A 140924-nucleotide genomic window follows, 5' to 3' on the forward strand; every position below is an offset into this window, starting at 1 on the left:
TGGATGGATTGACACTGTCCCCACTGTCAGCACTTTCACTGCTGGAAACTTCATCATCTGATTCCCGAACAGAAGAGCAGGGTGAGGAGCCGTCAACTTCTTCAAACTTCCTCTTTAAAATTCCGCTCATAGCTGCAGCGCTGTCACATGTACCTGTAAAAGGAACGAGAGCAACGAAGCATTGAAATATTTGACCGCTAGATGTGTAGCCAAGGTCTCCAGAGTCATTTTATGTGGTTTTATTAAACATGAGCTGAGCCTTTCCTTGGAAGGATCACTAAGCACGTTTACTTTTTGTAATATTTTCAAATTAACAAAAATTAAATTAAATACGAGCAACTGGCCATTTGGTTACCAAAATGGATCATTTTGTTAAAGACACAGTTCATTTTAATGTAATATCTCTATTCCTTTTTTGTTGGTAAATTGAGAAAATCCACCTGAGTCATGAAGTTCTATAATGAAAAAGATGCCAACGTCACCCAGAGTCCTAAATGATTCCTGCCTTATACAAAATTCATGTGGAAGAAACACAGATAAGTATGCGAAAACCTCAGAGTCGAGTTTTAAAATGCAAGAACCTAATTAGCTGAACACAACAAAGCCTATGAAATCAGTTCTAAATTTTAGGTAGTTTCCATTTCAATACTGCAATAAGATGAGATGTGTTCCCAGGACCCCTGGCTATTGAAGCCCTTGCCACGGTTTCAGAAACTTCTAAGGTTATTTACCTGAGAGACAGCGCTGAGTGGGAAGGGGGAAGGGTGGGAGTGGTTTCTCCTAAATGCTTTCTCTAGGATGAATGGGCTTTTCTCTCTCCTTGGGCTGCCCTTTCTCCACCTTTCCCATTTACCTTGACGTCTGCACAGTCAGCTAAAGAGCATCAACTTTCCTTGCAGTGTAAGGATATTTCGGGGAATAACCTATATATAAATTAGCTTAGATATATACGTACATGGTCTTACATTGCTAAATTAGGTTAACTTCGCTGAAAGTATTACTAAGTTGACTCCATGTATCCCATCTTCCATCTTATTTATGTCAGCTGATTTTAACTCTCATTTGAGTTTGTAAAACCATCCTCTCCTTTTCTTGCCAGAGTGTAGCCATCGGTCCTGTTGATCGAGAGGAGGCAAGACTTAAAACTATTCTCGATACTGCCCTCAGACATGTCTGAAATCACCCCTTTTCTGTGCAGATCACACAGCAAGCAGCCTGTCCAGGTCCCTTCAGCGGAGCCAGCTCTCCAAGGTCTAATTCTCTGGTTTGTAAGTGGGCTACTTGGATTAGCAGCAGCAGCATCACCTGGGAGGGAAATTGTGAGAAACGCAAATTCTCGAGCCCCACTTCAGGTCTACTGGATCGGAAACTCCCAGGAGGCAGGGCCTAGCACTCTGCATACTCAAATTGGAGGACCACTTGTCTGAATTCTAGTCTTCTCTCCAGCAGCTCCCTTCCTAGGTACTTCTTTCCTTGGGGGTGTCCCCATACCTGCCCTAGAGTGACATAACCCAGTCTTAAAACCTAGTCAAAATCTCTTCTTTCACTATCCCTTGTGTAAAATTAAGTATAGTATTAGATGTCTCATAAGTATTTATCATTATTTCAATTTACTCATCTAACTACATGTTCAGTAACTGGTATGTATATATGCATGACTCCTTGGGTGGAGCAGGTGATAGGAAATGGAGTAGAACAGGTTACCTGTCCTCGACGAGCACACATCCACTGTGCTGGCTCCATCCAACTGAGAGTACTCCTACTGCCTTGTTTTACCAATCCATGTCTTTTGCGTGATTTATATTAACAATGGAGATAACTGATAGCCCTAAGAAGATGCTGCACTGTCCACTCTCTGAGAATAAAATCTCTCTTCTGACTCTGATTTTACCGCTATTCAAATTAGCATATTATTTTCTCTATCTTAAAGAGTGTGAAATGCATAAAATGTTCATGCATATCTGAGCAGGGCAAGAGGAAAAAAAAAGATATTTTAAATAAAGTTCTTGCAATAAAAGTAGGAGAGGATATAAATTTTAAAATGGTTCACTTCAAACAAGATGCAAAGTAATGCATGAGGGACTCCAAGACAAAAAGTAATACAAGATGGGAACCCATGTTTAAAAAGTACATTTTTATAATAAGGTATTGCAATGGGAACAGTTAAAAACCATATCCCTAAGCTCCATTTCCTCGTCCCAGCTTCCTTAGGAAAGGCAGATGTCTCAAGAACCAAGGACACTCAATTGGACCGCAGGGAACCATGTTCCAATATGGTAAAAAGTGGTACTAGGTACTCGTCTCTTCAGAAATGAGAGGGGAAAGTTTTGGAGGGATGATAAGGACATTGAAAAGTCTCTCTTTCTTTTTGCTGTTATATTTGGGACTGGCAAGCAAAGGAGTTGAAGGTTAGATACAATTTCTGTCTCATCTTTGAGACTGAGAGAGCCTGAGCTAGACACAGCTCGAAGGCAAGAAGAAACGTCTGACCGCTTAGTTTGGGATTAGTATGTAAGCTGGAAATTGAAATTTCAAATAATTACAGAGGGGCATAACCTTAACATATGCCACCCATGATGCTGGTTAAGTGCCGAACTTAACCAGTATTGTTAAGTGCAGGAAGCAAGTGTAACACTTGTTTAGTTGCATTGCCTTTAAAAAATACTACATGCGTGTAACAAGAAGTCACAACAAATTAGCAGGGTGAAACGACCCACTGCTTACGGGAATGTAACCCCTCGTCTAAACCCAATGGTGGGGTGGTAAAAAGAGCATGTGGTTTTCTCCTACATCATCTACACTATCTCACCAGGGAGGAAAAGGATATGAGAATTTAGGGGAAGGCCCTGTTGATGAAGGAGTTGTGTATTCCTGGTTTGCATGTACCCTGCCCTGGTTCTCTCAGAATCTGAGGATGACGGTACATGGCTAGTTAGGTACAGATGCAAGCGAGTAGAATGAATGCCTGTCTTACGGCTGCCACGGCCCCTTAAATATCCACTTGCCATATTTTTGTTCCTAAAGATGAGGCATAATTCAACTTCATGGATATGAAGCCAGTGAAAAAGTGGTCAGCGTTTCAGATTGGTTTTATATAGCATCAAAGCCCAAAGAACAGAAGATAAATCTAGACAGGCATTAATTTGTTCTAAATATGAGAAGCTGAAAGTCTAAGCCTCAATAACAGCCATTTTAACACAGCTACTGTTTTCCAATTCATGAAACATATGCTAGTCAAGAGCATCACCATTTCTCATTTGGACTAGGACAAGAGCTTCCCAATTATTCTCTCCCATCCACTACTGTTTGCTTTCAGTGTGTTTTCCAGGTTGCAGGCAGAATGATAAATCTAAAATGCAAATCTGATCATGTCAGTCTATAGCTTAAAACTCTTAAGTGGCTTTGGATTGTCTTAGGATGAGTCCAAAATCCTCCCAATGGCTTATAAAGTCCTTAACAATCTACTTTGGCTAACCTCTTCATTTTCATTTTGAGCCACTGCCTTGTCACTATTTTAACTCTAATAATCTTTCAGTTTCTCCAACCTGCCGTTTCTCTCTGGCCTCCCGGCCTTCTGATATACCATTCCTTCCGATCTCCTTTCTAATTTGTTTTCCCATAGCACTTACCATCTTCTAAGTCCATGTTATTTATTTATATACTTCGATGTTTACGGCTTACCGTGTTCATCCCCTGCTAAGAGATACAACGGCAGGGATCTTTGTCTTCTTTACTGATGTACCGACAGTCTAGAATAGCGCCTTACAGATTATAGGTGCTTAATAAATGTCTGTTGATGAATGAATAAAAAAACCCTTCCATTTCTATACTTCATCTACTTTATCAGTGTCTGCTTTCTCTGCTAGTCTGAAAGCTCCATGAAACAATCATGTTCATCTCATTCACCACTCTATCCCTCCTGACTAACAAAATATCTGGCATTTTTGATTGAATGAGAATCAAAATGAAAGATGAAATTGACCTCAAAACGTCATACAATTTTTTTTTTTTTTTTTTTGCTTGCAAGCAACCCAAAAGCAAATTCTAGCTAACTTAAGCACACAGACATCTGTTGGAAAAATACTGAACTAGTTCATGCAATCTAAGATCAAGCTGAAATCCAAAATTAAAGGAATGCAGGAATAAGGACATCTTCTAGGATTACGACTGTAGAAATTCCTTGATCTTTCGTCTAGAGCACCACTGTTACCGGGTTTAAGCCCAGGAACTTCTCTCCATGTCTCACAGTTCAAGTTTAATGTTCCAAGGAGTAAGTAACAGTTTAGCCCATCTTGGGTCAGAGGTCAGCCCTTTGATCACTCAGCTGCATGGCCAGAAGGCAAAGAGCCACACTCTCAGGTACTACTCCAGAGAATCTCACTCAGAGGCCTCAATAAGTTCAACGGCATTTCAAAGCCAGTGTTTTCTCCTTGTCTAACACTGATTTATCTTATTTTTTCATTTATTAATATAGTCTATAAATTCACCACTTGGACAGCTTCCCCTCTCCCTGAACCCTCATACGCTTCCTTTTGCCACGTTTAATTAATAACCACTTTGTTATAAAACTCTAATAAGCATCTTGTGGTCTTGGATATCCACTATTCTTGACTAACATACACTACTGCTCTCAAATTTTTATTAGATGTAACCATTGCTCAGAAGCCTCTGGGCACATTTAATGAAAAAGTAGTAAAGAAGTATAAATGTTTTCAAATCTCTCCACACACACACAAAAAAATGTCGATGAACTACACTAGATGTTCTATGGTTATAAGTGCAATTCTTTTGTTTAATGTATTTCTGGAAAAAAATATCAGAAGCCAGAAGGATGCAGACTGAAGTAAGTGGGAGAGCTTCGTTAAGTGTGCCAAATCAAGAAGCTGGATAGAAATGTACATTTTAATGCATTTGGAAGAATGGCGGAAGCTAACTTTGGGTATTTGTTGGGATCTTGTTCATATCACTCTCTTCTGACAGCGTAAAAATTTCATAGCTGTCACAGGTAGCTCATTGAGTTCTTACTCTCCCACTTATATTCACCGACTGTTTAATCCTGTTTGCTCCTTTCATTCCGTCCTGATCTCATAATGCTTTGCTATGTACTATAAGGAAATGACCACAGAAAATATGCCTTAAGAGTATCACTGGTCCCCAAATTCTGAGGAGTGAGTGATCTGATTTGCAGAACCACTTCAGGGTTGCCAGGTTTAGCAAATAAAAATATAGGACAATTAGTTACATTCGAATTTTAGTTAAAAAAACAAATCACCTTCAAGATATATCTGTACTTATTATTTGTTGTCTATCCGGAATTCAAATGTAACTGGGCATCCTGCATTTCTGCTGACAACCCTAAGGGGTGCTCATAGCTCTTGAGGAGAAAGAAGAATGACTATGAAATGAACAAAAACATCTAAATAAGAAATGCCACCCACCAACTGGAACTACCATACATGAATATTTCTGCCCTTTACCAATCAGATGAAACTCAGTAAGTAAAACTTGAAAGGTCATTAGGGTGAATAATGAGTTTATCAAGCAACTGAAAAAAAAAGGTGAGGAGGTGGGTAGTGGTTAATAGGTTAAGAGCAGGTCTGGCCTATCACTGGTGCAGGAAGAAATGAATTGAAAAGGAAGTAATTTTGGCATGGCAAGAATTTCTTTCTATGAGAATGAGGAGGTCTTTTTAGTGAGATGCTGTCTCTTCCCTGGCCTGGTGAAAAAAAAAGAAAAAGAAAAGAGTGGTGAGCTGTGAGTTCCCAGTTCATCTGACCTGGTAGGTCCTTATTCCATGGAGGCTGCTGAGACCAGAAGCCTTACAGGGTACTCTCTTAGGAAAAAAAAGATGCAGCACCTGGAACCCCTCTGTTCACTTTTTCCTGGGGGCCTGGGTTTATCCTCTGCATTGCTTCCTTGCTAGTTTTGTAGTTACCTCAAGTGAGGCTCATCTTTAACTGCAAGGGTCATTCACAAGGACACTTGCTGTCTTGGTGATGTGGCATACATCAAGGGGCATGTTACCTTGCATTACAACATGACAGGGAGGACATTTCTTCATGATTTATCAAAGAACAAAATCATTTATTTTATGATCTCATCAAATTCTTCCAATAAGCACAAAAAGCTAAGAAACTATGATAAAATTCTACTCCAATGACTTTGATAAGGTGAGGCTGCTGGCTTCAATCAATGATGGGCCTGGGGCCCAGGAAACACCAGTGTGAGGATTAAGTTGCATAGAAAAAGAAGCTTACTTTTTTTTATTTTCTTTCAGAATGGAAAGCAGTTTTGATGTTTCTTCTAGTTGCTTCACCAAATTAATGATGAGCTGAGCAGCATTGCAAACAGGTTGACAAAAATACTGGTGTGTGGCTCATCTGTGATAGCAGGTGGGAAAAGCCTAGCTGGCAAAAGCAAGATTATTCACAATGTCACACTTCATCAGCCAGATTGTTGCTGGGCCAGATAGAAGATGAAGAGGACAGTTGCTCAATTAATGGTGTATAGGTTTTATTCCAATATTTAAGAAAGCAGAGATTAGCTAAGAAAAATCATACTCTGTTATTTTGAATTCTTTGGTGGGATATCTTTAGTTATCTAGATGTGTTCCTAACTATCAGGATATGATTTTAATCAAGTTAGTTTGTATCAAATCCTTTTCATCCCTGATTTTTTAATTTTTATTTATTTATTTTTTAAAAGGTTTTTATTTATTTATTTATTTGTCAGAGAGAGAGAGAGAGAGTACAAGCAGGGGGAGCAGCAGACAGAGGGAGAAGCAGGCTCCCCGCTGAGCAGGGAGCCCGATGTGGGACTCGATCCCAGGACCCCGAGATTATGACTTGAGCCGAAGGCAGATGCTTAACCAACTGAGCCACCCAGGCGTCCCTCATCCCCGATTTTTTTAAGCCATGAGTTTAAGTAATCTGTAATCTGTGATGTTCGCCCTAAACACTGACATTACTACTGCCCTGACACTATTCTGTTAATCAAACACTGATTATGGACTAAAGTTTCTGCTGAATAAGAAAATTCTTATTTTAAAAAAGTTGGCATCAGATGTTATGCCTTGAACACATCACTCCACACATTCTCAGAACTATGCATTTCTCTTATTAAAAAAAAAAAAGAGGGGCTATCTTCTTCCACAATACTAGGACCATTTCTGTTTTAACCCATTTGGCAAGAAATGAACATATCTGCCGCCAAGAGGATAGGGATTTGGCAATGATTTCACAAGGTAAAATCCTGCAAGGTGTTTCCATGGGGCACCACCAATGTGAAAAATGCTGCTGGTGGCTTGCCAATCTGGGAAGCGCAAGTTGGCCAAATACACCTCTCTTGCCCAGGTGCCGGCTTAAGCCAAGAACCCTGGGGGCACTCCTGTCTAATGAATATTTTTGTTGGAGAAATGATTGCAGGGTTCCCCAATTATGTATGAATTTCTTGTGCCAGAGTTGCCTGTGACCTTGAGTTAAAGGTCTGAGTTATTTTATGTGCTTTGGATCTCAAAATGTTTGCAGCTTGCTGATTTGTAGCTTGCGAATTTGATGAAAGAAATGAATGCTTTCCCCAGAAAAAAAGTGCACATAAGCACAAATGCATGCCATCTACCCATGGACTCTGTGGTTAAGGACCTCTCCTCTGGTGATTTATAACATTTCTCCAGCTTCGGTGGTTATGCAGAACCTGGAGAAATGATTCATTGTGAACACATTAGTTCAAGGTATCAAAGAAGTTTGAGAATCTGTTGCCTCCTATCGCTTTTACCACCAGGGTCATCCACTTCCGAGGGCAGGGGTCCTTCCAGGTCTCTCAGTTCCTCCTGCCATCTGTGCTAAGGGGCCTACTGAATCTCAAGGGGACATTCCATACCAATTTTCGGGGTTCTTTTCTTCACTGTTCTCTTGGCTACCACCTACTACTCTAAAACTACTCCAAACTGACTTTCTCTGGAACTTTGCAGCTTGGTGAATGGTTCTAGGTTGCATTACAATTTCCCCCAAACATCATCTGTCTTTCCTAAAAGGTAGACTGCCTTGTTCCATTTATAATACCAGTTAGCTTTTAGTGAGCACCTACTATGGCTAGCCCCTTTGTACCTATTCTCTCTATTCGATTGTTCTCCCAATCCTGCAAGGTAATTTTAACAAAGGAAACCGAGATTTCAGAAATCTAGATCACTTTCCCAAGAGATCTGATCCAAACTTTCTCTGAAAAGTATTCCATGACCAGCACTACACTGTAGGTTAAGTGACTTCTCTGCATTCACAGCACGTGGTACTTATCAAACTGTATCGTAATTGCTAGCTTACCTGCCATTTTCTCACACTTGACCGTAAGGTTCCTCAGGGACTGAATATGTACTTCACTGCTTGCTCAGTAAATGAATGGTCATCAATTTGGAGTCTAATCCTGGATCAGCTACTAACAAGTGGCCTAATTTTAAGTAAGAGGATTACCTCCTTGGGTCTCAATTTCCACTTCTGTTAAAATAAGGGGCAGACATAACTGGTAAAAATAGGCTCTGTGCAATGCATTTCCCACTACCTGGCAGTAAATGATAATAGCCATGGCCTCTATCAAAGGTGGGTGCCTCTTAATTGTCCATACCCACTTCCCTTACTGTACGCAAATGCCAAGGGCTAAATTGACTTACACTTTGCTGATAAAGACCTTGCTGATGAAAGGCTCCTCCACCATTACTAATGGAAAAAGTGTTCTTTATGACCCTCTCTGGTTGGGAGGACCCCAAGAAGCTTTCCACATTACCTGCCATTAAGATTAGTACCAGTATAAGAAAGACAGAACTTGTTTTTTAAATGCCTCTTAACCCTAAACATTGATCACTAGTTGGTATTTGGCAAGATGGCATCCTAGAATACATGTGAACTAGAAGCCCAAGTCCTTCCCTAAAGTTAACTTCCAGGTTAACTCTTTTACATAGCAAGAGCAGAGAAAACTAACCAAGAACATGATTAGGCTTTTAAAACTATTGAAAATTGATCAAGTGTCCATTGTAAGCCTATTTTTCCTACTCTAAGAAAAATGCCAATGAAAAATTTATTTTATGTGCTTGCTATTAAGACTAAAGAACAGTACTTAGCCTAATTCCTTGGATGAACAGCAAGACTTACTGCATTAAGGGGGGGAAAAAGACCTCACATACGTAGAAGAATTTAGAATTATTACAGTAACACTGAAAGACATTTTTTTTTCTCCCTAGCACTTAAGAAGTTTCTCTTCAGTCTTTTAGAAAGCTTCTGATTAAATAATAAAGTAGACTAGCCAGTGTAGATCAAAGGGTATTTAAGGGATATGATATCCTTTTACTTCAGAAGAATCATCAGAATAGTCCAAAGGGAAAGAAACCTTGAAAACATTTTCCTCATAAAGTACTCTAAAGTGGACATCAGGGTAATATACGGCCACGCTTTAAGACCATACCCATCCAAGCACCGTGATCCTGCCAAAGACACTGTGCAAAAAATAAAGGAGATTTAAAAAATTGGAATAAGTAGAAAAAAGTACTTTGGGCATTCTTTAAAATGAATCACCACTGGGGGGTGGGAGGGATGGGGCGGCTGTGTGACAGACATTGGGGAGGGTATGTGCTATGGTGAGTGCTGTGAATTGTGTAAGACTGTTGAATCACAGACCTGTACCTCTGAAACCAGTAATACATTATATGTTAAAAAAAAAAAAAAGAAGAAGAAGATAGCAGGAAGGGAAAAATGAAGGGAGGGAAATCGGAGGGGGAGATGAACCACGAGAGACTATGGAGTCTGAGAAACAAACTGAGGGTTCTAGAGTGGAGGGGGGTGGAGGGATGGGCTAGCCTGGTGATGGGTATTAAGGAGGGCACGTACTGCATGGAGCACTGGGTGTTATACTCAAACAATGAATCATGGAAAACACTATATCAAAAACTAATGATGTAATGTATGGTGATTAACATAACATTAAAAAAAAAAGAAAAATGAACTTACAAAAAAAAAAAAAAAAAGAATCACCACCTTAGGCAAGATCTAAATTTTTACTACCTAAGGCACAGAACAAGTTTTCAACCTGCAGCTAAAATTGCATTAAGGAGTAATTAGTAAAAATAATATAGAGTATAAGATTAAATACCTGGGTTTTGAAGTCTCACTGAAGGTTTGACTGGCACAGATTAAAACTGGTTCACAACAGAAGTCACATCAAACTCATACAATTTTTTCAGAAGGTGGAAACTCACTATTTAGAGAAGTTCCACCATTCAAACAAGTTTTACAAAAGCAGAGTCATGATCCTCCTCCCCACCAATTTACCCAACATTTGTTATTCATGTATATATATCAAAAAGCCCTTCTAGGAATGCTACTAAGTTTCTTTTGAAAAACTTTATGATAACATCAATTGATACAATATTTCTAAACATCCTTCTGATCTAGAGGAACTTTAAAACAGTAAACCCGTGACACAAAGATTGTTTCATGATTCAGAGAAATTAGCCCTTTTAACTCATTTGTTAGAATCAGACTCTTTATGCTGCATTACAGCTTGGATGAGCAACTACTTCTTGGGCATCTACTATGTGCCAGGAGCTCTCTATAATTGAGAAGTTCATAGTCTGTGGATGAGACAGGAACTCTGGATGGAGGAGAGATGAATGACTAACACCTTAGTTGTAGTCAACATGGAACTGGAAAAAAAGTAGAGCAAAGGCACATTGATGAGGATTTTTAAAGCAATAAAACATATAAAGTGAGAGCTCATGAAAGTACATATTGCCACAATGTATGTGAGGATTTTTAAGGAGATTGTGCTTCCACTTGGCAAGATTCAAGGTACCTATGAAGCCACATATAGCTTGAACTTTGATGACTGTGGTACTGCCTTCTCTACTTGACGCATCTGAATAGAAGATGGCACTAGGGAGGTATGACCTCCAATAAACTGCTCATGAGTTTCTATTTTTGGAAAACAGGTCTCTTCCTCATCTGCTGAAATCTAAGATGTTTCATCAAAAGTCTCTGTAACTACAGGCTTAAGCTGAACTTGCCTTATCAGCACCAAGGAATCAACTCCTATGAAAAATATTAGCTATCCTTTCTAAGGTTCTTATTATGTGCCAGGCATGCAATATGCCATTTCATGTTCATAAAAACCATAGAGATGATGTACCCCACTGTGCAGATGAAGATGAGGCTTACAGATCCAAGTATCATGTCCAAGGCCACATGGATTCTAAGCAGCAGACCATGTCTTGGAAGTGACACAGGGTTGGAATTTAAACCTTAGCTCCTAACCTATTCAGCTTCTTCACACTCTTCTTCATACTTTGAACTCACATACCCAAGGAACTACATAGTGAAGGCATTTACCTATCAAGAAAACAACATAATATTTTCCTGGTTGTTTGGTTGTTCATGAATTGCCCTAAATTTATAAGGCACTATTGTATTAAACAAAATTACCCAGGTTTGTTGAGGTCTAGTTCTCAGGCTCTTTAAGATGCTAACAGGCAAAAGAAGACCAGAATAGGAAGCTCCCCCTCCCTCCAATACTTTGGACTAGCTTTCATTCTTACAGAATATCTTTTGACACTAAGTTCATGGAACCAACATTCCTTCACATCTTCAAAGCCCTTCACAGTGTATGAGACCACCTATTGACCTACTGGAAATGGGAAGGATGACAGTAACTCCAAAGTGTCTGAGAACAGTTAACATTCAAAAAAAAACTTGCCCACATGCACCAAAAGATGTACCATGTAAAATACAAAGCCTCTTGTCGTCAACAGCTGTGACCACTTTAGAATGAACCAACGCATTTCGTGCTAAAGCGACACTGTTGGTCAAGAAACCAGTTTCTGGCAGAGCGCTATTTGTGGTTACCTTTGCTTTCTCTGAGAACCTGCAGATAATAAGATGTAAACACTAACACCTCATGAACTCACTTTAACTTCCATTTAGCTATAGATAAAGATGGCAGTAAACAATTACTGGAGCTTAATGAACATTAAAAAAAATAAGTACCGAGGCCTCCCCTCTACATGTGATTTTGAAATCATTGTTTATTTTCAGGGATACCATTTAATTTAATCGTATGATGTTTTTCTGCACTCAGTTTATTTCCCTTCTCAAATCTCAACCTCATGTTGTTCTTTGTTATTGTCAGAACCTGGTGAGTTGTTTTGAATAGAAGTTTTCCCCCTCCTGTAGGATGATATTACTGCATAAGAATGATGCGGTGTTTTTTATAATAAACTTGTGAACTAAGAACCCGGGCCTGCTAGCATGGCATTAGCTACCTTGTATATCTTAACACATACCTTGTATTAGTGAATTTTCAAAGAAATGAAGATTGATGGCTCAGCTGTCTTACATTTTTTGTATGTGATTAGGGAAAATGCACCCCCCCACACACGCACATGACTAAATACATTTCTGCATCAATATGTGGATTCATAAACTTGCATGAAGATAAAAGATTATTCAAGCAACAGCTCTTCCTAACTAGCATGGTAGTAGGAGGTAGTGAATCTCAGAGCCCCAGGATTTGAGAATGAAATAGACCACAACCTCCAAAGTAGGTAAGAATAAGTATATGGCACCAATGTTTAGTCAAATGCCACACACACACACACAAAAATTGGTCTGTGTGTTTTCTTTGGTATACCTGTTAGAGATTCCTCATTTCCCTATTAAACAAAGCAGTTTCAAGTTCCTATTGATGGCGTAATATGCCAGATTCTCATTGTATAACAAGAACTGGACTTCAAATATGGTTTTCAGTAGCCTGAATGTAAGAAAAACTAAGATAAATTTTATTTTTTATGTCCCTGTGCTTACAATACTGTGTATGTGCATGTACCAGAAGTTCAGTATATAGTTAAAGTATGGAGGGATGTTTATCTCCCTCCCTTTGCCTGCCAAAGCCTAAAAGATTTAGAATTTAATGTAAAACAGAGTGCATTAACTTGATTTTTAAATTATTCTCAGATAAAGAGCAATGACTAACTGTATTAAAAAATAACAAGTAGTAACATGAGAAAAGAGTAAAATTATAAAAAGCATATAAAATATATAAAAAGTATATACAATTGTATACCAAACACATATAATAGCAACACTGTTTGGTGTTGGGGAACAGTTGAGGAGCAGTTTTACCTTTTCCAGTAAGTCCAATGTAATGGTGGGAATAATGATTCTTATGCCATGAAGAAAAGCCTAAACTGATTTCTACTTGCTCAACAAAGCAGAATGATATGTTCTATATTTTGCTTCCCTGAAAGCAATTAATATTTAAAAAAACTGGCCATTAAGGTTATAAACTTCACCTATTTGGAAAATTGGTTTATTTAGTACCGATTATTTTCCAACTGTTCTAGACAAAGTATTACTATAGCATTGCCATGTGTCTAATAATATGGAATAAGTCTTTAAAATCACTTTACAATCTTATTATACTTTTTGATAAAATGAATATAATTCTATTTAAATTCCAGAATAGGTGACTAAAAATGCAATCATTTATTTTGCTTGTTTCCTAAGAAATGCCAGGTTAAAAGAAAGAAAGAAATATGATTGCTTTGAATACTCAATTATTTTGAGCATTTGCCTTTTATATATTATACATCATTTTGCTCTTATTTATAGGAACCAGAAGTTCAGGAGAAGTACATATACAGTGATAATACAACCTAAAACTTACACAAGTGATTTTAAGATGACAACAGTTATTTGTAGATTTTAGACTATGTTCCATACTGCTAGACTGAGTAAAACATATTTGCCCTAAAATCTTTTCCAAGCTTACAATATGGTCTCTAGTTCTGAGTGATGACAAAGACAGACTGGTAATCAGAAAGCAGGAAATTAATTTTTGAAAAATCATTAAAGATTCCTTTGAAATCTGATATAACACCATTTCTTCAAGTACACTAACTGCATATCCTTCAATGATTTGTTTTTATATTACTCTATTTACTCTTCTACTTTACAATTTTGATTTGACCTGCATTGACACAAGCACATTTTTCTATATACACTTAAATATCCAGTCCATGAACCTACAATGTCCACGCTGCTGAGATTTGTATGGAAGTAGTGTGCTCAAGCTAATGCAAAAAAGACTTCAAAGTTTTGACTGAATTTGCATAGAGACATAAATTATCCAGGATATTCAAAGCCATAAATTTGCTGCAGGACATATATAGCTCTCTTGTGGCTTACGGAAGCACAATTCTCTTTATTTCATATTTGTCTATTACCAGGTTTTCTCCAAGAACCATCACAGGCTTTCCTCTTTGGCCCATACTGTTTTTATTTCAATATCAGAATGTGCTACCTGGTCCTAGTTGCATTTAAAAGTTAAGAGTATTGCACTGCCTAAATTAATTTTAAGCTGGGCTCCTTCCTTCTCACTATGCTCTGCCTAGAACACACACAGAGGTTAGTAGACCCAAACTATGGGCATGACCTGAGGTAAAAGTAAAATAAAAATTTTTGTGTTTCAAAATTGTTCAATTAAATATGGTTGACCATAAGAAAGATTTTATTTGGCTGTGTATATATATCATATATATTATAATATATAACATATGAAAATTACTTATACATATTTATTTCATGATATATAATTATACACACACACACACACACACACAATTAATATATATGTAAAACAAAAGTCTACAAATACGTTGTTTGGGCCAGAGGACAGCATATTCCATTCAACATAAGAAGGAAAACTATTTAAAATATAACCCTTTAGCTGCCATCATTACTGAAAGTTTCAAAAGAGAAAAGAGTTTAGAAAAAAATGGCAGTTTTTGCATTTTTAAAAAACTTACACAAAACATGAATTTCTTTTCCTAAATTAATCTCAGAATCCAGGATAAATGTCATAATGTCCCCAGAAAGTGATAAATGGTAAGAATCTGGCCCTAAATAACTACCACAAGGGGATTTCATAAATATTTGAAATAACTGTCCTTCACTGTTTTAAACAGCTATCCTCCTGTTTTGGTCCACCCTCTATGCACCCCACCCCCCATTTTTAAATAAAAGATATTGTTGCCAAACTACTAAGCCTTAATCGTTATAATAAAATTAACACTCTTTTCAGTGCAGAGAAAGTAATTAAGTTTATCTAAATATGTATTAGCTCTTTGTATGTAAGCTTCATAGAATTCATTTTAAAATCTTATGCAAATAAAAAAGCATAAAGCAGTAATTTCATGACTAAACATTATTTTGTCTCTTCATCTTTCCAACATAAATTTTCATACACATACAACCTGTAATATAGACAGATGCACACTTGATGCAAATTAGGTAACATTTTTTCCCCATCAACATTTTTACTGCTGAATTGATATATTTAAAATTTTTAATGATATGGATAAACGTAGTCTGATCATGCTGCTTTAATTAAGTTTATTTAAAAATATGTTTTGGAAATAAAAAAGCAGTATGAACAATAAACGTGAGTACACATTTGTTTGTACAGGTCAGACTTTACTATGATGTAATCACACATTTTACCAAAGTGTGATATTTAGTGCATGGAAAAAGAAGACTTTTGTCCTGCCTGTGACATTTATGAGGATCACTTTACAATTCAGACTTAACTGAAAGGAAAAGTCATAGGAAGTTGAACATGTTGAGTTCAAAATGTCATTGTCTAAAAAGTCCCAAAGAAAATCAGTAACAACTAGAAAAATTAAAGAAGCATTTAAAAAATATAACCCCTAATAAGAAATTCTTTCTTTGATGCAGCGCTTAGCAATAAAATATAGAATGAACACCATCAAAATTGAAACCCTCTCTTAAAATGAAATGAAAATACAACTTATTAAAACTGTCTTTATGATGTCTTGTGGGATATGAACAAAAGAATTCCATTATTTAATTCCAGATACCTCACAAGAATCTTAGGCTATGAACCCAGGTCTAATTAAAAATACATTTTTTAAAAATGTGAAAATCCCGTAAAAGTTATGTCTTGATATTTATTTATCTAGATGTCTCAACCCAGACATCTCTCTGCCTTCAAAAACTTTCCAAAAAATAGAATTATTTAGAAGCCCAAATTCAATGTTTTCCTCACATGAAATTATTCCATTGGAACAAAACACCCATGTTTCTCAAATTGAAAAAAACATTAAGAAGATTTAATAAACTAGTTAAGGGAAGCTGAAAACTGAGAACACCCTGCCAATTTCCACAATGAATTAAAATAGCCAGTCCTCATCAGTGTCTTTTATAGAAATAAAATTAGGCGCATCATGAAATCTGTCACCGTACCTGCGTGCACTTTAAACGACTACGGCACACACGCTGTAAAATCTTCACTCTGAGAAATAAAGCACACTTCATTTAACTGCTGCAAAACACTGCTGCAGGGAAGCCCAGTGCATTTCTTTCAGGCAACTGATCCAGCCTTCCACCGGCCCTGTGACCTTTGAACTCCTTTCTGCCCCCCCCACTCCCCCCCCCACCGCCCTCGCTTCTGCAGTCAAAGCCTCAGAGCTGGTCTCATTTGCATAAGGCTCAGGCAGCCCTCCAGCAGCTGAAACGGAATGCTGGGTAAGGAAGTGTGGAACTGCAGTTGTTCCCGAATACCTGAATCACCGGAGGGATGGAACGGGCGTTGGGGAGTGGGCATGGACTTCTCTGGGCTGCCTGCATCACAGACCCCGTGTCTATTAATGGATAAGTGTTTTTAACTCTTTGTTTTAAACAGATTCCTGCTTTCCACCCCTCCCCACCAAAAGAAGCTGTCAGCAGCAACTATGGTAACCAAGGAAACCCAAATAGTCAAATACTTCATTTAAATACATGTGGAAAACCAATTTAAAAATTTCATTAACTTCTCTTGTTTTTGAAACATAGCTATTTTCTCTCCCATTGGCATAGATATTGCCTGCATAATCAGGGACATGGGGTATTTTGTGTTGTGGTGGTGGTGGTGGTTTAAACAGCATTTTACAAGCATAAGTATCTTTTAGTTACTGTACAAATACATGAAGTCACTATGGTAATTCTATAAAATGTTAAATGTGCCCTAGTGTCTTAAAGACGATCATCCTAAATGGTGTCCAAGAAATTAATTGTTAAGAATTTAGGTCCCAAGATGCCTTTCAAACAATACAGCAGTAAAAATGTAGAGCAAAGTTAAACTATGTGTTGAAATTTAAAGATTCATGTAGCAGTAATGCTTGTCTGTCTTTGGCAAAGATGTTCAGTGTTGTGCTATTATTTGCTAGAGTTATTTCTTCCCTTGTCTTCCTACACACAGCAATCTCTCTATTTAAAACATAAACTTCTCTATTGCTCATAAACCAAAGAAGTGGTTATTTTCTAGATACAGAAGGTCATATATGTACATATTTTTATAAATATACATGAAGGCACACATTCTTTTCTAAATGGTAAATCAATGGATATATGGATCATCACAAAATTAACCATTCTTCTTTTGAAAATTAAACTAATTTGTTTTTCTCCATTGGTGAGTGAATATCTATAAAATAAAAGGCTTTATGAAGTATTTTCCACCTATCAAAAGATACATAAAATGAAAAATAAAAGGGACACAACCAACTAGTATAGATATATATTACTATAGTTAAATACAAAATGCATTGTTCTAATAGTATCATTATTAACGTTTCAAAATTTTCTTATTTAAATTTTTTTCATTTAAATAATTAAATATGCCAAACCTTACTCTTGCAGTGTACAGAGAGACATCAATAAAATCTGAATGATATATCATCAATTTATAAGACATGTAAACTATTGCAATACAGGATTTTTTAGCCCTGGAAAAATAAATTTGGAGCTTTTTATTTGAGTTATTTATTAGTAGTATGCTGATTTATATTATTTCTGCATATATAAAAGATTAGAAATCATTGGATGCATTTTTTTCTTACCCATAAATTTTTAAATAGGATAAATAACTTTTCAGTTCACTATAATCATATAAACATTTCTCTATCACATCTGACTACAGCAACAATTTAATCACACTGGGTCAATTCAAGTGCATCCTTCATATTACACACTGCAAATATCTTGCAAAGTTTTTGTTTAAGGGAAAACACACATTAGCCCATCCTAATTTAAATCCAATCAAACACAAGGAAGTGTTGGAGTAATTTATAAAATCACTGACCTGTTCAAATAGCTGTAGTCTTAGTCCTTGTACTCTTTATCAATTAGAATCCGAAATAAATAGATTATCATTTTATAATATGTGTCAGCATCACCGAAGGCACTGTTCTTCCTGGTTCAGCGGAATCTTCTTAAATTTGCCAGCCCTGTGTTTTATTGCTGGTACCGTATGCTTTATTGTTCAGCGACAAGAGCTTCACTCTGCACAAAGACTCATTACCTACTGCTTGCTGCACGGCATCAGCCTCACTGAGGCTGCCTATATGTGATCACATGGGAGTTTTGTCTGAGAAAGCCAGGCATGCCACTGACTTCACTGTGTCTATGGATATTTTTATCAGCTGAGGTCTGCTAGGAGGAAGGAATAACAGATTATGAAGCTGCTCTAAGTCATTAATGCAGCCCGACTTATGGAAATCCTTTCACAAGATTTTTTTTATTATTATTATTATGGAAAGCGTTTGAGCAGGCATTCAAAAGAAGTTAACTAGATTTTATTTTAATAAGAGGCTGAATAATAATTTAAGGAAAGGGAACTAGCAAAAAGCGGTTTTCTACCTTCTGCTTTCTGAAAGTACTTTTGTATAAATGTTATTAAAGAGCCTTGCTCAACTGAATGATTTGACAGTATGTTTTAACCTTTAGATTGCTGGGGTTTCTTTTTCTTGGAGGAGGTTATTTTCTAAAAGGATAAGTGGCTGTTTCCCTCAAAATCTCCTCAATGAAAAATCTCAATCACTAGTAGATACTATATATGAATAAAAATAGTTATTCTAATTACTTTTGATAAAGTAGATAAGAGGGTGAGTCTCTTATTGATGTATATGAATGAGGTAGGTGATTAATTTATCTTCTCAAAAGATGACACATTCCTAGAACAGCTGACTTAAAAGAACAATGAAGATTTCAATTTAAAGATCTAAAGGACATGTGGTTCATATTAATTCTTAAAATTGCAGTAACTTATTCTAGACAACTAACCTCAATAAAGCATATGGTTTACCTTATCTGATTTCAGTGTTAACAAGTAGTTTCAGAGCTGACTTAAGAATTTTCTGCTCTATAGATATTAAATTAATATCTACACACACATGTGTGTATGTACATACGTGTCTACATATGCACATATATGTATTGTCAGATTATCATTCTAAAAATGTTTTTTAATAATTAGATAATTGCCTAAAATTATTTCTTCACATTCGAAAATGGATTGTGGATTTCCAAATGAAAAAGCTATTTGGTTATCGGAACTTGATGAAAAAACAATCGATTTCTTATCTCTTTAATAATCTGTCTACGTTGAATTGGTAATTGAAAGCTTGTTGTTTGTTAATCTCAGTTGAAATTTTATGACAAATACATGCAAAGTGCAACAAAGAGCACAGAAGGAAAAGACTGAAGCATCATAAATGAAGACCAGAAAATAAATTTTCTGTATAGACATACAGTACATTTTAATAGTATTTGTAAATAATTCAGTAATCTTAAAAATAGTAAACATATACTTGCTTAAGCCTTCCATTAATAAGAAATTATTTTCTGGAAACAATAACAACTTAAAATTTTTGGTGTCAATTGAAATTTTTTAAAAATAATTTTAAGCCAGACGAGGCAAGTGTAGCTAAATAGCCCAGTCCCCTAAATACAATGACCTAACATCGTTCTTTACAATATTTTTTTGTTGGGTTAACATTGATTTAGAATGTTTTATGACTTAAATAGATGCCTTTTGGCGGGCTTTTCTTAACATTGAAAACTATTCAGATATCTTTTAAATGCCACCATTTTAATGCATTTGTTCCAAAATGCTCATGTTCATTTTTTTCCTCTGCACACAAGAGCTACGCTAAAGCTACAAAACCTTGGGGCATTAAAAGAAAAAGGGAAACAGAGTGCTCATGTATTATAGTGTGCCTCTAGGTTTTTAAAGATATGTACATTCTAGCTAATATCTTTGATGATGTCATCATGTTAATGTACAAGGAAATAAACAAAAGGCAGCCATTTTTCTTTTACTGCATCACTTCAAAAACAGTGAAATAAAATGGTTGCCAAATGGAAGGAAAGAATCAGCAGAAAATCAAATTACTTCCAAATTCTTGGGAGAGGGAGGGAAGGGGCGTGAAATTGGAAATAAACACTACATGTACGTGAAGTTTGAATGAATGCACGTAAAGAAATAATTTATAATAAGGAAAATAAATAAATAAATACAAGGAATATAGAAATAGCTAGCAATTAAAACAAATACTAGTAAAATAAAGAATCTCCCATGGAAAGACTATATAAACTTAATATAGTAAATGTAAAAGCCTATTAAGTCCATGAATATTTAAAAAAAAAGGTATTTAAAGGAGGACAACAGAGCTCGAAAGATCTAGAAAAGGACAGAATGATCATGAAATAGTAATAATCTTTCCAGGTCTGCTATTGTCTTAAATGACCTTGGTCATTTGGTGAATTACTCTAGCGTCTCATGCTTTAGTTTTTAAGTCTGCAAAACAGGAACAGCTAAGTCTTTGGAAAGCACGTCATGGAAACATATAGCATATTTTTATAGTTCAGTTGTCTAAATTGGCTTTAACCAAGCATTGTCAACTAATATTAATAAAATTAGAAAAGATGATGTAAAATCCTAATGACTGTTTAAAAGAATTTTTAAACATGTTATCCTAATAGCAGAGACAAACAGGACTTTTGGAAGCAAGAGGTGATTTTTTTTTTCTAATACATGCAGAAAAAAATAGAAATAAACTTAGTAACTAATTTGAAACAACACTCATAAAATTGTCTCAGGATTAAGACAAATTACAAAATATACCCATCTTTCCAATCAAAATTCTGGAACTCTCTGTCAGTGACATGACAAGAGAATTGCAGCAGAGCATCTGATTCTCACATTACACAATGAACAATGGTGCCTCTGCTTATATAACAGTTTCATCAGCCAAGAATTCTTAAAATTTGAAATTAACAGAGAAACACAAGATCACAACTTAAAGGAGCAAATTCTATCCAAGATTAAAACGAATTTTTAATTTATTTTGTTACACTAAAAACTGTGAATTGAAAGAAGATATTTGTTTCTTACTACTGACTCTTATTAGCTTGTTTTTTCTCTAATGAGAAAGATACATCATAAAATCATTTCATCTGCCCCCCCACCAAAATAACCAAAGCTTATCAGAAGTAACCCAAAATGTGTCCTCTCCAGCTTATCCAGTAATTTGGGCAGAGACATGTTAAATGGATGATCCTTTGAGCATTCTACTGCATGAAGGAAGATGGAGGAGAGTTCCTTATTCCATCACCTGTGTTCCTGGGGCTGTATTAATTGGCATATATACCAGTATCTCCTGCTGGATTTACCCTTGATCAGGCAGGATTTTCTTGCTACGTTTCATCCTCCTTTACAACACATTCAGAGAAGTCAATAATTGCCCATGTCAGCCTCAAAATCCAAGACTAATTCAATTCAATTCAACAAAACTTTACTGAGATGTTACCATGTACCAAGCTCTGAAACAGTTGCTAGGGATATAAAAAATGAAATATACACTGTTCCTAAGAAGACTGTAGTCTCTCTAGCTAATAAATAAACAAATAAATAAATAAATAAGAAGAAATAAGTTGCTGAGCCTGTTACGGAAGGGTAGTAAAGTATGGACATGTTTTTTTTAAAGTTTGAATACTTTATTGACTTAGCATGCATTTTATGTACAATTAATACAATTTGTACATTTTCATTATTGTTTCCTAAAATCAGAAAATCATTATTGTAATTAAAAATCATTTATCAAATACACACCCCCCCCACATCTGATGACTACAAATTCTATGCTATACTTCCCATCAAGAGGTTGAATCTAATTTTACTCACCTTTATTCTAAGCTAGTCTTAATGATTTGCTTAACCAAGAGAGGCTGCAGAATGGATGTTTTGGAAATTCTAAGGCTAGGTGCTAAGAAATGTTGCCATTTCTACTTGAAGCTCTTGGAACACTCTCTCCAAGAGCCTTGACTGCCACATAAGAGGATTAACTACCATAAGACTGCCAGGGTGAAGTCGCATATAGGCTTTCTGGTCAACAGTTCCAACTGAGCCCAACATTTTAGCCATTCCTGATGCCTGACACATGTATAAAGTGCTAATTTGGACCCCTGAAACCTACCCACCCACCAAATGGACACCAAAAAAATTATCCTAGTTGTCACTATGTGGAGAAGAATCACTTAGCTGAGCTTTTCTCAAATTTTTGTCATGTGGAATTCATAAGATATAATCAAATGGTTGCTGTTTTAAGCCACTAAGTATTGTGGCAGTTACTTGGCAATTACTAACTAGAACATATTGACATGTATGATGGAGACAATACAATAAACCTAAAGTACATGAAACTACAATCTGATACACATATTCAATGAAAGCAAGGAATTTCATTCAATAAAATAAATGGGTGTATTAAAAGGAAATACAACTTGGGAGGGTGAAAAAAGAGAAGCAAAACTGTTCAAGGAGTGTTCAAAGCAAAGAAGGACCGAGATAGATTATCTGAGAAGATTGTACTGCAGTAACTGGCTTTCTGAACAAATAGGGAAGAAACTGCATAACTAGCCTAGAGAAAAGGAATTCCTATCTGCAAAATGGTACTTGGGGAAAAGCCCAGAAACTAACTAACTATGAGAGGGACTTTGAGGAAATTTGGATGACAGGCAAGTGATGGGAGGTTGAAAGAGAAAAGGGAAGTCTAATGATCTTTCTGGGAGTGCTCTGAAGCTTGAGATGAGGAGATTTTTGCAACATTGATGCTGAGAAGTCACCAAGGCATAAGAAAAGTGGTGTGGTCAAAGTGTCAAAGAAAGCAACTCTGACAGGTGAGGAGTGGCTAGACCATGGAGTGCTGAGGCAGCAGCAGGGAGGCTGATGAAGAAGAGATGGGAAGAAATGATGAGCATCTGAACTAAAGGTACTGAGTGAGGAATGAGAAGAAAGGAACTCCTAATGAAGAAAGAAGGAACTTAAAATTGGTTGGATGAGCCAGTCTCTGATCTTTTATAGCTTAAAAGTCAACGGTTCTATGAATCAGTTACCAATTACATATGACAAGTGGAGAACATTAAACTGGTTTTGTTAGACAGATTTAGTAATTTCACAGGTATTTTCATTTGTATTGGCCTCAGTTTGTCAACCTTCAGAAATTATGAAAAATTGTTCCTATCAAATATGGTTAATGTTGTGTTTGGAAGGCTACAAAAGACTGAAACAATGAGACCTTCCCTAAAAAAAGCACGTAGAGGACAGCACTTTTGTTTCTTCCTGTTGTCTGATTCCTAAGTTAGGAAAACACTGTAGGGAAAAGACAAATATGCCCTAGTTCTGTTAAGATAAAAAAACAGGTAATTTTGGATAATGCAAGCTAAGACAGCACACACACACCATTACCTACCAAAGTAAACAAGCCTGTTGGGAGTTTTATCCTTTTGAATCTTCATTCTATCTGGATATTAGGCTACCAAAGTAACAGATGTTAAGTGGCCAGTGAATGGCCACTCAGAATGATGCAGGTTAAATGGCAGGAATAGCTCTATAATTGCTGCTACAGCACATACAATATGTACATAAATCAAAGGAACATGGCTGTAAAGAAGTCTTTATGCAAAGTGACCCAGAGAAGAAAGTATCCAGATATCCCCCCATCCTTCAGTCTCTTTATCACCTCAAAGGCATTAAAAACAGCATTTATCAAGAGAAAAGAGTAAATGAAGCAAACCTCCTCCCTGAGAACACAAAGAATACATTATTTCTTAGTAACCATCAAAGTTAATTACAACGATTTCTTCTTATGCTGAATTAGATGTCTAACCTGCGACAAAAAATATGGAGTCAAACAGCATATGCAAAAATCAAATGTGAACTGAACAGGTAACAAAAGAAAAAAGAATAATTTAATAGGACCGACAGCTTTTCCTTGTCAATGGGAAGGTTGCACCATAACTAAAAGGGCTGCTTTTGAGGTAAGGCACACAAAAAAGTTTCCTATATTTTATTTCATCCATAGAATTGGCTGATAGACTGAATCTACTTTGATTTGTATAATAGAGTCATACAGAAACAGCTTTGGCATATTATTTATCTGAGTTCATTCATTCATTTGTTCATTCATTCATTCATACATTTTTTTCATTTCACATTCACTGAGTACTATATGCTCAGAACCTGGTTCAGCGCTCTGATAGTTTAAAGAGATGAATAAGTCAGTCTACAAACTAAGTGGCTCTCCATCTAGAGGTAGAGACAGATATAAAAAGTTATAGCATAATGGGATAAGTTCTATAGTTGAAGAATATGTAAGAACATCAAGACAGGAGTGAATAATACTATATAAAAATAGTTAAAAGTTATCAAGCAATTACTAAGACCAAAGTGCTTTACTGTATATGTATTAACTCATATGACCATTGCAAAAGCCTGTGAAATAACTACCTTTACCATCTCTACTTCTTGGATGAGACAATTGGGGCCCAGACTGGTTAAGTGACTTGCCAATGCGACAATCAGTATCCAGACCCAGGCAGAATGGCTTAGTGCAGTACGGCTCTACTGGCAGCATGTAACCTAAGGCAATCGTGGTGGTCTTCACAGAAGGGGTGACATGGGAAATAAATCTGAAGGAATGAGTAGAAGTTCTTTTGTGGAAAAGGAGAAGTATATTCTATGCAGAAGGGCTGGAATATATAGATTCTGAAGCATGACTGATATATGTATGAAGAAAACTAAAAATTTCACTGTGAGAATGATAAGGTTATTTGATCTTCATGGGATTGTGCATTTGGGATGCTGGGATGTTTGGAACTCACCTTGGCATCAGTTTGTACTCACAGGGGGTGTTTAAGTGGCTTGCTTGTGATTTATTAGGTAACTCTGGAGAATGAATTGGAGAGAGGGCCTAGAAGAATGGAGACCAAATGAGAACTGTTGAAATATCCCAGAAAAGTTACAAAGCTCTGAGTGAAGACAGTGTCTCCCCCCCAGGAACTGAGAGGAAACATGTTGAGAAAGCAAATCAACAGATATTTAGGCTGGAAGTGAGGGAGAACCCTGAATCCAGGAATTTTAATCTGGGAGACAGCACAGATAAGGACACCACTAGCCTTGGTTAGAAATAGCAAAAGAAGCTTAGATGTGAAGCCATTCAGTAGTAAAAGTCCTACCATTGCACCAGGCAAGAGTATAAAGTTTTAAGGATACAAAGATGCCATTTTGGCCCCTGCTTGCTCAATGCCTGCTAGAGGAGCTCACAGACAAAACCTATTACCCAAATACACAATTCTCTCTGTCACAGATAACCTGTGAGAGTATAGAATTTCTCTCAGTGACCTGACGAAAGGTTAAAAAAGAGCAAAGAGTGACTTTCCCACAATAAAATTTCAAGTCTGGAATACCATCAATTGAACTTAATTTTGGTGGTGTTTTATATATATATATATAAAACTATATAACTATATAAAAGTGTTCTCTGCGCAGTTTAAAATCATGATCCAGATCACAAAATCCACCTCCATGCTTTCTATTAATCATACAACATGAAGAAATACAAGAAATAAATTAGATTTCTCCTTTAGGCAAATGTTTTAATGAGCTTAATCCTGTGGCTTGCTATTAATGCTAGTGACTGGCTTCTTTGAAATGAGGCATGCATTTTCTTTCTTGTTCATATAGTCAGCTTCCTATTTAGTATTCATTATTCATGTCTATTTTTATCAAAGAGCACGATTACATGAAACCATGATCCAAGCATGTTTGGCTCTAATTTTTATCTGTGGAGGGAAGAAAATTATACACCCTTACTATAGTGGAATATGATTGTTATGTACGTATGTGATCATAGTATATACGTGTCCCTTCATATTAGAAGACGGTGCTACTTAATTTGGGTGGTCAGGCTAAAGGACAGATACTCTTTTCACACCTGTTTTAGTTTAGAATATCAACATGCCATTGAAAAAAAAAAGCCATCTGTCCTGTAAACAAACTAGTAAAAACAAGTTTTGATCATAGTCTCAAGAAACTCTAGATATTCTAAGAATTTCTTAGGTCAATAGCAAACCATGTAGGATTAAGAATAAAGAGAAGTGTAGACATATTTTATTTGAATATTATGATCCGTGATAACTTTAGTTGACAGCCATGGATACTGCAGCAACTGCTACTCTTCGGAGGCCATAGTATGACTGGGATCTTTGACTCTTTAATTACTGATAGTTATCTATGGAACATGCAATTATGATGGCTGAAAAAAAAATTGAGCATCATATTGCTACTGTTTTCCAGGCACTCATGGTGAGGTGACTTTAACCTTATCTGTATAGGTTTGCTACATTGTATTTATATAGTGTTTCTCTGACCTGGGAAGCTGATGAGGACATTATTCCACTTGCAACTTACTCAAATTTACTATGTTCTGTGGCCACTGTGGAGCCAGGTAGCTGCAATAGATTTATGATTTAATGGACTACAGAAAGAATAAGGCTTTTAAAGACAAAGACATTTCAAGATAGCACACTTAGAATAATTAAACCTTGATATCATCTAAATATACTTAATATAGGTTTATTAATGTGGTGGAATTTGAGACAGCCATTAAAATCAGAATCATTGTGCCTATATAAAAACAATAAAAATGTGTACAAAATTAGTGAAAAAATTTACCAGAAATACTAACAAATACTGTTATGATTAAGATGTATGGAAAAAGACTGGAGAAGAACTGAAGGTCTTAAGGGAGTATGTGTGACTATAAAGCAATATATACACTTTGATCTCAATTTTAAATATATGTAATTATAAAATAATTGGAAAAATAGAATCAAAATCATAAAACTAGTTATCTCTTGGATGTTAGGTAATAGGTGATTTTGATTTTTAATTTTGGCTTTTTAAATATTTCACGAGTGTTCTTTTTTCTGTTACTAATAATGCGATGTAAAATTTAATAATAGAATTGTTATATTGAATGTAATTATGCTAGAATTAGTTTAATAATAAGAAAAGCATTTCAAAATAAGAATATTGTTCAAATGATTTCAGCTGTTGTACGTTTAAGCTTTTAGATATCAGGGAAATTGAACTCTGTCTCCATATTTTACCCTCGGGCCGGATTTGGCGCTTGATGCCATCCTGTCTATGAGGCTCCCTTAAGACATGATTGCTTTTGATTGATGAACAGATATCTTTCCAACACTTTCTTCGAGCAACCACACACTGTGTTGTTTTTTCTAAATTCACTGTGAGGCACTGCAAAGAGGTTCACATATCTACTCCCACCCTCTAAGTGGCAATGGACCCAAAGGTGTGATTGCAGGTGGCACAGTGAGGTGTCAGTGGGTAACCTTACTTCTGACCCAGCTGCTGAGCTCTACGTTGTGGTGAATTATTTTACTTACCTGGAGGAAAGAGATTATATTATGACAAAACTAGTAAGGGCACTAGAAGAACCTGATACATATTTAAAATGGAGAAAGAGCTTGAGAATTAAAAAAAAAAAAAAAATCTGTAGCTGGGCATTATGTTGTTCCAGTAGAAATTTAACAACAGAAAAAGTGGAAGGCCTGGAGTGAAATGCTGAATTGGGAAAATATTAGTGTCTTCCTACTAAGTCTTCCTTAGGCTTGGAGAGTGCCTGCAATGCAAAAGTCCAGCAACTGAACTCTTGCTTTCTTGCTCTCCCAGAGAGACGTGATGCTGAGACACCTAAAACTAAACACACTGTCAGTGAATCTGGGTACGGTTCTTATTATTTTTTTTAAAGATTTTTATTTATTTATTTGACAGAGAGACAACGAGAGAGGGAACACAAGCAGGGGGAGTGGGAGGGGGAGAAGCAGGCTTCCCACTGAGCAGTGAGCCCGATGTGGGGCTCGATCCCAGGACCCTGGGATCATGACCCAAGCCAAGGGCAGACGCTCAACGACTGAGCTACCCAGGCACCCCTATTATTATTATTTTTTAAAGATTTTATTTATTTATTTGACAGGGAGAGAGACAGCAAGAGAGGGAACATGAGCAGGGGGAGTGCGGGGGGAGTGGGAGGGGGAAAAGCAGGCTTCCCACAGAGCAGGGAGCCCAATGCGGGGCTCTATGGAATCATGACCTGAACCAAAGGCAGACGCTTAACGACTGAGCCACCCAGGCACCCCTGGGTACAGTTATTAATTGTGTATTGGCAAGAACCAACCATAATAGAGTCTGAGAGTGTTTTCCAGGCAACAATGTGAGGGGCAACTTTTAATCTGTATTAACCAATGAATCTTTGGCTATAAATGAGAGAGTTTGGAATAGAAGCCCATTCGCAGTCCACAGCACAGTATTCATTTTAAGATGGACTCTGATTTCTTACACTCTCTTCCTCCCTTCATCAGGTGAACTCTGAGTCCCTCTTAAAGACTCAGCTTAAAAGTGCCATCCTAAAGCCTATCGCCATATCCTTTGCACATGGGGGAGAAAGAGGCCATTCCTTTCTCTCTCTTCCATGTTTATTAGTCTACCATAATTTTTATAACATCATACTGTATTAATGTGTTTGCATTCTAGAAAGACACCAATAAACTGGGATCTCAAGGCTCTGTCATATTCATATTTATATCCTTAGAGCCTTTCACATTAGAGACGCTCAGTGCTGTTGAACAAGTTCTTGTGAATGTGTTTTTAGAATATAAAGTGTATACAAGCCTTTAGAAAGCTGTCTTTAGAATGTCTGATAATGTTTGTAATATGCAGGCTGGTATTCAGAGGACAGAATTACTGTTTAACACTCGTTTCCAGTTTGTGTTTTTGGAGCTTGTCTAAATTAAAAACAAACAAACAAACAAACAAAAAACAAACGAGGAGAAGCTGGAGATCTTGCACAACCTTCCTCCCCCATCCCCCCACAACAGTTAGGAAAATTGGATCAGACAGGATATCTTGCCATTTAACTCCTCTTATAGCCGTTCCATAGCTGGTAACACATTTTCAGCTTTGTTAAACATTTCTCCTACTGATAAAACTTCTTGAGCCTTTTTCTCAAATATCAATCATCCTTACTGTTCCTCTTGCCAATAACTTTTCTCCCTTCCTTTCTTTTCCTTCATATACAAAAAAAGATGAGCTTCACACTTACTTTGCATACACTTATTTACCCAACACAGTCTCTTTGAAGTCATAGGTAGATTTCTTTTAGAATACAGATGCATGCACAGCAAGAGGTATTAAGGCTTTGCTAATGAGCCTTTGCAAACACTTTCATATTTTGGATCAACACCTCTGCCAATATGTAAGACATTTTAAGAATACTATTTCTGTCCACAGAGGCTTCTGTCAATTCATGACATGTGTTATATAAAGCTATATAAGGTAGACTAAAATGTCCATGTGTAATATTACATATAGAAGAACTTTTCATTTGTATTCATTCAGCATTAATTTCACTGGACCTCAATAGTCATTAACATAAGAAATACTTGTTCAGACATTGATTGATAATGAGAAACCCCCTCCCTCATCAAACCTACAACAGATGGACCAGAAAGAAAAAGGGTTTACGAAGTAGAAATTCCTTCCTAAGTTTTTGTCTATCACAACTGTCTATTCTTTCCTCTTCAGGCAAAGGACATACTGTGCTGTGGAAAATAGTAAGATTTCAATTTAGTTATGGAGAATTTCACAGAGACAAAAGAGATTTTAATGTGGCCTATACTGCACCAATTTTATAAACATTGGCATTAAATTTGTAGAAGAGAGAGTAAATGTAATTTTATAATATTTGCAGAGAAAATAAAATCCAAATGAACAGTCCATTTTTGGATTCAGTGACTATATTGCCAAAATTGAAATGACTTTTTGTGGAATATCAAGAACACAGAACAAACAGAAGACTTATTACTGAATTGGAAAAGTAAGAAATTATTCTTGGAGAGGAAGAAAAAAGATCTCAACCATTCTTTCTTTATAAGTCCAATTTCATATGGCCTTTTAGGGGGTTTGTGCTGCCTAACTTGAATTTGTTCAACCTTTGTAAGGACTTGAATTTTCTCCTGAGATGTTTTAAACGTTTTTTGTCATCATTAAGTCACCATGTGCAAGTAGAAAGATCACTTGTAACTTTATCCGCTTTACCGACAGGAAAAGAAAGGCATAAATATTTCAAGTGGCCATTTTCTTAGCTTAGAGAAATGCTTTTTTCACTCAAGTACTCTGGCTTTTTATTATTTAACTGCAGGAATGTATTTGACAAGTGGTAGTCCTCAGTAACTAATATAAAGAATTAAAGTATTTCCTCTACATGTTAGATGAATGGATAGTGTTTAAAGAGATGATTCTTGGACTTAAACACACTGTGCCAAAGTGGACAGCTAAATATAAAATAATAGCATTTTTTGGTCTCTTGAATGTTTAAGCTTCAGTGAACCAAACCACCTCATGAACACTAGTGAAACAAATAGTTTAGAGATTAAAGACAGATCACTCAAAAACTAGATCTACAAGCCAAGTCCATAAAGGGACAACATCCAGTTCACCATAGGACCTGCATTTCGTAACTGATCGAGTAGTTCACCAAATTATCCACAAATATTTTGAGCTTTGCTTTTAGATAGTACTTTGTCACCTGATTACTGTATTGCTTTTCTTACTGTGAAAAACAGAATGATTTGAGTAACTCAAGCTCAGTTTGGTAGCAAATGCTATAATATGGCAGTCAGACTTCTGGTGGTTTGGTGGATGCTCAGAGGAGATGGGAAAGCTGTGGAGCAGTCAGAATCATTCATCAAGAACTCCGAGGGAAAAGATAGCATACACCTTGGGTTGGCTCTAGAGTAACATGACAGAAGAGGATACGGGAAAATAGATAGATAAGCATTGTTCGCAGATGATTATGAAAAGTGTGGCGGAGGGGAGTGCTAACAAAGAGTTGTAACTATCTGGTACTCTACTACACAGTTCAGGACCATGGGTCATTTTCAAAATGGCTTTACAGAAGTCACTGAACAATGTCGTCTGCCTCTGGAAGGAGTACATCTAAACTATTTAAATCTGATATTCCCATTCAAAAAATATTTTTAGGAAAAAATTCCATTCCCTCCACCATTTAACAAGGGGGATATTTCCCAGTTAAAATAATAAAAGGATTTGTGAGCTTCCCAACTATAACGTTTAGTCCTTGGATTAAGGATAAATAAAAAATGGTCCATTCATTTTTTTTAAAAGTATGACATACAGAGTAATTCCATAATACAGGACAAATAGGAGAGTATAAAGATGACTTAAAAACACAAATTTAATATTTTTCCTATTAGTTCTTACAGATCTCTTAATTTAGTTATATTCCCTTAAATTCTAATATGTCAAAGCTAAATGGTGGCAATAGAACCTGATTTTTCTCATTAGTACAACTATTAGTTCTATTTTATATCCCTTTTCTTTACTCATGGATGACTCTGGGACACCTTCCAAAGAATAGTCTGCTAATAAATTATGTTTAGTTCATTTTTTTTTATAAGTCAGCTTTCCAACATTTATCTTGATCTAATGCATTCAAATGTTCTTCAGTTAGAAAGTCTAAAATAAGATATTTAGTAAAAAGCATGCACAACTGATGACTGTATCCTGTTTTTCCTAGCCTTTATTTATGAGGAGTTTAATACCATTTAGAACAAGTTATTTTAGTGGTACACCTCTATCAGTAGAAATCAACAGTTGACAGACTATATTTTTATTGCTGTTTTCTCTCACCTTCACAGACCAAACACTGCTTTTCTCTGGTACCCGAGTGATTTATTGAAGAAAGTGGCAAAGAAACAAAATTTGCTAATGTTGAAAATAATGCAATCGGAAAGAAGAAACTAACACTCCTTATATTCCAATTCCCATATGAATTAACGAGGGATGTATTTTGCTTTCTTTTTCTTTACACATTTTTTTTTTCATTCTCTCTCTTAACAGCTTCTGACACATTGCTTTCCTGTAAGTTGTTGCTACACTATAGATAAGTTAGTCTGTAGATCAGAGACTGTGGTATGGGAATATGAAAATGTGCTTTTTACTATTGGGTTGCATGCATAGATACATTCTCTGTCTTTGAGCGCTACGGTGCTGTCATCAGTCACTTTGGAGTATTCCTTTCAGCAATCTATGCCTTACTAGAAGATTAATGATAAGGATGATCATAGCAAGATGAATAGCATTATAGGTCATCACATGTATAACTCCCTTTGGAGATGCAAAGATTTATTGAAGGGACTAAAGAACATTAGGTAACTGAGTGCTTGAAAAATTAATCTTTCCATTCTCAATGGATGAATAGGAAAAATCACTGAGACTTTCACATACATGCTGTTATTTTTTTAATTTAATGTTTATTAATTTATTAAGTTGTAATTGACATGTAACATTGTATAAGTTTAAGGTGTACAATGGTGTTGGTTTGATACATTTATCTTTTGCAATATGATTACCACTGTCATGCTGTTACTTTTTAAGTAAACAAGAGCGATCTGGTGATTTGGGTAATTGGGGTGAATATATGTATATTCATGTGAACATATATGTTGTGTGTGTGTGCGTATATTTAGGTCATAATAAAACTAAACTCAAGCTGGCCATCTGGACTGTTCTTGTGTTTTTGGATAACTCTTCATTAGCAAATTTAAGTACTTCTCAGGTAGGCTGGCAATATATTTGTATGAGCAGGGGTGAGACTGTGAATTGTGAATGAGTAGTGTATAGCTAAGGGTGTTATAATTCAAACTTAAAACTCAGCATGCTGGCTAAATAAAATTACTAAGGGTTGCCATATATTGTACTCTGTAATAATTTTTCCCCCTTAACTTTTTCAAGTCTCCTATGGTTCCTTTTTTGTTTTTTTTTTTACATTGTTAGTAGCTCCGTAAATACTAGTTTTAGTCTCAAAATCCCTTAGTGATATATGGAAATATTCAGGCTGAAAAAAAAAAAGGGGAAAACAGGCCAATTTGAATAAGAATATTAACTCTCTGACTATATTGCCTCCATTTAGCTAACTGGAAATTAACTAAAGAAGCCAGCTTCCATGCTCGTCACACCTCTAAACATAACATCAAACTTTAATAAATGTGGGCCCAGATAGTAAGAGAATTAAATGCAAGGCCCTAAGGGTGGAGGTTTCTAGGAATGCGCTTATAATAGAGTTTCACCTGGGATTCAATTAAATATTTAGTGAGAGTGGCTGAAAGGAAAGCGCTGTGCTGAACGTTGTGGGAGAGACAGACGAACACGACACAGTTTTTGTCCTCCAGAATGTCATGGTCGATGGCAGCCAACACATTTAACTTGAGAGTGTGGAGTGGATGTTGTGCGGGGCTCCCTCCTCTTCCTCCTCTAGCTACAAACCTGTCTGTATTTGCACAGTCCTCTCACTCACCATTCCCCACTTCATAGGATCAGGTACCCTTTTCCTGTTTGAGGCCAATACCACTCTGTGTGCCTTGATCCCATCTTCCTTTCTTGTCTTGGAAATTTTACTATAAATCAGTAGTCAACAAGTCTTCTCTGTAATAGAACAGAGAGTAAATATTCTAGGCTTTTGCAAGACATATGGCAGCTGTCACAACTACTCAACTCTGTTGCTGTAATACGAAAGCAGCTGTAGACAATATGTAAACACACGATGTGTCCATGTTCCAATAAAACTTTATATATGGACACCAAAACTTGAGTTTCATAAAATTGTTATGTGCTGTGAAATGTTCTTATTTTTGTTTTTTCAACCACTTAAGAGCCCTTCTTTGAGGGCCATATAAGAAGAGGTAGTGGCCGAATTTGGCCCTCAGCCTTAGTTTGCTGACCTCTGCTATAAAAGTTTGCCATTCCTCTTTTCTGTTTTCTTCCTCTTAGCATATAATTGACGGAATATTAAAAATATTTAGCAGGGACTCTGAGCATTGACTAACGACTCTGGGTTCTGACCATTCAGAATAGATAAACCAGCCAACCAGATTTGGTACCAGCCATAAAAACTAGTGGGTAGAGGTGCCTGGGTGGTGCGGTGGGTTAAGTGTCCAACTCTTGGTTTTGGCTCAGGTCGTGATCTCAGCCTCGTGAGATCGAGCCCCACATCGGGCTCCATGCTCAGTGCAGAGTCTGCTTGAATTCTCTCTCCCTCTCCCTCTGTCCCTCCCTGCTCCCCATGTGCTCTCTCTCTCTCTCTCTCTCTCTCTCAAATAAATAAATAAATCTTTAAGGAAAAAAAATTAGTGGGTAATCTTGGTATAAACATCAGCCCAGATCATAGGTTTCTTATCTCATTCAGAGAACAAAATGAAACTCTTCTTCCACTGCCATCTTGATATTGTCCCCCTTCTCTCCTCTTTATAGCCAGTATTTTTGAAAATTATTCTAATTTAAAATCTCTCAATCCATTCTTTAATAAGGTATGTGCTCCCACCATTCCTTTAAAACTGACCTTTCCAGAAGCAACTTTTCCGTTATATTTTCCCCTTTTGAAAATATTCTACTTCTGTCACTTGCATTAAATTCCCCTAGTTATCTTCCACCTTTCTGACTTTTGATTCTTGACTGCCATGGCAGCTCCCTGCCATCCACCCCTCTTTCCTGCATCCCTTCCCAAGTGGTATTCCCCAGCATTCCCAGCCCACTGTTTCCTCTACCCTGTTCTTGCCTTGCCAGCCTAATCTATTCTCAGGGTTTGATTTTTCACTTTTATGCAGGTGACCTTCATGTCTATGTCTCCGATCTTGACATCTCACTAGATAGTCAAACTCATTTCACCACTTGGATTTCCCTGAGGCATCTCAAAGTCAGTGTGTCCAACAATGAACCTGTACTATTACCACCAGACATCTCTCTCTTACATCCTGTGGTCTTAGTCCAGTGACACCACCCCTGCTGCTGAAGTCAAGAAACTTGGAGTCATCCTCAGTGCTTTCCTGCTGTCACTCCTAGTTCTACTTAATTAGGTACTAAGAATAACTGGCTTGCCTTCCAAATGTTTCTTTCTTCTGCCTCTTCAGCAGCATCCCTACTGCTGCTGTCCTAAGCCAGCACTTCTTTGCTGAACTGGACTATTTGCACTAGTCTAGTTTCTGGTCTCCCCCCTTCACATTACCACCAGGTGGGCAATCTAAAACAAATGTAATCAAGAAACTCCCCTAATGAACTCCTGAGTGACTCACTGTCACGATACTTAGCATGGCACCAAGTCTCTTCACCACTTGGACTCTGCTTTCTGCCTCTGTCTTATCTTCTATCCAATCTTCTGTGTGTGTGTGTGTGTGTGTGTGTGTGTGTGTGCGTGTGTGTGTGGGGGGGGAGCGTGTGTGAATTATTATTATCCCCCAGGAATAGAGAACGGAACATAAAATGCAACTATATACCTCGTGTCTTTGTACATGCTATTCCTATCACCTAGAATATTTCTTTTCTTCATCTAGCTAATGCCTACTTATCTATTAAGATTCCGCCTCTGAATTTGTAAGAGCCTTTCTTCATTGTTTCCATTTGATTTACCAAATTGTATTGAAGATACAACTTCTCTCTTCTGTAACTGTCCCAGCTTCATCATTATTGAGTAAACAAGGTAGGTTCATCATTGCCTCTCCCGCTCCTCCTCCAGTACCTAGTAATCAGGCCGAAGTGAAGAACTTGGCAAACCAAGCATACTTGCTCTCTGGTTTTGAGCTTATACTGTCTAAGCCTCATCTTTAAACTGGAAACTAAGTTTATTCTTGAAAAAATACTAAACATATACTATGTTCCAGGCATTCTTCTAGACACAAATTTTTTTTCACCTTCTAGAAACCATTCATTCTAGTGGAAGTAGGTGACAAAAGAGACAAAATAAGTAGGTAAAAAGAAAACAACTAAATAAATTACACTGTATGTTATATAGTGGTAAGTACATAAGGGATGGGGAGTAAGGTGAAACATAGGAAGTGGTTGGCAAATTTTAAATACAGTGATTACAGAGGGCCTCACTCAGTGATATTTGAACAAAGACCTGAAGGAAACAAGGAAATGAGCCATGAGAATAGCTAAAGTGAAGAAAATTCCAGAAACAAATAGTAACAGCAAAGACTCTGGCATGTTTCAGGAATAACATGGGAGCAAAATGTTGGAGAACAGTAAGCAAGGGAGGGAGGAAGAGGAGACAAGATCAGGGATTTGGGCAAGGTGGTTAGGGAGTAAGAAGAGCAAGAGACAGTGCTATCATTTGTAGCCCATTCAAAGGACTTTGATTTTTATTCCATGTGAAATAAATAGTCACTGGAAGGTCTTGAGCAAAGGAATGAATGATCTGGTTAAGGTTAAAGATGATTCTGGCTGCAGTGTTGAAAATACACTGTAGCAGGGCAAGGGTTGAAAGAAGGACAAGTTAGGAGGCTGTTACTGCAATCTGGATGAAGGATGATGGTGGCTTGGATCAGGTGAAGATGATTTATTCTGAATATATTTTAGAGTCGAGTCAAAAGGATTTGCTGGATGTTGAGCAAAAAAAAAAGAGAGGAGACAACTTGACTCCAAGGATCCTCGTTTGTGCAGTTTCGAGGAGGGTGTTAGCCCTTCGTGCTGGGAAAGCCTGCAAAAGTTTTCCAAAGGATGGGTAAGAACAGGAGTTCAGGTTCAGCCAAATTAACTTTGAGATGTCTATTATCCGTTGAGGTGGAGAAGTCAAATAGGTAGCTCTATATCTATCTATCTATCTATCTATCTATCTATCTGAGCTGAAGTTCACGGAAGGATTTTAAGCTAAAGATACAAATTTTCCATTGAACAAATATTTAAAGCCTCTAGACTGTAAACAGAGAAGAGAGGCCGGCTGAGGACGGAGGCCTGCACACTCCAATATGTAGTGACCGGGGAAATGAGGAAGAACCAGTAAAGGAAACTGAGAAGAGGCAGCAAAACTGGTAAGAAGAAACCAGGAAAGTGCGGTTTCCTGCCAACAAAGTAGAGAAGGTCTAAAAAAAAGCTGGGGCGGGGGGGACAATGTGCCGGAAGGAGTGATCACTTCTCTCAAAAGCTACTGATGGGTCAAGTAAGTGGAAGACTGAGAATTTGCAATTAGACTTAGAAATACGGAGGGCAATGTGACCTTGACAGGAGGTTTTGATAAAGCGGTAGGGGCAGTGCCCGACCAGAGAGTGTAAGCAGCTCCCTCAAGGAGTTTTGCTGAGTGAGTGGACAGAAATGGGGCAGTAAGCAGAAGGTAGTGTGGGAGAAAAGATACTTTTCACTTTTAAAGGAGAAAGTATACTCAGATGCTGATAGAGATGATATAGTAGAGGGAGATATTGGTAATATATATAGCAGAGAGGGTTATCTACTGGGGAAATACCTTTGAGTAAGCAACAAGGAATGAGAGCTAGTACACGAGTTGATATCTAGTCTTGAATAGAAACATAAACAGTCCATCCATAATGACAAATAGAAGGTAGAGATATGGGTAGGTGGGGAGAGAACCTATGAAAGTTCTCTTCTGCTTCTATCTTTTCAGTAAAAGAGGAAACAAGACCACAAGCTGATCCTGAAGATGGTGGGGAAGGTGTTAAAGTTTTGTTGTAAGAAGAGAGAACCTAGATAGGAAGGAACTGGGTGGACCTGGAAAATAAGATAGGATTAGTGACTACATACAAGGCTCAGTTGAAATTAGTAGTTATTAATTTAAATATTTTAATAAATAGTTGCACATTTTTTTTTCCAGCCATGTTTGGCTAGAAATAGGTATGAAATAGGTAGAGTGTGAACCTGAGCTGGGGTCATGCCAGCAAGAGAGGTAGGCCAAGGGAGTTGAGGGTAAATTTAAGAAAGTAATTACAATGATGGGCCATGGAATCTGGTTTATTTCAGGAAGAAAGGAAGGCATGAATTGAAAAGTGGTGAAATCAATGCATGGTAGGTCCTAATGGGGCTGAAGAATTATAAGAACCAGATTACTAGAGGGAAGGAGCTAGAAAGATAGTAATTAGTGGTTGAAGAATGGGCTTTTTGAGATTGAGATCATAGAAGGATCGCAGTTACCGGTTATAAAAAGTCGTTTGGTTTGTACACAGAAGGAAAGTAAAAGATTGCACTATTGGAGAAGGTAGTCGTAAAGCTACTACTGGATATCATCTACATGGATTTTCATATAATCCAAGAATTATGAAGGCATGATGTTAGAGAGAGTAACAGTGAGATAAGTGCTACAGTCTTCAGGGAAGGAAGGAGTGATATGGGGCCTGTGAATAACTCTATAGGAAGATAATGATAATTTGTACCTTTCAGGTTGCTGCAGATGAAAGGAAATATGAACATAAAGTGATTAACAGAGTAATCAGTACATGGTGAACTCAATAAATACCAGCTTTTATTATCCAACCTTGTCCATAGCTGACAACTATGTTGCCAACACCAAAGCATGACTCACCTTAATACTGACTGACAGGATGAGCTCTGTGTTGCAACTGACCTTTGGTTTTCTACCCAGATTACTGATCAGGATGGCTGCAGGGGTCTGTGGTAGGGGTGGGCTTCAGAGCACCAAGAGGTGCAAATCCTCTGATAAGAATATTTGAGTATATAATCTTATATTAACAAGGAATTCCACATAATTATGATTTACCTATTTACAGACAAACTAATAGCTTTTTCCTCTCTTAATTAAATTTTCCTTGAGCAACCCTGCCCAACATGCTTATAAATGAAAGATGTGGGGCAAGGGGAGTGATCAGAGGTTTTATATGAGATACTGACTTTCCCAGTAAAGTGAATTTTCCATACTTTGAAGGACAGTATTCTTTATAAAGTCTTCAGAAACCAAGGATATAGGCTCTCTTACTGATTTATCATCATGTCATGAGAATTAATAGGCTAGACTCTTCATTGGAAATAAACATGATTGCTTTTTCACACTGTTCATATTTATTTAATTTCTGTGGCTGTTCCAACACTCTTAAAGATTTCCCTCTATGTATCTGGCTCATTTAAAGACAAGTTGATGTTATAGCTTACACTTGTAGGGGGTTCTGAGCTATTCTTTTTGGAATTATCCACACATTCCTGTTTTGCTACCAGATCCAGAGTGGTAACCCAGTATTTTATGACATAGTCATAGTTTATAAATCAGCACTTTAGTAAGCATAATTTTTACTTTTTACGAAGTGCTACCAGTTAGATTCCTCTGGAAATAACAACTTTGTTCTGCTCCCAGCTTTCTATTTGAACAATGAACAGCTAGAATTAGAAAGAAATAGTTATTATCAAGATCTGCAGGAGCTTTTGAAACGGACTTCTGCCATTGCTGGATACACAAGAGAGTTTTTAATGTGTAATTTCCATCTCCTCTTGTGATTTAGCACTTAGGGACAACAGAGAAAGAGAAAGATGAGGGGCAGACAGCCAGACAGCAAGAGTCCGCACTACTCTCTTGGGCATTGGAGGAGACTAAAAGATTTGGGGGGAAATAGACAAGGCACTATGGAAATAAGGTGTGAAGGATACTTCATTTTCTCTTGGTAGGATCTTTCAAAATGTCTGTTTAAATATTCTTTTATGGAGTTTGTATTGGGTGGGAACAACACGTAATAGTATATCTATCCTCGGGCTCTGAGGGGAGATGAACTGACTAGGGGTATTGGATTGGTCTAGCAAGTGTGAAACAAGAGCTTTACCACTCCGTGCGGGAATGACCTTGGGCTTATGTTTAAAGCCCAGGCAGATCTGGACACAGAGAGTGGTAGCAGAGGATGGAAGCGTAAAAGCTGTCTAGCTCCGAAAACAAATGATAGAAAATGGTAAGAGAAGGTAGATCTGAAGGAGTGACTTTAGAGGTAAAGAGAAACAAGTCCTCAGGAGGTGAGGTGGAAAAAGCAAGATTACATGATAAAAGGAAAAGTGCAGGAAAACTGTGTTTGAGGAAAAGCTGACCTCTGCTGTTTTATCAAACAACTGTTCTTGTCAGAGTCCTGAACACAGTACAGAACGGATGAAAAAACATTATTTACCTACAGAGTGATGGTGACCTCCCAAGACAGCCAGCCAGTGACAAGTGCGGGAGACAGAGGGAGAAAGTAGGACATGTAGGAATGGGGAAGATTCAGAACAGATTGGGCCAGATTTCTCCAGTGGAAATGTAGCTACATTAATCTAAATATAGAAATGTAAAAGAATTTGTGTCTCGACAATGATCTAGAAAACAAAGATGGATGAATCTTCATTTCTCCTCAGCAAATGTAGCCTTTTTTGGTTTGTTCTGTTGTCAACAGGAACAATGTAAGCACATTTTAGTTCACATTTATGTGAAACATAAAAAATGTTACAACGGCTAGAATTTATCTGTCCCAGGAAGACAATGACTCTTAGCTAATTCTAAACTGTTGGCACTTAATTGAGCTGTTAATATCATCCCCACTCTACTCAAAATAAATTGTCCACTCTGTTCCCCTTGATTTTCTTTCTCCCACAGGACCACGTCAGAATTCATCCATAAGCTCACAGACATATTAAATTGCTCTCTAAAATAAGGTCTTATTTTCAATAACATTCTACAATATCAGAGTAACATTTTGCTTTCTTTCAGTTGGTTTGCATTTCTTTCTTTCTCTTTTCTGTTTTTGTTCATGCATTTGAAAATTTGGTGGGTTTTTTTAAATTATTTTTTTCTCTCAAATGTCCTTTTTTTTTGCCCTCAAGTCATTAACAATGATCAGCATAGTCTGGGAAGAATGTTGATCACTTTACTACATGCTGAATTCCTTGCTAAGGCTAAGGTTATTCAGCCAGATCTTAGAATACTCATGGTTCTACACATGTAATAACAATTTTATTGCTAAAGATTTGATATGTTTCCCACTCTAAAATATTAGGATACTTTAGTGAGGAGCCATAGACTACAGGAAAACCATGGGCTGCGCTGTTCTTTTTTTTTTTTTTTTTTTCCTCTGCACATTTCCAAGGTCATTTTGATGATGGTCTCTAGACGTCAATACAAATGTGAAAAGACACATCATCTGTACCCTATGGACTACAGAAAAACTGAAAGCTCCTTCAGGCGGCCATAACAATGAATCTTCATTGTACTCTAGGGTCTGCGTGGCCTTGTAGGGGGTTTTAATGGGTAGAGAAAAATACGGTCTCTCGCTCTTTTCCATGCTAGATTGTGTCATATTCCCTACCCCTTCGATTCTTCCCAATTTGAGTGCTAGTGAAGAGATGGGTCTTTCAGCAATTTTGCAAAGATTTAAATGGAATAACATAGAAGAAAAATGTAACAGCGCTTTAAGAACAATAATGTTATATGTGACTGACAGCTACCACATTTAAGCTTAAATTAAGGTTGAGTAAATAACTATGATATATTTCTCAAGTAAAGTAAAGAATTGACTGAACTCCAGCAACTGTGTTAGAGAGGCCAAATTTTCTATTAGCCTAGTTTCATAAGCAGACAATAGCTATTACCGTGGACCAGTGGACTACAGATGCAAACTTTCAAATTGGTCACATAAGTTTAAATTTACATTTATTACCCTGCCTTTCAATCCTCCCAATTAAATGAATAGATTTTAGTTTTGAGTCTTGGAAACACTATCATATTTTCACACTGAAAAAAATGACAATCATCCGGTCCTTACCAGATCTAATAGAGTTTCAAGATGGAGACTTCATAACAATGCAGTCTCTATTAGCACAGATTATAAATAGAAACATCTTCACAATAGGAAACACCAGCTCAAAATTCTTCCTTCAAGGCCTTTTATCTACTAAGGGTAGATTAAGTAGCCAGATTCAAAACATCAAGAATGCAAAAGTAGTTTCCTTTAAGTAAGCCATAAAAATCTTTACTACTTTACTACTTAAAAAAAAAAAAAAATCATAGACATTACCTCAGTAAAACAACTTTTGAAAAGTTAAAAGGATAGGAAAGTAAGCAGTGGGAAAATATTTTTAAGAGCTAATTCCCCTTTTATTTAGACTGGAACAGAAATTCCTAAAGGAGTAGTTCTGAAAAATGCCATGAATGTGGATTATATTAATTGTTTTTTTTAAATGGATTATATTAATTGTTGACATCATTCTGGCTAAACCTTTTATTTAGAGACTATCCTGTCCACAACAGATGCTTCACAGAAATATTAAGATATCATAATTAAATATGTCACTTGCATGTCAATAAAAACGAGAACAACAACCAAACCAGAGGCTACTTGTAGGTTTTATGTGTTTGTTCATATTTATGCATCTCTTAATTTTGAGGACATAAATGATTTCAAAACAGTTTAGACTCCCTTTGCTTGAAAATAATAAATGTTATGACCTGGTGAAGCTCTTAAGTTTTATGATACAATACTTAAAAAAAGTCTTCTTTGCCATCTTTGTGATAAGACAGACTTTGGGTTATGAATAAATGAGGTGAACATAATAACATCATTTCCTGTATAAGTCTAGTTATAAGATAAATATAGTTAGAGTAGTTTGGATAATTCAAAGTCAAATCAAATTTATTAGGCACTTCCCCATGTGTCGCACAGTATTGTCATTTAATTCACAGAGTATGTTGGAGAGGTATGTGTTACTAATCTCATTTTGCAACCGAGGAGGAATGAAACCGTTTTTAATGCTATAAATAGCAGAAATGGGACTACAATCATGTCTTCAAATCCCAAGGATATGTTTCATCCATGAAACTTCAGGAAAAGCAAAATTCTGGATTAGTTATTGTCAGTGCATATTTTGAGGGAATTTCTACCTCACTCTTGTTTAAGTAGGCTTTCTATATGAGTCCGAATGCCAGAATAGTAAGGCAGGTTTTAAGGAAGTAATTTAGCAAACCAAAAAATCACCAAGGGCAGGGTACAGCAGAAACTTTTTTGAGTTCCACATCATTTCTATGTATTTGCATGCTTTACCATGAGTGTGCATTATTTTCACAATAAAAACAAAATAAATTAAAATCTTTCAGGTTTCAAAACTATATGTGGAATCTTTTGTCACTTTTGTAAAATGGTGTACTATAAAACCATGTTAAGCATATATAGATGTTAACCCAAATGTTACTAGTGGCTATCCCTGTTGTTATTGTAAGTGGTTTTAACATTTTTCTTAATGGCATTCTTAATAATTTTTTAAATTTTCTGCACACCTGGATCTTTTTTTTCTACCATTATTGTAATTTACTTTTGTAGTCAAGAAAAGATTCCACAAAAAGAAATACTTTCTATTTTGAAAATAATGACCTGGACATATATACTATTATTTTCTGGGTGAAATTCAGGTACCTTCTGGAATATTTCAGTAAAAACTAAAAGATCATTGAGAAGCTGGGCATATTTTGAATTCTATTCAGGTACTTCATAGAGAAAAGAAATACCAACTGCCAACACACATATCTCCAATAATCAGAAAAATGCAATTTAACCCCAGACACCCAAAACAACAAACCTCAGACACCAATCACACACACACATACACACACACACACACACCCCAGATTGGCAGATTTTAAGACTAATAATATCCAGTACTGGCAAAGGGCTATGAAAGCAGGCTTCTGCCTACATTGTATTGTTGAGGACACGGTTTTTTTTGTTCAGTAATTTGGCATTATTTGTCAAAATTTTCAAATGCCCAAAACTTTCAACTAGTAATTTTACTAGGAACATATTCTTTGGAAATACATAGGTGCTTGTTGTAGCACTATTCATAATAGTGATATTTTGAAAAGACTCTCACATGTCCTTTTATATAGAAAGAGTTAAATGAATAATGACACATTCACATATGATATACTCTGCAGGCGTTAACTTGAATGTGGTTCATCAGTATGTTCCAAAGAAGAGAACACTAAGATAGTGGGTTTTTTTTACTATACACAGTAAAAGTTTTAAGAGGACGCATGACCAGCATGGACTGGGTTTACCAATCACGAGGGGAGCTAATCAGAGGGAGATACGGAGGAAGCGTTCACTTTTTGTTTAAGATATTTAATGTTATTTGAAAGAATTTTTACAACGCTTACGAATGTACATCAAATTTTTAAAAAATCAGAACATAGCTAAAATTGACTTAAGTTCCATACTTTTCTCTAGGTCAATTGGAATTCCACTTTTGAAAAAAGCACAAGTAATTCACTTTCTGCTTTGTAGTTTTCCAGGGTCCCAAATTATGGAGGGGTTTCAATACTATAAGTTGCTTCTCTTCCCCCACCTCCCCTTGGGTAATAAAGATAGGTACCTACCATAAAACACAATCTGGCTATACATTATGTTATTTGAGGACAATGCTCTGAACTCATTCAAATGTGCTTCTGCATCTCTTAAAAGACTAATAATTTAAAATATTCCTTAAGCCAGGATAAAACAGACAGTTCTGAATTTTTGTGGTGAAGAAATTGCTTAGAATGAGTCTGATTTGAAGAAAACATCGCATTAGGCATTTGGGTAATATTTTTATGCAGGGAGCCAGAACTGCAATAGACAGATTTGAGAAGTAGGGGATTGAGTGAAAGAAGCAGGGAGTCAGGCAGACCCAGAATGAGTCCAGGTTTTAAATTCACATTGTGATGTCAGGCAAGTTACTTAACATCTGTGAGTCTCAGTTCCCTCACCTATGAAATGGAGCTGATTATAATATTTTACTACATAAATGTAACCCCCTACCACATTATTGGCATCCACGCCAATTATTTTTTATTATTTTATTATATATCAAATATTATATAAAAATTCATATAAAATTTATATATAAATTTATTATACATAATAAAAGTTATATATAAAATATTATATATAAAATTATTATTATTTAATTTTAGTTCACAATTATACAGTATTTAGCAAATCACCCAAGGTAGACTATTTTTCAAATGTTATACTTGCTTGAAATCATCAATCATAGATTCCTGGATCCATTGATCTCTTTAAGATTAATGATGCTCATTCTTTCATTTAAAAAGTAATAAATGCCCAGAGAGCCTTGCATTAAAAGAGCTTGAAGTTTCAAAAAAAAAAAAAGTAATAAATGTTAGGTTAATTTTAAGAAATACAGGTAAAAGAGAAGAAAAGAAAATATCTCCCTCATCTAATCAATTGGGAAATATTTATTAAGTACCTATTTAATGTGCCAGGACCCATGGTAGGTACCAAACACACACAGCAGATCAAATAGATTTGGTCACTATCCTCATGGCCACTGTTTAAGAGCTAAAAAAAAAAAAAAAAAAAAATTAATAACCTAGAAAAAAAGTGATAACAACCCCAGATACCTATCCACGTGCCCCCAACCTCCACTCTGAATCTTGGACTCCTTGAACTATTTAGAATGACCCCCTGATATTACACGGTGTCAAAGTATATTAAAATCTCTTCAACATCTTCCTTTTTTCTATGCACTAGATCTTATCCCATCTTGCTTGCTCAAGGAAGTTGAAGCAGTAATTCTTTCCTTCTCCAATGTCATTAATTTCTCACTCTCCATTGGATCATTTTCAGGTAAATATTCTGTTATCTCTTTGTTTAAAAAAATAACAACTTTCTCCTGACACCATCTCCCCTCCAGTTACTGTCACTGTCTTTGCTCCCTTTTGTGGCTCAACACCTTGAAATAATTATCTATGCACACACTATATCTTCTCTACCTATTCTCTCTTAAACCCTCCTAAATTGGGCTTTAATCCCACCAGCACACTAAAACGGCTCTCATCAAGGCCATTAGTGGTCTCCATGATGTTAAAAGCAATGGCCAATTCTTAATCTGCCTTTTACTTGACCTGTCAGAAGCAATTAACAAAACCAATCACTTCCTTCTCATTGATGCACATTCTTCACTTGTGACACATGGAGCTACATCTTTTGGGTTTCAATCCTACTTCGCTGATTGGTCTTTCTCAGTTTCCTCTTTGTGGTACTGCTCTTCTCTCTTACATCTTAATTAAATTGGAGAGGGTCAGATCTCAAACCTTGGCTCTTGTTTTAATTTCTATTTACTGCCTTTGTGATCTCATGCTTCCTCATGGTTTTACACATCTTCTGTAGTCTGAAGATTCCCAAACCCCTATATTCTGTCCAGACTGTTCTGAAGTCAATGCCCTGATATCTAGCTGCCCCTCTCAATATCTCCACTTGAATATATAACAGAGTTATTTATTTACTTACTTACTTAAAGAGAGAGAGAGAGAGAGAGAGAGAGAGAGAGGAGTGGGAACGGCAGAGACAGAGGGAGAGAGAGAGAATCCCAAGCAGACTCCACAGCCAGCACAGAGCCCGAACAGAGCTCCATCTCACGACCCTGAGATTATGACCTAAGCCAAAATCAAGATTCTGACATTTAACCGACTGAACCACCCAGGCGGCCCCTCACAGATATTTTAAAATTACTATGTCCTCACCTGAACTTCTGATTTTCTGCTCAATTTTGCTATCTGTGACCTTCTCTATGTCTACTGATCATATTTTACTCCCAGTTGCTCCATTATCTTGGTCTCTTCTCTTTTTCTAGCACATGCAAACTGTCAATAAGTCCCACTGGAATGCCTTCAAAACATATCCAAAATTAGACCCCTTTTTTCAACTCCACGGCTATCACTCAGTCTAAAACACCTAAAAGTTCTCCATGTTCTGTCTTCCTTCTCTTGTACAGGAAATTTTTAATATAGCAGCCTGGAGGATCCTTTTAAATCTCTAAGTCAGATGACACCACCCTCTTCTCAAAACCCTTCATGGGCTCCTCCATTTACTCAGAGTAATAAAGTCTTTCATTAGCCAAAAGGGCCTATATAAACAAAGTCCCTCCACTGCTCTGACTCTACCACCTACAACTCTTCCTTTAGTCATTCTTCATCACCTCAGCCACGCATAGCCTCCCTGCTGTACTGTGGTCATGGGAGCTTCCTCCTACCGAGAGCCTCCATTCTGGCTGGCTCCTCTGCCTGGAACATTAATGCCCCAGGTAACCCTGGGTTACCTTCTCCACTTCTTTCCATTTTCTTCCTTTCATTAAAGCCTAAATTATCTACTTTATTTAATACTACAATCTCCTCCCTACTCTGTATTTCAGATCTCATTTCCCCAGTTCTATTTTCCTTTTGTCCATATCACTTCCTCATATATTTTATGTTTTTATAGAATACATTAGTTGCTAATTGTGTGTCTCCTTTCCTAGAAAATAAGCTCCTGGAAGGCGGTATTTGGATCTCTTTTATTCATTGATGTGTTTAAGGCCCAAAATAGTACCTTGCACATAGTAAGTAGAAGCTTCATTAATATTTATTCAATGAATGATTTAAAATTACTGATGTTATGGTAAGTTTAAAACAGGCTAAATCCTACTATTTAGATCAACTTCTACCTTCATTAGAAGAATCGTTAGAAGAATCAACACAATCCTGATTAGAATGAAAATAATTGAATTCAATGACTGAGAAGTCTTTGTCCCTCCTCCAGGTAAATCAGCTTTTTTTTTTAACAGAAAATAATATATTTGAACTTTTTAAGCTATAACTAAATGATATTGAAAATGTGGTAATAACTGCACATGTAAGGACGCCTGGCTGGCTCAGTTGGTAGATCATGTGACTCTTAATCTCAGGGTCATGAGTTCAAGCGTAGTTTACTTAAAAAAAATAACTGCACATTCAGTTTCAAATCCTGATTAAAATATAATTTAAATGTTCACAAGATCTTAGGTAAATCATTTCAACTAATTTTTATTTATTTACTAGCTAAGTATAATTTGAGTTGTATGCCTTTTGCGACAAGCATTTTATTCTATTAATTTAAAAAAGCTAACCAATTAGATAAAAATTTCATTAATGAAAGGTTAACAAATATAAGAATCTAGGAAGACCTTAGGGATAAAAGCAGCTGGAGCTCTGCAGTCCAGGTAGATGTCTGGCATAGTTAGGGAAGATGGACGAGACAGCCTGGTCTAGCTCAAGTGGAAGAAAATCCCAAGGTGTCAAATTAAATGTGAGTCAGCTGATGTTTTCAGCCATTCCAGGAAGCCAGATAACAGTCACCCTCAGCCTATTCAGGAGAAGACACAGCCATACAACATATCTAAACGGCTAATAAGAGCCAACTGGTTGTTCGATCTGATTCAGAGGAGTTTGAGAATCCATTGCTACGTATTAAAGCACAGATTCCTGATAAATTCCAGAAAACTATCATTCAGATTTACTCCTGAATACTCCATAAAGACTTGTCACCAGAGATCTTAAAAGGTATGACTATTCTAAATAATCATGTCTATTCCAACATAACAATCTATTACTGAGAGAGAATACCACAATCATTTGCAATTAGAATTATGTAAGATAAATGTCCATTGGTTCGGCGTTTCTTATCAAATGTCTCAAAATTCATTTCTAGGATTTATGCACAGGGAACAATCATATATGTATTTAAAAATTTAACTCTAAGGATGATTATGAATAGTGGGAAAATATAAACAACCTCACTGTTTAGAACATAGTATAATATGTTTTAGATAGCATAATATGATATATCCATACTGAGTGTGATATTACTCAGCCATTAAAATTATGAGGTCATTGGATATTTGATTATATGAAAAGAGGTTCATAATATACTGACAACCGAAAAACGTAGCTAATGTTAACATTATGAATTGAGTCTTTTGGTTTAAGTATTAGATGTTTATATACATATATCTTATATACATACACATATCTATTGTACATCACTATATATATTTCACAACATGTATCATATATATATTTTTTTTCACTAATGCTAACAAGATCAACACCAAGTGGTAATCATGAGCTTTAAGAGATTCATGAGTCTTAGGAAATTATACACAAAAATTTGTGGGTATGGGTTTTTGTGTGTGTGTATGTGTGTTTTGTTTTTCTTTTTTTACAGAAAGCTCATCTAATTCTCAAAGGCCTGGTTTTCAACACTTCTAGTTTTTTCATGCCATTCACTCACACAGAACAATCCCATCAGGGATACTCTGAAATAGGCAAACTAATTTTTCCAGAAGAGGGAGTAGAATGTCAGAAGTGTTAGGGTGAAGTATCAAAAGTTCTGGAAGGGAATGAGCAATTTGAAAAAATAGTCTTTGACAATTTTAATCACTGCTCCAAGGCTGTGATAGCTGTATTTCAAAAACTGCCTGCAAGGACATGATAGTAGTAGATTTCCAAGTTCTAGAACTGGCTAAGACTGTGGACAAATCACTTGACCACATAAAGTCTCAGTTTCCTCAGTGGTAAGAAGGCAGTTTTGCCCTCTACCCATGGGACCTTCATTTTCTGATACTGTATAAACATCTTGAAAAAAAAATAAAATCTGTGCAAAGCAATAATTGACTGTCTGCCCCACTAACTTGGCAAATGTGAGCATTTACCCTAGGTCTGGGGTTTGTGGAGCCTTGTGCCTTCATGGAGTGCACAATGCAGGGATGGAAACAACGGCTTAGGTTATGACCCATGTACTTAGAGTAGAAAGAGCTGCTGAGGGACGTGACATCTGTCATGGCCACATGTGAGCTCAGCAGCTATTATGTCAATATCCATGGTTTCTGTAGGCATAGACGACCTAATTCATCTTTGTATCTCACGGTGTGTGTTAGTTGGCCTGGATGCCCCACAGTGCTCCAGATGTGTGAGAAGAATCTGTGCTATAAAATGGGCAGAAAACTTTGGTGGGAGGTACCACCCATTATGTGATAGGCAGACCACCAATTTTAAGGTCATCCTGAAGTAGCTAAAAACAAAGGAGAGAGGCCTTAGGACAATCTCTATAATGCTCATGAGTCACTGAAAGCCCAAATTCTAGAAGCTATGTGGAAAGCCATCAGGTAGAGAATAAGGCAAAGGGACTTTTCCTTTATAAACTATAATCTCCAATATGTGAATTACGCAATAAGTAAAAGAACCTGACAGTCCTTCCTCACTGTCTAAAAAACTCCATGTGGTAGAAAGCATGTGATTACCTACCAGGCAATGAGGTAGAGAGAGGCCAGATAGGGACTGAGCTAGAATTTGAACTCTGAACAGCAACTGACCCTGCAGATGGCTATTCAAGCAAAAGAGGTTGATTGATTGATGGAATATGAACTACTCCAAATTCAAGCAGTCAAGGCAATGTATGTATGTTATTATTTGACATTTTCTTTGGAAAGGCACACTTTCCAGAGAAAACCCTGACACATAAAATTATTTGGCTTTTTAAAATATATGCAAAATCTTCCTGGGATGCTATTTCTAGATGCACAAATCACACTAATATCTAGAAACTATGTTAAAGATAAATACAGAAGGACTATCAAACTACCCAAGGACAGAAAATGGATTGTCTCTTCCAGGCAAGACCAGGCAGCTAAGTTCTCCCTCCAAGTTACAGAATCCAGAGTTCAGGTTTAGAGATTTAGACTAATTAGGTAATTCAGAATACAGCAAGAATCCTGTAGGGACAAGCCAGCAGGGATTCCTGTGGAAAACAAAGAACTGGTGTGATAAAACTGGAAAGATCAATGAGGTGTCTTGTGAAATAGAGGGGCAAGTCTGTGTATCTCCAGAGCTTAGTGAGCTAAGAATGGTAGGGAGAATCTGACTTCGCCATTAAGCATTTAAAGGAGATAAGAACGAGAATGCCTTGCCTAGCAGCAGAGCAGAGGACAAGATTATAGGTATTAATTATGGTTCCCATAAAATTAGGATACCTTTAAATGCAAAAAATAAAGATTTCTAGGGAGCAAGTAAAAGACTTCCAAATAGAGGACCAGATAAAATGTATAAGCTTCTGTCTCCGAGAGAATATCAACTTATCCAATATTGTTTACACTGGTGGAAACGTTAAACAGTAGGCTACAAACTAAAATTAAAACACTACCAGTGCACTGAATTTAACAATAAAGACAGGGAGTAATTTGCCAAGGCAAGGCACTGAAGCAAATAATATAAACAAGTTCAACAGCCTATTCAATGCCATTTTTGAGCAAAAAAGAGAGGGGCACCGGTTGCCTGCCGACACCTTGCCTCGGTGAAACAATGCACCCTTCTCTCCAGGAACAGCAATAGGTTAGAGGTTTGGGCTGGAGAGACTTGTAATTTCATGTTGTTTTATTAGGGATGGGCTACAGGTCAATTACTTCTGGTATTCCATCCTTTGGGTTTATTGGCATATTATCAGCAGCTCTGGATATCTCTCAAGTTCAAGGATTAGGCTTTACCTGCAGATTTATCTTGATTTCTAGCACCTTTGGTTTTAAGTCAAGAAGGATTTTTACAACTTTTCCCAACACGGTCACTAACAGACATCCTCAGCCAAGAACTAGTCTCAGATCAAAATTAAATTCTCTTACATATTAATTTATAAAATTTATGCCATTTTGATATCAACAATTACTGCTGTTATTGCCTACTTTTCTCTTATCGTTAACCATGTCTCTGGCAGGGAACCACTTGGAGTGCAATAGAAACCCACAGTAGTTCAAGCAAGAAGGTTATATAAAGGAAGCTGGAAAATAAAAATCGTCATCAAAATGCATTTATTAAACATCTGGTTATACATTAGCTATGCAAGTCACACTGTAAATTATAGAAAACAACAAAGGATTTGTCCTCTTGGAGTTCTTAATCAAAGACATCTAGGAGGAGCTATGTAAAAATGCTCAAAATATATAAGCATTGGGAAAAATAATTAAATATTGGACAAACAGGTGAGGCTTTTATATAATGTCAGGTAAAATGTCAGCTTATTTAAGAGTGAGGGAAAAAGTGGAGGTGTACATGACTAGGAAGAAAATCAAGTAGGTTAGCTATGAAAATTCTTAGTTGAACAGGGTAAAAGAAAAAGCAAATTCTTGTCTTTTCCCACCTATCAGGGGAGGCAAGTTGGACTTAACATGAAACCACAGAGTGAAAACAGTGCATATTGATCTGATGGTTTTACTGAAAACACTTTGGAGAAAATGCTTTAAGTAATTAAAACATCCTATTGTTTTATAATCAATGTAAATATGCCATGGAGTTGAATGCAAAGAGTTGCGTGAATTTTAAAGAAAAAGGACAAGACTCAAAGAAAACTTAAGCTTGACATGGTTGCTTAAATAACATTTTACTTTCTCAACCTCTACCCCATGATAGCTCATGTTTGCTAGTCCATCATTAGGAAAAGTTCTTTTAACAAATGTGGGGAAAACCCCAAATATATTTGGGGTGATTTTAAAGTAAGAAGTGGCCGAAATGTTATACATAGCAGTTTTTGCTATTTGAGAATTTGCTAAGGCAGGTACTTAGCAATGGTGACAGATGCTAGATCCTTCATAAATGAGGAGAATGTCCCTAAAATAGTATTCACAAATGTATTGTCACATTCCAGAAAATATGTCAAGACTCAGCGTAAAGAGAAGCCGTTTCATTATTCTTTAATTAAGGGGAAGGGGACACTTCAACTGAAGCAAAGGAATAGAATATCCATTTCTATTCCTGGAGACTATTGTGAAAAACATGATAGAAATGTCAAGGCAAGATACTAAGGAGGAATGCCATTGAAAATGGCAATGATCCATTTCAAAAGCAATTCCAGAAAATGGTTCTTAAAGCTACATGGAAATAATCAAAGACTGGACATGCTCCTCCTTCCTAAGAGTTATAGAGGAACAGATAGAATGGAAGTGTAGGCAGTGGGTAAGTCATAGAGAACACAAGGATAATTACTTTATGAAGAATATGGGAAAGTAGAGGCAGCTAATATGATCTTCAAAGAAGTGAGAATACTAATGAGAGGGATGAAGGTATCACTGGAAATTAGAATCCCAGAGTCTCAAAATGGCCTGCCCCACTTTTCTCCTACTGGTTTGGGGGAAATGGCACAATTATAGGCAGAATGGTATATAATGATAATAATAATAAAAGAAATTAAACAATGCACCATGGGAATCCCAAATAAGGAGAGCTTAATTAACTAGATTTCTCTCAGGGGTATTTGTATTTATAGGCACTGCTATAGCATCAAATGGAAGCTTCTGTCCCTTTAAGGAACTGTGGCCACAGCAGAACTACTGAGGTTACTGCTGGAGTAGTGGTCCTTGCTAAGAATGCTAACGATGGAGGCTGACTCTGTCCCCTTCCTTTATCCTCAAGCATTCTAGCTTTGCTTTTCTTCCTCCTTAGGAGCCCAAGGGAAAAAAAAAGCTCCCTAGTTTCCTCAAGGCAGAAATTATTTCTTCTTCACTTATGATGCTCAGTAAGCACTGAGCATGGTATGTACACATGGTAGATAATAAATGTTTTCTGGATTGAACAAATCAAAAAGAAAAAGGGAAGGCAAGCCGCAGTTCTAGGTCATACATGTAATTAAGGTAGAGGGAAGGAAACTTGAAGATCAATAAGAAGAGAAGAAAATGGAAAGGGGAAGGTGGGGCAAGGAAAAGCAAGAGAAAGAAATGAGGAAACACCAAGAGGGCACAGAAAAGGGAGCATAATGATGCTCCTTTGAGGTACCATAAATGAGATGTAAAAAAAAAAAAAAAATACGAGCTCATTGAAAGGAGGTGTTACATTCTGTATAATTGCTAATAATTCATAAGAAATGAGTCTAAAGTTAGTAATAACTCTTCCCCATTTACACTTACAATACTGACAGAAAATATTAACTGGTAATGGTAAAAACTATTTCTTTCAGCTACTCATAATACAACACTGATGTAACAGAGCAGATAAATATGATTCGTTCTATACCTAGGATCCAGGAATATTCTCTTTTGGAAAATTCAAGGTGAAGTTTCTGGCATTAAGGGCCTTTGGGTCCCCTGTTGTTTGGTGTCTGAATATATCTACTGTGTGGACAACAGATCCCTAAAGCTCAGTATTCACCAGGTCAGAAACTATAAACCACTGGCGCTCAGTAAGTGGTTACTTTCCCCCTTGCTTTGTCCCTTTGCCACAAATACGAAAAAGCAGCATGGAGTTGAATGTGTCAGTAGCAGTCAAGTTTGTTATCCGCTGTCCTTCTTTCCTGACATTTGAAGAAGTTGATTTATCTTTGGTCCTGGGCAGCAGAGACAATAGAGTGATGTGAAAAATAGATGTATGAACTGCAGTGGAGAGTTCTTCTGGAGGGTCCACTGAGCCAGAGAGGAAAGGGAAGGCAGAGTTTCCGGTTAACTGTTCACTTTAAGTACCCTGTTTTCGGTATCCCTTTGAGGACTGCCATACATCTGATACAATATGGAAACAATCACTGTACCCGGTGCAAAGACATAGAGTCTTACAGCAGATCTTAATTAATACGTATTAACTAATATGAAAGCATATTATTTATTCATCTGTTTAGTTGAAAATATACTTTAAGATCTTGTTCTCCTAAGACATAACATTGAATGTGTCCAATAGCTAACAAATGTGAAGGAATTACATATAATGGATCATGATTAAATATCCCTTTGGGAAAGATGAGCAGATTCTGCCAGAATCTGTGTTTGTATCAGCATCTTTGTGGCAGAGATAGAGCTCAAACAACCTTGTATACATTTCTGTTCATGATACTGATTTGAAGGGCTTGACACATGTTTCACATAACATACTCTAGAAATCCTAAGAGTAATTTCATAAAGGTGAGGTCAATAAACACCTAGAAAAATATCCAAGTCTTAAAGACAGTTATTATCTATTTGTCACCTGAAAGAACCAATACTTTCAATGAAAAAGTGGCCATTGGATATGAGATGTTCATTGATGGGTAGAACCATGTGAAAAGTATATTCAGCTTTAATTTATGGCAACACCGTAGAAACTTTAGTCATCGACTCTTAGGAAAGGAGTAAAAGGCATACCCAGATGCACTTTGAAGCAACCTGTTTCAGCATAATTAATAATAAATAGATAAGAGTCATTTGAGGCCAAATGAATCTGCATTTTAAAACTTTGAGGCCGCCTGTCCTGAACTAACAACATTAAAGCAACAACAACAACACTACCATTTTTTTTTTTTAACAACACTACCATTTGACAAGCGACTAGAATATATGACATTTTCTGTTTAAACTGACAAATGCTCAGAAAGTTTGTGTTGACATATTTGGTTAATATTTAATTAAAATAAATTTTAGAAGTTTATTATTGGCACACAAATGTACATATACCCTGGCGCTCAAATCCAGATTGTCTTTTCCGTCTCAAGTGTTAACATAAGAAACTCATTTTAAAGTAAAACCAGGGATCTATGGAGGAATGAACCTCCGATTTCACCTGCAAACTTCTGTGTGCATTTTTCTGAGAGAGGAGACATGGTGTCACGGGAGACAGAAATGTTCAAATGTTACCACTTCTGACGATGTCTCGAATAACTAAATACACTATTAAGTCAACTATGCGAATATATATCATTCTGTCAGCCTCTCATGTGGGTTTTATCACATCAGGCTCACCACACTTAATTCAATACCTTTCATCTGGTGGGTTCTTGGTATATGTTTGCTATTGATAATGATGACAATAGTCCAAGCCATGATCTCATTTTCCAGACTGTGATCCCCTCTTTATTTTCAAGTTCCTCTTGAGGCCAGCAAGGTTTTAATTCTTTCTCATCATGGCCATAAACCTGTCACTGAGATCAGGTCAGACATAAAATTTTCCAAGGCTAGCACACAAATTCCTTCTCCTGCATGCAAGCTTGACTGACTCTTGATCCTATCCTTGAGGACAGGAAGGTCATATTGTATATCATCTGTCCATTTGTAGACCAAATGGTTTACAAGGACAGGGCATCTAAATTTTGCCCAGTTTATTTTGTAACTTACTGCCTAGTTCATGATTAAGTCAGAGATGACAGATTTTTCTTCTCAACAGTAGGAGGATTACACTTTTTCTTTCATTTCCAAACAGGTTATTACAGAATTTTAAAATGTGAGTCAGGAAAGAGATATCTAAAGCATTTGGTATAGACCTGGTCCCCAGCATAACACTTTTCACAAAGCTCCAAACATGTTTCTCTTTCTTATGTCTATGAAAAATATGTCCCTAAATATTTAAGTGTTTTCTTCTTCCTAAGAATGGGTTAAAATTTAACAATTTTCTTATACCTCTAAAAATGCATTTTATTCTTTTAAATAAGAAGACAAAAAGTAGCAAAAGGCTAGTAAACATAACCCAAGGACTGTTTACAATTTGAACTATATTATATACCATTATTCTTACTGTATCAATAGCCAAGCTCTGACACAGGTTTAAATATAAGAAACTGATTTTTTATCTGATAAATTTTTATAGAAAGTTTCAGTGTTTTGGATTCTATAGTTTAGATTTTTATTATGTGTTACAGATGTTTGTCCTACTAATTTAAATATTATAGGGATATGGGTTTAGAATATAAGAAATCTGTCATAACCCCACCCACCCCATCAAAGATAGCCACTATAACCAGTTTGATACATGTTAGCAATATACTAATGTATTACTGTTTTAATGACCTAATTTTTCATAGAAACATGAAAATATTTTGCCACTTTCTTTTTTTACTTAATATTTACTTCATATCTTTTCACATCAAAGTATATTAGAAATACCTCATTCTTTTACTAAAGAGCTATATAATATTTGATTATATGGATTTACTAGAATTTATTACACTAATTAATACCTTATTGACAGATATTTGGAAGGTTTCTGATTTTTAATTTCATCAGTGTATCAGTGAACAAGCTTTATGCACCTGTTTAAGTGTTTCTGTAGAATAACTTCAGAGAGAGAGAAGAGTCGAAGGAATCAAAGTTTTGGTAAATATTGCCAAATACCTTCAAAGGTGTTGTAAAGAATTTATATGTCTACCAATAATTTATAAGAGAATCTGTTCTACACACTTGTCAATGTTTTGGAAATCATGCAATAACTTTTTAAAGTTGAGGTTATAAATTCGGATGACTTCAGGACTGGACAGATAACAAAATATGTGAAATAACACGGAGTAAGAAAAGGGGAAGTAATGGAAATTTGACTGGCGGGGGGTGGGGACTATCATGGCCAAACAAAATACACCTTTAGTTCTCAGGCTGCCAGTTTTTTCAGCCCTTGTCTTAGTGAAATACACCTCACTTTGATTCTTTAATTTTAAAGCAAGATATTCCTTCACTAGAGGCAGTAGCATAATCTTTGATGAGAAAATTAATTTCATTATATACACCTTATTTTAACCTAATTTTTTCTTTATATTTTTTCTCAAATTTTACAAATATGAGAAGAATTCATTCTCTCCTAGACTTAGGATTTATTACATGTTGTATTGGTTTTATCAACACAAACCTTTTATGATACGTTGAAAACCATAAAAATATTATCTTATATTTTGTTTGTGCATAAACAAAATTTTCTAACTTTTGTCAAGTTGGTATAAAATCTTTAAACTTAAATATAAGATCATTTTAATACTCGTATTATTCACATATCAGTAATAGAGAAAAAGAAATGGAAATACACTACTTGTCCCGAATATAAGTAATATCCTGCTAAGATTGATATTTAACCTAGTAAAACATCCTTGAGAAGAAAAAAGAAATCCCATTATTTTAGCTTGACAAAAAAACAGAAGAGGAAAATTTCAGTTTCCTTTTGATAACAGTGGTTATCTTGTGGTCTGTGAGAAAGGGTGAAGGCCATGGAGAAAATTGGTTCTGTTCTCATTTTTCTAGTCCCATTGCATCAATAAACCTCTCGAAGTTTCAACACAGAGCACACAATGTGAGCATGAGGCAGCTTGGCCTCTTTTAGCACTTTGTTATGCCCTTGACCCTTATGAGATTGTCAAGCACAGAGATTCAAGTAAAGGATTCCCATTGCTACAGGTTGCATCAAAAAATGGATTTCAAAGCAGAATAGTTCCTCAGTCAGTCCGAGATGAGGGTGATGATGATTAAGGAGAGATTGGGAATGAGTCAGTATGTAATTCTAATTGTACTTTTGTATTCTGGGCTGTTATTTACGCCATATTTCTTTCTTTAGACCTGAAAAATAAAATACCTAGAGATAAAATAAAGCATAAAATTACAGCCATTTTTCAACACTTTCAATTTATCTTTAAGAAAGAGGTATAAAGCTACCACCTCTGCTGGGTGTAAAAGAAATAGTTAGATGATATTGACAACTGGAAATCAAACCTGTGTTGAGAACAATTCCTTAACTGATTGTGCTCAAAATATAAAATATTATCCTGTTTTGAAAAGTCATTTTGGAAAATAAAAGAACTTTAATACTAAGGGATTTTTTTAGGTGTTCTGAAATAGTTTCCATCTGTTACTTTTATTTTTTTCTAATATATGAGACCATATGAGAACTATCTCATACCATGGATTCATTTCTTCTGATTCTTAAAGGTAATCTTGAGTGGGATAAAAATAGCATTGTTTCAGAAAATGTATGCTTAGAATAGAAGAGAATTTTCAAAGAGTAACACAAAGTTTTAGAAGCTTATTTTGGGCTTGATGTTAAAAACCTAAAAACAATTAAATTAGAATCAGCTCTGCTTAAAATAAAGGAGGAGGACAGGAAAACATAGAGCTACAATATTGTATAGGGAAAAAATCTAAGAGGGCCTCCAAATTCATGATGTTCATAAAATGTTTCTTAAAAACTAATCAGAGAAAAATTCCTTTCCAACATCTGATGTTATACTTAGATATATACTTTCAACTTTACCCTGAAAACAACACTGAAACACAGCTTGTAAGTATTTTATTCATTCATTTGTATCCATTTGCTCTTATACAAACCAAAAGTTGACTTTTCTTTACATTTTTCCTACACTTGTTGCCTGGAATTATACATAACTGCAACCATAATTTTATTAAAATTAAGAGAGTCATTCACTGTAAGGTAATCAAACTTATCTGAATGGAATTCTCTGTGGTTTAGACTTCTGGTTCTTCTATCAGATTAGTTTTGGAATTGATTGGCAGATATCTCCATGCATATGTACATACTGTATGAATTGGACAGCTCCTTGAAAAGAAATTTAAAGGACTCGCGAGTTCTGAGCTTGTAGAGTTGAGGTCAACAAACATACTCTATCTTCAAAATTTCATTTGCTTCAAAAATGTATACTCCCTTTTATAAATCCCCATAGATCTTCTAGTCTATAACACTGTTGAATTTTAGCTTCCTTTGAAATACTATAAGCACGTTTATCTGTTAAAACTTTATAGTCCTCACAATTTTAAAACATTTTTAATCATGAAAGTTACTTTAGTATGGACATGTCCTCTGTTGCTTTCTATTTTTCTCTTTTAAGTTCTCTCTAACTCTCATACACATCAGGTTAGTAAATGAGAGAATTTTCCACCTTAATCCAAATTTTTAATAACTTCACTACTAACTGCATAAATGTGGATAGGAGTTTGCTAAAATTTAAATTTCAGTGAAGTTCACAGAGAGTCTGTATGTGCCCAACACTTTGCTATATACTCAGGATAAATAAGATGTGTTCTTTGCTCTTGAAAAGGTTCAGAGCAAAGGTCTTCATGCATTTTATTTATTTTTTTAAAGACTTTATTTACTTATTTGACAGAGAGAGAGCATGAGCTGGGTAAGGGGCAGAGGGAGAAGCAGACTTCCCGCTGAGTGGAGCCCGATGCAGGACTCGATCCCAGGACTCCGGGATCTTGACCCAAGCTGAAGGCAGTTGCTTAACTGACTGAGCCACCCAGCACCCTGTCTTCATGCATTTTAAATCACATATCCCCACCAGTAAAAAAGAAAGTTTCTGCATGTACTTCACCCATACACACACACACAAAATATATGCATATATGTAGTAAATGTATATATATATGTATATGTATGTATATGTACTTATATGTAATATAATGTATTATATTACCTAAATTATATGAATATTTAGACATGGAAGTTAGAAATGATAAAAAATCATAAATATAGATACTAATATTTTTTCAATTTGGTTGATTAGTTTTCAACAATTTTTTATTATAATATTCATGCGAAAAATAAAAATAATAGGAATAACAAGGTTAAATGCAACTAATTTTTTTCAAATTTTTATTTAAATTCTAGAAAGATACTAATATTTTTACTTTGCTTCTTACTTGCTTACCCCATGGGAGGTTATATGCATTAGACTTTGGAACTCACTGGTCTTGAGGGGAAGATAACATGTAAATAGGTAATTTAAATAAAGTGGTCAATTACCTGATAGACTTAAACACAAAGTGCTAGAACACAGAAAGACTTCCTGGAAGAGTCACTAGATCCAAGCCTTTCTGTGTAAAGAGGAGATTGTGATGGGGCACCTGGCTGGCTCAGTGGTAGAGCTTGGATCCTATCAATGTATAAGAAATCTTTAAAGAAATTTAAGAGGGTAACTGAAGGTCATGGTGAAATATTTGTTTCAGATTGAGCTTCTGGGCAGCTGTATCGAGAACGGATGTGAAGAGACACAAATGGAATCTGTGATACTCATCGGTAGACTATCACATTATCTGGGTGAGAGATGAAGAGCAACAGAATTAAAGCAGTGACAATGCAGTTCTCAGGAGAAGAAAAGTAACATAAGGAAGAAACTCCATAGAATTCAGTCATGATTTTCTGGAAGTGGCTGGTGAGTAAGAAGTAATAATCTTAGTTACTTTGTAACTTCCTGACTTAGATGACTGGCTACTTTTTCTTTTTTGAGATTTTACTTTTTTATTTGAGAGAGAGAAAGCAAGAGAAAGAGAGAGAACATGCAAGCTGGAGGGAGCGGGAAAGAGAATCTGAAGCGGACTCTGCACTGAGCACAGAGCCCGACATGGGGCTTGATCTCAGGACCCTGAGATCATGACCTGAGACAAAACCAAAAGTCAGTCACTTAACCAACCGACCGAGCCACCCACCTGTTAAGATGACTGGCTACTTATAACTGAGATGGTGAACATTGTAGCAGCAAAAGATTTGGGCCAGGGAAGAGAAAAGCAGATTCTTTTTTAAATTAAGATTTACATAAAAATTGTAAACATTTAGAAATGAATAAAAAAAGAAAAATCACTTGTCATTGTACTTCTGAAAGGAAATTTTTGCATTTCAGACATTATTCATAATATTTACATTATTATATTGGTAAATCATTTCATTTATCCTCCCCATCCTTTATTTACTTTAATGGTCCTTTGTGTATATACAATTTATATTATCTCCACTTCTTTATGTGTATTTTTCTCATCTAACAAATTCTAATAAATGTCATATTTAGTGACATTTCACGTCATTGAAATTTCCTGTAAATGAAATTTTAGTAGCTGTGTAATGTGATATCTTCTGGATGTACCACAGTTTTTAAAACAATTCTCCTAATATAGAACATGTATGTTATTTTCAATATTTCAAACAATTATATATAATGCTATGATAGATTTCCTCTTGTCTGGAAATCTACTGCTTGTTTAAGTTAAGAAAGCATAAGCATATGAAAGTTTCTTGACATATTTTGCCACTAACATATTTCCATTAAGAGGATAAGACAGTGAAACAGATATGCAATAAAAAAATCTTGCTCATTTGATAGGTATAAAATTACATTTTATTCCCATTTCTTTGAGTACTTTTGAAGATGAACTTTTCTATATGTTAATTAGCTATTTATATTTCTTTTTTAATGCAAGTTGTTCCTTCATTTCTTTTACCCCATTTTTTATGGAGTCTTATTGATGTTCTTATTAATTTGTGGATTTCCTTAAATAATAAGGGTAATCACCCTTCACTGTCACCTATGAAATGTTTTAAGTAGTTGGTTACTTATCTTTTTATAGTTTATAATAGTTTATGATTTTCTATCCTTTCATACTTCATATTTTAAGTTATCTTTTCTTATAATAATAAGATGTATTTTGAGGAAATTTGGAGACTACTGAAAAATACCAGGAAGACAAAAAATTAAATCTACACTTAAGCACCCAGATATAACCAGTTTTATTACATGTGTGTGTGCATGTGCATACACACATATACATATGCCTTTACATAATCATCCTTTCTTCCATGCATTACACATCATTTGAAAGCATAATGGCATCTTACTGTGAGTGCTGTTTTATAGCCTCCTTTTTCATTTAGGTCTCCAATAATAAAATATGTTGTGGAAAAACTTATTTTAACCACCTCAGAATATTGCTTCATGTGGATATTTAATAATTTATTTAATTCATTATTTCCAGACACGCAGAGGTTTCTCATTTTCATTAATTTAAATATTATCTCAGTAAAGATCTTTGTATACATAGCTCTGTGTTCATAATTGACTTTTTCATTAAGGCTTTTAAAAATTTGGAATCCCTAGGTCAAAGAGTATACAGAGAGTAAGGTCATTTATACATAATAACAAATTGTTTTTTAGAAAAGTTGAACCAATTTACCTGTCCATTCCTATAGTATGACATGGTTCATTCTTCCACATCTTCACCAATATTAGATATATTTATGATAACAGTACACATTTGTGTGTTTACCATGTGCCAGGTTCTATCTCTACTTTACTGGTAAAGTGTCTGAACATCAGAAAGTTTAAAGTTTGCCTAACTCCTGGAGCACCTGGGTGGCTCAGTCAGTTAAGCTTCTGACTCTTGATTTCAGCTCAGGTCATGATCTGAGGCTTGTGGGATCGAGCTCTATGTCAGGCTCCACACTCAGCATGGAGTCTGCTTTGGATTTTCTCTCTTCTCTTCCTCTGCCTCTCATTCTGCTTGTGCATGCACTCTCTCTCTCTTTCTCAAATAAATAAATAAAATCTTTAAAAAAATAGTTTGCCTAAAACCTCACAGATAAGTGGAAAATGAAGTCAAAGTTCAGTCTGACCTTAAAAATGATGCTCTCTGTCAGTGGGCTACACTATTTCCCAAAGCTTTATAAGTTTATATGAGCGTTATTTATCAAGTGTCTTTGATTACTAGTTAGGTTGAACATTTTCTTTTTCAAGTTTAGAGGTCACCAGAATTTCTTTTGTAAAAAGTTCCCTCAAGGCCTTGCCAATTATCCTAATGAAGTTTATATTTTCTCAGTGATATCTAACAACTCTATATTTTAATAATATTGACCATTTGTACTTACATATGCTGTGAATATTGTTTCAGTGTCTTTTCTTATGTAACTTGTATTTGGAGCATTTTCTAATATACATCTATGAATTTTCCAACCAAAATCCCAGCAGGATTTTTTGCAGATATCAACAAGCTGATTCTAAAATTTATAGGTCAAGGTAAAGGAGTTAAAATACCAAAGCAATTTTGAAAGAGAAGAGGATGCACACTATCTGATCTGAAGATTTACTACAAAGCTACAGTAACCAAGACAATGTGATAATGGGAAGACATATAAATACATACATCAGTGGGAAAGAATAGAGAGACCAGAAATAGACCTGAACAAATATGACTGATTTTTGACAAAGATACAGAGGCAATTTAATAGGGAAAAACAGCCTTTTTAAAAAATGGTGATAGAACAGTTGGATGTCTAGATGCAAAATATTGAACCATATACAAAAATTTACTCAAAATTAATCATATACGTAAAAGTAAAACATGAAATTATAAAATATTTAGAATAGGTGCAAATCCTTGTGACCTTAGGTTAGGCAAAGAATTTACTGATACAAAACCAAAACCATAACCCATAAAATAAAAACTTTGATAGATAAGACTTCATAAAAGTCAAAAACCGCTACTCTATGAAAAACAGTAAGGAATATAAAAAATAAGCCACAGAAAGGGAAAAGTTTACAAATTTCACATTTCCCAAAAGATTTTTATCCAAAATATTTATAAAGATCTCTCAAAACTCAACAATAGAAAGCAACTCGATAAAAAATAGAGCAAAATAAAATATACAAAAAATTCTTGGGCTGCCTGGGTGGCTCAGCTGGTTAAGCGGCTGCCTTTGGCTCAGGTCATGATCCCGGGGTCCTGGGATCTAGTCCCACACTGGGCTCCTTGCTCAGCAGGGAGCCTGCTTCTCCTTCTGCCTGCCACTCCCCCTGCTTCTCTCTCTGATTTAAAAATAAATATTTTTTAAAAAATATACAAAGAATTCTTAAAACTTAACAAAAAGAAGCAAAGCATTTAAAAAATGGCCAAAGACCTGCACAAATACCTCACCAAAAAATATCTACAGATGGCAAATGAGCATATGAACAGATGTTCCATATCATATGTCATCAGGGAAATACAAATTAAAACAAGGTACTATTTACACCTATTGGATGGACAAAATCCAAAACACTGACAATACCAAATGCTGGAGAGGATGAGGAGCAAGAAGAATTCTCATTCATTGTTCGGAATGCAAAATGGTATAGACACTTCAAATGACATTTTCATGGGTTCCTTTTTCTTTTTCTTTCCCTTCTTTTTTTTGTTTTGTTTGGTTAGAGAGAGTGGGTGGGAGAGGAGCAGAGGGAGAGGGAAAGATAACCTCAAGCAGACTCCCCGCTAAGCACAGAGCCCCACTTGGGACTCAAACCTACGACCCTGAAATCATGACCTGAGCCAAAATCAAGAGTCAAAGGCTAACTGATTGAGCCACCCAGGGACTCTCATTTGGTGGGTTCTTATAAAACTAAACCTACTCTTATCATATGACTTAGCAATTGTGCTCCTTGGTATTTACCCAAAGGAGCTGAAAACTTATGTCAAGCAAAAGTTCTGCACATGAATGTTTCTAGAAGCTTCATTCATAATTGCCAAAACTTACAGGCAACCAAGATGTCCTCAGGTAGGTGAATGGATTTATTTACTTTATTTAAAAGTCTGATACACCCAGACCATGGAATTATTTTTTAGTGCTCAAAAGGAATGGATTACCCAGCCACAAAAAAGACATGGAGAAAACTTAAATGCATATTACTAAGTGAAAAAAGCCAATCTGAGAAGTCTACATACTATATGATTCCAACTATATAACATTCTGAAAAGGGCAAAACTATGGAGACAGTAAAAAAATTAGTGTTTGCCAGGGGATTGTGGGGGTGGGGAGGAAAGTAAATAGATGGAACATTTTTAGGATAGTAAAAATAATCTATAGACACTACAATGATGGCATTATACATTTGTCCAAACCCACTGAATATACAATACCAAGAATGAAACCTAATGTAAACTGTGAACTTTGAGTGATTATAATGTGTCAAAGGAGGGTCATCAATTATGACTAATGTCTCACTCTGGTAGGGGTTGTTAATAATGGGGGAGACTGTGCACATGTGGGGGCAGGGAATATATGTGAAATTTCTAGACTTTCTCCTCAATTTTGCTGTGAATCTAAATAAAACTGTCCTAAAAAAATAGTCTTGAGGTGCCTGGGTGGCTCAGATGGTTAAGCGACTGCCTTCGGCTCGGGTCATGATCCCGGAGTCCTGGGATCGAGTCCCGCATCGGGCTCCCTGCTCAGCGGGGAGTCTGCTTCTCCTTCTGACCCTCTTCCCTCTCATGCTCTCTATCTCTCATTCTCTCTCTCTCTCAAATAAATAAATAAAATCTTAAAAAATAGTCTTTTTGAAAAGTTGGACAAAATATTTCAAAATACTTGAACACACACTTCATAAAGGTACAGGTGGTGAATAAACACAAAGAAAATTGCTCAATATTATTATTCCTTAAGGACCTGAAAATTAAAAACCACCATGACAGTTAGAATGACTGAAATAAAATAAAAACTGATAACAACAAATGCTGGTGAAGGCATGGAGCAAAGTGAATGTTCATACATTGTTGGCAGAAATGCAAGGTGGTAGAAGCCATTCTGGAAAACAGTTTTATGGTGTCTTAGAAAGTTAAACATATACTTAACATGTGATACACAATCTCACCAGGGTATTTACCCATGATAAGTGAAAACATAGTTTCTCACAAAAATTTCTACGTGGATGCTTATTGCAGCTCTATTCCAAACATTAAGAGCTAAACAACCCAGATGTCCTTCAATGGGTGAATGGATAAACAAACTGCGGTACATACAGACAATGGAATACTACTTAGCAATAATGGATAACAAACTATTGATACACATAACAACATGACTGAATCTCAAATGCATTATGCTAACTGAAAAAGGCCAGATGTGAAAGATTACATTCTGTATGTTTCTATTGATATGATATTCTGGAAAAGGCAAAACTATAGTGACACAGAGCAGATCAGTTGCCAGGGATTTCAGGGCGAGGGTGGAGTTGACAAGGGGCAACTCAAGGTTATTTTGGGGGTGATAGAACTGTTCTGTATCTTGATTGTGGTAAAGATTACAAGACTCTGCAATTATTAAATCTCATGAAACTATAACCAAGAAGAGTGAAATTTATTGCTTATAAATATAAAGCTGAATAAATGACTTCTCATTTTTCTTTGCTTTTTTGCAGTATTTAAATGCTTTCCTAAACCAAAGGTACATAAAGACCTGAAAGCTATTGAATTTATTTAATGTTTAATAATATTTTAAATGTTGAAAAATATAAAATTTAAAGTATTTTAAAATAATATCTTAAATCTTTATCTACATTTTACTTTATTTTGTTTAAAGGTTTTATTTATTTATTTAACAGAGGGAGAGAGAGCACAAGCAGGGGGAGCTGCAGGCAGAGGGAGTGGGAGAAACAGGTTCCCCCCTGAGCAGGGAGCCCAATACGGGGCTTGATCCCAGGACCCTGGGATCATGACCTGAACCGAAGGCAGACACTTAACCAACTGAGCCAGAGAGGTGCCCCTACATTTTACTTTAATATTATATGATGTGTAGATCACACTTTATTTTTCTCCAAGTAGTTAAATTGTTCTAGTACCTTCTATTCAGTAAGCTGTTTTCCTTCTCTGCTTCATTCCCCCTCCCCCATTTGAAACGCCCTCTTTAGCAGACGCTAATTAATTACATGTAGTTGGAGTGTTAATAGCCATTCACTGAGGGGCCTCTCCATTGACTTATGATTATTTCTTTGTTGCATTTTATTATTGCATGTATATAGTGTCTATTTTTGGACTTTCTATTCCATTTCATTGCTCTGATGATTTGTTTGTGTGTGTGTGTGTGTGTGTATCCTTGTTAGGCATTGATATCCTATAGACATGTGTGGGTAATATGTAATTCTGTCGCCTAATCGAAGAAAAAGGTTGGAGTCTTTATCATCTATGTAATTAACAAAATTGTAAGAGTGGTTTGGCTTGATCAGGGACAATGGGGAGGATAGATGAAAAATAAGTTGAGGGTGGATCTCTGGGAAGCACTGTGATTTGAACAAGAGTCAAATTTCAAGAACTTTTTTTGGGCCTGTTATTTGGCCTCTACATTGTTTATTGTTTTAAATTAGCTGACTTCACTCATTTATATTACCTATGGTCACTTATCAGTATTTGAGTTTGTGATTCGAGACTTTGGGAGAGAAGAGAGAATGCAGAACCTGTCAAAGGGGCCTTAACAAAAGGATCTACAAGGTGTAAAGCAAACCAAGAGGTGGGGTGTCACAACAGTCCAGGATGTGGAAGAAGAAAAATGAAGTTAAACAGTGTCAAATACCCCTGAGAGAGCCAGTCAAGATACGGGCTGCCAGGTCATCTGTGCCTTTAGAGAGGGCGTGCTCTGCTAAATGGGGTTAGAAATCAGATGGCACTGTGCTGAGGAGTGACTGGATCTTAGAAACCAGAGATAATGAATGTAGACTGCTGTATGGAGAGTTTGAATGGGTTGGGGAGGAGAGAAATTGGATAGTAGTGCCTGTGAAATCTAGTGAAGAGAGAGGTCAGTTTGTTTTTGTATGCTGACTTACTTTTTTGTATAGAAGTCTGAAGAATGTATACAGGTTGAAGGAAAAGAGTGAGCAAGGGAGAAGAAGTTGAAGATAAAGGACAAAAAGGAAATAACTAATGGCCAAAGCCCAGGATCAGTGAGAGGGAATACAATCAAACACAGGCTTTGCCTTGAATAGAAAGGATTCCTGATCATTTAAGATTGGAGGAAAGAAAGTAAGAATGTTGATAGATGTAGCTGTTTGATGCTGGAGGGAATTGCAAGGAGGCAAAAGTAGTTTCCACACAATGACCTCAATTTTCTTGTTAAAATAACAGGTGCACCGAGAATGAAGGGGGGCGATTGTATGGCTGGAGTGGGGTGATAAACTTTTGAAATAGTGGCTGACTGTGGTCAGAGTGAATGATTAGTGGATGCTATTGAGGAGCTAACTCGGATTAGAAAACCATAAATCTGCAGAGTGGATTATTTGCTCCTGGAGGACTCTTGCGCCTGGGTGTAAGAGAAGAGAAGGTCCACTCTACTTTGGATTGAAGGTTGCAGGTACTGTGTGAGAAAGGACAGGCTGTAGAAATATAGACAGTAAGCTGCTGGTGTCCAAGCTAAAATTCAAGCAAGACTCGGAGAACATGGAAAGATCCAAGTCTCCCTGAATTCAAAGAAAAAGAAGTGACAAGAAAAGGGTTTATGTCATTTGAACCTAGCATCACTTCTGACTTAATCTTGTTTTTACCTTATTTTTCCCATTTCCTAATTTTCCTCACTTGCTTTATATCCACTCGTTATTTTGTAAGACACATTTTAGGTACAAGGCCAGGCAAAAGCAAATAAAAGGAAACTAAAAGCTCACAGAGGTGAGTTTCATTTTGACAAGAGAAGCTGTCGAGTGTCTCAGTTGAGGTTTAATTGAAAACAAGATGCTGAAGGTGTTTTAGGAGGCTTTCTGGTTGATAGGGAGTGGATGTTTATTGAGGTTGTGGAGGTTAGGGTTTGTTCAGCAGTTCTCATCTTGGGGTAATTTTGTCCCAAGGGAACACTAGGTAATGTCTAGAGACATTTTTTGGTTTTCCCAATGGGGGTTGGAGTATTCCTGGTATCCCCCAATGGGGACTGGAGCAGCAGGGATGCTACTGATCATCCCACAGCGCACAAAATTGCACCCACAACAAAGAATTATCTGATCAAAATGTCAATATTGATGAGGTTGAGACACCTGGATTAGTTAAACTATTTATAAGACTGACAGAATATTGAGAATGGTAGGAAATCATCTGGAGAACCACTGAAGAAAGGGGGAGGAGAAGGACTGACTCAGGGCATAGGCATGCCAGGTAATGTGGGATTCACAGCTGTGTATTTTTGGGTGGTGATTTGTGAAAGGATGGAAGAGTCAGTCCACGAGGAACTGGATTTGTGGTACAAATTTGTAAATGATTCCTGGGTTTAACTATTATAAAGCAAATATAGGGAGGATGAAAGTAAGGGAATTTAAATTTCCCACTTGCTTTTGAAAAGTCACATTTCAGTTACCCTTAAACAAAAGAGCTTCTAGCTCTTTCCTTTGAAGTTTCCAGATGAATGCAACAAAGATTAATACTGGTTTGGAAAGAATTTATCTCTGACACTGTGACATTACGTAAGTCCTTGTTATATGCAACTGATAAAGCACTAAATTCTACCCCTGAAACTAACAATACACTATATGTTAACTAAGTTGAATTTAAATAAAAAATTTAAAAAAACTAAAAATTTTTTATTTTTTTTAAAGATTTATTTATTTATTTGAGAGAGCGAGAATGAGAGAGAGAGAGTACACGAGAGGGGGAGGGCCAGAGGGAGAAGCAGGCTCCTCGCTGAGCAGGGAGCCCGATGCGGGACTCGATCCCAGGACTCCGGGATCATGACCTGAGCCGAAGGCAGTTGCTTAACCAACTGAGCCACCCAGGCGCCCAAAAAACTAAAAATTTTTAAAAAATATTTTAGACAAAGGAAAAGAAGATGTCCTTATTTTTCTCCATAGCCTTCCACCAGTCCTCTGCATCTCTCATGTTTTCTTTTCTTTTGGTTTTCCCAAAGCAAATAGTACCAGTTGCCTCTTTTGGTCAAACTCATAGAGCTGACTGTCTGTTCTGTTCACACTACATGTAATAAGTATTCTCTTATTTAATTAAAATAGACTTTCTAAACAAACAATTGTGACCTTCACTGCATCATTCTTGTAATACTCCAATACTGGACATTTATTTACTTTACATGATAAGCTGTTTAAAACACCTGCCTTTTGGAATACTGAAGGAGTTGCAATATTTATTAGGTTTTGAGACCTCCTAATCCAATTTTTGTTTATTTGGATGATTAGATATTCTTTTCACTTATTAACTTCTTATTAACACTGAAAAAGAATTGATTTAACCTCTTTTTCTGCATAGCAAGTTGGCTAAACCTTTTAATTCTATCCAGTAAAGTCAATACTGAATAGCTTTTAGGATAATATCAATTTATGTGATACATTCATCTATAGTTTAGATGGGTTGCAAAAAATGCACAGGTCATCTGGGCCATACACACCTCCAGATTCCTGTGCTCTGTACTTTATGTTTCTTAACATTTCATAGAAAAATTCCAACCAGATTACCATCAAAAGAAAGTTGATGACTCATTTGCTGATGATCACAAATAGATGAATTTATTTTAATATCCAAATCTCCATATATCTTCTACTAAATGTACAAAGGAAGGCAAGTGCCCTTTAAAAAATTAGTACTATGGGAATGAGATGGTATTTAAATAATTCCCTTCTGTCTGTAGTCCCAGTACTTAGAGCTCTCCTAAAATGATAATAAGACTGATGATGAAAAAACAGAAAGACAATTATATAGAGCTTTTTAACACAATGTGTCATCTATATGTATTGACATAGACATCTGTAACTACTTTAGGTTCATAATATTTATTCAGTTCAAAAAACTGGATTAATTTTCTCCCCTACACAGATGAATAGTTACAGCCTCTACCCCTTTAGTAAGTGATTGGACTACTCCATGTTCAATTGTACCTTTCTTTGACCACATTTTATGTACATGTAGTAAGTGTATTATCATTTTAAAAATACATCTTTTCCTTCTGCTGAAATTAAGGAAGACAAGCACTAGTTATTTTATATACATTAACAACATTTATTTTAAAAATGATGATTTAGAAAACTTACCAGTAGGCATTGTATTTCATCACATTCATTTTCAGAAAAGTTGGCACTATTTGGGCAAAGGTAGTATCTATCTCTTTTGTGTAAATTATGCAGTACTAAGTCATTAGGCTTATTTTAAAATTTCATCCCTCTACATTCTCTATTCCCTTTCCCTTATAGCACTCTAAGCACCTAACATAATATATAATTAATTTGTTTGTTGCTTATATATTTTCACCCTCTAGAATGTAATTTCCACAGAGGCAAGGATATTGGTGTATTTTATTCACTGCTGCTCCCATGCACATAGTAGGCACTTGATAAATAAATATTTGTTGAATAATTGTAGTTGTTATGTAAATTAATCTAACCACTTGTCTAATGGCACAATTAAGCAAGAGATGTCTTCACTGACTTTTCAAAAAACAATTTTACTATTTTTAATGACTTGATTTGTTTTAACTTCTTCAGTTATCCCCTTCTTAAAAGCTTTTCATGAGAAGCACAGTGCTGTGCGGTGCCATTTCAAGCAGTCTGGACTCCCACACCACTGCAAATTCTTTACTCATCCAGCTACTATTTGCATGTGGATCCCTTAGAGGTTTATAGCGTTCAATCCTTTTCAAACCTACATACATGCCTTTCTAGGTCGTTGGGGAAATGATTTAATTCTCTGGTGAGCTTAATAAAGAAGTTAAATGTATTGGAATAAAAATAAAGAACACCAAGTAGGCAATGCTCACCTTTGTTCTTTTCATAGGTGTTTGCATTAACGACTTCCTACAATATTAAATTTGTAGTTGTGGCAAAAAAGAAGCTTCTTTTTAAAAATTCCATATTACTTGTGTTGTACTTGAAGAGCTACTTCATAAAATGTCAATCCAGTGTGGGTTGTAATAGAGTAACAACACTCCCATTGGTATAAACCTTCACTATGCTAGGTTAATGAAAGCCATAATGTGAAAATATAAATAATCCCCATATAATTCTCATTGCATTTTAGAATTCATTACGTGCCCTTTTAAATCTGGCTTGTCTTTTTAATTATCTGTTGCTTGTGTTAATAATAAAATTAATTTCTGAGTAACATATTGGTTGGGCAATTCTTGAGAACAGGAACCATATCTTATTCATTTTGAAACAACCAAAGCATTTAACCCATTGCTGTGCATATGGTAAGTACTAAATAAATTTTGAATGAATATACCCTTGGATGAATGAGGAAAAGATGTAGAAGATGTAGAAGACAAGCCTGACCAAGGCAATCAAAATAAAAAATCATCAATACTTTTTCATTTTAAATTATGAATATTTGATATTGGGTCCTACAAAGTAAAGAAAGGTAGAAATCATCCACTTTCTCAAGCTATCCCATGAGAATAAACTATTTCAACCTACAATGTAATTCAAACTTCCAAATGAGTATTTTGTGGTAGGTTATTATTATAATAAGTTGTTTAATAAGCTGTTTTATTTTGCTTTGCTTTTCCAGACTTAGGACTCTAAACAACACAGAAAAGGTCCTTACATATTCTTCTGCTCATTCATATGAATTGTCATTTTATTGAGACCACATTTTCCAACAAAAGTATAATTTATTTGATTGTACTTAAGGAAAGTCAGGGAGTAAGATTCAAAGGATTATAGAAGGATTGATGATCAACTATCCTTCTAAACTATTTGTGTACATGCTATATGTTGCAACCAAAGATGCAAAATAAATGAAAAATTTGCAAAGTAGGTGTACATTTCCTAACAAATCAAAAATAAAATTTTATAAAGATGCCTAATATTTATTTATTTTTATTTTAACAGTGCTGCCCTTTATAAAAAGCAAAGCAAATTTTAGTAACCAATGGTTTTCTACTGAAACAATATTTTCTTTTAACCATTCCCAAGTGAACTAAACATTATATTTCTGGTAAAAATGAATTTTTTAAAAAATTTTGAAGAGATCTTGTTAAAATATGTATTTTAGGTAAACATGTGTCCTTAGCATCCCATTACACATTAGCAGGAACAACTTGGAGCAGTTTATATCTCAGATCTGTAAAAGCATGAAAATAATATTGTGTGAATTGCTAACCTTGAGATCTCATGAACTCCAGTATCTTTCTGAAGACTCTATGCTTCTGAAAACATCTTTTCAGTCTGTTGATATCTCCTTATTTTTTCCTTAAAAAAGAAAACATGTCTCAATATGTCACATAAGGTTATATTTTCAAAAAGTAAAGCTAACTACATGGTATAAATATAATGTGACACAGGAAAATTAGAAATCCTAGAATATAAACAAAGCATTAAATATAGAACTAAATAATCACACTGTATATAATTTAGCAGAAAGAATATCCATCCTAGAAGAATACAGCAAATTCCTAATCAATAAACAAATATTACTATGCACAAGATGTTCAAGACATTCCATCTTATTAATCAGCATTACACTAGATTTCAATAGCTTTCTGGTTTTCAGGGGATTCATTATCTTCACGACACACAAAAATCCAGGAAAATCATCCAAAATGCCATAGCTATATAGTTGGTAGCAATCACAATGAATATTTATTATGTTTTTTGATTTGCTTAAAGGAAACTATTTAATAATAAAATTAACTCAAACATTTATATGTCCTGGTTTTAAGATACCTTAGCTTTAAGAAAATAATTTAGACAAATCATTCTTTAAAATAAACATGCTTTAAGAAAAATCTTATTTTTAAAATTACAGCACCATAATTCAAAATGATTAGTGCAATAATTTTAAAAGGTGATGAAATCCTCACAATTATTATACACTAATATTTTTCTCAAACTAAAATGTACATAATCACTTTCTCTAAAGAATTAATGAACTTTCCCTTCTAAAATATTGAAGTAAATCATTACATCATATACAAATGTAAAAGTTTTCCTTAAAGATGGGATAGAGAAGTTTGTGAAGGGTGGTTCATTTATTATTTTCACAATAGCCAGAAATGAACCATCATAGACCATGGCCAATGACAATAGGTAGTGTAGAAATACTATACATGAGTTACTTGAATGAAGAAATAGCCTGAGCAAACAACGTGGGCTGATGTTGTTCAGACAAGCTTAAAACACCAAAATCTTTAAGGAAATATAAAAGTTCTCGGGAACACTCTGTCTCTGGGAGCCTCTTTCTTCCTTTAACTTTATGTACATCTACATTATACATGGATTTAGAACAGACTAGAATATCTGTGGTACTCACTCACAAGTGTTATCAAATTATAGTTGCAATTATAGAGCTAACTAGAGGTTATTGAGTCCAGTTTGGTCCTGAGGAAGTCCAGATTCAGCAGAAGAATTTGAGAAATTTTGGAGAGATTGATCCAAAATTCAGGTTTTTTGTTTTTTTTTTTTTAGATTTTATTTATTCATTTGTGAGAGAGACAGAGAGAGAACAAGCAGGGGGAGAGGCAGAGGGAGAGGGAGAAGCAGACTCCCCTCTGAGCAGGGAGCCCCACGCGGAACTCGATCCCAGGACCCTGGGATCATGACCCAAGCCGAAGGCAGACGCCCAACCACCTGAGCCACCCAGGTGCCCCAAAATTCAGTTTTAAATATAATTTTAAATATCTTAAACTCTGTTGAGAACATTATACCCTCAAATGATGACATACTAAAGACCACTGAAACAATCTCTTGTATCACCTGTTGCACTCATTTTGAGGAATATTTCAGAATATAACTTTTTCTGTCTTCTCTGTTAATGACATATACATATCCGAAGATTGCAGGTCAAGCAATTAAAAACCAATAAGCCAGTATATTAACAGATCTCTCTACCTGCTTAACAAATCCACTGAATAAAGATTTTACAAATTATTTGCAATTAAAACAAAATACCAAAAATAAGTTAGATGCTGAGTTGAATATGTCTATAAATGTCATTCATAATCTCAACTCAAATTTTCTTGTTAATGAATTCCATATTATTTAAATGTCACTTTTACCTAGTGAGGTATTGTTTAAGATGTTATCCTAAAAATAAAAAGTTTTTACTGTTATTTTTAAAAATGGGGAAACTACTATCTAGTTCAGTCTCCCTATTTTATAAATATGAAAACTGCCATATATTTGACATGTAGCTAAATCTGAAGTAAGAGATGAAATATTTTTTGACTCCTGATTGTTAAAATTGGAATTGAAAACATAATTGTATTTTACAACCAAATAAATAAAAGACTTTTTATAGACATTGAGGGTAGTCTATTTACATACCTGCAATTATCCTGTAATTTAGAGGCCAAAGGACCCTTGGTAATGGAAAAAAGGAACCCAAACTCTGACCTGTTTGAAAGTCAAATACATAAACATATATTTGACGGACAGGGTTGACCCAAACTGAGGCCAGTCGAGCCCCTGGGAGGAGTCCATCACAAAGGAAAAATAATTCTGGAAGAACAAGTAATTTTCAATGCAAATTCCCAGGATTGGGCATCTGAGGATCATGCTAGTTCTGGGGCAATGTGCAGTAGTTATTGCTGAAAACCATTCTAATCCAGCAGCTTGGTTCTCTGGATGTGACTTGGGGACATGGGCTGTATGAGACTGTGAGCAAGTGTGTGTACACTTATTGAGAGAGAGAGAATTTGAAGAGTTGTGCTAAGATCAATGGATCAGTAAAACTCACTCTGAGACCCAGGCAACTTTGTAAAGGAATAATCTCTAGGTAATGTATCTCAGAAAGATCTAGGGGCTGTTATTCTTCCTCTGCAAACCTCTAGGCACAACAGTGGTGATGTACACAAGATTGGTGGGGACTGCCATTTTCCTGGAATCCAATGTCTATGAAGTAATCACGACCTAAGGTGCATACCCTTAGCATAGCCTGTTAAAGTTGTCCTTGAGTGGGATCTCAGTCCTATGGACGGCCTTAGCAGTGACAAGTGACATCGGGACTGATTTGTGGATAAATATAACCATCCTAGGCACTAAGTAAAATATTCAAGGAGAGCGAAATTTATGGAAGACTAGGAACATGTACACGAATGTATGTAATGTATACATGTACACACTAATGTAAATGTAACATCATTTGTCTTCATAAATTTTTGTGGTACTCATGTAAAGAATCCTGGTTTAGGATTATAAGTTCTATGAAAAGTAATATTGGCATAAACCTATGTTATCATTTAGGAATGTGCACCTAACATTCATGGCTCCTATCTGGTCTTTTCTAATATCTGGGATTCGATTAAGAAATTCCCTGAGACCCAGTTTTTCACTCTTAGAAATTTCTGCAGTCTTGCAGAGCTAGAGGGAATGGTGAATACCACCTCTCCTTGTGTCAGAACATTACTGACTGACTTCCTAGTTGCCCAGGGACATTACTGCAAACCATCCTACAAATCTCAGCAGCTGTTTGTAGTGGCAAGGGTAAAGGCACTCTCCCGTGTTTGTCAACGTTTTCTCTAAAGGGCACCTTTAGTAGGTCAGTAAGGCACAAAGCTCTTGTTGGCAGGTTTTAATCAATAGTCATGCTAGACTTCACTGAGGTTACTGAAGGCACATCTCAGCGGTAGCCTTGACTGAGCTATCAAATCAGCTTGTATTATTTTTAATGGATGATTCATTGATTAACTATAAGGAAATATAACTTGCTTAAGACATTCTTGTTGCTGTCTTTAAAAAAAAAAAACTCTTGCAAATGCCAAGATTTTGAGAATAAACTTGTTCCTCTCAGGATCACAGCATTTGAGATCCCCACGCTGACCATTTCTGCATGTCTGGAAGCCTGCTCCGTATCAGTTTCAGTATGTCAAAAGGAAATGTCACTTTGTGAACAGAAGTGAAGAAATGTGAATTTGCTGTTCCCTATTTCTAAGGTGATAACAAGACTTATAAGTTCAGTACAGTAGTTTAATTGCATTTGCAACTGCATCTTAAAATAGAGTATTGCATAATTAATATGCCTGCAACCAGCAAAAGCATCCTTCTCTCTGAAGGACAGCTTCCTGACAGAAACAAAGGGCCTAGGGCAAAAGAATCTAGCAGGAAAGACCAATCTGCCATGTAAAGTTTGATGCTATTTTTCTAAAAGAATAAAACCCCACTGACAGTCACATTGATTCTATTTAGAATTCTTTCTTAAGTAACAAGATCACTCTAATTTTGTAACTTCACACACATGTCGAAGTGCAGTTATCAAAATACACACAGCATCTACTCATTTACCAAACAACAAAAAATGAATTTCTGTGTCTTCCTAACATGTGTTGAACTATAATAAAGTAGTATCACATGAACAAAAAAGTTTTCTAAAATGATAGCACTTAGTCATTCCATTTCAGTAGAGTGGACAAGAGTTATTGAGACAAATTAAATCAGTCCTAATTAGGCTATTTATGTATCAGGTAGTCAGCATGGGATTCTTCCACTCAATCAGCTGTGCTCAAAAGTTTACACACATTTCTCTAGAATTGTTCAGATGGATCTCTATTTAACACATGGGAGAAAACATAACGATAATTATGGGAAATTTGCAAGAATTATAAGAATATCTAGGTGAAAATTTAGGTAAAAATTTTAAAACCTAAAGAATTATATAATTTTCTAGGAAATCTCCAACTAGTGAAATACCCAAGAAGAGGTACAAACTTGATAAAACAGATTAAAAGAGATTAAAAAGGTGTTACAGGCTCTGTGGTCACAGGGCACAAGCAGGTTACAGGGAAGCCTTAATGAACCTTTATAACAAAATGTTGCAATTGTTTAGAGCATACACTTGACCACCAAAAATGTTTCTCAACCTTTACACATTTTTCACTCCCCCCACTGGTGTTCACACTTCCCAATTTAGGGTCTGTTATTCAACATGGCAGACTATCTTTGCATATAGACTCACCTCCAGGAGTTTTCTCTTTCCTCTTCAGATCAGCAGGATTAAAAAAGACTATGGACTCTGAGAAACAAACTGAGGGTTCTAGAGGGGAGGGGGTGGGGGGATAGGTTAGCCTGATTATGGGTATTAAGGAGGGCACGTATTGAATGGAGCACTGGGTGTTATACGCAAACAATGAATCATGGAACACTACACCAAAAACTAATGATGTAATGTATGGTGATTAACATAACATAATAAAATTAAAAAAAAAAAGAGGAAAAAAAATCACTTGGTTAAATTCAGATCTCTTTCTACTGTGAAACTACCCGTAGTTGCCAAACAGATGATTATGACTAGAGAAAATGTAGGATACTGCATTACGGGCATAACTACTGACATATGGTCATAGGTTTCAACCCTATGACACTACTAACAGAAGCACCTTTACTTCTTTGCAACTCTCCAACATTTCTGCCCATCTCTCTCTCTCAGTTTATTATACAGCTTCTAAGAAAACTGGAAGAACGATTCAATTTCCTCTTCTTATCTATATCCTGTATACTCTTGATATTTATACCTGTATAGTCAGCCTTCTATCCTGTTATAATGGAGAAACTTCTCTCTCCCACCTAAGATCAATTCCTTCTCTTGGATTCTATTTCTTCTCACCAATTTTAGGTCTTTGCTACTTCAATTATTCCCTCTTGCTCCTGCATCATCATTCCCCAACCCCATTTTACTGTATTATTCCCATCTGTTTGCAAATATGTTGTAATATGTCCCAACTTTAAAAAAATCCTTTTTATTCAACAAAGTACTGGAAGTCCTAGCTGCAGCAATCAGACAACAAAAAGAAATAAAAGGTATCCAAATTGGCAAGGAAGAAGTAAAACTTTCACTATTTGCAGATGACATGATACTGTATACAGAAAACCCAAAAGACTCTACCAAAAAACTATCAGAACTGATAAATGAATTCTATAAAGTTGTAGGAAATCTGTTCCAGAATTCTGTTCCATTTCTATACACTAAGAATGAAGCAGCAGAAAAATAAATTAAGAAAACAATCCCATTTACAGTTGTACCAATATTAAGAAAATACCTAGGAATAAACTTAACCAAAGAGGTGAAAACTATAAAACACTGATGAAAGAAATTGAAGATGACACAAAGAAATGGAAAGAGAGTCCATGCTCATGGTTGGAAGAGCAAATACTGTTAAAGCAATCTACACATTTTATGCAATCCCTATCAAAATACCAACAGCATTTTTCACAAAACTGGAACAATCCTAAATGTGTATAGAACCACAAAAGACCCCAAATAGGCAAAGCAATCTTGAAATAGAAAAACAGAACTGGAGATATCACAATTCTAGACTTTAAATTATGTTACAAAGCTATAGTAATCAAAACAGTATAGTACTGGCACAAAAACAGACAAGGTCAATGGAATAGAATAGAAAATCCAGAAATAAACCCACAGTTATATGGTCAATTAATTTTCAACAAAAGAGGAAAGGAATATACAATGGAAAAAAGACAGTCTCTCCAACAAATGTGTTTGGAAAACTGGACAGCCACATACAAAAGAGGGAAACAGTACTACTTTTTTACACTATACACAAAAATAAACTCAAAATAGATTAAACACCTAAATGTGAGACCTGAAACCATAAAAATCCTAGAAGAGGGCACAGGCAGTAATTTCTCTGACATCAGCTGTAGCACTGTTTTTCTAGATACAAGGCAAAGAATATAAAGAGCAAAAATAAACTTTTGGGACTATATCAAAATAAAAACTTCTAGAAGTATAGCAAAGGAAACAATAAAATGAAAAGGCACCCTACCAAATGGGAGGAGATATTTGCAAATGACATATCCAAAAAAGGATTAGTATCCAAAATATATTAAAAAAACTGGGGGCGCCTGGGTGGCTCAGTCATTAAGTGTCTGCCTTCAGCTTGGGTCATGATTACGGGGTCCTGTGATCAAGCCCCGCGTCGAGCTCCCTGCTCAGCAGGAAGCCTGCTTCTCCCTCTCCCATTCCCCCTGCTTGTGTTCCCTCTCTCTCTGTCTCTTTCTCTGTCAAATAAATAAATAAAATCTTTTTAAAAAAATAAATTAAAAAACTGATAAAATCAACACCCAAAAAATGAACAATCTAATTTAAAAATGGGCAGAAAGCATGAGCAGACATTTCTCCAAAGAAGACATACAGATGGCTAACAGACACATGAAAAGATGTTCAATGTCATTCATCAGGGAAATGCAAATGAAAACCACAGTGAAATATGACCTCACACCTGTCAGAATGACTAAAGTCAAAAACACAAGAAAAAACAAGTGTTGGCGAGGATGAGGGAGAAAGGAACCCTCAATGCACTGTTGGTGGGAACACAAAGTAGTATAGCCACTGTGCAAAACAGTATGGAGGTTTCTCAGAAAGTTAAAAATAGGGCACCTGGGTGGCTCAGTTGGTTAAGCGACTGCCTTTGGCTCAGGTCATGATCCTGGAGTCCCGGGATCGAGTCCCGCATCGGGCTCCCTGCTCAGCAGGGAGTCTGCTTCTCCCTCTGACCCTCCTCCCTCTCATGCTCTCTGTCTCTCATTCTCTCTCTCGCAAATAAATAAAAAAAGCTTTAAAAAAAAGAAAGTTAAAAATAGAACTATCCTACAATCCAGTAATTGCATTACCTAAAAAAATACAAAAACACTAATTTGAAGGGATACATGCACCCTAATAAGTGCAGCATTATTTACAATGACCAAATTATAGAAGCAGCCCAAGTGTCCACCAGTAAATGAATGGATAAAGAAGATGTGGTGTATATACACAGTAGAATATAATTCAACCATAAAAAGGAATGAAATCTTGCCATTTACAACATGGATGGAGTTAGAGAGTATTATGCTAAGTGAAATAAGTCAGTCAGAGAAAGACAAATACCATATGTTTCACTCATATGTGGAATTTAAGAAACAAAACAAAAGAGCAAAGGAAAAGAGAGAGAGAAAAACTAAGAAACAGACTCTTGACTGTAGAGAACAGATGGTTACCAGAGGGGAGGTGGGGGGAGATGAGTGAAATAGGTGGAGGAGATTAAGAGTACACTTATCTTGATGAGCACTGAGTAATGTATATGTTGAATCACTATATTGTACATCCGAAACTAATATTACACTGTATGTTACCTATTCTGGAATTAAAATTAAAAACGTAATTAAAAAATCCCTTTACATCAGTTCCCCATCTCATCACTTTATTTCTCAACTCCATTTTATAGCAAGTTCCCCAGAGAGGGCATTCTCCATTCCTCAGATGCAATTCTATATTGAACTCCTCCAAATTAGGCTTCATTTTTACAACTCCACTGAAGTAGCACTTCCCAAGGTCAGCAGTGAACTCAGATATTGACAAACCAAATGGTAAATTTTCTCTCAAGAGAGTTTGAATCAGATAATCATTTTCCTTTTTTTTTTTTTTTAACTTGGCTTCTAGGATACCATGCATGAAGTAAGCTTATCTCCTACCTCATTTGCTGCCCTTTCTTAACCTCTTTGCTTAATTTCTTCTAATCTTCCTGATGTCAAAATCCTTTAGTAGACTGAGGTTTGATATTTCTTCCCTATCTAATTCTTTCTTACAAAAGCAGATCCAGTCCTATGTCTTTACCACCATTTATTTATGAATTCCCAATTTCGCTCTTTAGCTTAAACCTCTTCTCTGGGCTGTAGATTCTTATATCCACAGCCTATTCCAGATCTCCGCTTGAATGGCTAATATGCTTTTGAAAGTTAACATGTTAATACAATAATAATAATAATCATAATATGAAAGAAAGGAAAGAAGGAAGAAACAAAGGAAGGAAGGAAAGAAGGAAGGAAGGGAGGAGGAAGGAAGGAAGGGAGGGAGGGAGGAAGGAAGGAAGAAGGGAGGAAGGGAGGGAGGAAGGAAGGAAGGAAGAAGGGAGGAAGGGAGGGAAAGAAAGAAAGAAAATAATATACTCCAGGCTTCCTCCTCCTACTTCAGTCTTTCCCAGTTCAGTAAATGACATCAGTGTTGACCCAGTGACTCATAATGAAAATGTAACTCCTCAAGAAATGGCTGATTCCAGGATTGGGGCAGGAAAAACACAAAATGAACTTGAAGTATCTTATGGTAATAGAAAGGAAGAGAAAGAAAAAAAGACAGGCACAGGCATGTCAAAAGGATACAAGAGCAAACCTTAAGGAACTCTCAGTGATCAAAGTTGGAATAATTAAGCCAATAATAATAATAATAATAATGGCAGTATTAGACTATAACACAAAGAATAAAATGAATATCAGGGAGTCTATACTCATGTAAATAAATGACTGAATCAATAAATAGGGGAGAAGGAACAAATCTTTCTTACAAGTATTCCAAAAAATAAATGTAGATACTTCTCCCCTTCAGGAAGTAGAACTCGATCCCCACCTTCCACCTTAAGTGTGAGCTGTATTTAAATAAGTTGCTTCCAAAGAATAGAATACGAGAAAAGGAAAAAAAGTAGTGATAAAATGGGGAAACCTGGCAGATACCATCTTAACCAAACGACTAATATTAATATCACCAGCATGCTGGTATCATCTAGTCCTTCATATATTTGGGCAAGAGGAGCACTTCATTTCCTGTGGCTTTCTTCTTCCACACCCCATGTAATCATGAGAAAACACCAGAGAAAACTAAAATTGAGCAACATTCTAACTGTGCTCTTCAAAAAGTAATGGCCATAAAAAACAAGGGAAGACTGAGAAAACAGAGGAAAATAAGGAGACGTGATGACTAAATTCGACATGGTATCCTTGAATAGACGTTATTAGAATAGAAAAAGGGTATCCGTGAATAAATCTGAAAAGAGTCTGTAGTTTAGCTAATATAATAATAAATGATACAATGTTAATATCTTAGTCTGGACAACTGTATCATGGTTATGTAAGATGTTAACACTGGGGGAAGCTGAGCAAAGGTTTTAGCTAATTCTGTGCTATTTTTGCAACTTCGCTGTGAATCTAAAATTATTCCAAAATATAAAGTTTAGTTAAAAAGCCTAAGAATTATTCATGTTTATCTCTTTTTCTTAAACCTCCCATCTAAACATCAGCATCTCCCGTCAGCTCTACCTTTAAGATTTATCGTAAATCTGAGCACTTCTCCCCAAGTCCCACAGCTTTCACTTCTATCCCTCGACAATAGCCTGCCACCTGGTCTGTGCCTTCTCCATTGAGTCCCCATTGCCCATCCACACAAGTATCAAGTTCTTTGCTGACGTCTTGCATTTGTTCTTCATTCCCTCTAGAAGTCTCCTCCTACTCCAGATATTACATGGCCCACTCCCTCACTCCATTAAACCTATATCAAAATAGCAACTCCTTGCAGAAGCTTTTTATGACCAACTTATTTAAAATAGCCATCCCTATTTCTATACACCAAACTTAGCTTTATTTTTCTTCACAGTATATTTGTGTCATCATCATATTATTCCCTTATTAGTTTTCTTGACTACTAGTGTAAATAAACATCATGAGATGAAGGACTTCATCTTTTTGAATAAATAAACAAACACCTTCTGCTTGGGACTTATGGAGAAAAGTATAATCATATGCAAAGTTGGTAGAAATATGTGTTTTGCTGTCTTTTGAAAAAGCAACATGCCAATATCTATTAAGTCAGTGCTCCTACTGTTAAGAATCTAGCCTCAAAAAAGTAAAGCAATGGGGGCACCTGGGTGGTGCAGTTGGTTGGGGCTCCGACTCTTGTCTTCAGCTCAGGTCATGATTTCAGGGTTGTGAGACGGAACCCTGTGATGGCTTCACACTGGGTGTGGAGCCTGCTTGGGATTCTCTCTCCCATCCCTCCCTCTCTCTTTCCCTCCTCTAAAAAAAGAGGGAAAAAAATCAAGCACCAGTTATAAAGACTTTTTCAAAAGAACATGCATTACAGCCTTGCTCATAAAAACTAAGCTGAAACAAATGAACACTCATAGGGGAAAGATTGATAAAAACAGGATATATCCAATATTTTGCAATCATCAAAAAGAATAAAATAGAGGTATGAAAAATACATTGGGGAATTTTCATAAGGTATTGTTCAACAAAAAAATCAAGATGAAGAAAAATGTATATATGATGATCCACTTTTGACAAAAAAATCTTTTGTGACAATAAGTTTATTTATAATTATTTGATATTGAAAAAACATGAAAGGATATAAACTAGGACAATAAGAGTTACCTACAGGAGCAAGAGATGTAGATGATGAACACAGGGGAAGAAAAGGGAAAAACCAAGCAAAATGAAAAGAAAGGAAAAAAAAGAGGGAGGGAGGGAAGGAAGTAGGGATAAGAAAAAGAAAAAGAGAGAGAGGGAGGGAGCTCAAAATAAGATTATATTTTAATTAAATTATGTGTGGATTATCTTGAAACCAGAAAATATCATCAAAATAATTTAACAGTAATTGATAGAACAATGTATAAAATTGAACATATACTATGTACATGAATATTTAGAGCAGCATAGGTTTTAATATCAAGAAAGTGACAACAACTTAAAAAACAACTGGCAGGAGAATGGATGACTATATTGGGGTAAACTTGTGCTGTGGAATACTATGAAGAAAGAAAGAGAAAGAAAGGAAGAAGGAAGAAAGGAAAGAAGGAAGGGAGGGAAGAAAGAACTTAAATAGATTTTGTGAAACAATATTTATGATTTCACATAAAAATGCATGTGTGTCTGCATGAAAGAGAATTATTCAGGAAATCAGTTTTGAAGCACAGAATGGTTTCTGGACATTGGGCCCCCAATTTTTTCAAGCAGAAATCAACTTTTAAATATAAAATTGATTGCAGGCTCCTTAATCTCAGAGAGAAAATAGAGGATTACTGCTAGAATTGATCAGATTCCCAGGAAATGCATAAATTCCTACAGATGGTCCAAGGAACACAGCTAAATTGCAGCCTATGTTAGTCGGTGTACTTGCAGTATACTGCAGAAAATAGAAATCAAACCTAAAAAAAGAAAAAGCAATATCCACAGACAGGAATACAAGAGGAAGAACTTTCACTCAACTTTTAGTTGTCGAAGCAGCCTGTGGTATTTACCTTAATTGTTATGGTGGGCATTTCCCCCCATGGAAACCACACTGTTACTGTCCCACAGGGTAGGGACACCCAGATAAAGTCTTGAATGGTTGCTGGGGTTGCCCTGACAACTTGCATTCCCTTAAAGAAAAATGAGGAACCAATCAGAGACATCGTTTTATAGAACATGTTCTTATCTTCTCTGCCACAATAAGATGTAAGGAGCCTCATAGATACGCTCCTGTAGGAAGTGCCCAGCACCTACTATTTCATAAATGTTTATGTACTTTCTTCATATTTCAGAAACATTGCATGTTGTGGCAGGCAGAAGTGGGGTGTATACAATCATATAATTGACTTGGTCACAAATCGGTCTGCTTGTAACACCATATTGTTACACATTGTGCCAATGCTGAGTATGAAGTGTGAATAAAGGAAAGAGGGATCCATTCTGGATATTATATGAGGGAATTTTGTTACAGAAGTCTGTTAATAGACTTCATGAGAGATGACTCTATAATAAAGTGATTTTACCAGAAGGTGAATATGAATGAATCCTGAGTGAAGATTTTTTTTTTAAATACAAGTAGGGAAATGTTGATTCAATACAGTTCAAGGGAGAAATATTAGTGGCATAATAACATAATATAAAGGGCTTAGGCTCTGGAGTATCAAAAACACAGACGTTAACATCTTACTGATGGTTTCATCCTACCTTGTGATTTTGGGCAATTAACATCAGGTTAAGAAACACCATTTCTTCATCTGTTAAATGGGCATATAAACTCTTATTTTTGTATTTTTCAGGAAAGATAAACAAGGCACTTAAAACAACATGTGACTCATAGCAGATCTTTAATATATTTGTTCTTTCTTAATCAGAAGAAAGGTAACCTAACATCACTCCTGACTTAATCTTGTTTTTACCTTGCTTTCCTTTCCCCTAATTTTCTCTTTATTTTATAAGCAAAAAGGCAGAATTTTGAAAGAGTATTTATAAATTTAAAAAGCAATTGACATGAGATATTTCCACTATTCATGATCTATTTCTGTAGTGCTATTTTTGAAAAATCGATTTAGATTTTCATGTCTATTAACTATGGTATCAAAATGAATTACTAATATGATAGCCATTATTATTGGTGGCCCAACATATTTTTCTTTCTATTTTTTTTTTTTTCTGGTAACATACTCCACATCTCCTTTCTTATTACCACAAGAGTGGGTAAATGACCACGATCTAGTCAATCAAAGAACCTCATTCCTTGGCCACAGTGATTGGTTCAGTGAAGGGCATGTGACCCAGGCTAGAGTTATGAGGCAGGGTCCAAATCAGAAAACAGAGGCAATGCTAGATGGTCCAAATGGAAGGAATTTCATATGGTGAACTGGTTATAAGGATTTTCTAAGAGCTGAGATGCCAAACAAAACAGAAAATGAAGGAACTCAGAGAACAGTAATAGTAAGAAGAAGCTAACACTCCTACAGCTGGAGGCAAAAAGGAAGGATGGATGTCACCAGAACTCAAAACCTGGTGCTACCTCATGGGAGCTAGATATGAGGAAAGGCTGCTCCATGGAGTCTGTGACCACAAAAGTAGGGTCTTTACAGCAAAGGCTTAACTATGGTGGAGATGTGGTGGCCACTGGAAGTATCAGCAGAAGCGTGGATGAGTGTGTGGGAATACTCTGGTTTATCCCTTCATCCTGCCCTATATTGTCCCACCAGTGCCTCTCATTTGTTGAATCCACCTGGAAACCAGAGGGCAAGGTACAATTTTCAGAGGAAGGGCAGACTAGATCTGAACACAAATGGGCACACAGTTGACACACTAAGATAATTCTCACAAAGACAAGATATTTCATCATCTAAGTTGCTGGAGCCAGGAGTAGAAGAGATTGTTCCTTGCCTTCAAGCACACAGTGCTAGGAAGACGTCTATGCCTACGTGCAGGCAGATATCCTCTGCAGATTAGGGAAACCCATAATCCCATATGCAGTCAGAGAAAATGAGGCCTTCTCATAATGAGAAGAGAACCAAGTCAGAGGGGGCAGGGAGAGTGCTGAGGTTGCCACTTGAGCCCCAGAACCATTTTGCCTGATATGACCTCACCCCTGTCTTTCTTGATTATATGAACTAAGAGGTCTCTTTTTAGTTTAAACTAGATTATTTAGGGCTTTTTCCCCTTGCAATAAAAAGTCTTGACTAACACAACCATGACCATTAACTGAATATTTTAAAGAGGATGGAGGACAAATGCCAAATATCACCAGTAAAAAAAAAAAAAAAAAAAAATTAAAGAATGGATATAATTATGTGTTACCAGTAAAAGAAATTAAATGAACGTGGTTATGTTGACAGGTCTTGGTTGACATAATATTGAATGAATTCTCTTTCTCTTTTATCTTAAATAAGGAATTTAAATAAAAAAAAAAAAAAAAAAGGAATCTAAAAAGGTAATTTCCCCCAGCCTCTTAAGACAGAGGAGTGGGTTGATTTCTTTGATTCATGCCTGGTAATCAGACTACAAAAGGAATGCAGATCAATGCCAGATGGAGGCTATCAAAACAAAAATTGGCCACAAAGAAACAAAAATGTATTTAAAGTTAAACTGCCGCTATAATATGTGGGATGCTAAACAGAGCAGTTTCATCCTCTTTTATCCTACTTCAACAATTCAAGAGAGAATTTTTTTAATGTAAGTGAATGATTTATCCTTAACCCATTTGCAGAAAAGGTAAAAGAGGCTCAGTCAACTACCGTATCTGTTTACTTGTGCTGAACACTATTGTTTCTAGCTTTTCCATCTTGCATATCAATCAGTATCTGTACTTTATCTTTTTACTACTCCTCAATTAAGTGGAAAATAGAAATTAATAGGTTTTGCTTTATAGAACAGAAATCCTTGGAATCCTAAAGGTGGTTAGCAGTTTGTTTGCTTTGACTACGTAGAACTAAGAGTAAGATCTCACTTGCCAATAAGTATTTTTGTTTGAAAAATGAATTTACAAACCTCACCCCACCCGCCAAGGCTGTTTCCATTCAATGATGCACCTTCTTCTAGGTCAAAGTTTCCTTTGGAGATCAGAGATGATTTTTCTCCATTCTACATAATTTGCCAGATAAAAATGATATTTCTCGGTATGGTTTCATGTCTATTAGTCTGGACTACTCGTCTAGTGAGAATATTCCCTGGGACAGGAGCCTGCTTTTACTCTGCCTGTACTCTGTAATACATCGCCAGTACAGTCTCCTGCACACAGTGTTCTCCATTAATTCTCTTAGGGATAGAATCTTAATAGACTCTTGATATATGGGAAGAATTTATACCCCTTCAGTCATGGAGGTACTATGGGCAAGAACACCAGAGGTTTGGCACTTAACGAAACTAATTTTAGTGGCAATCAGCATAGATGGGTTAAACTTGACCAGCATCTCAATCTCTATCACTTCCAGTGGCATTTCATTTTATTCTCACTAGTATTCATGTAAAGGAGGACTGAAGAACCACTTATCTTTAATGTAGAAAGTTCTTAAAAATTAAGGATTTTGAGGGGAGGAGCAAGAGGGCAGAGGAGTAGGAGACCTAAATTTCGTCTGTCCCAGGAATTCAGCTAGATAGCGATCAAACCATTCTGAACACCTATGATCTCAACAGGAGTTCGAAGAAAAGAATAGCAGCAACTTTCTGAACAGAAAAGCAACCACTTTCTGGAAGGTAGGATGTGTGGAGAAGTGAATCTGAGGCGATATTTGGGAGGATAGATGGCAGGGGAGGGGGCCTCCGTCGGCCACTACTGGCAAGTGATAGAGCAGCAGAGCACAAAATCAGAACTTTTAGAAGTCTGCTCCGCTGAGGGACATTGCTCCAGTGGCTAAGCGGGGGTTGGAACCCTCACGGGACAGTGTGGTCTCAGGACCCTCGGGGTCACAGAAACACCGGGGCTGCCTGAGTGCGGCAGAGCTCCCAGGTATTGGAGCGGGGAAGCCGGCTGCAGAGACGGAGCCGAGGAGCGGGCTCTCAGCTCGGCGTTGCCATAAACCATGATCCACGGCACAGTTGGGCCACTGCTCCTCCAGTAGGGACCCAATAAGCGGCAGATCCGGGGAGACTCACCTTCCTTCCCCAGGAGGAGCAGAGTGGGAGCACACCGCAGGGATCTGCTGGGTTTGGAGACTCCACATGGGGTGGTGTGCCAGAGATGGAAACGCTCGGTCACAGGCCGGGTGAGCACGGAGTGTGACCGGAGACTGGGGAGATGGGAGTGATTGACTGCTCTTCTCTGGGGGCTCACTGAGGAGTGGGGACCCGAGTTCTCGGCTCCTCTGAGGTGGAGATTGGGAGGCCGCCATTTTCACTCTTGTCCTTCAAAGCTGTACAGAAAGCTTGCAGGGAACAAAAGCTCCAGAGAGCAAACCCGAGCAGATGACTTAGCCCGGACCGGCAAGGGCGGGGCAATCCCGCCTCCGGCAAAGACATTTGGGAACCACGGCAACAGGCCCCTCCCACAGAAGATCAGCAAGAGCAGCCAGCCAAGACCAAGTTTACCGAGCAATGAGAATGGCAGAACTCCAGCGCTAGGGGAATGCAGCACATAGAATTCATGGCTTTTTTCCCCCTGATGCTTTAGTCTTTCAAAGTTAGTTTTTTAAATTTTCTTTTCTTTTTCTATTTTTTTTGAATTTTTCTTTTTCCCTTTTTCAGCCAACATTTTATCAATCCCGTTTTTAAAAATCTTTTTTATTTTTCATTTTTAGAGTCATAGTCTATCCCTTCATTGTACTTAACCGTATTTTTGGTATATATATAAGTTGTTCTTTCTTTAAAATTTTGGGATACAGTTTCTTCTAACAGACCAAAATATACCCTGACTTTGTTCTAGTCTCCTGCCTGATCACATTCTCTCCTTTTTTTTTTTTTAAATTTCTCTTCTTTCTTTGTTCAACTAACTTCTTATTAATTCCTTTTATAAAATCTTTTATAATTTTCATCTTTACAGTCATAGTCTATCCCTTCATCATATTTACCCTTAGTTTTGTACATATATAAGTTCTTTCTTTAAAATTTTGCGAGGCATTTTCTTCTAACAGATGAAAATACACCCAAAATCTAGTGTGTGGCACTGATGTATTCACCAGCCTGATCATATTTGATCAAATTCTTTTTGTTTTCTTTTTCTTTTTTCTTTCTTTCCCTTTCTTTTCCCCTGGTTTCAGACCTCTTCTGATTTGTTTAGTGTATATTTTTCTGGGGTCGTTGTTACCCTGTTAGCATTTTGTTCTCTCATTCATCTGTTCTCCTCTGAACAAAATGACAAGACGAAAAACTCACCTCAAAAAAAAAGAACAAGGGGCAGTACCAACTGCCAGGGACCTAATCAATACGGACATTAGTAAGATGTTGGAACTAGAGTTCAGAATGACGATTTTAAAGATACTAGCTGGGCTTGTGAAAAGCATAGAAGATACTAGAGAAACCTTTTCTGGAGAAATAAAAGAACTAAAATCTAACCAAGTCAAAATCAAAAGGCTATTAATGAGGTGCAATCAAAAATGGAGGCTCTAACTGCTAGGATAAATGAGGCAGAAGAGGGAATTAGTGATATAGAAGACCAAATTATGGAGAATAAAGAAGCTGAGAAAAAGAGAGATAAATACTGGATCATGAGGGCAGAATTCGAGAGATAAGTGATACCATAAGACAAAACAATATTAAAATAATTGGGATCCCAGAAGAAGAAGAAAGAGAGAAAGGGGCTGAAGGTATATTGGAGCAAATTATAGCAGAGAACTTCCCTATTTTGGGGAAGGAAACAGGCATCAAAATCCAGGAGGCCAAAGAACCCCCCACCAAATCAATAAAAATAGGTCAACACCCCGACATCAAATAGCAAAACTTACAAGTCTCAGAGACAAATAGAAAATCCTGAAAGCAGCTTGGGATAAGAGGTCTGTAACCTACTGTAATGGTAGGAACATTAGATTGGCAACAGACCTATCCACAGAGACCTGGCAGGCCAGAAAAGACCGGCATGATATATTTAGAGCACTAAACGAGAAAAATATGCAGCCAAGAATGAAACAAACTGAGGGTTCTAGGGGGAAGGGGGTGGGGAGATGGGTTAGGCTGGTGATGGGTATTAAAGAGGACACGTACTGCATGGAGCACTGGGTGTTATATGCAAACAATGAATCATGGAACACTACATCAAAAACTAATGATGTAATGTATGGTGATTAACATAACAGAATAATAATAAAAAAATACTATATCCAGCTAGGCTGCCATTGAAAATAGAAGGAGAGATAAAAAGCTTCCAGGACAAACAAAAACTAAAAGAATTTGCAAACATGAAACCAGCCTAGAAGAAATATTGAAAGGGGTCCTCTAAGCAAAGACAGAGCCTAAAAGCAGCATAGATCAGAAAAGAACACAGACAATATACAGTCACAGTCACCTTACAGGCAATACAATGGCACTAAATTCATATCTTTCAATAGTTACCCTGAATGTAAATGGGCTAAATGCCCCAATCAAAAGACACAGGCTATCAGATTGGATAAAAAAACAAGACCCATAGATACGCTGTCTGCAAGAGACTCATTTTAGACCCAAAGACACCTCCAGATTGAAAGTGAGGGGGTGGAAAGCCATTTACCATGCTAATGGACACCAAAAGAAAGCTGGGGTGGCAATCCTTATATCAGACAAATTAGATTTTAAACCAAAGACTATAATAACAGATGAGGAAGGACACTATATCATGCTTAAAGGGTCTATCCAACAAGAATTTAACAACTGTAAGTATCTATGCCCCTAACATGGGAGCAGCCAGTTATATAAGCCAATTAATAACAAAATCAAAGAAACATGTCAACAACAATACAATAATAGTAGAGGACTTTAACACCCCCTGACTGAAATGGGCAGATCATCTAAGCAAAAGATCAACAAGGAAATAAAGACTTTAAATGACACACTGGACCAAATGGACTTCACAGATATATTCAGAACATTCCATACCAAAAAAACAGAATACACATTCTTCTCTAGTGCCCATGGAACATTCTCCAGAATAGATCACATCCTAGTTCATAAATCAGGTCTCAACTGGTGCCAAAGATTGGGATCATTCCCTGCATATTTTCAGACCACAATGCTTTGAAACTAGAACTCAATCACAAGAGGAAAGTCAGAAAGAACTCAAACACATGGAGACTAAAGAGCAGCCTACTAAAGAATGAATGGGTCAACCAGGAAATTAAAGAAGAATTAAAAAAAATTCATGGAAACAAATGAAGATGAAAACACACTGTTCAAAATCTTTGGGATGCAGCAAAGGTGGTCCTCAGAGGAAAGTATATAGCAACACAAGACTTTCTCAAGAAACAAGAAAGGTCTCAAATACACAACCTAACCCTACACCTAAAGGAGCTGGAGAAAGAACAGCAAATAAAGCCTAAACCCAGCAGGAGAAGAGAAATCATAAAGATCAGAGCAGAAATCAATGAAATAGAAACCAAAAGAACATGCGAACAGATCAACGGAACTAGGAGCTGGTTCTTTGAAAGAATTAACAAGATTGATAAACCCCTGGCCAGACTGATCAAAAAGAAAAGAGAAAAGACCCAAATAAATAAAATCATGAATGAAAGAGGAGAGATCACAACCAACACCAAAGAAATACAAACAATTATAAGAACATATTACAAGCAACTATATGCCAGAAAATTAGATAATCTGGAAGAAATGGATGCATTCCTAGAGAAGTATCAACTACCAAAATTGAACCAGGAAGAAATAGAAAACCCAAACAGACCTATAACCACTAAGGAAATTGAAGCAGTCATCAAAAATCTCCCAACAAACAAGAGCCCGGAGCCAGATGGCTTCCCAGGGGAATTCTACCAAACATTTGAAGAAGAATTAATACCTATTCTTCTGAAACTGTTCCAAAAAATAGAAATGGAAGGAAAACTTCCAAACTCATTTTATGAGGCCAGCATTACCTTGATCCCAAAATCAAAGACCCCATCAAAAAGGAGAGTTACAGACCAATATCCCTGATGAACATGGATGCAAAAATTCTCACCAAAATACTAGCCAATAGGATCCAACAGTACATTAAAAGGATTATTCACCATGACCAAGTGGGATTTATTCCTGGGCTGCAAGTTTGGTTCAACATCCGCAAATCAATTAATGTGATACATTAATAAAAGAAAGAACAAGAACCATATATGATCCTCTCAATAGATGCAGAAAAAGCATTTGACAAAATACAGCATCCTTTCTTGATTAAAACTCTTCAGAGTGTAGGGATAGAGGGTACATACCTCAATACCATAAAAGCCACCTATGAAAAACCCACAGCGAATATCATTCTCAATGGGGAAAAACTGGCAGCTTTACCCCTAAGGTCAGGAACATGGCAGGGATGTCCACTATCACCCCTGCTCTTCAACATAGTACTAGAAGTCCTAGCCACAGCAATCAGACAACAAAAAGAAATAAAAGACATCCGAATCAGCAAAGAAGAAGTCAAATTCTCACTGTTTGCAGATGATATGATACTTTATGTGGAAAACCCAAAAGACTCCACCCCAAAACTGCTAGAACTCATACAGGAATTCAGTAAAGTGGCAGGATATAGAATCAATGCACAGAAATCAGTTGCATTTACATACACCAACAAGACAGAAGAAAGAGAAATTAAGGAGTTGATCCCATTTACAACTGCACCCAAAACCATAAGATATCTAGGAATAAATCTAACCAAAGAGGCAAAGGATCTGTACTCAGAAAACTATAAAATACTCATGAAAGAAATTGAGGAAGACACAAAGAAATGGAAAAACGTTCCATGCTCATGGATTGGAAGAACAAATATTGTGAAGATGTCAATGCTACCTAGAGCAATCTACACATTTAATGCAATCCCTATCAAAATACCACCAACTTTTTTCAAAGAAATGGAACAAATAATACTAAAATTTATATGGAACCAGAAAAGACCCTGAATAGCCAGAGGAATGTTGAAAAAGAAAACCAAAGCTGGTGGCAACACAATTCTGGACTTCAAGCTCTATTACAAAGCTGTCATCATCAAGACAGTATGGTACTGGCACAAGAAGAGACACATAGATCAGTGGAATAGAATAGAGAGCCCAGAAATGGACCCTCAACTCTATGGTCAACTAATCTTCGACAAAGCAGGAAAGAATGTCAGAGTGTAGTAGTTAATAATGCTGGCTCTGGCATTTGAGCTGGTTTTAATTCCAGCACCAGCATGTACAAACTGCGGGAATTTAGGCGTGTTTATGCTATTTTCTTCTCAGTTTCCTCATCTGTAACATGGGAATAATCCCACCAAGATCACCACCTTCACTCATCTCATAGGTTGTCTTGTGAGGATTAAATGAGATAACGATTCAAAGGCATTCAAAATTAAAATGAAATTTTTGTGAATAGTGTACGATAGGAATCCAGTTTTGTTCTTTTGTATGTGAATATCCAGTTTTTAAAACACCATTTACTGAAGAGACTAACCTTTCTCCAATGCATTTTGGCTCCTTTGTGAATCACTAGTTGGCGATATATGCATGAGTTTATTTTGGGGGGTCTCTATTCTGTTTCATTGATCCATGTATCTGTTTTTATGTCAGTACCATATTGCTTTAATTACTATAGTTTTATATTATAGTTTGAAATCAGGAAGAGTGTTGCCTTCAGTTTTGTTCTTTCTTTATGAAACACATTTTAAAATAGATTTTAAATTAACCTCGAACATTTCTAAGGGCCCTTTAATGCACACACATTGCCAGACTAAATTTGATCCTCATGTGAGATTAAAGATTTTATTTATTTTTATTTTTGTGAGAGAGAGAGTGCACACGAGCGGGGGAGAGGGCCAGAGGGAGAAGCAGACTCCCCACTGAGCAGGGAGCCCAATGCAGGACTGGATCCCAGAACCCTGGGATCATGACCTGAGTCGAAGACAAACACTTAACTGACTGAGCCACCCAGGCGCCCTTCCTCATGTGAGATTAAATTACGTTATGATGTCATAGAGTCAAAGGCAATAATAGTTTTATATTTGGAAAAATATTTTTCAGTTCATAATATTAACAGGTCATAAAAAATGGGATTGTTTTGATATGTACTAATGAGGATTTTGATGTAACTTTATAGTGATTATTAATTAAAAACTCTTAATGGAAAGATACCTCCTTCATGTAGGGTAAAGAATATCCTATGGCCAAATAAAGATGCAACCCTGGGGAGATTTCCATTAAAAAAAGAAAAACAATGTCTCTTTAGTACCAAAAACAATCTGTTACAACATATATAAAAAAGTCTCATTCATAATAGGGACAAAAATATTTTAAAAATTTAGGGACTCAGCAAGGAAAATGCATGGCAAGAAGAAAAGCACAAAACTCTACTGTGGGCAAAATAACAGTTAAATATGAAAGGATATCTGGCATTCCTAAAACGGAAAAGCAATATGGCAAAGATGCTAACCTTCCTTGTGAACCAAATTAACCTACAAATTTAATGTAATTCCAATGTCATAGCAATGGTTTGTTTGGCAACTTGATGGTATTCTTTTAAAATTCAAATAATGATCATGTGAAATAGCTTATAGAGCCTTTAAAGAGTATGGTAGTGTGTGGTGTTTCTGTTCTGGTTAAGGAAAATTGGGAACTCTTATGTGAGATAGTAAAACTTACTATAGAGTCATAACATAACACTATTGTTGGTTTTGGAATGACCACCCAGATCATGAAACAGAAAGGAGACCACACTCGCCCTATTGTATATAAGAATTTGGTTCAAGAAAATAATACAATTTCATATTAATAGAAAATATATTATTCACTATATGATTTTTGGAAAACTGGAAAATTATCTATTTCACACAATATGCCAACGTAATTTTGAACTGGTCTAAAGATTTAAATATATAACAGAAAGTTATGAAAGTTCTAGAAGAAATTATTTTTGCACAATTAATCTTGGGAGCAAAGAAGTTCTGCCTAAGCATTTCCTAAAAGCCAAATCCATGATATATTTGACCACATAAACATATCTCTATGGCAAACATAAACAAAGTTAAAAGACAAGTGGCAAAATAGGAAAGACATTATTGCATATGTGTTAATCAAATAATCCTTAATATTATAAAGCAATGAAAGAGAAATCATCAGCATAATAAGAAAAGAACCAAAATAGACCATTTATATACACAGGAAAAAAAGCAAATAAATAAATATATAAGTAGTTGGCTTTGTAGTATTCTGAGAAATTCAAGTTAAAACACCAGTGGAATCAGTTTTTACCAACCAAATTGGCCAAGGGATGTATGTGGTCAAGATGTGGGGCAATAGGCACTCAGTTACTTAAAGTAGGCATATAATTGGTAAAGCTTTCTGGAGGACAATTAAAATGATACCCTTTTAACTATGATTTGCATTTTTAAGGATTTATTCTAAGATTTATCTATGAGCATGTCATAACAGCAGTAATTATATTAGTGAAAAATCTAGAAAGCTATTACAATGAATGAACACAAGTGTTATTAGGTTAAAAATATAAGAAAATAATTTGAGAAAATATATAGATATTGTAAAAATTGAGAAATATATAAATAACAAAACTTATCCATAATTTTATTATCCAGAGAAAATGTCTCTTAAGGTTTTCTATATTTCTACAGAAAACATGTTTCTCTTTTTACTTCTAGATCTTATTTTATACCTACCTCATATATATATGATTTCACAAATGGGATGAAAGTGTAATGTAATTTTGCAAACTTCTTTATTAATGTGAATATATTTTTATGTCAATAGATACATTTGTTCAACTGTTTTTATTGACCACATAGTAATTGACAGTATGGGTTTTCCATAGATTATTTAACTAATTGTGTGGTATATAGGTTCTATACTATTTTTCACCATAAGAAAAAATAATGCAAAAATCATCCTTAAAGCTAAAATTTTTATACATTCAGCTTTTGAAAGTAATAAGTAAATGTTAAACATACTGATTCAAAATATTTCAATGTTCTAATCTTAGAATATTCTGACTTAATGAATAAACTTAAAGGTTGGTAAAGCTATGTAGAGGGGTTGGAGAGGGATTTCACTTATACTGGCAATATTATGTGCATAAATTGGAAATTTCATGAAAATTTGATATAAAAACATTTTTCCTATGAGTCTTCACCTGTTCAAGGTCACCCCAACTGTATCCAAAAATCTTAATTTCTCTACAATTAGTTAGCCTATTTCAGTTGACTCATGTCATGTTTAAAACAACAAATCATTTAATCAATTAAACATTTCCTTTTTCAAAAAAGACATGAACATGGCAGTCAGAAATAAATTTATTTAAGACCTAACATCAGAATGAAATGACATAATTTGTTTAAAGCATCTAGTACAATGCCTGGCAAATTATAAATGTTCAATAAAGCTTGTTGTGATTATTACCATTAAGCAATGTGGGGCGAGTATAGGTTACAGCTCTTACTATCAAGGAGCTTAAAATAATTATAATGATAAATTTCAACCATTTTCCATATTCTGGCTATGAAGCTAATGAATGCTTCAAAAAGTTATTTGAAATATAACAATATTTATTTAGGCTGTATTTATCCTTTTTGGATTCCACTCATTTATAAATTTTTCATCAAAACTTTTATTTACCTCATAATTGAGGGGAATTTCTAACTATATGTTTCTTTATTAGTACCCATAAATTACTTAAGTCAAGTTTAATTCTTAGATTTTCTTTAGTAGCCTCTCTAGCTTTATGCATATTTTTTAAAAAAATCTAGGACAAATGTAAGATATATATGTCCCAATGTAGCCATGATCTTAGCATAACATTTAATTTTAGTATTGATTAATGACCATAATTGCCAGCCTAATGATCAATTATTTTGGTAAGTAAAAAATTCTTAAAATGTGTGTGTGTGTGTGTGTGTGTGTATCTGAAAACGTATATTATTTAAAATAGGTACTACTCTCTCACGCTAAAATGATGGTTGTCATAGAAACCGCAAACAGCAGAAAGTCAGATCTGACATAAGAAAATAGTGGACAGCATCTTTGAAGAAATTGTGAAATAGGACAGCTATATTAGAGAAATTAACCACGTTTAAAATTAATAGTCATTATTTCTTCCAAACCAAGTTTCTCAGGGATGGAATTAAATACCACAAACCTGACATTGTTAAGATTGAAAGTATATACATTTTAAAAAATATGTAAGCTGTAAGCATCAGAGCAATTTTAGGATGAAATATACTAAATATTCTTCGATTGTGAATATTTAAAAGTAATTTTATTAAGATGATTTAATACTAAATATGTACATTTTACATCTTACAATATATCCATTACCATGATCATCCAATCATGGCATAAAAATATGTAGTTTTACATGCATTTCAGGTCTTTACCATATCACAACTAATGGGACTCACTATTGCATTTCAGCCAGAAATATCTAGTGCTTTTAGCACTCTGTCTAGCAATCTTCCCTAGCTTTCATGTTGCTTTGTAAATTGTTTTAATAGAGTTTGCTTTTTTGGTCATGCTAATTAAGACCACAGCAGCTATCCATTAAGGATCTTAAAGTGATTTAATAGTTCATTATGTAAATCAAGTTTCATAACATTCATTCAAAGTCCTAGAATTCTAAATTACATAAATCAATCTTTATTATTATTCTATTATTATATTTGTGAGATAAGATAAAACCAAATACAACAAACTGAGCATCCATTTCAATTTTAATCCACTACACTTTCCTACTTGAACATTAAATATCATTTTTAAAAGTGTCTAATTTTTATGAGCTGACCTTTGATTGAAAATCAAATATTTGTCTTAATTATACTTATTATGATTGTTCATTCTTCATTACATGTGAAAACGATACTTTTAATCTTAATCCCACTGTCAAATGAATTCAGTAAACTTGAGATATTTAACAATTCCAGTTCATGCCAGATCACTGTAGCTGAACATATAAGACATATGCTACAACAATTCTGTGGCCCTAAAACATTCCCAGTTTACTCCCAAATTCCTCAGACAAAAAAAAAAGGAACATTTTCAGAGTACAAACATGTACTCTCCAGAGTGAAATGGTTAAATATCGCAGCCAATTCAGAAATAGCACCAACTGGCTCTCTTTTTTTTTTTTAAGCAAGACCAGATTTAATTCTTTTCTGCATTCACATGCACACAAATATACTTCCCTCGAGCTGTCAGAAAGCATCAGAGTGCCTAATCTGCATGATGAATTTTAAAATCTTTTGAGAAACACAAGGACATTTGCTTCAGGCACTATGATTTCATCGTCACCATCATAAACAAGTATAAAGCCAGTCAACCTTTGGTATTCAAACCAAAGCCAAAAGATCATGGGGCTTTGAAAATGGTTAGTAGAATTTTAATCACTTCAATTTCATTTGGATCCATTTTTTAAGTCACCATATTTTGCAGTTGGGCAATCATCTATTTATTTCTGTAACTATTCCTAGGTGACCCCAAAATAAGGACGTGATTCTTATCAAGACGTTTATAAAACATGCAAATACTCTATGAAATATTTGTAAAGAAATTACATTGTCAGATGAAAATATTCTGATCACTAATGTGAAGATGGTGTCTTTAATATTTAATAGCAACTCTAATTCTTGTGCTCTTATGAAATACAGCTACCCTATCAATTCCACCTATAGACATCCTGAGTAAATAATAGATGTGGGAAATCAGAAGATTTGCTATGATATATTTTGGATCCCATCCTACTAGGGCTTTATCACTTGCATACTATGAGAAATAGTACCATTAACTTCACTTAGAAACACCTTTATATTCAGTTTTTTATGACTGCTAACTGAGAGTTAAAACCACAAGCAGTAAGTGTTGTTTTTCTAGATTCACTATGACAGTGATATATATATAAATGTATTTTAAATTCAGACCAATTGTGCTTTTAAGTTTAAAGCCAAATTTAAGTTTTTCAGGGCTTAAAACAAACAAGCAAATATAAAAGCCAATTCTGTACCTAGGCAGCAAAATGGAATATAATTACTGCATTCAGCCAGAAGCTGTGACTAAGTGAGTCTAATCGAAATGCAAGGTAAGTGGGTTTCTGAAGTCTTGAATTATTGAACAAGTAATATAGGGTCCTGGAGTTCAAGGGATTGAAAGATATCATTATATATTTTTTTTCCTAGAGAGTCCAGGATGTCCATTCACCCCTCTGGCAAAAGGGGAATGTACAAAGGTTTTACTCTTAAAGTAAATGAAATAACCCCCTATTTGTTAGCTGCTGTTAAAGATGCACACTGCATACTTCATCTCATCTTCTTTTCACTGTAGCATTTTCACATTATCACAAGTAGCATTATGTCACCAAGACAAACCAATTTCCTTCACGGAAATGTAAAACAACATGTTTGCTGTAAGATATTTCCATCAATGTCAGTGACATACAAGGGAAGTCTCAACAGTCTGCCTTGTCACTTACGTACAGAAAGGGGAAGGGAAAGTGTTCATTCACACTCAAATTGAATTCTCTGTCCACTATTTCTTTAGCTCATTGAATTTATTCATAAACTCATCACTGGCACTATATTACATCCAAGAGATACTAGCACTTTCACTAGAAACCAACTGAAAAAAAAAAAAAAGACAAGAGATGAAATGCCAATTGCCCTTTCACCAAAAGATAAACTCATTCCATTTCTAAGAGGAGCTGGCACTTAAGATACAGTCAATATCTCTCTCTTGATGATTTGGGTCCTACTTAGTGGTCAGTGATATAACAGTCCCATCAGAGGGCAGCAGTTGCAGTCTAGTAGAAAGGTAGACTCTAAGGATCTACAACAAAGTCCTCTGCCAATAGATGACATTTGGATTCTTCTCTAGTTACTCTCGCTGGGGCCTCGGTCTCCACATCTGTAAAAATAGGAAACAGTCTAGATGTTCTCAAAGGCCCTACTAGTCCTAACATTCTTTGAATTCAAAATGAGGTTGACTCTTCACTAGTGTTTTTGTCTTATTCTGTTACACAGTGTTGGATGCTCTCAAAAGAAATTAAAATGGGTTTTCTTCCTCCACTTGCCCAACTTTATGAAATAATCAGTAAGGTTTATATTGGTGATTAAGCTAAGAATATCTCACAATAACAGGAAACCATCCATAGGTCACATTTTCCATCCATTCTTTCCTACCCTCCTCCCCACTATTTATCTCAAATCATGGTTCTGATCACACATTCAATCACGAGTTGTTCGATTATGCATACCATTTCCTTACAGAGTCACATCAGCAAATGTTTCCCTCAAAACCCTTGGAAATTCATTAAGAAAAGTACATTAGCAACAGTGCTGGAAGACAGATACTTAAACTTTGAAGCAACTTTCTTTATCAGCCTGACTCTCCTCTCTGCACCCTGGAGCCTCCTCCTCCAGACCCTCATGATGGGGATGAAACAGAAAACTTGTGAACAGATGTCCAAATAGTTATCAATTGTTTATTTTTATCCAAATAAAACCACTCTCCACTCAAACTTTTACCTTTCCAGGGTGCTCAGGTGCTTGTAACAAGTGCCTGACCTATAATTTTTCAAACTCCTCGAAGTCACCAAAACATCATCTTCATCTGGAAAGCATCTTGAGCCACCATTTAGGACCCGATGGTGTTTAAATGAACATTATAGGTACTTTGTGAACTCACAATCTATAGAAATCAATAGATATCTTGCATAGAGAGTCCTACAATTGATTTTTCCAGGAGAGAGTCAATTTGTAAGTTTAGGAGAGACATAGACACTGGAGGTTGAAAGCATGCTGAAGGTTTTAAAAAAAAACACAGGCATGTGGAAATTGCTGCCCTGGTGAGGTGGTATCTCAAAGAAATAGAATCTAGATTGATGATGTTTTTCAGGAGTGGCTAAGGGGAAAAAGTCAAAAAATTCTAGGCAGCTCCTGCAATATTCTAGGGCTTGGAGAAGGAGAACTCTCCAAGGTACACAGGCAAGGTATTCGATAGCATCCTTGAGGGTCTTGTATTTAAATATACACTAAGGATAAAGACAGCCAGTAGATTCATTCTCTCTGGCTTTTAAAAACTGTCTGAAATTATAAGAATAATGTATTGCCTACTTGAAATTTGCTAAGACAGTAGATCTCAAGTGTTCTCACCACCATCAACAATGAAAACTAACTACGTGAGGTGATGGAATATTAATTAGCTTGATTGTGCTGATCATTTCACAATGCATACATGTATCACAACATCATATTGTACATCTTAAATATGTACAATGTTTATTGTCAAATAAGATAATTATTATAAAAAAGAAGAAAAGAATTATCTAAATTGAATCCAATCACTCAATAAAGAAGTCTAAGCATTATTCATTGCTCAGTACTCTCCAGCACTGTGGGTGAAAGCAAGGTGTGTGCCCTCCACAGGGCAACAGTCGCTTAGAAGACGACGTGAAAGGGTACAGATAAATCTTAAACAAACCTACCCCCCAAAACTACTGACTGACAATAACCTTCCTAGGTAACTAGAGAATCCCATTCTCAAAACAGCTGCTGCTTTCTCCCTTCTTGTAAGTTTTCCTTTATCTCCTCCCTACTTTTTATAGTTCCCACAAGTTCATAAAGGTAAGTTCAACTTTAGTCAAGAGATAAGTGATACAAAGTCTAAATGGTCTTATAAAATTATACCTATTTTTATTCTAAATACTTCTCACAGAGATGAGGGAGAATTCATGAATATCAAACAAACTTTCAGATTCTTGGGAGTGGAGGAAAGAGTATTAAAAATGGAATTTCAGGGGTTGTAGAGCCACATTGCATGAACATCAGTGTGAATTTGAAAAGGTTGTTTTGGTAAGTTTGGTAAAAATCCCCAAACACAAATGCCTCAGAAAAGTAATATAGAAAAAACTATTATGGAAAGAAAAACCCACAAAACCTCTCTTTTGTGTTGGATAAATTGATACCTTTACTTCTGGAAAGGAGCTTTAAAAGGAAGTTGATATCCATCATCCTCTGGGACTTTATGTGACCTTGTTTAGTTCTGTTTTGGAGGATTAACTTCTAAAGCTATTTTAGAGATCCCTCTTTCCCTAATGACTGGGATAGAATGAACACAGAGATGTTGGAAAAGATTCACCTATTCCAAAATCAGTTACATGTACATCAGTTACAAGGAAGGCAGTTTGGAGTGGCTAGAATTGTAAGTTAGAACATACCACACAAAGGCAAATGATGTTGTTCATATTAACTGCTTAGGAAAGATATATATGTGCAGAAAGTGGCACTTTCTATAGGGCATGAACCTGGCCTCAGGTCTGAGGTTTGCCAGTGTTCAAACAACGATAGAAGCTGAGGGCCTTCAAGGCTTTGAGTTCAGAGCAGCAGCCTTCTAAAAACAAACACCATTTTCTCACCTAGGAAATAAATGTGCTGGGCCAATGCTGCAAATTCCATAGCTCATTGACCAGTATTATTAGAAGTTCAAAAAAGCTCAACTGATCAGATTTCAAAAAGATGGATTTTAGAAGGCTAAAGGCCCAGAGGAAATCCTTTTCAATGGCTTACCTTCAACTGGACTCATTTCTGCCTCTCAGGCTCACCCCATAGAGATGAACAGAAGAATGCTACTTAGATTTAATGAACCAAAATGATAGCACATTTTACAAATAAGTCTGATATGACGAAAAGCTTGGAGCAGATATAAGGCAGTGGATAAAGAGAGAAACTCCGGGAATCGACCATCCAACACAATTTAGAGTACAGCTTGAAATACAGCTTCAGATACTCACCAGTGAAAACATTACAAGTGGACGGATTGACACTATCAACACTCCCAGCACCGTCACAGCTAAAAACTTCATCATCTGATTCCCTCACGGAGGAGCAGGGTGAGGAGCCGTCAATTTCTTCAAACTTCCCCTTTAAAATTCCACTCATAGCTGCAGCGCTGTCACATGTACCTGTAACAGGAACAGGAACAACAGAGCCCTTGAAACGTTTGACCACGGCATAGTCCAAGTCTCCTAATCGTTTTCTGAGGCTGTAATTTTTTGAACCGCATCTACCACGTTATCATCTCTGTGCAGAAATTATTCTCCCCGTAATGTTTGAGAGCATTGGAAACAATTCTACCCTGATTCATTGTTATTTGCATTCTCATTTCTGACAATGGCATTTTATAAGAAAAAGCCCAAATTAAGAAGGTGGAATCAGAGCACTGCATAAGGAAATACAGTTCACTGTGTTGAAATGTCAAAACAGGAGTCCATTACACTTATTTGATTTGTTCTAGTAAATCGTGTACTGTCATTGACAGAGCTGGAGTTCAGAACAAAATAGATCACTCACTTGCATGCTGTCATATCCAAAGCATACTGATTAGGGCATGTCTGTCTTGCTTGGGATTTCTTTTTTCTCGGGTACAAAGGCATCTACTTTCCTGGGGCTCTTTGTCCGTCAGAAATCAAATTGGTTGCTAGGAATGGCTGGCTATACCTGCAGAATTTAGATGCCTTATCATGTTTCTAGTCAATTCAGCAGAGCTGCAGGGAATACTTGAGTCCTATGCCCAGGAGGTTGGCTGAATAGATTTTATGCAGGGTAAACCACAGTCCCTAAATCTTTTACTGGATAAAATATTAATTTGAGACTCCTCACTCTCTGCATCAACATGGTCAGTGAAAGCCAGTCAGAGGCAGCCTGATTTATTTAAAAAATTTGTTAATGTCAATTTAGATGAGTCATTAAACCTCTGAGAATAATAATTTCTTCACAGCTACAGAGTAACTGTTAAGATGATCAGGGGTTCCTCCAGTGACAGGTAGCTTCAATGAGTAAAGAGGGTCAGATGTAACAAAATCATGAAGTCACCTTAGTCTTCTTTTTTGTCTACTGTTATTTGTAACAAAGGTATCAGGAATCTCTACCCTACTGAGACAGGAAAATTAAAGGGAAACCATGAAACACTGCTTTTTTTTTTTTTTGGTCCTTTTCCTGCTTCTATTCTTATTAGGACCTACGTCTCCACATTACACATGCCTTATGGAACAGATAATGTACATACTCCTTGTAAAGATCAGAGTTAATGACTTCTTTGGAGTCTTCCAGCACAGTAGATAACATCTAAGGAGTGACTGGGCAGGGTTCCCCAGGACCACTGACTCACCAGGACCTCTGCCTCCAAGAGCATAAGTGACTCATGGAGGACACCTAAACACTTGTTTTTGTTCCTGGATGCCTGAGAAGACATGTGCACCTCAATAAAAACCCCAGGCCCCAAGCAAAGATGAGACTCACTCTTTTTTCCCTTCCAAGTCTCCCGGAAGCTCTGCCTGTATGTGCACTCTCTCTCTCTGTAAACTCTGCTCTCTCTTCCTCTCGGTGCATGTTTGATCTCTGTCCTGTGCAAAGCCAAGGACCCTCTTGGCTGGTCCTGCGGGACCCCTCTGGATCCTCAAACCCCGCCAGCCCGCATCACTCTGACAGCATAAGCACAATAATAAATGGTCTTACAACCAAGGAGATAGCTGGTAGTAAGTAGCATGAACTGTGGTGAAGTAGGGATGCACAGCCAGGCCAAAGGGGGAGCTGCTACTAAGGTCCAGGTCGTTCCAGTCCCATGCTTTCCCCGCTGAAGCTGCTCTAACACTTGGCCGGTGTCCCTTTCACATTCAGAAGCAGTCCTTTGCACTGTTACGTTTTACATTCCCCATCCCCTTTTCCCTTATTAATCTTATTTATAAAATTAGAGGAGCAATTTTTAGATTACATTGCAATTTAAAGCCCAACTTGGACTGGCTCTAGAAGAACGACAAAGAATGGTTCAGATAGGTGACGCAGAAGGGCTCACAGACTAAGAAATCAAAACATTCTCTTCTCCAGTTACCCAGCACAACACCGGAAATGCCTTTGCTAGAAAATATCGGCAGGGGGAACAAACTGGTTTTACAAAAGCCATTGCACTATATATGCTACCAAGGAAAGGGAACATCTGAAGCCATTATATCTCAGCATGGCAGGCCTGTCTATGCCTTTTGGTAACAGAACAAGTCTAACTAGAGTGACTTTTGTAAAAACGTAGCAACCTTGCGACTGGCTGCCCTCCTTGGCCTCTCATGGACCTCACAGTCTCCTGTTGCGGTAGTTAGACTCCCTTGGGATATACTTGTTCCAGGTCTTTCTGCTGACTGACTCCCTCTGTTTCCTTGTTTTCTGATTCCTTATACCCCCAGTGGGTGCACGGCTTTGGCTTTGGACAGATCTGCCTCTACTTCATTGTATCTTGCAAGTTTCAATTCTGAATGGCTAGTCGACTCATTCTTTCCGTACACCTCAGTTCAAATTATTGAGAAAGTGAATCTGAGGGTCCTCATTTAGTCATTTATGCCATTCTATAGAAATGAGATTTGTTTGTTTTTTGCCCTTAGTTTAGAGGTTCTTTATTATTTATTTAGTAAACATTTCAATAGATGCTTCTATCAGGAACTAGTGACTATCTTATCATTAAATGATCAACTAGAGCACAGGAAAAAAATTCCTTTCTCCAATGGTGCTTATTTACTAGCTACAGATAAGTCAAATAAGTAAATAATAATAAAAAGTCAAATAGATAAGTAATAAACAGATAAATAAATTAAATATATAATATGTCATATGGAGATCGGTGTTATGGAGAAAAATAAGCAGTTAAGTGGTAGAGTGACTACAAGTTTGGCTGATAGAGACTATTCCATTTTTAGTTGATTGGAGAGCTAATGTCACAGTGAGGAAGGATATCATGAAGATATGGAAAAGGTAATGGGGCCAGCAATTTTGATATCTGGGGGAAAAGAATTCCAGGACAAAAAAATGATGTGTGCCAAGGTCTTGGGCTGGGCAGAGTGTGCAATTAGGGCAGACGGGAATGGGGGCTAGATTGTGTAGCACCTGGGAAGACTTTGGCCATTACATGAGATGGAAGCCACCACAGGCCTTAAGTCATGGAGTGACAAGATCTGACTTATATTTTTTAAAGGTGTACCCATTAGCCTCTTATTTCACAAGAAAACACAGGGCCAGTGGTAAAGGGACGACAGATTTCATGGGGAAGGGGAAAGGTCTGGAATTAAGGAACATACCTAGAGAGAACTTAGTGCCTCAGATGAGCAGTTAGAATCAGAAAACCTGACTAGTCAGAGGACTGGAGAGGTCACAGTTTATTTTAGGGAGGAAGAATTTAGAAAGAGTTTAGAAGGGGAAGGGAACCAAAGTGCTTCCCAAAGCAATAGGATTACTTAATTTTACCTAGAAGCACCTCTGTCTTTAGATTCAACAATTATTTTATGACAGTGAAGGCCATCTTACCAGCTAGGTTTCAAATAGGACCAATTCAGATACATTGATACCACTTTGTGATGTTGCTTTGGCGAATAAAATTAATAGTAAAAAAGTAAGCTTTCCTTTGTCACTCTAAAGGAATAATTTCTTTTAGTTTGGCAGAAAAGAGAATAAATGGATGATGGCCATTATCCATGGGAAAATAGAGGCAAGGAGTTAATAACTATTTTATTCACCATCCTTTCTAAAGTTACTTAAGATTTTTATTATTTTTACTTTTTTTAAAGATTTTATTTATTTATTTGACAGAGAGAGAAGGAACACAAGCAGGGGGAGTGGGAGAGGGAGAAGCAGGCTTCCTGCTGAGCAGGGAGCCTGATGTGGGGCTCGATCCCAAGACCTTGGGACCATGACCTGAGCTGAAGGCAGATGCTTAATGACTAAGCCACCCAGGTGCCCCTATTCAAGATTTTTAAAAAGTCAAATATACAACAACCACCTGCTACTGCAGGGATTATAGGACTCTGGATCTGTTTAAAAGTTAGACAGTCTCCAGCTTAAAAAGTCATGCAGTAACCTAATATAACCGTTCATTATTTGGTTGAAGTGACTTTCCAATCTTCAGGAGACTTACAGAGATTTTAGAAGAATTATAGAAAAGATCCTAAAGACTGAAAACTGTTGATAGATTTTTTAAAATGTTGGTAAAACTTAAGTTTATTTGTTATAGGAAACTATTTGAAAAATTTTCCTTAGCTGATATGAAATCAATATAAATAATTTATGTGGATTTTCTCATACTTTATGCTTTTAGGCTGTGGTGGCCCTGAAGAACCTTAGACAAAGTCATCGAAGAGAGATGGGACTGTAGAATTCAACACAGAGGAAACACAAAGAAAAGAAAGGTAAGGGGGAAAAAATGTCCTAAAGTATAGCAGACACTTGTTGAAAAAGAGAGATTTCATCCTACAGATTGTGTCTGCCAATCTGATCCCACTGGAGTGTGCTCTGGTTGTAGGACTAAAATTGCAATACTACAATCATTTCCATGGCAACAGACATGAGATCATGCAGGAGAAGCTAAATTGTGAGATTAAGATGCTCCCCCATTCAGATTTCTGCAGTAAGAAGTGGGAAGGAAGACCAAAGAAAAGTTATGAATGTCCTTGGATGAGTTTTCCCCATCCACATAGTCAAGTGGAAACAATCCTACTAAACAATATTAAGTCACCCTAGGACACAGAATACTGTTTTGAAAGCATGTGGCTGGAAGAAAATGTTAGCAAACAGGGAAGTACAATTTAATTCAAATTTGCAAGCACCAAAAAGATTGTGCTATTTTTTGTGTATTTGTTAGAAGTCAAAAGTTTTATAATTCTACTTCAGAGTCCCCAAAAAGGTCTTGCATTTCCTAGGTCCAAAAAAGTAAAGTTTTCTTTGGCTTGCTTGCTTGCTTTTTCTTTCTTTTTCTCTCTTTCTCTCTGTCTCGGTTTTCTTGCTCTACCTAATGGGAATACTATATAATTACTGATTCTATATCTAGTAATTCCTTTTGAGAAGAATATAAAATATAATTTTATATTTAATTAAATTAATTAATATTTATATATATTTAAAATTTTTCTTAGTACTTCTCTAATATGAAAATAGTTACAATTTGTATATCTGTCAAATAGAACAGTCAGATTTTGAATTAAAATATTTGAAACAATAGTTTAATACTTTAACACAAACCCAGACACCCTCAAAAGGCAAGAGATTATTAGTATTTAAGAGAAGAAAATTGTAAGTTCTTAATGTTTATGTTCAATTGTGATGTACTCAGAAGTAACTGAGTCAAGAGACAGAATGCTAAAAGAATGTAAAGGTAAAAATATAATTTGCCATTTTTGAGGTCAGAACTACTATGAATGTTGGGTACATTGACCTTTCTACAAATGGAATTTTTTTTTTAATAACAGTTTAGAACTTATATGTATCTCCCCTATGAACTTAAATATTTGTTGTTATTAGGCAAGTTTTACAGAACAAAATACCCAATGGTTGATTTTTTGATTAGATAACGCTAATAATACCAGAGAGCCCAAATATCTAAATAGTAAAGATCCACAACCACATAAATGTATTTTTATGTTCTTTTTATTTCCTCTGCAATAGGGGACACTTCCTCTAGAGCTAGAACACAACTGTAGCCTTGGATTGATTACTGAGGTTAATTGGCAAAAACTAGAACAAGAGTGGGACAGATTGCTGGAGCTAGAGATGGAGGCAGAATAAAGGTGAATAAAAATGAATGAATGGTCCTGGGAATACAGAGGGAAAGTAGGGCAAAGGAGAAGAGTCTGAGAAGGATAGAGGGAAATCCCCAAAGGACAAATGGACAATTAAGTGACTTGAGAGATCCGGGCATTAATTTTTATCAAGGATTTAATTGCAGAGAGCAAGAGGTAGTAGAAACTACCCTGGGCTGTAGAGTCTGGAGAAATGCTAGTTCCAAAGATTTTGGAACCATTTGGTTGAGAGGGAACTGGGAAGAATTTCTTTAATCTGAATTTGTGGTGATAATCTTGATCCCCAATTAAAAACACATCTGTTACTTTGAAATTTAAGATCTGAGAGGCTGGAGCTGGAAAAAGCTCCAATCTGTGTTGAAAAAAACAATCTGTGTTGTTACTGTCACCACTAATTTGCCTTCAGGTACAAGGAACATACATACTGCAGAGGATTTAAACTAGGTTAATCATTAACATTTCCAGAGGATAGCTTTAAAAATATAGAGTCTCAGGAACCACTAGGAATCATGTCATGATGAAAAGAGGGAAGCCAGTTGCTTAAAATTTGGTTTCACCATTTTCTAAATAGGAGTTTTTCAGCAAGTTACTTAATTTCTTTGAGCCAACATTTTCTCACCTGTGAAGCGGGGCTAACAGCTGTGGTATAGTGGTAGAATGTGCACTACAGTGCTTTCCTCAGAATTGTTCACTTCTACCTCCTCCATTGGTATGTATTATTATGTGTTGCAGAATCTTGCATTATAGCTGAAACAAAACAAAAACCATTCTCTAAAATCTTGACTGAGGCCATAATTTAGCCACTTTAATATAAAGCAGGGCTATACATTAGGAATGAGTGACCAGACCACACTATCTGCATTTCGAGGCATTGAATGAATATTAACAGCACCAAAAAAAAAAAAAAAAAGTGAGGCGAGATGATGCAAAGTCTTCTTCTGAGAATGTCCATGTTGTTCTGATTGATGGACATGGACAGACATGTGAGTATGTTTCCTTCCTTGTCAAGTGACCCTGTCTAGCCAAAACCTACCTCAAACTTTAGGAAGGATGCTGAGGCTCCCGAAGAAGTCTCTAGAAACCTAGTCATACCTGCAGCAATCTGAGGATGCTTGTCAGGGTCTGTTCCCTCCCTTGTCAAGTGAGCATGTTTTGCTAAAAGGCCACCTAGCATTCTAGGAAAAAGTGTGAGTTGATTAACACTGCATATGCAATTTTGTAACCTATAATTTCTCCACTTCTATCATAAGGATCCTTCTCATTCAGTATTTTTCAAAAACTGTGTGTTACAATTTTATTTGAATTTTACTTTTGTGCTTAAGGCTACATAGCATTTCACTGAATGGCTATGCCATAATATTTAACTAAAACTCTAAAGGGAGATGTTTCGTTTCTCTTTAAGTGTTTATTATTATAAATCAAGTATAATTAACTTTTCTTTGCATACCTTTGTGTATATCTCTGATTATATCTTTACGATAAAGCCCTAGAAGTGGAAATACTGAGCTTTCAATATACATTGTCAAATTACCTGGCAGAAAGGTTCTACCGATTTGTTTCTTTAATGGTGCGTTGGGATATCATTTTACCACACCCTTACCATGAATATGGCATTACTATTTTTAAAAATATCTATGAGTTTTGGGGCACCTGGGCGGCTCAGTCAGTTAAGCGTCTGACTCTTGGTTTCATCTCAGGTCCTGATCTCATGAGTCGTGGGATTCGGCTCCGCGTCAGGCTCCAGCCCCGGGTGGGGCTCCGCACAGTGTGAGAGTCTGCTTGAATATTCTCTCCCTCTGCCCCTTCCCCTGCTCACACTCTCCCTCTCTCTCTCTCTCTCTAATAAATAAATAAATGTTCAGAAAAATAAAAAATAAAAATAAAATAAAATAAATAAAATATCTGTGAGTTTTTCAGATACTCCTTAAGAAGAAGAGCTATACACATTTAGTATTTACTATATGCCAGGCACTGTTCTAGCATCTCACATATATATTAGACTGTATTCTAAAGTGGCATCCCTATCCCCTAGTGTGCATGCCTTGTACACCCCCAGGATTGCAAATATGGTGAGATACCACTCCTGTGACTATGTTCACATTACAGGGCAAAGGGATTTTGAGCACTTAAGGTCCCATATCAGTGACCTGATAAGAGATTATCTAGGTGGGCCTGACCTAATCACATGAACCCTTTAAATCTAGAGATGAGAAATTAAGGGTGAGAAGGATTCAAAGTAAGAGATTCTCTGTAGCTGACTTTGAAGATGGAAGGGGTCCTGTGACATGGGACGTGTACAGCCTCTAAGAGCTCCAAGAGCAGCTCCAGCCCCAGCAAGCAGCAAACACGGACCCCAGTCCTATACCGACAAGGAGCTGAATTCTGCCAAAAAGGATGAACTGGGAGGTAGAGTTCCACCCCACAGAATTACCAGACAAGAACTCAGCCAAACTGACACCTTGGTTTCCACCTTGTGAGATCCTGAACAAAGAACTTAGCCACACAGTGCAGGACTTCTGACCTATATGCTAATAAACAGGCATTGTTTTAGGTTGCGAAATTTGTGGTCATTTGTTACACAGTAATAAAAAAAACTAGTATAACATCATCTAATTTAATCTTCATTACACATATATGAAGTAGACATTATTATTAATAATATTTTCCAAAGAAAAACCAAAGCATAGAGAAAGGAGCTGACTAGGCGAAGATCATAGAGTTAATTAGTCTTAGAGGCAGCATTTGAACCCAAGCATTTTGGCACTTGGAATCATACTTTTAATCACCATACTGTTTCTTGACTTTTGATGGTATCTTACTGCTTGAAATTGGTTTTCTCTGAATATCTGTGAGTTAGAACTATTTTTTCCCATGAGTTTTCTTTCCATTCTTAATGGGTTTCTGTGTGTTCGTGTTGTATGTATTTGTCTAAGTTACCTAACATCCTTTTTTCCAGTAAAGTATACATCAAGTTTGTGTTTAGAGACATTTTATTATAGCTAGAGGGAACACACTCCAGTTTGTGATTTTGGGTATTTTTACATTACCTTTACAGAAGAAATAGGTCATCAACACTTTTTACATTGAAGTGGGTTCTTAGAATTTAAATCAGAACCCCTTGGGATTTCTTCATACTGTCCATTATGTTCTATTTTTTTCTTAACTAATAAGTTGATTTTCTTTTAAATAAATAGATCATAATAATGTTGCCGAGTCCTTACTTGGTGTCAGAAACTAAATTCTGTGAATGTGTTGTCTCATTTGCACTTATAATGACTCTGAAATGAGTATTATTGTTTCCTTGTTATCACTGAGCAAGATGAAGCTTAGAATGTACGTTACTTATGTATTTTAGACATAAGGCTCTTTTGTGACAGCAAATATTTTGAAACATAAGCGCACATGCTACTTTGTAGAAATTTAAAAACAAACCATAGGGGGAAAAAGAGAATATAAAATTTGAATATATTACTCTTGTGAGGACTATGCAATTCATGGAGTAATTTTAGAAATGTTTTTATATTGGAAACATCAGAACTATTTTCATATTGAAAAATTATTAAAGCATATACCACGTTTTAACCTCTGAATTAGAGATCCTCAGGAGATTATAGATACACATCTGTCTTAAAAATGACTAATGTAGCATATACCAAACTTGATCCACAAAATTTTAATGGATGAAGTTTTGTGTTGGAAAGAGAGTCTGTGATCAAATAAGTCTTTTGTTTTTGAGAGAGAGAGAGTGAGAGAGAGAGATCATGAGCAGGGGGGAGGGGTAGAGGGAGAAGCAGACACCCTGCTGAGCGGGGTGACTGATACAGGACTTGATCTCAGGACCCCGGGATCTGACCTGAGCCGAAGGCAGATGCTTGACCAACTAAGCCACCGGGGTGCCCTCAAATAAGTCTTGAAAATTCTTAATACTATATATCCTTGTTGGAGCATCTCACTGTGCATTAGCATAATAAAGCTACACAGAAATTGGTATTGTTTAAATTTTGTCCAGATTCTTGCAAACTTATTTAAGCATAGGATATTTTTTTCATGGAATGTTCAATAACATTTCTCAGAACTTTGAAAAATGCTTTACCAGTTTGATATTTTGAAAGTCCTACCATTGTTATCCATTAATGATTCTGTGATTTGTTTTCAGCATTATGAAAACATGGAAAAATATCATCTCATACAATACTAGCTTAACTAACTGATGTCCAATGATCTAACTGCAGTTAATGTGGAAGAGTAGAAAAACTTGCCAATCAAGAGGAATTTTATGGGCTTTTTAATACCTTAATGAAGAATAATACTTAGGAGGCCATAAAAAATCCTGGGTATTGTTTGATTCCATTCTTCCATTCCTAGTTTCTAATTCTTAGCTTATAAACAGAAAAGGATGACTAGGAATAACAACGAAAATTACACACAATTCCATATTATGTTCCAAATTATGTGGTGAAAAGTGTTCAACATATATCTATCAGTCTTTACAGTATAACCCAAGTTGATAACCAGATTTTACAGAAAGGGAAAAAGAGGCTCAGATAGCTTAAGTCACCTGCTCAAATTTACAGAGGGAGTAAGATGGCATGTCTAAGAGCTGAAGGACAGTCGGCCTGACAACAAAGTCCGTTATGCATCCCATCAATTATTACGCTATACTACCTAAAAAACTAACAGGCCAGCCAAAGTTAAAATACCCTGTTAGCTCAAAGTATGCCTTTCTAGAAGCAGGCATGCTGCCTGGCTGACTAAATCATTTATTTAAGGGGTATATATGTATACCACAGTATAGTTCCCACATAAATGACCACAGTAATGGTATATTAGGAATCACTCTTTCTCTTTAAACTCCCAGACATCACATCAGGGCATAACATTCCTTTATTTTCTTTTTGGTCAATTCTACCTGGCTGTGGTAGACTTTGGGACTTCCACTGGTCTTATATTATCTGCCTGCCTTTACCTCAAGACATATTAAACCCCAGTAAAATGGATATATAAACTCTCAGCATGCAACCTTGATTTCTTTGTAGGTAATTCAGCATTGTCACTTGCCAAACATTATGGCTTAGACTTGTTCACCAGAACACAATATAAATGGCAGAACAAGGGCCCAGAGCAGAAGAAAAGTACTGCTGAATAATTCTAATTTTAATCAAATGTTGCTGAACAACTTAACTCAAGAGAGTGAAGAATAATTGAATAAGAGTATATGATTGAGAACAGAGATTGGTAAAATAGATATTACTACATTTTCTTATGCAAACATGATTTAATGTTTATTACAAAAATTATAATTAATTCTGTTAATATACAATTAATCTATTCACTTAATACATGGTGATGATGATGATGTGTGTGTCAAAAACAAAGTAATAGATAATGAAACAGCACAGAACAGGGAGTCATGAGATGCAGAACATATGCAGATGAAATCCCCTGTTAGAGTAGGTGAGCTCAAATGGAGGTTGCACAATAAGATGTCTGCAATACGTAATTTTGCATGGCTTAACAACATTTACATGACATGGACATTGTTACACTGAAAGGCCTTAACAGAGAAGCCCATGGAAGGAGGGTACTATCTCAGAACGGAATGGGTGTCTGTAGTTGGGAGGGTACAAGACAAGGGTAAGATACTACCTGCCATGATTATTCCCTTAGTCAGCCAGCAAAACAATTTGGGGGCACGTAGTATGTATCAGGCATTATATTAGATGTTGTTGACAGAGACAAAGGACACCCCTGCCACCAAGAATTATAGTTAAGATAGTTGAATAAAAATTTATGGAGAGGTCAAAAAAGTGGCCGTCATGACCACATCAAGAAGCCATAGCAGGAAGCACAAGACAAGCCCGAGGTGGTTCTGGGTTGTTTTCATTGACTCTGCACAGAAGTTGTGTGGAGATCTCTGAATATAGAAGCTGAAAAGGGGAGTCCCCAGGCTCAGCTTCTCATCTGACACTGAGCCTTGGGGACTTCATTGTGTAGCATGGGAGAGTCCACTTGGGACCCTTACTGATTTAGGTATAACAGTAGGCAAAGAATCTCAAACTTTAAGGATGAGTTTTATGAGCTACCAGCAAGGAATTCTGAGAAGGTAAAACAAGACTTTTTTAAATAATGTTCAAAAACCTTTTCTAGAGTCTTTCTGGCTTAATATGCTGACAGCATCACAACCAGTATTACCTGGGTAATGACTGATGACAGATATTGATTTTCTGTGGCTAGCCCAACCTGGGAGAGAAAAGGAAATCTTTGTAAATGCATTCAGGAGTCCTGTTTGGGAAACTATTTGTTTCATTTATTAAATATATTGTGATATATCCACAACATGACAGCAGCTAACTCTATCAACACTTACTAGAAAACGAAACTAAAATGCATTTTTTACGGTGACAGCAAGCTCACAAAAAGTCAAGGAGATTGTGACAGTAAGTCAAAGAGATCAGTAAAAGGATACCAGGGGCAGGTCTAAAGTGGAGAGTTCCGTGCAACTTTAAAATTCCTGTGCTGTTATGCTTTGCGGACCATCTGGCCACACCATGCTTTTTCGCCTTCTTCCAAAGTCCTCCTAAACTGATGCTTTTCTTGCATCCAGTATTTAATGCATTATATCCAATATTTAATACAAACACATAGTGTTTGGCTGTTGTTATTTTGCATAAGCAAATGCTCAGTTTCTTACTAAAAAATCTCTTGGGAATCCCTCTCTGTGTCTTTCTTTCTTCATAGGTAAAATGAGCAATCTAGGAAGAAACTATCTCTACAGGCCAGTCCCATGTTTCTAGGGTAACAGAAGACTAAAATATTCAAAGGGAATACGTGAAAATAAAATGAGTACCTGCCGAAGGATTTTATAATCAATATTCTTTAAAGATACAAAAATTCACATAAGAACTACTTTTGCCTGGTAGCTGGTGGTTTTTGTACAAATGTGCAATATAAGTCAGGAGAAATATTGAAATGTGTGTACCACCTTTTGTCGTTCTATTGGAAGTTAGTGTGTTAAGCTCTTTTTTAAGATTTCATTTTATTTACTTGAGAGAGAGAGAGGGCACAAGCATGGGGAGCTGCAGAGAAAGAAGAAGCAGGCTCCCCTCAAGGCCCCTAAGTGGGGCTCGATCCCAGGATCCAGGATCATGAACTGAGCTGAAGGCAGATGCTTAACTGACTGAGCCACCCAGGAGCCCCTGTGTTAAGCTCTTGATCTAACTAAAGTAGAAAGTCTTTGGAAATAAGGTTCCATTACATAGATAGAACCTATTACATAGGTTCTATTCACCTCTTAGCCATAAGATTAAAAGGAATGGCAAAGTTGAGCTCCTGTCACGTGGTTTTTCTTGCTAGAGTGTTATTCTTAGAATTAGCATTGACATTTATCAAGGTCATCATAATCTTGAATTAAATGCTTGAAAAGTTATGTTGAGTCGGTATTCTCAGAGTATGCACATTCAGCAATTTTCGGGTCAAACTATTCAGTCTATTATAACAACTAAGATCTGAATAATTGACTGACAAATCAAATGATCTGCCCAACTGATTCAGAGAGTATGTGAAACATCCAAATGTGATCATTAGCTTGATAATCAAATCCAGTTCTTACTTTTTGATGTACAAAGTGGTAATTAAAGTGTAATGATGCTGCTTTGGACCAACCCCCTTTCTATACCTAGATAAGCCCTATCTTTATAATTATCAGGTATTAAATATATACTAAGTCAAAACTAACTTCCAATCAATAATATTTTTGAATTGTGGCCTACCATAGTACAAATGTTAAGGCAAATTTTCATCTGCTTGAATTACCTGAGTACCTAGCATGATTTGAACATTGGGAAACCAGACCCAAGCTTTCTTACCGGGTGTAATTTTCATTTCTTTTAAATCCCACCGTCCATTCCCGGCAACATGGAGTTATTTGCCAAACTAGCATATTTCCATGACAGATATAAAGTTGTCTACCTACATTATAGGGGCAGCTATTAATATTTCATTTTCCTGAATACATTTTGTGAGACTTAAGAGACCCATGTAAACATACCTACGAATCTGGCAAGGTACTTGCAGCAAATAAAGAACTACGGAGCAGCAAAGAGACGTTACTAACAAACTGTATTTTAAAATCATCTGTAGGTGAGCCTATGCAATGCGTTATTTTCAGGAACGTGAAATGCACTTTATAACTTTGATCGTGCCTGCAAAAAGGGTTATCCGCACAGGTTGTACGACCCATCTCCTCGTCCATCTGCTTTGTTGTCAGTGTGCTCTTTAATGTCATCTGTCTTTATGTTGAACGTGTTGCCCCTGAAGGGCTTTGTTCATGTTAATTGATGAAAACTAAACACCTCCCATCACCCTCACTCCTTGTGAAAAATAATGTTCTGATGTACCAAATTAATTTAAGTAATGTATTAGCTAGATATTAAATATATTAAAATATAGTTTAAGCATGTGGTATTTTATTTGCTGCATTGCCAATAATAAATCCAATAGACTAAGGCTATTATTATGAAAATAAAGTATTATATGTCAAAAACATTGAAGTGAGAGGTAAAAAAGAAAATAGGAACTTACCTGAATTATAATAAAATAATAGGAAAGATATACCAGCTTTGTGATGACTTTCCTTCTCAACAATTAGCTGAGAGAAAAAATGTTTATAATGAAAATGTTTTAATTTAGGAAATTGCCTAGGGTAAAATATGATGATAATTGTGATTTTTACTTCTTCTTAAAAAAAGCCACGTAGAATGAAATTTTATTTCCAAGTAAAGCAAAAGGCTTCAAATAAAATGAAAAGAATATATGTGTATTTATAATAATTCCTTTTAAATTTCAAATACATTATGTTAATAATATTAAAACAGTTTTTAGGTTGTTGTGATGTGTAATTTTTTATATATCAGATTACAAATGTAAGGAAATGACTCCATTATAGAAACAGTATGGACATTAAGTTTAAATAAGTCTTCATCTGTCAAAATATGAATTTAATCTTCTTCACTATCCATAGCCTGAACATAGATCTCAAGCTTTTCTTTCTATGATTAAATGATTGATGCATTAAAATGTTTCATAATTTTATTGTCTCATTCAGTATACTACTAACCACTACAAACATAAATAGAAAAAGGAAAGGATTATGCAAAAGGAACATACATAACATATAAACACATAACATATAAAAACCTATATTTGAATCTTAAAAATGCTCTAAAGGAAAAAAAACAAATGGTATTGCGTTTGCCATCGCTCACAGAACAGCCTTACATGGTTTTCATTTGCCTTGTTTCATCCTTCACTTGGACAGGAAGCTCTTAACTGTTTTCTTTCATGCTTTTTTTTTTCCCTCTCTTGCCTCCACTCCAGCGCGCGCGCACACACACCTCACCCCCCTCAACACACACCCACTCCCACCCCCAGCACACACTCTTTTTCCTGTAGTCTCTGCAGTAAAACCTACCATAGTTATCTCATGGAGATGTCTCATGCAGACGCCTCATGCAGACGTCTGCCAGTGGAGGATAGGAAATGCTGATTGAGAAAGGGTTTATCTACTTTTCATCCAAAATATGTGAACCATTAAGGAAATTGTAAAAAGCAGCAACAATGTACTCTGGTTTTATTCAGAACCTTTCCCTTAGCGATTATTAAAAGGATGATATTTTTAGCCAAAGAAAGCAAAATGCATCTGCAGCAGCTGGTTTCCAAGGAAACAGAATAATTTAAAACCATGTGGAACTCTGCTCTCTAATTTTCATCAATTCCCCTTCATTCCTAGAGGTAGCTTTACTTGGAATTTATAATTTCCAAAAAACATAATTGCCTTGATTTATTTTTTTCTAACACATTTTAGGAGGTGACAACTATCTGGTCTTATATATCACCTTAAATTCCAATCTAGGGGTAGATTAATTTCTACCATCATTTTGTTTTAAAAAACAAGCTCAGAAGATTCCATCAATAATTAGAAACATAGCAACATTGCAGTATTGTATAATGATTTTTGAAATCCAGAAATAGTTCAAAATAAACCATGCAGGTGTATTTGCTTGGGTCAATAGGACACAAGCGTGTAAACATATTATTAGCTATATTTACTATGTTTAGGAAATTTAAGATAGTTCTCCATTCATTTAGATGATCCTTTCCCAATATTCAGTAGTTTTTCTCCCCCCCTTTTTTTTAATCTCTCAAGAACTGTTTTGCTTTTGTTGGTCTTTCAAAAACAAAATCCATTTCTCAAACAAAAACAAAAAGCAAAGACAAGATCAAAAAAAATTCTTAGATATGATACATATTCATTCCTGTTAGTTTGTGATTCATTCAAAGGAAGTATTTTAAAAATACTTGAACACATCATTTACATCAGTAAAAGACTTTTATTTTATTATAATCAACAAGTCTTGATTGCCAGTGTGCCAGGTCAGTAGCAATATTTCTTAAAAGAAGCTTGATTTTAATGAGATCACCCCTCCCTTAACTGCCCCATGTTTATGAATTAAAATAACTAGAAAATTAAATGACTTGTAGTAAAATTATTTTTCTTCTTTTTACTGTGTGTCATTTAGTCTATATATTTAGAACTCTCACCTATTTTTCCTAAGAGAAAATCAAAGACAGTATTAAGAGATACAAGCAACTGGTGAAGTAAAAACGTAACTTCTGAGCTGTTTAAAAAAAAAAAAATTATTGCCCTAGGGATATTACCAACAATTTAAATGCTGCGAAGAATCCTTTATCTAAATAGATTTGATTGATAAATGAAACTGCCAATGAAATTTGCCTATTAAGATGCTATTTTTTTACAGCAATGTTTAATCCTTCACAAACAGGTTTCTGAGCTTTTAAAATGAAAAAGCCCTATGCATGTTGCTATTTTATGATCGCATAAGCTTACAATTTACTAAATAAAATGATACAACTATGCAATAGCATGAGATTTATCAAGAAGAGTAAGTTAAATAAAAGAGCTTAAACGCGAATCAGTCATTCTAATTCAGCACTTAGAGTCTACAACCTACAAAAATTATTTTCCTAGACCATTTACTGTATTTTAAATATTAAAAGACACCACATGAAATTTTATGTCGTATATTCAGAGAAAGCTCCATTTTCTCCGAACCTGTGGAATTTACCGGGCTTTCCTCATCTTTCCTTTCATCCTCAATCACACAAACTTGAAGAGAAACAAAAAAGACAGATGGTGACGCATTGTATCTATTAATTTTGCTTCAAGAACACTTTCCTAGAAAGTTAAACAGGGTAAGACATGCCTCTGGTGTTTTTATCAGCTAATGGTTTGGCAGGGAGAAAAAACCGCTCATTGCAAAGCTTCCTTCAGCAATGAATGGGACACACTTCCGAGAAACGTCTTCAGAATAATTTTCGTATCATGAAATTGTCTCCATATGCATTGAGAAGCATTCTGTTTTGAAGAAAAAGATTTTTTTTTTTCTTTTTTGCTCTTACCTGTAAATATGGTTTCTGTACTTCAGCTCCGTCAGAACAGACTGAAGAGTTCACTCCTCCCTCGTCTATCCATCAGGCAGCAGCCAACCAATAACAAAGCCAGATCCTGGCGTTCTCGGGCTCACGCTCCCCGCTCTGCGGCCATCCCTTGTTTCCTCCCACCCCCCACTCTCTCAGAGGGCAAATCCTGGCAGCTGGGAGAGAGCGAGTGGAGAACAGGAATACGAAGAGGAAAGGAATAAAGAGATGAAAGCTATTTCAAAGAATAGCTCCAAACTATAAAAAAGAAATACCTGCAGGTGAACTCAGCTGAAGTAAAATGCCTTGCTTTGGATTTAGGAAAATAGGGTTAATCAGTGTCCAAGCACCTGAAATTAAAGCCAAACACTCATGATAAAACCTAGGTAAATTGCCTGTCTTTTCAGCTCCCACTGATTTTTATTAAGGGGAAAAGAAACAAAAAAGATCTCTCCGTTGTACATTTTGATACGTAAATAGAGGAGGTTGAGACTGAACAACAAGATAACATTATGCATATGCAGTTTGCAAAGAGATAAAATGAATCAAGACCCTTCCCCTTGATGTAAATGTAATGTATTTGCATTTCAACCTCTGTTTGGCACTGTTTCCATTTAAAACCAGTTTCAGAGTCTAATCAGTACGAAAAAGATTTCTTCCTGAGAATTAGAATATTTAAATATTTCAAAGCTATGTGGTTTGTGTTACTTCAGATTCCTTAAAAGCCGGCATCAATTTGCCTTTGTGAATAATGGAGCTTGTTAAAGATTAAAAAGGAATCAGCCACTTAGTTGCCATGTCTCAAAGTGACTAATTGAACTCCAATTTTATTCTAATAACCTTGGGCAAAATCATTTCACTTTTGAACTCAGGGTGTAACATGTATAAAAGGACAACTGAGGAAAGCATCCAGTTAAAATTCTTTAAAGGCAACAAAGCAAATTCGTCCACAGCTTTAAGGAGGTTAGGTTAGGACTAACAAAGAATTTAAACTATACACAGATTGCACTCTTAATTTTAAAAATACAAGACAAACCATGGCTCTTTAAGATAAAAAGTGTTGGGGTGTCTGGGTGGCTCAGTCGTTAAGTGTCTGCCTTCAGCTCAGGTCATGATCCCAGGGTCCTGGGATCCAGCCCCCACATCTGGCTCCCTGCTCTGCTGGGGAAGCCTGCTTTTCCCTCTCCCACCCCCCCTGCTTGTGTTCCCTCTCTCGCTGTGTCTCTCTCTGTCAAATAAATAAATAAAATCTTTAAAAAAAAATAAGATAAAAAGTATTATTAATTGAGCTTCTGCTAGTGGAGGTGGTCTGAAAAAGTTTCCTTGGGGAGTTATAAATTAAACGATAGATATTTTCTCCCGTTTAGTGGTATGTCTACTTGAGATATTATAGGTTTTGGTATTCAGTTTCTTAAATCAGTAATGTATCTTCATGGAAATAAGACCACAGGGAGAGAAAAGAAGTGGCAAGAAAGTATTCCTTATCTCCAAGAGTAACATGGAGCAAATCATTGGTGGTCCAGAAATAACTATATGGAAAGAGTTTAGGGGTATCAATCTTGTTAGCAGGGAATGGCCAGTAACTTGACCTGAGACTGACTTTAGATAGAAGTGTACTGATTTCACTTAGTGTATGCAGTTATTTGGAGTAGCTTTGGGAGACTCTACTAGAGATAAGGGGAAGGTTAAACTATCCTTTATTCCCACCCAACCCCTCTACTGTGGAAAATGCTTTCAAAGTCTCTACGGTCCTATTGCTGGGACTTGCTGGAGGAATCCCTAGGAGAGCATTTTTCAAAGCGGGGGCTGGGGGCTATCTAAATCAGATTCATTGCTGGAAGCCTTGTTAAAAGTAGGATCTGTGGGCCTCACTCCAGATTTAAGGAATCGGCGTTTGAGGAGTTTGCGACTCAGCATTTTCAGCAAATTCTCTTGGGGTGATTTTTATGCCAACTGTGCTGTAGGTAGCAATCCCCAGCAGACAAGTATTTCTTGGACACAAACTCTAACCAGATTTCATCATTATTTCAGAGGAAGAAAAAGAGGTTGGGTGAGGAAGGAGGTTAACAAATTTAGCTTAGACAGTTTTCATTTTTTGATATCCAGATTGAAATATTAAGTAGTCAGCTGATATGAAGGATAGGTCCAGAGTGTAGGTGTGATTTGGAAATCATCTAGAGCATGGTTAAAGCACTGAGAGTAGATGAGTGCTCTTAGGTCAGTGCTCCTCAAAAGTGTGGCCCAAGAAACTCCTTTAACAGAATTTAAAAAATGCAGACTAATGGACTCCACCCCAAAGCTCCTGAATCAGAATCTCTGGAGTGAAGTTCAGGATGCTCCATTTCCATTAAATTTCCCAGCCAACTCTCTTTGTACACTAAAGTTTGAGAACCATCACTCTGGCAAGAGAAGCAGACTGAGAATGAAACTCTGGGGTGTATTTACATTTCAGAACAAACAGAAGTGGAAGGAAGAAAAGATTGTGGGAGGAACAATTAGCCAGGAGGAGGAGAACCAAGAGAGTGGTCTAGCAAAATCCAAAGGAGTAGAGGATTTTGGAAAGATGCCCTATCAAAGGCTCTGTCAGGGTCTAGTGCCTTGCTCTATACAAAGTGCAATTCACTGAAGTCAGTTTAGGCCTCCCCTGAAGTTTGTTTTAATACAGAATCACAGGCCCCATCCCAGTAAACTGAGTCACAATCTGCATTTAAATAAGATCTTCAGGTGAGTTTGATGCACAATTTAGTTTTATTCTTTATTCATTTATTTTTTTCATTGAAATATATTTGACATATAATATGGAATAAATTTAAGGTGTACAACATGTTAATTTGATATATTTATATACTGTAATATGATTGTCATTGTTGTGATAATTGGTACCTCTATCATGATACATAATTATCCTTTCTTTTTAGTAGTTGGAATAATTAAGTTCTAGTATCTTAGCAAGTTTGACGATTATAATATATATTGTTGTCTATATGTATATATATATATATATATATATGGGGCTTATTTACTACTTGCTGTAAGTTTGTACCCTTAAATGACATCTGTTCTGTCCCCCAACCCCCATCCCCTGGTAACCAACATTTTCTCTGTTTTTACAAGTTTGGCTTTTTAAAAAATTTCTACCTATAAGTGATATCATACAGTACTTGTCTTTCTCTGACTTGAGTTTTAGAAACACTGTTGCCACCCATTGAATTTGAGGTTTAGTTCTTGGTGAACTGAAAGTAAGCAGTTTTGGAGTGGTTGCAGCAAGAGGCAGATTGAAGTGGTTGTAAGATCGAATGGGAAATAAAGAAATGAAGACAAGTTCAGTGTTTATATACACCCAGAACAAGGATCTTCTAGCACACCGATCACCAGGCTGTCTCAGTTCAAAGGAGCTGAATATGAACAGTGGCGTAAAGTGGCCTAGTTTGCTGATGCAGGTCTCTGCGTTGTCCCCTTCTCTCACAGAAGTGATAAGAGTAACAGAGGCTGATAGTGAGAGAGGAGACTCTTTCCTAAGGAATAATGACAGTTGGACTCTTGATCACCACAGGAGCTCAGCCACATATTGCCAAGAGCAAAGGTAACAAACCTTCTGAGAGTAGTCTGAGCGACTTTAAAAATCCTTCATGACAAGGCAATATTAGAAAAATCTCTAAAGGTTAAATACCATTATTACATAACTTAAGAATTCTTAAAAAACTGGAAAATAAAGATAACCCAATTACCAGGGTTTAGGGAAGTCTCAGAATTAGAACTGGTTTTCATAGGAAGAGACGCCAATATTTTATGCATTAACTGGGTGACGCTTCCTCCAGTTGAGCTGTAGAGGTAAGGTTTCAGGATGATACAAATGACCCCTAAGGAAACAAATGAGGCTTGGCACTCCAAATGATTAAATAAAAATTATTCATGCTTAACTGGCTAAAAAGATTATCTTAATAAAACCTAATATTTTTGAAAGTCAAGGACTTGCCAAGTGAATGGAATTGGGACCATCTTGAGGAGTGTAGTCCAGATGCATCCAAAATTATGCAGTTCAGAAGCAAGAAGACCTTTGCAAGGAACCAAATTGTCAAAGTTAAAAGACCTTCAAATATATTAATTCAAGCTGAAGGATCAATGAGCTATTTCATGTTTCTGGTCTCATAAGCATATTGAGGGTTAAAAATCATATAGAGAATTATTGTTTTACTCCAACTTTACTGAGGAAGTCATTAAAGAATTCTTAAATTGCCTTTTGAAGTTGGGGATTCGGAACTATCAAATCGAAAGGTGTTAAAGAATACTAGGACTCAAAAAAACCCCAAAAAACTAAAAGTACTAAGACTCTTTAGTAAACAGATCAGCACGACTTGTTGGCAACCACCCAAATGTTTGTAAGGATTCAAGGATAAAACTTGGTGCAACAGGCCAAACTATTTTGCATGTCGCTGTTAAGTTGCCTGGGTGCCAGGAGACTAGTAGACCATCAATTAGTGTGTCTTCTACCCATGTGAGAAGACCATGATAACCATCAGACAGTAAGAGATGCTCGATGATATTTAATAAAATCACTTAGGGTTAAATGCAGCTTAATAAGAATCTATTCATTAGTGACTTGTAGGAAATTAACAATGTACTTCCAAAAGTATAAATTCACAATATGTATTAAGCATTTCATGTGAAAAGTACTGTACTTGGTATTAAAATACTTCAGTAAACAAAAGCAAGTCTCTGATTTTATGGAGTTTGCATTCTAAAGGAGACAAATTATATCTTACATATACATATATGATCCATACTATGGAAGTGGAGTGCTGAATTAAGCAATGTGTACAGACCCAAACTAAACAGCAGATGCGTTTCCTACCCTCAAGATGCATCCCAGCAGAATGTATAACAAAAAGGATTTTGGACTACAGCAATAACTAGAATAGCTATAGGAACAAAGTTTACAATGTATTTTTGTAAGAAAAAAATGTGCCTTATGATCCCTTGGTTGAAGAGGTTTAAGAGTATAAATTTTTATGTGGGTAAGGGTAATTTTTAAAAAAATTGCTTCCAATACCATCATAAAGTATGACACTTCAGTTAGAAGAGGATTGTGGAAAACTGTATCAAAAATAAAGAATTTTTAGTGATGAGATGCTCTGGATAAAAATAAAATTGGTAACCTAGTTTCTACAGGGATTCATATTAAAAACAGCTGCAAATAGTGTTGTTAATCTTGCAACAATTAAGTAATATTAATAAAATGTTCTTGAGGAACAGCAAAACAACAAAGTGTTCCAATTCTACATGTATTTCTTGGAGAGTGCCATAAGAAATAAATGAGAATAAGCTATAGAGAACTTTACAGGTTAGCATGAATGAACAATAAAGTAGTAGGTAGATGTAAAGTTATAACTTAAGGACAAGTAATTTAAACTTCAAAATATGATGATGTTTGAACATCATTTGTAACTCAGGAAAAGATTACCACTTTGGTGCCTAAAGACATTATTTCTTGCCGTCTAAACTTGAAACACCATAGTAATTACCAGTGATCACATTTTAAGAAAGACATAGAATAATGAAAATATCTGGAGAAAGGCAAATCAAGGGATCATTGGAATTAAGGGGTTTCAAATGAGTTTGGCCATGAGATTTGGATAACTCGAAACTGGTACAAAAATGGAAAAAAGACATAATCCAAGTCTTTAAATTATTGATGAGTGTGGATAATGTACACAGAAATTTCTTCACCAAATTATAGGCAGTGGGAACACTTTGAAGAGAGATCATTTCATGATCAGTAAAAACAAGTAATTGTTTCCACTTCCTATACTCCCAAATACCCCACATCTGAATTACTCAACATGGATGGGAAATGCAGCGATTTAGACTGGACTGCTTTCAAAACAACTTAAGGTAAATCTTTAAGATTTTTAAAGCTTGGAAGAATTGTACTTAATATTTAAATATGCAGCACATAGCCCAAGGAGTGGCAAATAATAAGTGTTCAATAGGTGTGGAAAGATAAAAATCCACAGCAAGAGTGAGAGTGGAGTTGGGAGAAAATGTAGAGAGAGAAAAAAAAGAAAGAAAGAAAGAAAAAGGAATGAAAGAGAGAGGGAGAGAGCACGTGCAAGCACAAATCAGAACCGTATGGATAAACTGATCTTGTCTTAACTTTGGCTACCCTTTAGAATTATATAGAAAAAGAATTTCAAACTCTCTGAGCAATGCCAACTTCTGGAACAAGGAGGTGAGATATAGATCCTAGAAATAAACAAGAAGTAACAGCCTTGTGAACCAGACTGAAACTGCTACTCTCCTTGGGTATTCATCTAGCTAATGATTCTCTGTCCAGAATATTCTGAGATGAATAAAAGGAGAGGGAAGCAAAATAGTGCCAAACTCCTTAATGGGAAACAATTTGGCAGGTGACAGTGAGAGAGAGCCCAACTAACACGGAAACATGCAAAGCATCTCTAGGATGCCTGCTGATTTTTGGTTAGGTATCGGAGCCAAGAAGTTGAAAGGAAGCTTGCATTTACGGCTGGTGAAGACTACAGAGAAAGCCTTTACTAAAGTGTGAGTTGGCTTTCCCCCAAACATTACATTACCCTTGAATGGAAAATTGATCGGATGACATATGGTGATAACATCTGCCACCCATGGATAAAGCCGTAGTGCCATGTGGGTGGTAATGGAAGCTGTAATAGTGAGGGTGGAGAATTTAATGACAGTATGTAACACTGAGGAAAGTAACAGCAATCTGAAAGAAAGGAACAATTTGTGTAAATCTTTACGATGGGTACTTCAGGACTATACATCCTATTCTGTAGTCATCTCGGAGGGAATGATAGAAATGAAAGATGCTTTGTCATTTTATTACCTCCAAGTTGATCTCAGCCATAACCCCTAGGGAGGCATTTCTCCCTTAGTGTTGTGCAGAGGCACTCTTTTCTTATCAGCAAATAGATATTTATTACAAATCTGAGATGATCACAGCAAGACATCATAGCAATTCAGGGCTGTTTATGTTAAAGATAAAAATGAGGGCGAACGCATTACTTCCTGGAATTTCTAAAAAATATTTAAATATGAATTTTCAGTAAGTAAAAGAAAACAAGTAGCAACATAATAATGTTTGATAAATGAAATATTTAAGTCCATTTGTTTTGTCCTGCTTATACAGGAAGAAAATAAATGGTATCCTCCGCCGCACACTGCAAACAGAGAGTTTTATTTGCAAGACAGCAAAAGGAACAAAGTCCATCTTGCCATGGCTATAAGGTGAGGTTTGGCCAAAGTTTCCTGTGGAATTCAAAATTTTGGAATGGCAGCAGGTATCCCGTTAGACATGGGCAGTAAAAGTTTTTCAGGTGAATTTCCTTTTTCTCAAAATGTCCTTCAAAACTGAGAATCCTAATACAAATTTTTAAAGTGTTCATAGGTAGGTCTCAGTTTCTGTAAATTTCAGAGAATAACTTTTGGTTTTCCTCTCTCCCAAAGTAAAAGAAAGCAGCAGCTGATCCACTCTGACACCCAGCAGACCCTAAACAGACTTCTTAAAGCAATCCATAGAGGGTAATTGGCCAGGGCCAATTTTTGCATCCCGTTTAAATTTTTTGATCCAGTTTAAACCAATCCAGTCTAAATCACTGCATTCCCTTGCCTCTCTCTCATACACACACAATTCTGAAGTCTTTTCATCCTCCCAGTTTTTCTTCCTATCTCCATTTGCAAGAACAAAAAATGACATCAAGATTTTAAGTTCTGATCGCCCCAAAGCAGATGCTATGAAGTGATGATGATGATGATTATTATTATTATTGATTAATATCACTTTGCGGTCATGGACTTCTTTATTTTTTTTTTTTTAAGATTTTATTTATTTATTCATGAGAGACAGAGGAGGAGAGAGAGAGAGAGAAGCAGAGGGAGAAGCAGGCTCCCAAGGAGCAGGGAGCCTGATGCGGGACTCGATCCCAGGACCCTGGGATCATGACCTGAGCCGAAGGCAGACGCTTAACCATCTGAGCCACCCAGGCGCCCGATCATGGACTTCTTTAAAGCAAGGGATTAAGAATAAACTCTTAAGCTTACAAAAGGATAAAAATGAATAGGGTATGTTTTGTGATCTTTTTCTCACCTAAGTGTTTGAAGTAAATAGCAGTTGACTGATGAGAAGCATATACAATAAAATGTCTCAGCAACCTACCTTTGCTTTGTGAGTTTCAGGAGAATTTCTTCTGGACTAAGGCATATACACTTTCTTCAAGAGGAATAAGAGGTTAATATATTTGAAGGTATTATATTATACATGTATTATATAAAGGAACTGTATTAGAGAAATAGCAGGAAAAACAGGAATAAAGATTAACCGTTGTCTAGTTGTGAAGATAAAAACACACCTGAAAATCATGGCAGATACAAATGCCAAGTACTATTTTATAATTCAAGGGCTGCAGACACAGAAAAGTATATATTTTTGATAACCTACATGATACACATTTGGGACCTGAACTAGAAAACAAATCCCTGTTTCTCATCTCAGATTTGCAGAATCAAAATCATGGAGTCCTTGGCTCAAGAAATCTATATTTTCACAAGGTAATATACATTATTCTTTAGCTTATTTCTTTAGTCTTATTAAAGATAATTTCAAAAAGATACAAAATTAAGGAGAATAGATGAAATAACTCCAATGTATCCATCACCCTGCTTCACCAATAATCAACTCATGACTGGTACTGTGTCGGTCATGTACCTATCCACTTCTGCAGGAAACACCTACGGTAGCAAGCTGTAGGCAGCAGGGCTGTTGAGGGTTTGGGCTGGGCTGTATTTATGGGCAAGGAGGGCAAAGAGGGGGACTGTCCAGCCAGAATCCAAGCAGGAAGTTCATTGGCTTGAAGATTGGGAGGGGTTCTTGGTGGATGTTCATTGGACAGAAGATAAGTCTTGGTCTTTTGTGAATCAGGTGTTTGTGGGAAATCAAGCTGTTGGTTTTTAAATTTGTTTCTTCTGAGGGCACATGCATGAGGTTCTCCATTTCACATCCTCTGGTTCCATTTTAGATTTCAGTCCTTTCACAGTACTGTATTGTAGAGGAGGAAAAATAATTTTTCATCTACCCTCTGTGTTCTTGGCTGAGACCCCTGTAACAACAGACAGATTAATGAAAGAAAAACAAGCAGAAGCTTATTAACATGTACACCTCATATATACATGGGAGATACCTAGGTTAAAATGAATAACACCCAGGGTGGCCTAAAGACCATCTTCAGCTAAAGATGAAAGAAAGGTGTGGGAAGGCCAGTTATAGGGAGGTCCCCAGGAAAAGCACAGTAAACAAGGGTACAGTTTCTTACACACATTTAAGTAGATGCCTTCTCCAAAGGCAAGAGTTTCTTGTGGTTTAGTCATCCTCTCTTCCTGGTATAAAAAGAGAGATACCTTTACACATGGAGATTTCCTCTTTAAATTTCCTTATAAGAGAGTAACCTCTACTGTTTTCAGAGTTTCTTCTGTGTCTTCTGGTTCTCAAAATAACCACCCCAAGATAAACCTTGTGCAAAAGAGTCATATTTTGGGGTGGCATCATCTGCTTCCCTTCATTCTCTACATTTCAAACTTCTTGAGGAAGTTTCACAGTCTAGAAGCTGAGTTAGTAGACATTTCACTAAACCAGTCTCTTAGATCTGAGCAGAGATCAGGTCAGTTAAACAGTTGTGTTTCATTTCAGGAAATGGTGATGCTGGGTGGGCTCCCAAAGTTGGGCTTATGTGTTGGGAGCAATCAGGTATTTCATAGGAGGCATTTACATGGAAGCAAAAGAAAAACAAAAGTTAAGGATTGGAGTTGACTAGAAACCTACTTTGGGTCTGGAGGGCAGTCTTTTGAGATGTCTGCATGTCAAGCTTGAAGCATCTTGTGCAGTTTTTATGTCTCTGGTGATGTCATCAGGTATTCTGGTAAACTTTCTGAGTGGCCCACACAGCAACAGGCAGGAAGCTTGTCCATACATGAACCGTTGTGGTGATTTCTCCTACGTCTGTAGTGAGTTGTCCAACTTCAGCCCGCAGAGCTTTGGGAAAAGGATGATGTTTGTTCTTAGTTATTCTGGGTCAGAAGAGTGGGAGACAATTGGAAATGTTGGTTCGGAGAGTCGTAGCCAGATATTTGAGGAAACTAAAAGAGTTCAGGATCCAGTCCAGCTTAGAGATGGGATAACAAAACCTTTTCAAAGACAATGCACAAAACTAGAATCTGAAATCCTCAAGGGTGTGTGATAGTTTTCCATTGGAACATAATTTTTCTATCTACAGTCACCCCCGTTTCTATCAAAGATAATCACAGTAAGACTAATTTGTTTGCAAAATAAATCCAGTCTCATTAAACTTGGTCTGATTGTTTACACAAGTGCAGCAAGAATAGTGATGACCATAATATGCCCTTCTGAAGTCTGCTTTGCTGCCACTCTTCATAAGAAATCTCAGATTGGACTTTTAAAAATCTCTCACAGCGAGAGAGCCAAGCCAAGGACTTGCCATTAAAACTTTACGTATAATACCTATAGATTTGGGTGAATTCCTCTCTTCTCAAAGTCCCCAAATATCCTGAGGTTCCTGAACCTGCCAGGAAGTGACCTTCCTCACTCACGTCAAAGGTGCCAGAAACCCTGACAGCAAGAGACCAGGAGGTTTTTTAAAAGGGGGCTTTATTGTCTTGACCTTGGTTTCTTAAAACCTATCATATCTGATTCTATGCACATCACGCTCAAATAGGATTCTTGTCAAAATCTTGGTAACATAACTAACTTTTCCAATTGTGTCTTGTTGTAAGGAAAACAGATTCTTGCTGAACTTTTGCAAATAATTATATTGTCATGAAAACGAGACTACTCAATTAGTTTCCAGTTTTGCTGATTGCATCTCCATAGTGTTTTTATGCCCTTCTTGTATTTGCGTCTAGAGTTTTGATCGCCTTCAGGCTTTTACTTCCTAGGATGTATATGTACTTCTATTAGTATAAGTATGACTTGGATTTGTTTTGTTTGTTTTTGATATTAAGTATTCATAATTATAAGTTAGATCCATTGTTTGATTGGAAGCTGAAAATTAGTGACAAATTAAAGCTATCATTCCTTGTACATTGAATAACTTACTTCAATTTTTATTCTGCCTTAAGAGTTCATATACACGGGGCAAAGTGAATCTATTTTCCCCCTTCATTTATCATCTTTCAAAATAATGAAATATAATAGGTTAAAGATTATACATATGTGTAATTTTGCTAGAATTTAACAGATTCCTTTTTTAAAGGAGGTTCTGCCACTCTGTATAACCGTCAGAGTCATGCCAAGTGCTACTGTTTGTTTTGCCACAGCCTCGCCAGCAGAGTATTTTGTAAAGCTTTTGAATTTCTGCCAATCAGATTAGCGATAAATGAAATGTAGGTTTTTGAATACAGAATTTACAGTACATGATTAGATCTAGTATATTCTGGGTATTTTCCTGAACAAAGTGAGATGCGTGCTGGATTTTAAGTAGAACGGGGTGAAGGATGCTTTTGTTTCTGCGGTAGAGTTTGGGAGATTTGTTCAAAGGCAGAAATTAGAAGAAGCTAATTGTAAGAAATGACAAGAAATAGGCTTAGCAAACTCTAGATATCAAGATCTATTTCCGTTTAAGTAAACGGTCTTGGTTTGTTTTGTTTTTTTCTTTTTTCCTTAAAGGAGTATCCTTCTCCTTAGAAAGAAAAAATGGAAGGGAGTAGATCTTGGGTTTGGGGGTGGAAGATAATTTTTACTAGGCTATCGAAATAAGGGAACAGAAGTAAAGGGATTCAAGGGAGTTTCTGAACAGCTGAAGGTGTGGCTCCTGTTTGGACTTAGCCACATGGCTGGTGTTGCAACTGGATATAAATAAACCAAGTTCTAGGTGGTTATCAATCTCTTGGACCTCTATCTGATATAGATCTCAGACTAACCTCTTGACCCTCTTTGCTTTGGACGTACTCACCTGGCTGAAATCGCAGCAAAAGAAACCTTTATCCTGCTTCTAATGTTTAGGCCTTTCTTTAAGGTTACCCAAATGGTCATGTTGAGTATGCGCATTTTAGGAGATTCTTAGTTCTAGATCCCTTCCTTTTACCATTCCCTTCACTTCCACTAGGAGGGACTGGATACAGCAAATCTGCCTAGAGTTATATAAGAGACAACACTTCTCATTTCTCTCTCTTAATGTTTCTATCTGTGCACCCTCTTCCAACCAAAACAGGATCTTGGATTGGAAATTCTGAGAGTTCCTCTGGAAAACCTGATTACAAAATCTTTTTTCCTCAGCCTGCCAAGGCACACATTTCATGAGCTTTCTAGATAATTGGGCCTGAGAAATAACTTTTTTTGGCAAAGAGTAAATTGGTCTCGGGCCAATACTGGGTCTCTAGGAAAGATGGCTTAAAAAGGAAATTCCAAGATAGTTATGATATGGGAGTGGTCAGTGACCAAATAGGCATGTTTCCCTTTTAAATACCATTACTAGCATAGAAAAATATGTATTTTTCCACAGATGAAAACACCATTATGTCATGGTGCACTCCTGTTTTAAGGCTTGAGGCTCAAATTATGGAGGGAGGAAGAAAACCCCATTCCATTTTCATGAGATGTTGCCCAGTGTACTCCATCCTGTACTTTAAATTCTGATGTGTAAAACAAACATTCATAGCCAGATAGCTCCCTAGTTACCACACAGGTGCAGCTGCTGAACATAGCACTGTTGCAACTAGTTTTGACACCAGCCACTTGTGCTTGAAGAAATGTCTAATTTTTTGCTTCCCTCATATGGTTTCACACTCCTGTAGCAAGCGGGGGCTTTTATTATAACATTCATTTTGGGTCAGACTACACCCATTTTTGGGAACCCACCAACACAAATGTTAATGATATGCAGATCTGGCCTTTCTTAAGATGGCATTACATCAGCCAAATTCCATTTCCTGGGGAGGTTGCTAAGACAATTCATAAATCTTGCCAAATTTCATTAATGTGCTGAGTAGACCCGATGTTATCATATGGGTGTTTATCAGGAGCCAAATCTCTGTACATACATATTGATCATCTCCTTTTTGTGTTTTTCCTGACTACTGATTTCCATAAAAAATAGGAGGCTTAAGGAGTCTCAGCAACGTGCATTCCCTTTGAACAATATCTATCACAATATTTTTATGTGATTTCTCACATGAAAGTCAAATAATTTACCATTCTCAAGAGACTGTCTCGTGGTTTAACGCAGACTCTCGCTCCTCTATTGGTCATAGGTCTCCTGTTGTTTTAGGGTCATAAGATCTACCTCAGTGAAAAGTAGATTTGTTTTCAGAAGTCAACAAACTCGATACTTCCCCCTGGATGTCTCACAAACTGCATACCTGTCCTGCCTTATCACCTGCCATGGCCTTGTTCACTTCCTGGACTTCTAAGTTCATCATAATTTTGCAATTATGCAATACTTTCTCATTTCCATGCACTCATACATTTTTATTTCCTCTGCTCTCCTCTGTTAAAAAAAACTAGCAAATGCCACTGAGGCATAGAGCCTCAGACCAGACACTGCTTGGTCTGAAGCCCTTCCTATTTCTTTCAGGAAGTCTTCCGGGGGTGGTAGCAGGGGTGGTGGTGGTGGTGTCTCGCTGCCCTCTGCCCCGGCTGTCTGTCGTCCCCCTCTCCACTACAGAAATAGCATTATTACGTGGTAACGGTTTGTTTCATGACTGACTCATGCAATGTGGGCACATACGGCTCAAATAGGTTTTGAACTTGGCCCACTGAAAATAAAGACTTTTGGTAAAACATACTCTACTTATGCCCCATATTCCAAAGCAGGGGAAAAAAATACCTAATGATAATAATATAGTGCCTCCTTATTATAAAATTTTGAGGGTGAAATTTTGCATACATTTTCTATAGAAATATGGATAGACATCATCATATTTGTTATGGACTGAAAGTTTGTGCCTCCCCCCCAAATTTGTATGTCGAACTTCTAATTTCCAATGTGGTGGGACTGGGAAATGGGGCTTTTGGGAGGTGACTGGAGATCTCAGGAATGGGATTACTTCCCTTATAATAGAGACCCCAGGGAGCTCCCCTGTGCAGTCTATCATGTAAGGACATAGTAAGAAGATGGTCTTCTATCAACTAGGAAGCAGACGCTCACCAGACTCTGAATCTCCTTGTGCCTTTACCTGAGAGTTCTCAGTCTTCTGTGAGAGAGAAATTTCTTTTGTTAAAAAAAATTGTATTTTGTTTATAAGCCATCCAATCTATAGTATTCTTTTATAAGCTGTCCAAATGGACTAAGACAATATTTACATTATAACATTCCTTAGTCTTGAGGTAATATTTCAAAATTATAACCCTGGGGCGCCTGGGTGGCTCAGTCGGTGAAGCATCTGCCTTCGGCTCAGGTCATGATCCCAGGGTCCTGGGATTGAGCCCTGCATCGGGCTCCCTGCTCAGCATGGAGCCTTCTCCCTCTGCCTGCTACTTCCCCTGCTTGTATGCTGGCTCTCCCTCTCTCTCTCTCTCTCACACACAAATAAAGAAATAAAATCTTTAAAAAAATTATAAACCAAAAATATTATTGATTTATACACATTCCAGGTGGATGGGGCTAGCCAAAAATTCTATAACCAACTAAGTAGTTAATGAAGATAAGCTAAAAGTAATTAAAATTTTAAAGTAATAAATAACTTCAAATGAAGACCTCAGAAAACTCAAGACATAACGAAATGTTCTTGCCAAAAATTGAAGAAATCTCGAATATGTCTTCGTGTTTATATTTGCGTAGCAGGTTTGCAAAATTCCCAAGGATTTTGAGGTAGCTAGAACTTCTAGAAGCTTAAAATCACTGAATGGATTTGCAAAGCTCTTAGGAAAAGGACAAGCATTCCTAACATTGCCTGGATTGTCTAGCACAGTCTGGCCTTGAATGCTTCACCATTTTCCTGCCACTCTCTTCTTCGTCAGAGCTGTCTCAGCCATTTTGGATTTCCCTTAATTCTACCATACTCCTCACTTCACGGCCTTGCCCTCTGCCTGTGGATGCTTTACCTCACCTCCATTCCCTTTCCTACAATGTTCACCAACTTAATGCTTGCTTACACTTCAGAAAGCAGCTCAAATCTAATTTTTTCAGGGATGTTTCATCTTGCCCTGTCAGATTCTATATGTTCCCTGTTACAGTTTTGTTCTGACATCCTGTATTGGCACTTCAAAGTACATGTTACTATTTGTGCTTATATATTTGCGTGATGGTTTAGCTAGTGTCTGTTTCCTCGACTAGACTATAAGCTCCATGAGGTCAGGCAAGTGTTTGATTTGCTCACATTCAATCCCTAACATGTAGTACAATGGAATTAAAAGCATGGGCCCAGATCTAGAGCCTTGATTCCAGTCCAGGCTTTATCATGTAAACCTCTCTAAAGCTTGGTTTCTTCTTCCGTGTAATTAGATCAGTAATAATACCCTTCTCTGTAGGGTTGTTTTGTCCTTAAAAAGAGACAATATTTCTATATAACACATATATATTTAGCAAAATGCATGTAACAATTATAAATAAGTGCTAGATATTTTTAAAATAAATATTTGCTGAAAGAATAAATAATAAAATAGTAATATAGATTTTTCAGTACATATTAGTGTACTGATTTTATAACTAATAAATACTTAATTTTAGGAACCCTTAGTGACTCAGTGTTGAGTTTGTAATTTAACCCTTAGCTGTGTCTAAAAGGGAAAGCCTGTGGAAGTTTCTATCATCCTTCCATCAGATGGAGCAAAACAGCTCAGCCCATCACTTACCCCTGAAGCCTCTGTCAGGGCAGCAGCTTTATTCATCATTGAATCTCCACTGTTCCACACTCTGCCAGATGTGTAAAAAGGTGTTGCAAAACATAACTGAATAGATAACACTACTCCATGTCAATTTACAGTTGGGTTCAAGACCAAATAGCTAGTGTGTTTTTTTTTTTGAAGTTGTTGTTTAAGATTTATTTATTTATTTGAAAGGAAGAGGGGCAGAGGGAGAGAGACTCTAAGCAGACTCCACGCTGAACACAGAGCTCAACATGGGGCTTGATCTCACGACCCTGAGATCACAACCTGAGCTGAAACCAAAAGTCAGACTCTTAACTGACTATGCCCCTCCCAGGAGCCCCCCAAATATCTAGTTTTATTCCTACTAGTTGATCTCAGTTTATAGAGACCAGGAAATTTGTTTAATGGGGGTAGGTACGTGACTCAATTATTCAGTTGACTACTTCAATAAACTTAGGATAAATCTTTCCTAAACTTTGAAATGATGGAATGGATTCTAAATGTTTCCATTCTTTCTGTCAAAATTCTTAAAAAAGGCAAAAACTAGTAAACATAAATCAGACACAATCAGACGCAGATTGAATTTAAGGTATATATGGAATATAATACTATAGTCTGAATAAAAACTTTCTCTTTCTGGAAATGACAATAAACACACCTAATAGGAAGAATTTAATAGAAGAATTGAACACTTAACAACACAGGTAGTCTCTGGTGCATACTAAGACCTCCATAAATACCCACCGAGTAAGGGAACAGGATGTATTTATTTTGACTTCTCTTTTAAATGTTTAGGTCTCAATGTTACAGCAGCAGTGAACAGTAAAACACCTGGAGCCCCATAGTCTACACAGTATCTAAGGTAATAGGCATAAATGAAAGCCGCCACCTACCAGCCTCTTCTGGAAACATTCAGATAAGCCCACCTTGGGAAAAAAGAAAGGAAGGAAGGAAGGAAGGAAGGAAGGAAGGAAGGAAGGAAGGAAGGAAGGAAGGAAGGAAAAATAGAAAGAAAACGGTATTAGAAGAGTAAGGTTTGCAAATAGGGATTAACAAATTCCCACCTCCCTGGGGTTTTTTCTTATTATTTTCATAGGGTGGAGAAATTTTAAGGAACAAAGAACTGGATTTTCTGTATATAAAATCATGTACATGTACACACCTACACCGAGCACACACATTTCTTTCTTTTTTTTTTTAAAGATTTTATTTATTTATTTGAGAGAGAGAATGAGAGATAGAGAGCACGAGAGGGAAGAGGGTCAGAGGGAGAAGCAGACTCCCTGCTCAGCAGGGAGCCCGATGCGGGACTCGATCCCGGGACTCCACGATCATGACCTGAGCCGAAGGCAGTCGCTGAACCAGCTGAGCCACCCAGGCGCTCACACACATTTATTTCTATGCCAAGTCAAGATCAGCGGTGTTTTCTATTTAGGAATATGCCTGGGAAAGAAACCGTTTCTGATAAAAGCAATACAACAGGTCAATAAGAGTATTCCTTGAACACAACATCCGTTTGGGGAAACTGTTAAAAAACGTGTGTACTGGTGAGAAAGGATAGAATTTTCCTTGCTTTATTTCTTCAATTTCTAGGTAGGTGCAAACAAGGCTATGAAGCTTGATCAGGCTAGACAATAAAAAAAAAAAAATAAGCTTTGTCAAATAAAAGCAACCTCTTTCCCACCGTTATTCAAGCTGTTATGGAAAGGATGTGGAGGGTGGGCTGTCAAGAATATCACCTCATTATTTTCTCTCAAAACCAAGTATATTTCATAAGCACGTGGCAAATATCAACAGAAACTGAAATGATATATTCGCAACCCAACAGGATTTATTTCATGATGGTCTTAATGACTTCATTTGTTTGCCAGGTAGGAAAAGATTCAAAAGAGAGGGGGAGAAAAGAAACAAACATCAGAAGAAGACCAAAATTGCAAGGATGTATAGTGCTTAGAGTAAATAGATCAAAAGCATATTGATAAAAGCCACATGTATATAATAGCTGCAAACATGGTTTACTCATAATCAATAAAATACGGTGAAATACTGTACAGAGTTAAACATGTATTATTTACTCATATACTCAACTGATGTGAGAAAGCATGATTATATTTCTGAAAAAGGGAACGATACATTTAAATAAATAAAAAACAAACTCCTGGTGCTTTTATGAACCAGGAGCTTTAAAAGCATGATCTTATTTAATTCCAATGACACTTCATGGTAGATATCATGCCCTCTAATCTACACGTAGGAAAATGAGATCAGAGAAACTAAATAAATTATTTGAATTAACTCAGTAAGGAATTTGAACATGGGAACATCTTATTCTCTGGAATATATCACTAACATCTTTCAAAAAACTTGAAGTCTATAGTATCTTGCCAGTAAAGGACATCCACACAATATTTTGGACATAGAGCCTTCCACTGATTTCCCCAGCCCTGTCCATTGTCAGACAAGAAACCTGGGCCATATCAGGCTTCCTCAGAGTGAATACTCACATCAAGCAAGCCATCATTTTCTTCCTCAGAATTAAAAACTTGGTGAAGTTAACCTTAAAAAAATAAAAGCCAGTTATTTTACCAGAGAAAATGAATTGGGAATATCAGAAGATCTCAATGCTGGACAACCAAGCTATAACAAAAACCATAGACAAGTCTGTTGAACAAAGGAAAGGAGCACTCTTTTATAGAGGGATTGTTATAAGTAAAAACTCCATTGGAGTAAACTGGGAGTTCAAAGTATATTGGCTTTTCATTGGCTGAGTTGTGGCTGTCCTTCATTGGCTGGGCTGTTGAGGGTGGGGGTAAGGGGATGGGGGTAGTAAAGTAGTATCCAAGACAAGGTCCCTCCCTTCCTATCGGATTTGCAATTAATAGGAATGGTAGGGCAGAAGAGCTTCCCTGCTGAACCTCCTGACTTTGTTCTAGTGAGATTTCCCTTTATTAATTTTCACAGTGGTAACACAGATTTTTATATTGAGCACGTGGATAAAGGTGACCTACCCTCTGATTTTTTAAAGTCTAAACAATTTCTTCAAAGAAAGATGTTAAAATGGTTTAAGTAAGATTTGGTGATGTCATAAATATTAATATAAAACATATTAGAGAACACAGGCAGCAACCTCTTCGACCTCAGCCGCAGCAACTTCTTCCTAGAAACATCGCCAAAGGCAAGGGAAGCCAGGGCAAAAATGAACTATTGGGATTTCATCAAGATAAAAAGCTTTTGCACAGCAAAAGAAACAGTCCACAAAACCAAAAGACAACCGACAGAATGGGAGAAAATATTTGCAAAGACATATCAGATAAAGGGCTAGTATCCAAAATCTATAAAGAACTTATCAAACTCAACACCCAAAGAACAAATAATCCAATCAAGAAATGGGCAGAAGACATGAACAGACATTTTTCCAAAGAAGACATCCAAATGGCCAACAGACACATGAAAAAGTGCTCAACATCGCTCAGCATCAGGGAAATCCAAATCAAAACCTCAATGAGATACCACCTCACACCAGTCAGAATGGCTAAAATTAACAAGTCAGGAAACGACAGATGTTGGCGGGGATGCGGAGAAAGGGGAACCCTCCTACACTGTTGGTGGGAATGCAAGCTGGTGCAACCACTCTGGAAAACAGTATGGAGGGTCCTCAAACAGTTGAAAATAGAGCTACCCTGCGATCCAGCAATTGCACTACTGGGTATTTACGACAAAGATACAAATGTAGAGATCCGAAGGGGTACGTGCACCCCAATGTTTATAGCAGCAATGCCCACAATAGCCAAACTGTGGAAAGAGCCAAGATGTCCATCGACAGATGAATG

The 140924-nt window shown here is 36.4% G+C and overlaps 1 protein-coding gene and 1 long non-coding RNA gene across 2 annotated transcripts in view; both read right to left on the minus strand.

Moving 5' to 3' along the window:
* Positions 1-16370, minus strand: part of CSRNP3 (cysteine and serine rich nuclear protein 3) — an 88165-nt gene extending 71795 nt beyond the window's left edge. The window contains 3 exon segments of the mRNA XM_073904922.1: positions 1-153; positions 7357-7374; positions 16316-16370. The exon segment at positions 1-153 is cut by the window's left edge and continues 18 nt beyond it. Coding sequence (XP_073761023.1) covers positions 1-153; positions 7357-7374; positions 16316-16370 — 226 coding nt within the window.
* Positions 16371-59027: 42657 nt separating this feature from the next.
* On the minus strand, positions 59028-121344 carry LOC141374767 (uncharacterized). Its single transcript, XR_012381897.1, has 4 exons — positions 121227-121344; positions 103932-104102; positions 73189-73277; positions 59028-59140 (listed from the first exon to the last, which is right to left on the minus strand). It is a non-coding gene; the product is annotated as an uncharacterized lncRNA (long non-coding RNA).
* Between the last annotated feature and the right edge of the window lie 19580 nt (positions 121345-140924).

Source organism: Callorhinus ursinus, unplaced genomic scaffold, assembly GCF_003265705.2.
Source record: "Callorhinus ursinus isolate GAN/ISIS: 27379988/994484 unplaced genomic scaffold, GSC_fseal_2.0 scaffold2, whole genome shotgun sequence".
Lineage (NCBI taxonomy): Eukaryota > Metazoa > Chordata > Mammalia > Carnivora > Otariidae > Callorhinus > Callorhinus ursinus.